At 41.6% G+C, this 121,896-nt stretch overlaps 4 protein-coding genes across 4 annotated transcripts; 3 read left to right on the top strand and 1 right to left on the bottom strand.

Annotated features, from left to right (window-relative positions):
- Positions 1-9,581: 9,581 nt before the first annotated feature.
- Positions 9,582-37,106, top strand: LOC145779964 (uncharacterized). Its single transcript, XM_082591659.1, has 16 exons — positions 9,582-9,703; positions 10,333-10,391; positions 15,600-15,736; positions 16,058-16,199; positions 19,450-19,556; positions 25,868-25,943; positions 28,754-28,929; positions 29,034-29,108; positions 29,429-29,560; positions 30,563-30,685; positions 30,846-31,147; positions 31,665-31,792; positions 32,188-32,301; positions 32,587-32,733; positions 36,448-36,532; positions 36,840-37,106. Exons 1-16 carry the CDS (start codon positions 9,667-9,669, stop codon positions 36,926-36,928), a joined length of 1,929 nt encoding a protein of 642 aa, XP_082447785.1. The 5' UTR covers positions 9,582-9,666; the 3' UTR covers positions 36,929-37,106.
- A 7,152-nt stretch (positions 37,107-44,258) lies between these two features.
- LOC145780346 (E3 ubiquitin-protein ligase HERC2-like) lies at positions 44,259-101,203 on the top strand. Its single transcript, XM_082592048.1, has 92 exons — positions 44,259-44,379; positions 46,879-47,086; positions 47,438-47,624; positions 47,872-47,993; positions 48,074-48,262; positions 50,060-50,229; positions 51,584-51,723; positions 51,799-52,039; positions 52,934-53,092; positions 53,548-53,714; positions 54,125-54,293; positions 55,823-55,962; positions 56,215-56,302; positions 57,115-57,248; positions 57,954-58,065; positions 58,289-58,381; positions 58,577-58,713; positions 59,260-59,370; positions 59,562-59,719; positions 59,998-60,154; positions 60,251-60,409; positions 60,564-60,753; positions 61,057-61,149; positions 61,349-61,458; positions 61,614-61,728; positions 62,588-62,760; positions 63,278-63,444; positions 63,548-63,923; positions 64,093-64,240; positions 64,442-64,674; positions 65,058-65,326; positions 65,637-65,785; positions 65,993-66,080; positions 68,248-68,415; positions 68,747-68,948; positions 69,469-69,585; positions 69,939-70,077; positions 70,376-70,579; positions 70,898-70,982; positions 71,218-71,324; positions 71,597-71,741; positions 72,008-72,152; positions 72,609-72,833; positions 73,073-73,210; positions 73,486-73,781; positions 74,065-74,260; positions 74,767-74,875; positions 75,140-75,357; positions 75,585-75,725; positions 76,337-76,432; positions 77,551-77,754; positions 78,218-78,446; positions 78,716-78,906; positions 79,360-79,560; positions 80,233-80,361; positions 80,563-80,781; positions 80,953-81,073; positions 81,138-81,256; positions 81,672-81,818; positions 81,989-82,187; positions 82,350-82,549; positions 83,875-84,005; positions 84,394-84,667; positions 84,778-84,977; positions 85,215-85,414; positions 85,905-85,999; positions 86,192-86,345; positions 86,441-86,545; positions 90,038-90,125; positions 91,570-91,796; positions 92,051-92,194; positions 92,324-92,424; positions 92,668-92,821; positions 92,905-93,025; positions 93,190-93,388; positions 93,570-93,677; positions 93,750-93,856; positions 93,934-94,111; positions 94,276-94,424; positions 94,869-94,979; positions 95,253-95,430; positions 95,506-95,761; positions 96,281-96,477; positions 96,982-97,123; positions 97,575-97,787; positions 97,983-98,104; positions 98,562-98,657; positions 98,923-99,002; positions 99,133-99,238; positions 99,749-99,961; positions 100,041-100,130; positions 100,362-101,203. The coding sequence occupies exons 1-92, from the start codon at positions 44,259-44,261 to the stop codon at positions 100,650-100,652; spliced, it is 14,793 nt and encodes a 4,930-aa protein (XP_082448174.1). The 3' UTR covers positions 100,653-101,203.
- Positions 76,567-77,453, bottom strand: LOC145779634 (uncharacterized; the record flags this gene model as incomplete). Its single annotated transcript, XM_082591270.1, has 2 exons — positions 77,446-77,453; positions 76,567-77,371 (listed from the first exon to the last, which is right to left on the bottom strand). Coding segments are annotated over exons 1-2 (813 nt in total), but the record flags the coding sequence as incomplete, so codon positions are not given.
- Positions 101,204-109,351: 8,148 nt separating the features above from the next.
- On the top strand, positions 109,352-118,802 carry LOC145779541 (uncharacterized). The gene is made up of 3 exons (XM_082591146.1): positions 109,352-109,932; positions 110,332-110,562; positions 115,051-118,802. Exons 1-3 carry the CDS (start codon positions 109,434-109,436, stop codon positions 115,563-115,565), a joined length of 1,245 nt encoding a protein of 414 aa, XP_082447272.1. The 5' UTR covers positions 109,352-109,433; the 3' UTR covers positions 115,566-118,802.
- Positions 118,803-121,896: the final 3,094 nt, after the last annotated feature.

Here is a 121,896-nt window from a genome sequence, read left to right on the forward strand (position 1 = left end):
TTTGTATCAAAAATGTTTGGAGAAGATCGGATCGAGAAGATCGGAGAAGATCGGAATATCACGTGCTGAGTCACATGACTGAAATCAGCTGATTCGCACGGAAAACTGTCCTATGTTAAAGAGTCTACCGGTTTGTTACGGTAACGCTAATTACGGTAAATCTAATTTCTAACTAGAACATCACACAACTAAGGCGAAAGAGAAAATTGAAAAAAGAAAACTAGATGTCATGAGTTACTAAGGGGGGTGGAGGAACTTGTATACCTGGGCCTGGTATACAAGTCCCCCCACCCCCCTTGGTAACTCATGACAAAGACAGGACTCAGATGGACATGGCTCTTTTGCCTTAGTTGTATGATGTTCTTGGTTTTTCCGTTTGCTAGGTTTGGCGGTTTGCTACGTTTGCGAGGTTTGCTACATTTAAAGACGGCAGTACATTAATGAACGAGAAAAAGTGGCAAAACCTTGAAAGGTTTAAAACGTGCCTGAATAAAAAATCATGTAGTAGGCTATAATTATGTCTGTAGTTTGCATGGCCACACAACCCAAAAAACAAACAGCAAAAACAAAGAGGATCACACATGTAGTAATAAATGACTTGTGCATGTGCAATTGTGCATGTCTGAGCAGTCAAACCAGTCATCATAAGAGAGAGAAACCTTTTATTTTGTCTGTTGCGACAATAGTACGGTACAATTATACACAATACGAATAAATAAGTACCATAGCTATCTAAATAGGCTACCACAACAGACAGGAAGCAGCGAAAGACTATACCAGTCATCGAGTCAGCTGCTTCCCAGTTCTTAATGTGACAAATGTCCAGCATCGGCAAATTACGTTGAAAGAAGATAGGCTGATGTTCAGTAATATTAATGAAAGAAAAGAAATCATATGCTGCTGCGATCCCTAAGTGAAGTCCTGTGGTTTTATGCAAATATAAACTTTATTCCGGGAGATTAAAAATAGGAAAAACTTTTGAAATCAATAAACTCTTGTAGCAAGGGCAAGGGCGTTTAAACTTCAGTGCAACCAAGAAAAGCTCAAGCCAATAAATAGTACAAGGCTACGAGTAAAAACATTTTCAGTAACAGTATTACAATACAAAAATAATCACAATTTAAAAAAAGGTACAGGCCTATTGTTCTGTCATAAAAGAAATGGCTGAGTGACTCTCAGTGTGACCTGTTAGGCTGCATGAAACTAACGCAATGTGACCGTATAATTTGACAAACAAATTGAATAGAATGTAAATGAGAAATAATTGAGTGTAACCGAATAACACAATAGGTCAATAATGTTTTCTTCAGACAAAATTTAACAAAAATCAAATCCAGACGACGTATCTGGTCACAGCGGTAAACCATAATCTCTTCGTGGGAAAATTGTAACATAAGATTCCCAAATCCGTTCGTCTGCATGTAATGACCGAAAAATAAACACTCTTTTGAAACGTCTATTCAAAAAGTGTATTCCTGTAAAATTAGCCCACGGCTATCGAAAATGGGACGCAACACCGTACGCCTCTAAAACTGTCACTACAGAACAGATTACTTGGATAAAAGACGGAAAATTTGTCCAGCTAGCAAGCACCAAGCAAACAGTTAAACTTGCGACTGACTTCCAACAAACAATTTTACGAATGACTAGAATAATTTGCGATATCTCAAATGCACGTAGACAGTAACTGTGACGCAATAATGAAAGACAATTATGAAGTCATTCAAACAGGTGTTCAAGCGGCTAATGCAATATTTCATCAGGTCTTACGACCGATGGTGCAATATTTGGACATTTTCTAGCAATTTCCATGACGTAAGATGCCAGCTAGGTTAAGTAGACCATAACGGTTTTTATATGACGTTTGATTTGGTAAAAATTGTCGGGAACATAGCGGGAACATAGCGGCCCCTAGTTATGACAGTCTGACATGGCATAACTAAAAAGAATTGACGACAATTGTGAGCCAATAAATAAAAACACACGATACACAAATTGTTTGAATCACTCACGTTTATGTTAACACGTAAATACAAAGGGCATGCAAAGAATGAACAACAATACGGGATAATACACGACGATACATGAAATTGGTACCATAGGTACATGCTAAAATGACGCTATATACAATGGTTGCGATAATAACCGACTGTTCCGGGCTCAGACAAGGGTCGGCCACCGCAGACAAAATCAGGCTCAAACCCTAACACTTAGGTGTTCTTTACGGGGGCGAGGCATGAAATATCCCTCAACACGTAGTCTACTTTCACTTTCCCCGTACTCTCATCATAGTTGCAGACGGCAACTTTAGCTCTACGAACCACAGGCTTCCCTTTCTTAAATTGTGGAACTACCTCATGCACCCTCCCAAGTTGATACTTCCCACGTTTACCAATGTCTTGGAGAGAACCCACCACTACAAGTTGACCAGGCTCCAAATTCTCGGCCATTTTTAACCATTTTTTCCGGCCCTGAAGACCTGGCAAGTAAAAATCTATCCATTTACTCCAAAACTGCTGAGAAAGTGACAAATTGAACCGATAATCCCTTCTTAGTTGGTCACGATCATGTGGTTGCCCAACAGCACAGTATGGGTCTAAGTATGGGGTCAAAAGTGAGGCAGAGGTGATGACAGTAAAATCCCTAGGGTCGTCACTCAAAGGTACCAAAGGGCGTTCGTTCACGATCCGAACGGCACTGCTGGTGTACGTAAGCAGTTCAATAAAATTGGGCTTACGAATTGAAGAGTCCAAAATGTGAAAAAAGTATTTGGTCATATCGGCCATGAAACCAAACCTTTCAAGCTGAAATCTAGCCAAGACATCTGCCAGAGGGGTTTAACAAATCAGGGTTTAACAAATCAGGACCCGAAAACATTACATCATTAACACAAGTTCCTCGAAATTCAGACTTGCCATCGTAAACAATGCGCTTTTTTAATTGTGACGTCACAAAGTATGGTAAATACCACTGAAAGCCCTTTACATTTCCTGCTTCACCAGCACGCTCAATATAGCCATTAGCTTTAAGATCTTTCATGGTGTCAGTAAGGAAATCACGAAGTTCAGGTTGTTTTAAAGCCTTCTTCCTTAAAGCAGCAGCTCTATCTGACGCCAGCACAAAATTGTTAGGTAAATCAATATCTTCCTTCAACGGTACAGGTATCTCAAATCGACCATCTTTCAACTCAATATTCGGTTCAACAAGTTCTCTAGCCAAAATGTCATTGCGAGACAATTCACAGGTTTCATTTTGCAACGTCAAATCCTGAATGACTTTATTCAGGTCTGCTATTTCCATATCACGAGACTCAATTTTACGCTGAAAGCTAGAGATGACATCCGACTCTAAAGACGTTTGCACTCTGCACACGTTAGCAACGCTTTCATCTAAGGGTGACTTACCACCACAAGCCAACCAACCGAGAGGAGTGAGTAAAGCATGTGGTTCACTACGATTCTCACCAACACGCTCTTCTTTAGCCCACATCAAATAAGCGTTGTCGTTTCCAATCAGTACATCTACAGTACTACAATCATTCAAATGAAACATATTCACGTCATGAAAATGACAGAAACTACTTAAATCCTGCTTATGGGGTAAAGTTTTAACATCGTCAGCCCAAGCTGGGTTAACCACCGAAGTTATATCACAAAACAGTTCATTCGTCTCTAACGACTGGATGTTGAGTTTTACAAGGTTAGCACAAGTAGGTTTCTGACCAGCCAGGGTATCCATTTTAAACGACGCTTTGTCATACGGTTTAAGACCAAGTTCGCACACCAAATCACTCGAAACAAACGTCAACTGCGAACCAGGATCATGCTGACAATACACCAACTTCGATTTGCCAGTCATTGGATTCAAAACACGAGCAGCAGTAATGCGGTTAAAAGCTGCTTTAACATTTCCAATCTTAACATTACGCACAGGAACTCTGGCACCAGCATCATCTTTACCGACCGAATCCAGAGAATCACGTGACGTCACATAAAAATCATGCAGAAGAAAATAGTGTTTCCTATCGTTGTTAGGGCCACATTGACGACAGTTGTTTGCATGAACGCAATCCCTAACCATATGCTGGCGCAAACAATTCAAGCATTTGCCAGCTTTTACAATGACATCTCTTCGATCTTTAGGTGTCAAGCGCAAAAATTCTTTACAATTAGACAAAAAATGATATTCAACTTGACCACGTGACGAACAATAAAAACATGCCGGTATGTCTCTACGTCTGGCCACACCACCGCGCGGTGCGCCAACAGCAGTCGAGTACTGCGAACTACCTGAAATCACATTATCATGGGGTTTTACCGACGTCTGCCTAACCGGACATGAAGGCAATTTTCCTTTGCCAGACTTTTTAAAATGCTGCGACTCACCAGAATCGCCCATTAGCATAATGCTAAAATCAATCGACTTGCGCGTTTCCTCCCGTACTACAAATTCAAACAAACTCTGAAAAGTAGGCTCATCAGTACCACCATACTGATCACCTAAAAAGTCAAGATAACGCTGCTTAGCGTCAAACGGGAGTCGCTTAGCCAAATCCAAAACAAAACGTCCTTCCAATTTGTCACGCTGACCATAAGCTTGCGCGTAAAGCAAACACTGCGACAATTCATCTTTAAACTCTTTCAAACCACTGGAAAAGATCGAAGTCAATTTGCTACCATAGCGATACTTCCTAATTTCCGGTTCGGCGAAAAGACCTCCACGAACTCCAAAACGCTGGGACAAGCGAGCTAACGACATTTCTATCCTGTCTTCTTCTGACAAGCCAGGGGTGTCGGAAACCAAATTAGCAATCGTTTGCGCAGCTGTTCTAACACAAGCTGCTTGTAACAAAGTCAAACGAGTTCCTTTGAAGGGTGAAGCTGCCATTAAAGCCGTAACACGATTTTTAAAGAAGATAAATGGCATATTATTACCATCGTAACCAATCAAGGCCGCCTTATCGAAAAACGTCCTACTATTTTGGTATTCAAAAAAGCAATCCTGTTGTTGAGAACTCGACTTAGCGGGAGAAGACAAACTATATCCCTTAAGGGGCTGGTGGGGCTCAGTCACATGCACAGCCCGATCACGATCCTCACAAACGTTAAAATCAGGAGACGCGATACGCCTCTCACAATCACCCAAATTACGTGTAGCTGGGCGATCAAAAACTATAGCGGCGCAGAAAACTGTGAAGGGGGCAAGACATTACTTCTGATAGCGGCCCCGTGACCTGTACGCCCTGGGGGAGGAGTTAGGTTATAATTCACAGGCCTTGGCTCTACAGCCTTCGGAAGACCTTTAGCCGCGGCCCCGAGACCTCCTGAAACAGCTGGAAAACGTGTGGATTGCACTGGTCCACTTAAAGATTGAACAGGCGTCTGGAAAAGGTTATGTAAATTAAACTGTGATTGATGTTCACTTCTGGAATGCCTAGAAGAGCCCTTCTTGGAGCTACGCCGGCAGCCCACATCTGATCGATATTCAGCCAAAGCTACCTCTTTACGTTGTTCAGCCCTCAACTGTGCGTCTTTGAGTGCAAACTCAGCAGCTCTCGCGGTGGCCTCAGCAGCTCTCGCTTCAGCCTCAGCTCTCGCGACGGCCTCTGCTCGTACGGCCTCAGCTCGTATGGCATCAGCTCGTATGGCATCAGCTCTCGCGGTGGCCTCAGCAGCTCTCGCTTCAGCCTCAGCTCGTATCTGGAGCTCCTCTCGTCTTAGCTGCAGGTTAATTTGTGCCACTATCCGAGACGAACTCGTAGACATCCTAGTGCTTACATTTGAGGCGCTATCCTCAGGATGTATGTCAGCATCCAACATATCTGAGAACTCACTTTCTTTTTGTTCGAAGTTATTTTTTAACGAGTTAAATTCGGGATCTACCCTATCACGAAGTTCTGCCAAGATTGCAGAGTTAAAAATTTTACTCAAAAGAGCATGGAAATGCCGTAAATCTTCTTCCAAAGTAGAGAACTTAGATCGAAAAATTAACAGTTCCTGCTTATCACTCAAAGAACCTAGGGCTACAGAAAGTTCCCCAATTTGAGTCAAAATATCCCTTCTAAGATGCCGGGCCTCTCGAACTGACTTAGCCTCATCGTTACTGGGTCCCTCCCCAGAATGGCCTGCCCGACCGCAAAGAACATCATCAGGCTTAAACTCAGTCGAGTCGACGGCGGCCGAGTCCCTGTCGCCACCGAGTGTGGACATATTAAATGTTGAGGCTAAATTTAACAATTAAAAAATTAAGTTACACAAACACACAAAATTATTACAGTAGTTATAAAAAACTTAACTGCAAAGACCGTAAAAATACAAAAAAGAATTTAAATGCACGATACCGTAGCTGTACGAGTATATGAAGTCCAAAAGTCCACAAAACTTGCTTGGATTCTTCGACTTGAATCTTCAAGCACAGATCGATTGTCTTTAATCTTCTTTCTTGCCAATGAATGTCAAAGTTATTTTTCGTCAGTACCAAACTGAGAAGAAATGTCTTTAATTTTCTTTTGCTTCTGTAGACTACCAACCAACAACTTCGTCTTTTATTTTTTTATGTGCATCTAGTGCTTCTTGGCCTACCAGCTAACAAGTCACGTCTTTTATTTTTTTATGTCTTGCCTGTGCTTCTGTACAAACACTAGCCAGAGAATCGTCTTTTATTTTTTATGCCTTCAAGTGCTTCTTGGCCTACCAGCTAACAAAAACGTCTTTTATTTTTTATGGTCACAGCGGTAAACCATAATCTCTTCGTGGGAAAATTGTAACATAAGATTCCCAAATCCGTTCGTCTGCATGTAATGACCGAAAAATAAACACTCTTTTGAAACGTCTATTCAAAAAGTGTATTCCTGTAAAATTAGCCCAAGGCTATCGAAAATGGGACGCAACAGTATCATTACAAAGTTTGAGCCCAAAATAACAATTTATGTCACTTTTCCACTGCCATAAAGCAACAAAATTTAAATTCAATTAAAAAAAATCAAACACTTTGCATTGAAATAAAAGCAAAAAAAAAAGGTATTTTTGTCGATTTAGGCTAAGTGCGATTGATACAAACTTGTCTGGCAGCCCTGCTTAAAAACCATAGACATCTTATTATAACTAGACCGCGCATCGTCACTTCTCTCGTTTACGATTTTTGAAGAAAGCAGGTTCAGACGTCAGCCATTATTAGTGTACCTATTCCGCGCGTTTGCCAATGCTTTTGTAGGGACCCGTAATGAATTTTCATTGTTTTGAATTCAATTCAATTTATTTTTCCTTGTCAGAATGCAAAACAAATGATATTGTGAAAAAGAAATACAGGAACAAAACCAACAAAAGGAAAAGGTGGCAAAACTATTATGGTTTAAGACGTGCATGAACGGATTTAATATTGCGGTATATGAATCGATAAATATACAGTAGTTAAGCACGGCCACCAAACCTGATACTTTAAAACAAGTAGAAGTAGATGAATTAATTAGTTAAGAATCAGTCGCCTCCTCGTTCCTGAAACAACTGGAGCGCCAATTCTTAAAGCAATGAGAACACGACTGAACACAACTTAACTTTCTACAAAATGTAATTCTCCTATAATATTTGCGTTTCTTAAAAAACTCAGTTGTTGTGAACAAATAATTGACAAAACAAATAGTTTTCTATGCAACAACACAACCGCAGCTTTTACCAGGATTCTGTTCAATAGAGATTGATGGCTTTCGATTTTCTCCGTTGTAGCAAAACGTTGCATTATGACGTAAATTCGTGTGATTTCATCAACAATAACTTTTAAAGAAATAGCTTCAGTTTCAAGTTGCTGTGAAATAACAACTAATAAATATCTCCGCAATTCACCTAGTATGACGAAATCTTTATATGATTTCACCTTTGCTGTTCTACAATCGCAAACATATTGTTAGAATTTGTTAATTTATGCTGCCAAAATGTGCGCAAAGATAACGTTATGTGCAAGGTGCCGCTTTGAACTGAGTTCACACACTTTACCTGTTCAACCCAGCTTCTTATCATTTAAAGATAGAAGTGGACTTTTTAAACCTTCTTTCAGTGTTGTATATATTTGTGAAGAAACTGAATTATGCATTAAACGGTTACTAACTACCACAGCTGGGAGATTACCTCTTCATCCAGGCATTGTGGAAGCTATTGCGGTAGCTGTGCTTGGAAATATAAACCATTCCAAGATATTTACTAATCTCACGGATCTTGTGTTTGAATGCACCGTTACCGATAATCACATTTTTACGCTAGTCAAAACTGTGTCCAAATGTTATTTAAAAATTAGGTTTTACCACATTGGTAAGGAAACCTGCAAGCAAATACAAGGCAAATTGGTTCGTAAAACGCTTAACAAAACAGTACTTTTCAAACACCAATAAACTACTTCCTTTCGACATCACATCAGTATTGGTGAATATTTAATTTGTTTTGATTTTGTTGAGCTATAGGCCTACGTTATAGCCGCTATAATATAGCGTATCATTTGCTTAGGTTTGATGTAATACACTGTTTGTTGCTGTTTTTACAATAGGCTAATCATCAGCTCAGCTGTAACGCCAAATTGAATACGGTAAGAGTTCTGCTGAACTGCTGGAAATGATGCATTCAGTGTATCGTATACGTGCTCTCGCATCGCAGTGTTTTTGCTTTATATTATAGACTGTATGTATAATTCTGTGCAATTTAACACATGCTTTTATTCATTTCATAGATGAATAAAACCTCTATTACACCAAAGTTCTAAATTATAGTTAACAAGTTAGTTTTCTGCAGAAGCGCAACCAGCTCAGAAATGTTATCGTTAACAGCGCAGCTTTCACGCGAGTTTGAGACACTAACAATGGCCGCCGCCTTTTTTCAATTTCTTCAATCGAAATACGAGAAGCGCAGTCTAGTTATAATAAGATGTCTGTGTTAAAAACTGACTAGTCTTGATTGCTGGCCAACGTTTAATTTTTATTTCAAAAACTAAGTAATTTATTATTAAATACTCTTGCGCTGGTTTAATTATATTGATTTATACCGATACAACACACACTAATCCAGAAAAGTTTAAAAAACAACTGAATTTAAAACAAAAAATTTTAGGACAAACTTTGAACCGATTTGATAATGGGCAGCAAAAATAGGAAAAAAATAATAATTTTTTTTTAATGGATCTCTTAAAAACTTAAGTGAGTTATGTTCTCATTTCTTGTCGTTAAATACTATGTCTTTTCAAACAATGGTATGCAAAATTGATCGAATATCGTCCATAACTTCAGTTTTAACTTTCAAAAATAATGTGTTTTATTTTGAGGTTCAAAAAGAATTTTATGAAATTTGCTTGGGCCAGTGTTGCCAAGTAAGCTCCTGAGTTTCAGCTAGAGGTACAGTTCAGTTGTTTTTATTTCTGACCATCACAGCAAAAACAATACACTTCAACAAAGCAAAGGTCAAGAAAAAGGTAGAAGCATCAAAACGCCAATGTTAAAACGTGCTTGTGACCAAAATAAGTTATGAAGTTGAAAGAAATTTCGCACGGTTGCAACACCTTTTGAGAAAGTTTTGAACCATTGCGTTTCGCGTTTGTTTTTGTTTAGACTTACCTGGTACCGGTACGGTAGGCTACTCTAGTATTTTTTCATGATTAAGGAACTGGGTTAAAACTATTGCTAGTAAAGACATGGACTTTAACTTTCTTCAAGGCCATCGAGGCACAGGTGTGTGGAAAGGACTATTATCTTACCAAAAAAATATGGAAATAGGAATGCTGCTTGTGCTTTGTTGCAAATTACCACATTTAATGTGCTTCACCTCCCCATTCTTTTTAAAAATAAAACCAAGTGTGTGTTGAACAAACTTTACAAAATAGACAGCCTTGACTTGACGATGAAAATTGTTTAAGGTTAGTAGGTCTATGACTTCGCATGGCACTAGAATTGCTCAAGGTATTTTGGGTTTTGCCACAGCAGAAATGTTAACATAAATAAACAGATATCATAATTTTTTACCCGAACAAATATTTTTGTAATACTTTGATAGATGATGCCATACAAATTTTTTGATACATAAGTGTTAGTGAATGAGTGTACAATTCCAAGAAATTTAAAAACAGAGTTTTGAATGTTGTTGCAGTTGATGCAAAGTCTATACTTTGGAGATTATGTTACAATTATTTTTGTATATTGATACAAAATAAAGATTTTGTGCTTTAATGTGTAGAAACCTGGCCAAAAGCTCTACCTTTCAAAATGTTTTATATGGGAATATTTTAAAGACGCATATGGATCTAATTTCTAACTAATCAATATCTTTTGGAACTTTATACTTTGTATGTAATCATTTTTAGGATACCAAGATCATACTTCACAGTACACAAGTTTTTTTAAAAGATTGCAGCAATTTCGGGTGAGTGAATTTTGGTTTTTGTCCGGTGTACGACTTAATGTTGCAACACGAATGAAGCCATCCTTAGGCCGCAAGGCACAAATGCTGAATGACACAAGGCCTGAATGCCGCGATACATGAATAACATAAGACTTGGTTATTTCTTACTAAAACTAATTGTTATATTTTGAATAGTTTTGTTCTGACTGCTTTGAGACTATCAATACAAGCCGAGTAAACCATGGGCACAGCTAGGATCTGCTAGGCTTAGTGCAGGAAGAAGTAGATCAGCATAGTAGCAGATCTAGACTTTGTTTTTATTGGATGAGTGAGGTTTCCGCCAACCAAGTTTGCCTCAATTGCATGGTAAAGTTTACAACTTTGCATGCATTCTAGACATCAGCTTACAAATTCTACAAGCTTCCTTCTGATACGAATTCACTGCCATGGTAGTATGTTTTTAAAACCCGTTTGCCGAATTTAGGAAAATCAAGACTCTCTGGCGTCTCAATTTTCCGTTAGACTCTCTGGCCGTATCATTTTTCAGTGGCTGAGCGGACAATAATCATTGAACATTACTCTTTGACAAAATCTGTAATCTTGACCCAGAGACATTTTCGTCATGACTTTCCTGGAAGGAAAACACCGTCTCGGAATACTATCAAACGCTTGTTGGAGAAGTTCAGAGACACTGGCAGTGTGACTGACAACAATAAGAACCATAGTGGTCCACCTTCCAGCGCAAGAACCCCCGAAAAAGTTTACAGATGTTCGAACTCGTGTGGATTCCACGGAAATCCACCAGAAGACTTTCTCAGGAAGTAAGGATTTCAAGATCTTTTGTCAATAGAATTATTCATGCTGAACTTTTCCCATACAAAATTCAGCTTCTTCAGACTCAAAGTCAAGCCAACAAGGATGAACGATTTGAATTTGGTCAGCAAATCAGTGAACGGATTGAGAACAATCCCGGTTTTTTGGATGTGCTTCTCTTTAACGACGAGGCCCACTTCCATTTGAGTGGCCATGTGAACAAACAAAATATGAGATTTTGGGCAGAAGCACAGCCTCATGCGCATGTGCAAGCACCCTTGAGTGTAACAAAAGTCACAGTTTGGTGTGCAATAGGACGTAATGGCATTTTTGGTCCCTACTTTTTTGAGGACGACAAGGAATGCCAGGTGACTGTTAACACTGAACGTTACATCAAATTGCTCAGACGACAATTCATTCCAGCAGTAAGGAGGAGAAGGGGGACCGACCTGAATACAGCTGTATTCCAGCAAGACGGTACCCCACCGCATTGTTCCAATCGTACCCTTGAGTATCTGCATCAGTACTTTCCTGGGGATCGATTGATTTCAAGGAGGACCAACAACCCCTGGCCGCCATATTCACCTGATCTTAACCCTCCTGACTACTTCCTCTGGGGATGTCTGAAAGATAGAGTTTACCAGGACAATCCTGATACCATTGACAGACTGAAGGAAAACATTAGAAGAGAAATTAGAAGTATTCCAAGGGACATGTTAGGGAGAGTAATGGACAATTTCAATGTGAGAGTGTCGGCGATGATTCAGCAGCGAGGAGCATGGATCGAACATATTATCAAATATTCAAATAACTCAGAAACCGCTTCGTTTTTTCAAAAGTGCTTTTGAGGGCAAAAACTTATAGCTATGACCCATCTCCGGCTGAAAGGATTTTGAAAAATCTTCAGATTTGTAGAAATTATGAACAAACGAAATGTGTCACATTTTTGTGGACCACCCTTAGACCAAAAATTGTCTATAACTAAATATTAATTTCAAGTTAAATATTGTGCTTTTGGAGTGCAAACTCCCCCTCTCTAATGAGTCATGCTACGCCACTGCACTTCGTAAATAATTCATATAATTATCTAAATAAACAGATGCCATTGTGGGCTTTCGATATTGTCTCCATACAGAGAGTTATATTGTAACCATGAAACCCTGTTTGACAGCGCATGCGAACATACTAGGTCTTCTTCGAAAACAAAAGTGTTGTAACTAACCTCCTGCGTTGTTGTTAAAGCAGGCAGGAAGGAGATTAACAGGAGCGAATTAGACTTAACACTTGAGTTTGCCAATTGCCATATGTTTCTGATTAGTAAGAATTCTCTGCAGATGTGTTCATTAAGATTAAAAAGCAACAAATGAATTAGTGGCGCTTTCATCTATATCATAGGCCTACTTTGTTAAATGCAAAATTACTGCCATATTAAAAAAAAGATTTAGTGAGAAATAACCAAGTCTTATCTTTTTTTTTGATAATTGCAGAAAACAATTTTTATATTTTGTTTGTTTGAAACTTGAAATTACTGCCGTATTTGAAAAACAATTAAACTTTTGTTAAGTGCAAAATTACTGCAATGCCATTATTTAATAACATATAAAAAATAACCATAGGCGCCGACTTTTCAAAAAACCTTGGGTGGCGAAAAAGGTGGTGACGCCATAACCATAACGCTATTTTACTCAATTAAAATAGTCTTTGATTAAGCTTACTGTCTTGTTTATATTGACACCTAGGTCGCAAAGCGGATTTATTAGAACCGCTGCTTGAAACGATTAGTTTTACGCATGCAGTACGCTTAGTGGTAAAAATTTTGATATTGTTAGCTCATAATTGGAACAGTTGGAAAATAAGATCATTCATTTCCTTTTCGTGCGAGTGAATAACAACGATCAAGAAAGTGAAGTTATCGAAATAAAACGCAAAAAATCATGATCTCAAACAGAGTGGAAACCGGCTATCAGTTTTATTAACCTCGTTTCGCTCGTTTTGCTAATTACTTACCTTCAAAGCGTTAATATCGGCGAAGTGTTTTCTTTTCTGCTTTTTATCGAAAGTCTTTATAGTCTTTTATCGAATACCGTATATACTCGAGTATAGGTCGAGATGTTCGCAAGTGATTTTCACCTCAAAAAGACAGGTTCAACAACTCATACACGGGACAAGCTGTTGTCTCCAGCTCGGCAGTTTTCAAAGTGAACGCATTTTTGCTGCGGCAAAATCATTGCCGACGTAGATTACGATTTGTGAAATGGCCATACGTAAAAATTTTGAATACGTTTATTTGCAGTGATTCAAACTTAATTTTTATATTTAATGATTTCTTGTCAGTTCTAAACTTTATGCACTTCTTGAGCAATATGCAAAGCTCACGAGACAAAACAGCAGAAAGAGCTGTTTTAAGACATCAATTTTTTTATTTTTATGTCTAGGATATATTCGTTCTTATTACGTAACATTCCATGATCGTTGAAGTTGATGTCAAAGCTTAGCGGCCGCATAAAACAATGATGTCAGGTTGGCTTGGCGATAAAAGCGGTAAGAGACATCGTTAATGCAGGCAATATCTGCGACCAAGACCATTAAACACCTTTTGTTTTATCGGTTTTCGATTTAATTCTCACACATTGCGAACAAAACAATGCGTTCTGTTGAATCATAATTGATCTCATAGCGGGAAGACCTCGTTAAACATAGCGCGTCTAATTTAGCTGGTTTACTCATTATTGCCGTGAATAGTTACGTGACTATTCCAGCAGCGTAATTTACTCTCCGGTCTACTTTGAAATTTCCTCACCTCATGTCAATGCCAATACTTAAATGAACTATCGAATGGTAGCATCGGGAATAAGTTATTTGACTTATACACGGGAGAAAGAAATATCACCAATATTCAGCTCAAAAGTAGGGCTTCGACTTATACACGAGATCGACCTATTTCGAGTATATATATATACGGTAGTGCAGGAGTGTATAGAGATGAGTGTATGAGATGTATATATTTTCACAATATATACAATATAGCCTACATCAATACAGTGCTTATTGAAGAAAAACACGGATGACGGTTTTGAAAAATGCATTTTTTCTTATTCACGTAATTGTTCGTTGTGTCGTAGTTTCAACTCGATAAAGTTTGCTAAAATCGATTTCACGTTTGAAGTCACAGAAAATCTAACGGACGTTTGGATAGCTCGTGAAATGAGAATAAACATTCAATCTCGCATTCGCATTTTCGCTACCAGGCGTTTTGACTTTGAAGTTGCTACGCACGGTCGCACGCGCGGGAAGATCAGCAGTGAGCGACTGAGCGTGCGCACCTCAGAAGGCCTAGTAATTCACGTTCCAGAGAAAGCCATGCGATCAGCTGCTGTTTTGCGGGCAAGAGCAACGTACGCTGTTTTTCGCTTTCGGCGTTGTTTAAGTCCGTTTAAATGAGCTAAATCTCTTTCACGAAGTATTTTATCTTTGAAACACCACTAATAGCCATTTTTGTTGCCCCTCAGCTATAAATTTACGGGGGGCGTCGCCCCCCGGCCCCCCCGGAAGTCGGCTCGTATGAAAATAACAATTAGTTTTAGTAATAAATAACCACGTTTTGCGTCATTCAGGCCTTGCATTATTCATGTATTGCGTCATTCATGCCTTGCAGCATTCGTGCCTTGCGGCCGAAGGATGGCGTCATTCGGATCGTGGCATAAACTCGTATCCTTTTTGTTTGCGCCCACTTAGTTAGTATTTAATGCGATGTATCAGCTAGCAGTGATGTGTGTAAAAAGGAACACTCCAACCAGTAGCAAAATTGTTTGTTCAAGGTATGTTGGTGTTGCAGTGTTAAGTGTCATATCAACACTGCTGAAGAACACCACCTTATGCATTGTTACTACAACTGGATTCACTACCTTTGTTTATGGGAAGATTTTGTTTGTTTGAATGTTGACTGTTGAGTGATTCTAAGAATGTAACTTGAGCCAAGGCAAAACTGCCGTAGCCTAATTATCATTGCCGCTTTTACATCGTTTTAACGTCGCTAAAAGATCCAAACTCCAACCCCTAACCCCAACCCCAAAAACGGCAATGATAATTAGGCTACGGTACCCGATAATTAAAAAACAAATTCAAAAAATCGCCGAATAGGGAACTCGCCGAAAAGGGCTCTCGCCGAATCGGACTAGTCGAGTTGGACTTGCCGAAACGGGCCATTCCGCAACTGAATATACTGTATATTTTTATTAACTTATGCAAGGTTTTAGACTTACCAACCTTTTTGCCTCACTTGTTAAATAGAATTGAATGAATGCATGAATTGTTAGTGGAAATTGCATTGCCTTAAATTTGCTTGTCATCAGTATAGAATGTGCTTTAAACCGTCACAAGTTGCCGTCGGTGGAAAGCTCTCTTATTACTTTTTAGATCTCCAAAATGTACTGTGATGCAGCAATAGAGATTAATGGAGTCTCAAGAAAATGTCATTTACTTGTCCTTGCTGCATTTTCTGACCTACTTCATGCCTCCATACAATCTGCATCATGTGATCCTGGAAGTGAAAGGTTAGACATATATACCTGGCTAGACATATGGCAGAAAACCTCATGCAGTAGTAGCATTAGTATAACCCTCTAGTTGTCCACCTTCAGTTGCAGTGAGCTATCGATATCTTTTCCCACCTCAACGAAAGGATGCAAATAGAGGCCTGTCATGTTTGTTGTTCCATGCTGTGTTTCTTCCCAATGCTAAAGCATTCCTGACTTTATTTTGGTTGCAAACATTTTGCTTTCATCTTAGAACTTGTTGCAGCTATTTGGTTCTCGTGTTGAGCTCGTTTTAGAGTGCCTCCAATAGCTTCAACACATTGTGATTGTTATTTGCAGACAGTTGACTGTTATTACTCTGCCGAATTGCTTTGAAATAACTGGCTTGGATGTCGTGTTGGATTTCTTGTACTGTAATGGAACACTTAAGCTGAGAGAGGACACCGTTTGCCATGTGCTGTCCCTGGCTCGTTACCTCCAAGTAAGACAACAAAATGAAACAAGCTGCTGGTAGATTAACTTAACGCTCTACAAAACGTGGTCCATTGATTCGGTTTCAGTTTTTCGAATCAACCCGATGAATATGCTGTTTTGTTGAGGCACACGTAATTAACCAGGGCTTTTTGTGTCTTTGAACATATTTCTGACACTGATTTGAAAAGTGATTTGTCTTTTTTCTTGCACATTAGGTTTTTAAGATATTTAGATCTTTGTTTTTTAACATTGACTCATAAATGCTTGGGTGATGCGGATTTCACTATGCGTTGTAACTGTAACGTTTTTGTTTCAAAACATTGGTACAGCATACAAGTAGCGTGACGATACGAAATGAGGATTATTCATGGCCTCACCTTTTATTTTCTTTGGATGCATTAAATTATTTTCCTTTTGGGAGTTTTCTCTAACACGTTTGAGTTTATTGTGTGAGTTAGTTATTTGTATTTTAGAATAATGTTATCCATTCCTGTCGATTTGTTGTCTATTATTTGTTTGCGGTGTTATAAAATTACTTCTCTCCTAAAGTTATATTTTGAAAATATGATAGACTATAAAATGAAGCATAGTCGAGGGGTCATTCCAGCCCAACTCAACCAGTGCTTCCATGGGTACCGTCTCAGATTTTGCTCAAAATTGCATCAAATGTACCTCTATGGGAGCAATGAAAAATCCCCAAGTTTCAGATGAAAATTCCAAGCAGCTTAGATTTTACGGCCGTTTAAACTTTAAGGGCCTCATCCCTTTTTCGTAACAGTGGACCGCGGCGTTCATTTTCAATGGTTTTTGAAGGCACATATTTTCATTTCTATGCATGCAATATGCCTGAAAATTGGTATTATGGGTGTTTCTGGGCTGCTCTTTCAGAATCTGCTGTCATAATTGGACTAGGATGTGTTGATAAAAAGTTACAGGCATCTCAAAACTGGATTTTTGTTGGTCAAAATGTAAATTTTTCACATTTTGACCATCAGCTGTGAGTCCCCCTCTTGGCCAACATCACTAAATTTGTGTAATTTAGGCAATAAGCATTGTGTAGAAGCAATAGAAGCAAAATGTCTTGATACAAACATGAAATAATGGTTTTAAAGGCTACTGAAAATGGTCACCACTTAAAAAATACCCCTCGGGCCCCCTTTTCCGGGGGGGGGGGTAGATAACCATGTAGATGGTACCCCAGAGTGATGAAACTTTCACTACTTAAAGATACATGTCTTGGCTATGCCTGATATAAATTAGAAGATCTCAACTCAACTCCTTCTTATATTACTCAGCTATTGAAAAGAAGCAGTTTTCCTGTACTTGGCCTGTACATTTTTAGGGTCATTCCATATCAAAACAGCCAATATAATAATAATAATAATGTTAGTTTTTATATAGCGCTGTATCCATCGCAGAATGCGTTGCTCCTCAGCGCTTTACAAAGCAGACAGTGTCAATGCAGCCGTATAGAGGCGCAACTGAGTACATTAATAATATGAATAATAAATATAATAATAATATGAAGATATCTTGTATATGAAACCTCTCAGATTTTGCTGAAAAGTTGTCATACTATGCTTTAGGCTACCAAACGAAAGAATCCTAAGTTTTAGATCAATTTGAATTTCGAGCGCTATCCTCATTTTTGACTTGGGGGGGGGGGGGGCAGCAAATAGCAATTTCAGCCATTTTCAGAGCCCTATAACTTTTATTGTAATTGTGGTAGAAGACTAAAAATTGCTGTGCTAGTTCATTATAAACTATACTACACAATTAAATAGTAGAAAACAACATCTTTTGATGCATAAGTGTTAGGTGGGTCATCAAAATCCTGCTTTTTTGCCTCGTTTAAGTGCTTTTTTCAATTTTCAAATGCTTGTGCTACCCAAACCAATCAAAATATTTCTCTAAAACCTAATTGTTTGTAATATTAAGAAACGTTTCTTCTGCCAACTTGAATTTGGGAGTTGTGGTGCCATTAACAGAGATGTTATGGGGGTTTGAAAACCCTATCAGGCAGAAATGGCCCTTTTTTACCCCTATGTTTAGAGCCCCAAATGACCACGTGGGCATTTTATGTACATGCTGAAAGTTATACCAGACAAACACATACATTTATTCTTTCATTTCATGAAGTAAAATCTTTGGTTACCAAACTCCTTCACTATAAATTTTATATATGTCTTTAAAATGTAACATTTAGGTAATTTTTGGCAAATAATCTCAAGTCCGTAATGTAGGTCAGAGAAAATTCAACAATAATTTATCATGAAGACAGTGAAAATAATTAGGTACCGGTACTGTGCTTACTGATCATAAACATAATGCTGACACTGTTTACCATTAATATATATATGTTCAAAATGATGCTTTTTTATCTAAATTTTATCTCTACATCATAGCTTATTGATAGCAGGTGGGTACTTTTTCATGGGTGAGAAGGGTTGAAAGCATCATTTTGAACATAATTTAATTTATTAACATAATTAGCATCATTTTGAACATAAGTGGTGACCATTTTCAGTAGCCTTTAAAACCATTATTTCATGTTTGTTTTGAGACATTTTGCTTCTATTGCTTCTACACAATGCTTATTGCCTAAATTACACAAATTTAGTGATGTTGGCCAAGAGGGACTCACAGCCGATGGTCAAAATGTGAAAAATTTACATTTTGACCAACAAAAATCCAGTTTTGAGATGCCTGTAACTTTTTATCTACACATCCTAGTCCAGTTATGACAGCAGATTCTGAAAGAGCAGCCCAGAAATACCCATAATACCAATTTTCAGGCATATTGCATGCACAGAAATGAAGATATGTGCCTTCAAAAACCATTGAAAATGAACGCGGCGGTCCACTGTTACGAAAAAGGGATGAGGCCCTTAAAGTTTAAACGGCCGTAAAATCTAAGCTGCTTGGAATTTTCATCTGAAACTTGGGGATTTTTCATTGCTCCCATAGAGGTACATTTGGTGCAATTTTGAGCAAAATCTGAGACGGTGCCCATGGAACTTTTATTAATGTTAGTTGAGTTGGGCTGGAATGACCCCAAGGTTAATTTATGAATATTTTTCTAAATACGTAAAATATTAACGTAAATGTTTTGAAAACTTAATGTGCTAGAGAAAACTAACGTAGATTCAAACTCAGTGCAAAAATCTACATATTATAACATTAACATTAAAAAATACTTGCACGACATTTTATTAATTGTTCACTTCGGTATCAAACGTATTGTTTTCTATTGTTAGCTTCCTATACTGGTCTCTGCATGCCTGTCGATCATGAAGAATGACCGTGGTGAGACCCCTCTGGGTATAGCGCCTCCAGTGGTGAGAAATATATCACAGCCTTTAAGGTTAGCACCGTACATCAGTTGTTATTGTCTCTGTCTGTGGTCTAACTGGTTTAGACTGTGTTAAACGGGGACAGGAAATCTCACCACAGGGAACACCACTAGAAGGCACAACACAAATTCCTTATTATTGCGTGCCCGTGGCTTGTTTGACTCGTACGAAAACTCCACTATTCAACGATAAAAGAAAGCAAATAAATCCCCAAATAGCCTGAGCATTGCGTGACCACACTTTGCCTTTAAACAAAGTGTCAAACAGCACTTAGTCAAACTGACCACCACTCTTCAGCCAGGTACTTACATGATGGTGTGCGTACCGTGGTCTTGTGGGGAGAGTGCCACTTATGAGTCTATACTCTATTGCAGTGGTTCCCAACCTGGGGGTCGTGACCCCCAAGGGGGTCGCAGAGCATTTTATAGGGGGTCACAAAGCTGTTGCACATGCAACAACAAAAGTGAATGTAAGTAGGACAAGGTACCGGTCCGCTAGTAGTATGTGCCAGGCTACGTTTACATGACGTTTCATTGCGCCCGAAATGAAAATTTTCCGTTTCGGTTGATCTGCCAGACTCGTAGTCTGTTTGCATGCGATGACCGAAGTGAGATTCGTGGCGGTGATGTAAACACACCGCAATGAGATCCTAGCAACGAGATTAGCCCTAGTGCTAGTAGTTTGTGGTCTGTTTAAGTATTTATTTGTAGTGTAGGAGGAAGAGAGAACTTGAACATTACATCAGTGCAATAGCTTTGTGTTTTTGAAATCATAATGATAGATATTTTCAACAGGGACTGGAATGCTGGTTGTTAAATTTAAGTGAGCAATTAGCAATTTTGAACCAGCAATACATAGTCACTTTCTCTATTTTGGTGTGAAATGTATGATTCATACCCACAGATTTCTAAGCTGGCTTTTCAAGTATTAGCCTACTGCCCTTCGCTACGACGTATCTAAGTGAGAGTGGTTTTTTAGCTCTTCTGCATATGAAAACGAAGGAAAGAAATAGAATGGATGTGGAAAACGACATGAGACTGGCTCTGTCCAGCACGCAACCTCGAATTTCACGGTTAGCTGCAGACCTACAAGGTCAACCATGGCATTGATTTGTCAATAAATGCAAGAAAAAAAATTTTAGTGCTGCCTTTTGTTGTATTATTTGTTAATAGTATGTATACTTGCATTTAGGAAAGAATGTTCACTCAAATATTCACTCATCGCCAAATATTAGCACGATTAATTTTGTATTACCTTTATGCCACCGATAGACTACTAAATATATTTCTCTGTGACCATCTTCTAACACCTTGTCTCAATTTTCGTTATTGAATTATACTTATCGCAATTTTAGAACTTCTATTAGAATCTGGGGTATCTGCTTGACTCAAAGACCCATGGTCTCTTCGCAGATTCCCGTTGCTGGAAATTCCTTTTTTATTGCTGTATTTATTGTATTATATTTACCTACAACGAAATAAAATCAATCAATCAATGTAAGAGGGGGTTGCGGTATCTACGAAAATTTTTAAAGGGGGTCACCAAGACAAAAAGGTTGGAAACCACTGCTCTATAGATATGGTTTGATATGCTGTCCTGTCATCCTAGGTTTTTTTTCTGTCATTGACCGATTTCTTAGCAAAATGTCCAAAAAAAAGTAGTCAATTCGATCAAAATGTCCAAAAAAAATCCGGTCTTGCATGTTCAAATAATACTCAACTTTTATAGAAAAAGTGCCCTCTGGTTATAGTTTTCTCGATCGATCAGTTGCTTTAAAGCGGATGTAGTCACTATAGTCAGGAAATATCACAGCATAGTTTATCAAGTATATTATATATACTGAGTTCGTTGTGAACTTTGTGAAGTTTCATTGACCTGGTCTCAAAACATAGCGATGTCTGCAATGGCCAGTTGATCGAGTGTCTATAACGTTGGATAGACGAAAAAATACAATGTTTAAGGCTTGCCTTTTACCGTTAAAAAAAAGACAATTCATTTATCAGAGGGGCAAAATCACAGAGGGTTGCGAATTTATTTTCCCACGAGATTTATGTTACTTCACATAGACTTTGTATCATACTTATACCGTGTGAATGCAAACATTTTTCGTTGGCGTGTTTGGTTCAGTGGTTTCGCCTTTTGCCTTACATCCGTGAGGACATCGGTTCGACGTCCACCGAAGTCAATTTCTTTTTCTTTACATTAGTTTTTGCGTTGCACGAAAGCTTTTCATAAAAAGTAAGGTTAGGGTTAGTGTAGTAATAGGTTAGGGTTAATTTCTTACTTTTAGACTAGTGACCAATTTTTTTTTTCCACAAACTTTTCAGCCGACACTCACGCTCCAGTCCAAATCTAAATTGAACTTGAAAAATCTATACTGAACTTGAAAAAAAACGTAGCCTGGAGAGTGGAGACACACCTAGTCTAGTCAAGTTTAAAAAGGTTGAGAAAAGAAATTGATTCTGGTCACTAGTCTAAAAGTAAGAAATTAACCCTAACCTTACTTTTTATGAAAAGGTTTCGTGCACCGCAAAAACTAATGTAAAGAAAAAGAAATTGACTTCGGTGGGCGTCGAACCGATGTCCCCACGAATGTAAGGCAAAAGGCGAAACCACTGAACCAAACACGCCAACGAAAAATGTCTGCATTCACACGGTATAAGTACAAAGTCTATGTGAAATAACAGAAATCTCGTGGGAAAAAAATTTCGCCAGCGGGTTGGATCATGCTGTAATAAGCTTTTAAGTTTGTTTCCAATTCTTTAAAATTAAATGACCTGAATTCATAAGATGGTACTGCTATTTTGCATTCATCAAATGCTGGCATTTGCACAACAATCTAACCTCTTAGTGTAATTTATTAAGTTCTTCTTCGTCGTATGAGCTGTTCTTCCGGACTATATGTTTGGGCATGATGTCATCAGCCACTCGACAGTCTCGTCATCAAGGGCCTTCAGTCCAAGCGTTCCATGTGGTGGTTGATGGATTGGGCAGTCATGGACGACATGATCTACTGTCTGGTCTATGGCGCCACACTCGCATCCCGGTGAGGGAGCCAGGCCCCATCTGCACATGTCTGAACGAAAGCGACCGACGCCGGTTCGTAGGCGGTTAAGCCGGACCCACGCAAGTCTTGCGAGGGACATTCCCGGGGGGTGGGGATCGACGTCGGGTAGGAAATCACGGAGTCGGGAGGTGTTGTTTTGCCACTCCATGTTCCATGTGTAGTTCGTCCAGTGTGCCGCACTTATTCCAAGATCTTCAACGTTGTGCAGAAGCTGTCGTGCGGCGGGCGCAAATGGGCGTCTTGATTTCAGTCGCTGCTGTCCTCCAGGTAGGCGCTGAAGTGTACTGTGGAGGAGGTGGTCGGGGTCCAGTGCGCGACAAGCAAGGGAAATCATGGCTCCTTTACGGCAAAGCTCAGCAGGTTGGATGCCTGCAAGGATGGGAAGGCAGTCCGTTGGAGTGGGACGCAGGCATCCAGTCACAGTGCGTAGTGCGTCATTGATGGCGGTGTCAATGTGGCGGGTGTGAGAGCTGCGGCACCACACTGGTGCGCAGTACTCAGCGGTAGAATGGACGAGGGCCAAGGTAGCTGTGTGAAGGGTTTTCGCATCAGAAGGGCACGAACCCAGACCTGGCTTTCGCAAGTGATGACCCCGATGATCGCCAGCCGGACAGACGTGTGCTAGAGAAGTTCCCAAGGTCTCAACACCGACCCTCGCTAATCACGGCCCCCTTGCTTGCCACACCTATTCCGAGCAAGCCTGTCAAGCGATGGAACTTCAGAAAGGCCGATTGGGAATACTACAGCTTCCTCACAAACGAAGCTACGCAGTACCTCCCATCCCCACACACCATCAAAGTGGATGAAGCCTACCAGGACTTCTGTGATGCAATCATATCTGCGGCAAAAGACTCCATCCCGTGAGATCGACGGAAAAACTACATACCTTGCTGGGATGTGGAGTGCGACAGGCTCTACCGCGACTTCCTCCGTTCCCCCCAGGGCACCGCCACCACCAACTCAGCAACAGCCCTGCTGGCAAGATTGGATTCAAAGAGGAAGAAGCGCTGGACAGAAGCCATAGACTCAGTCGACTTCACGCACTCCAGCCGCACAGCATGGAGTACACTCAACAACCTCACTGGCAGATCACGTGCCTCTCGTCGCCAATGCCCCATTTCAGCAAACGCCATCGCCTCACAACTTGTGAAAAATGGAGTGCACAGAACGAGAGACCGTGAATCAGACAAGTTTGTCCTCAAGGAAATGACGGACCTCTGGAAGGTCCCAACACCAGTCGAGGGCAAAATCTCTGGTGAGTTTACCCCAGAAGAATTTGCCTCCGCCCTCCAGCACCTAAAGCCAGGCAAATCCCTGGGCCTTGACCACCTATGCCCGGAACTAATACTCCAAGCTGCCCCCTCTATGAGGTCCTGGTTAAAAGACTTCCTTTCCTGCTGCTTGCGTCACCTGCGCATCCCAAGAATCTGGAGAAGAGCCCTAGTGGTTGCAGTCCCAAAGCCGAAGAAGCCCCCAGGGGATCCGAAGAGCTACCGCCCCATCTCTCTGCTCTGTATCCCCTTCAAGATACTTTCAACTTCAAGTTTGTGGTATTTATTAAGTTAAGAATCGATTTCGCTATAGTAATAGCATCTTCAGCTAGCACATGTAAAAAAGAAAATTTGAAAAATACGTAAAATGAACAAATAAAGCAAAGTCCGATATTATCAACATGCATAAAAATTCTATTTTAAATAGATGGTTACATAATATTAAAATTAAAAGCTGCAAGCCTAAATCTGAAACTGGTGTTCTGCCACGATTTCCAACTATGTCCTGGTACAAAATTCAAGAAATATTATACATGAACATATATCATCCATCTAGTAAATTACAACAGTTCAACAAGACGAATACAAAGAAAAAAACGCAATTTGGTTTCAGTCCATTGCCAAAAGTTTACATTGATATAACGTCGAAAAAGAATAAGTGTGAATGGGCATAGTTGAAGAATCTACACCACAGGGGTCGCAGGTTGCTGATAACATGGGATTTAAGTGGTGGGTCGAATCAATTTCTGCATATTAATGGTGCCTTTGATTTTATGTAGCCATTTTTTTCTTCAGCGATGTCTAAATATTGTTTGCTGGGTTGTTCGGCGAAAGTAACGACAAAGCAGTCTGCCAGAGCTGGTTTCTTTTTCAGTTCAATATTGTGGAATTTTGCATAATGTTTCAATAATGCTGCTTTGTCACCGGAACGCTGTTCTAATATTTTGCAATGTTGAAAAAACATAAACATTACATTGTTGTGATAAAAGTTGATGTGGTGACGAAACAATCCTTTTTCGTCATGACTAGTTTTGCCAACAAAACATTTTGTCAAGATTTGATTTGCACAGCCTGGGCTACAGTATTTGCTGAAAATGTTCTGAAGATATATGCAGTAGCGGATAAAGCAACCTATGATGACGATTGCAGCATTTTACATGTTGGTTTGACATGATTAAGCTACAGCATAAAAGATGAAATTGTTTATGAGCATATTTATATACTTTAAATATTATTAGGCAAGAGAACATTTCAACTTTATGTGTTTTTTTTCAAGCGGGTATTTTGGTATTTTATTTTCGTTTTAAATTGCTTTTGTGACTTTTCGTGCAATAAACCATTTGTGTCGTTAATATTACTAAAAAAAATTTCGCTGGTGATAGTACAAAAGTTTTTGTTGATTCAGACGTTTTTCTGCTTTCCATGCTGACCAGGTTTTGTATAGACGAAACCAAATAATCTTTCCCAGCGAAACTTATTTTTATGCGTAGGCCTACGGCAGTTATAAAATACCTAGCTAGCAAAATCCGTTTTTTTACATTGATTCAAAGTTTTTAAACAATTTAGCGATGACAAAAGACACATTTTGCTGTCAGGATAAGCAATTTTAGACCTCTGTATATTAGCAGACACTTTCTTGCTAGAAAAAGTATTTGAATAGCAGAAAAATGACTGGATGAAAATGATCGAAATGTTTTACACAAATTTTGACAAATGACCGAAATACTTTAGAAGCGAAAAAAGCAGCTGTCATACCAGTCCTTATAAAGATCGCACTGAAACTTGCTCTTGCCAAACACTCAGCAGTGGGAGAATGAGTTGGTAATGCAATTAGCTGCTGCACACTGAAACTGTGCAAAGCTCTGACAGCGATGTGCATTTGAGTGTACCCATGTATTTGCAGTCATTGCAGAATTTATAGCGAGTTTGTGTTTTAGTTGGTTTGGGTCAGCCAGTTTTTACCCTGCTGAACCATTTGTTGCAGTACCACACCATCCATGTTCAAAGAAGCTGCACTTGACGAGGACAAGGTCGCTTCCGACTTCAGCAATCTCACTAAGGTAGATTGAATGAAGAACCACATGGCTGGTGTGCGTTACCTCTAAGCTAACGTGATGCGTTCTTGTGCAAACAGCTATCAGCAGAGGGCACGAGGGTCGCGTTTGATCTGCATCTCGACTAAACCTGCCCATTGTTGAGCTAATAAAATCATAAATTTTTGTTGGGTGAAAACAATTTTCAACACGTCTACTGTTAGCGTATTTGTAAAACCTACTGTTAGACGGGCACCATAAGCAAAATTGACCAATCAGAAACAGCAAGCGATTCACACTTCTCCCAGGAGGAGAAAATTTCTCCAAGAAAGAGTGATGTTTGAGCTTGAAATAGAGTTGCCAGGTGCACAATTTACGCAAGGTATTATTGTGGAGTTGCAGATAATGCTATGCAGTGGTATGATGTGGAAGCAACATAAGTCAATTATATTTATTGTTAACAGAACTCTTTCTGAAGAATATACTTTCAAACAAATCAAAAAACAACAAATTTTGCTTCGATTGGCATGTTTTCGTTGGGAACAATGCTACTGTTTTTTTATTGATGGATCATAATTTTGGAATTCTTGGCCTAATTTGAACTTGCATTTATTAAGCTAAATCTTATCGCAATATATCTGAGAATTTGAAGAATACCTGGCAACCGTGGATGAAGTGTGAAACACTTAAAATTAGGCCTATTATTTGGCTGCCCATCAACACTTTGTTTTAAAACCCACGTTAGTCCTGACTTTTGCAGTAAGTTTGAAGTGTTGTTTGCTGCTGAAACGTAAAAGTAGTTTTCCTTACAAGTTTCCAGAATGGGCGGAGGCCTAATGCTGCAATGGTTGTCAACTTATCCAATGTAGCTTACAGCCTACGTGTGAATTTCAAATCCATTTAAGGCTTGAAAGTATAGCCTCCTAGTAGCTACTTACTGAAGGTCATCTAAAAGTACAGCACACATCTGAACTTCGGATTTGGTCTTCCGCCACGTTTTATAGGTCTAGAGTAGCTATGCTTCGTCTAGACAAAATTTGCGTTTGTCCGGCTAAAACTTTGCGTTTGTCCGGCTGAAACACGTTCAATGTTTAAACATTTGCTTATGAGACAACACAAAATCTGTCTTGGTTTCGTTCTATTTCCAATTAAGAATAGGCTAAATAGCAACTCGAAACGAAACCCACGAGAACCTCCGAACGCAAAAAGCACATGTATTTCCCCCCAAAAAGTTACAAACAAGGAAAAGTGGACACCAGTGGATCTTTCTTTTTAGTATCAGTTGTGATGCATTTGATGTTAAACCAGGGTTGAGAAAAACCCGGGTTTTTTAAAAAAGCCCAACCCGCATGTTTTAAAAAAAAAAAACGTTTTTTTGGGGTTTTATTCAAAAAAGATGCAAAAAAGGTAGATTCATGCTTATTTCACCTCAAATACTACTTTTTACCAATGAAGTGCCTCTCACAGTACATGCTGGCATAACTCAATGAAATAATGCACTGGGGCTGTTAAGTCCTAATTTGAAGTTTGTATTTTCCCCCAAAAAATATTTATGTAGAATTTGTTTGTTTACACTTCATATGTCACATAAACAACACCTACGCAAAAAAAATTTAAAAAAGGATGTCTATCCTAAATTTAAGCATAGATATCCAATACTACGTTAGGGTATCAGCAGTGGCATTTTTTAAAATCAACTGGGGGGTAATCGGCCTAATTTCATGGGACACATGTGTCCCAGCGGTCCTCAAAGGGTTAAAGCACCTTGTGGTACTTTGGTTCATTTTTTCAATTTTCTGATAGAAATTGGACAAATATGATGCTCTGGATTTTTTTAAGTGGGTTTTTTAAAAAAAAACACCCGTTTTTTTTGGGTTGAGTAAAATAACGACAACCCTGTGTTAAACACTCATGTTTGCAGGGCACCTATTAAAACAAACAAAAATGGAGCATATTACACATAAACAAATGAAATGGAAGCAGGGTAGGGTAAATTCCCTTGCAATTAGCTTCATCAACTGAATTTTTACATACTTTTTATTCTAGGCTAATATTGCAAGCTATTCAAATTCAGTGAAAGTTTTTTGATCTTTGATTGTGAAAACTCTAAAAACTATTGTAACAAAACTCAACACTAAAAAACAGGCAAGGATACACAAGTGATTATAGCCTACAGAATTATATAGGCTAACTGCAACAACTTACTTTGTGTTGACTTTTTGCATTCCTTTGTTGAACGCCTGGTTGTGCTGACATACATAGTCTTTTCTATAGGCAAATCTTTTAACATTAGGATATGTTGTCCTAACATTCCATGCAGTGTTTGAGCTTTTACTGTACTCCTGCAACCAACATTTCCACTCCTCTTCCGTTTTTGCCTCTACTCGTACCTCCCTCGAATCCTTAATGACGCTCAAAACTACACAATTTTCATAGCCAAACGACATATTTCATACAACACAAGCTGTGGCACTTTCTACTCAGGACGACAATACTTTCAATTTTCAAACTGAAATGCAAGTTGCATTCAACCACTGCTTTTCGCGATCTTTTACTACTGGCTTCTGATTGGTCAGAGAAACTTCATTCTCCTAAGGAGAAATTGTCTCCTTCTGGGAGAAGTGTGTATGGCTTGCTGCCTTCTGATTGGTCAATTTCGCCTTATGGTGCCGTCCAACAGTAGGTTTTACAAATACACCTGCTGTTAGATTCATTTTTTTTGTCGAACGTAAATTTTGCTACTACAATCTTGAAATAATTTGCATGATCGGATGATGTCCAGTTGATTGAACCGTTTGAGCGTTTCGTTAGCTTAATCGAATTGCCTGTGGTTTTAGGTTGCATCCCGTGTGTATGAAAATCTGGGAACTAAAAGCTCATTAAACCCCTCACCGTGTTTGGAGAAGGACGGAAATGTGACGTCAGTGCCCATAGAGGATGACTTACCCCCTGTGTCGTCACCATGTACAGAGATGAACGCAGACCCATCTTTTACAAGCAACAACCAATACAGGTACGCTGCTTCATGATAGGATTACTTTCCGTATTCGCTTGTTGGTTAACACGTTATATCATGGTTATATACTTCCACCCAATGGTGAGTGGTTGATGTTACAGATGTCCGAACTGCTCGCTACTTTGCCTTGACAAGACTTGCCTGAAGAGACACATTAGCCGTCAGCATGGTTCTAAGTAGGTGTTGACTCGTGAAATCCGTTACTGACTTTTAAAATATTTTCCGTTGGCAAGTGAGTCTATCACTATTAGGCGCTATTAATGCTTTGTATCTTTAACTGCAAACATTATATTATATCAGTTTAATAATTGGTTATTTAATTTATTAATTCGTTTTTTGATTTTGCTTGGCTTTTCTCTTCGTGTGATCTATAAAGTGCTGTTTTGCAATGCCTGGTCGGATTATTATCCTTTGCATGAAAGACGAAAAAGGGAGCTTGTTAATGAACACCCTGTTTTAAGAGGTGTTCTTCCAATAACAATCATTTGTTAAACAGGAGATACAAATGTTCTCACTGCCCGAAGTCCTTCAAACGGAAGGCCGATGCTGATATTCACTTCCGCAGGAAGCATGCGGAAGTGAAACCGTTTTCTTGCGATCATTGCAGCAAAACATTTTCTATTAGCAGGTAATTGGAAACGAAATTTGTTCACTGTTGCACTTTCGTTCACTTTTAGAAACGGCAATTTGTGTCTCCCTGAGCAACTTTGTAATGGTCCATTCTGGTTACTAACCATTAGCTTTTGAGATAGATTGTTCATTTATTTAACTTCGTGGCCAGATCAATTGTCTGAAGGATTGGCACCGCCACTTTACAATATCTGTGCAAGCGACAGCGAATCGTTGACAATTTTCTTTGTTTCATCTTAATACGTGTTGTTTTAATTTCTAGCTTTAATAGAATAAAGGTTTATAATAATTAGTAACATCAATGGACATAAATAAACGAAAAAAAATGTTTTAAACATTTTCTTTACATTGCTGTGTCCTCATCAGGAATGGCCCAATCATAATTATATCTGCAATAAGAAAGAAAATGATAATTAAAAATTCAATTTTAACTAACTACAAACGATTGGGGCGAACAGTAGAAACTCATCAAGTGACAAACAACTCGGTGAGGAACAGATCGCATGAGATGTGAGATAAAGCACGTGAAGCAAAAAAAATAAGAAAATGACGCGCCACAGGCACACCACTGTCTGCTAAAATTGATTATTGCGTTCGATGTTCTGGGATTTCATGATTTTTATCTGGCATTCAGATTTGCCATAGAGGTGATTTTAATTGATTAATCGTACTTTTTACTCGTTTTGGTGTATTTAGCGGAATGAAATATGTTAAAACTATCAATGCTGCTACGTTTTATATATCTGTAATGCAACAAGGTGAACCCTCTAACAAAGCTCTATCAATGTTAACGCTGCAACGGGTAGTTTGAAAGCTACCCTGCTGTAGGCGACAAAATGTTGCATGCTGCTTTGGTTTTGTCATCTATGCGACACGAATACTTTCCAGTGTAATCATGGAGCGGGTTTTCCCAATTGGTACTTGACTCTGTTGTAAATGCGACTGTTGAATAGTTTGTTTCTTGCACGAACATCTTCGTTGAAATTTGATGTTGTCACAGTGAGCTCGTGACCCATCTGCGCAGCCACCGTGATGGGTTTGCCTTCAAATGCGCTCAGTGTGGGAAGACCTTCGTGTCAGAACTTGGTTACAAACGTCATTGCGAACGCGCCCATGAGCCCAGGTGAGCTTTCATGTGTTTATCAATTCAAGCATGGCCGACTAGGGTTTTACTGTTTTGTCAAAGTTCTCATTATTGCATGTTGGAGTGATGTGATGCTAAGTTTGGACAAACTCAAATACATCGAAACCATGTTTCTCTAAAGTGCGAACAACTTTGTTAGATTCCCGCCAAAAGAAACGAAGGAGATAAGTTCCCCCTCTGCTGGTCCTCCCCGACAGTTCCAGTGCGGCGAGTGCGGCCGAACGTTTGGTTGGCCGCATCTACTGCGCCGCCATGTGGATGCGGTCCACTTGAAGTTGAGGCCTCACAAGTGCCCGCAGTGCGGCCTTACCTTCCACAGAGAGGAGAACCTCCGGCAGCACTCCGCATCGCACACAGGGAAGCAGAAGTACACATGTCAGGAGTGCGGCAAGGCGTTTCGTCAGAAGGCAGGCCTGTGTGTGCACAAAAAGAAACACTCGGGTTAGTGGCTTAGCAGTTGACGCATGTCCGCTACGTTTTTGGAGACCAGCAGTTTTTGAACCATTCACTTGAGCTTAATGGAAATTTATTAAACATTGATTTTGATTTCCTAATCTCTGACTGTGTGTTTACAATCCACGGAAATCTAGTTTCTTTTTCAGCCTCTGTCGATCATCACCTTATAAATAGGTGATATTTTACTTTCAATTATCTTTGCTTTTGTTATTGACTAATAGAGGTACGATATGAGCATAGCACAAAAAACTTTGATTTTTCCTTCGATTTGGGCAAATTGCCAGTGAGAGATGAACTGCCATGAGGCTTGCTAATTGCTATACGTGTTTAATGGAAAATGTTGAACAGCCAGCCTTAAAACTATGTTGTTGAGCTTTTCCGCCTTCAGCAGAACTTCAGTGACCAATCGTGTCTTGTAGTTGTTCCAAGCTACAAAAGCAGACAAGTTTTCCCAGATTATGGCTCTGCGCATGCTGTCTTTGACTGACTGAGTTGTTTTCAGATGCCAATAAAGTGATGTGTGACGTATGTGGCTACCATTGCTACTCGTCCACTGCTCTCCGGATCCACCAACGCACGCACTCCACTGAGCGACCCTTCGTCTGCGATGTGTGCAGCAAAAGATTTAAGGCAAGTTCAGTATTTCTTCCCACGAGTTGCTGGCAGTTATCCTCTGCAAAGGCAGCATCGCTATGCCAAACTCCAAGTTTTAAATTAAAAGACTTTCTTACAAGCCATATAAGCAGCATATTTACATTATTGATAACTGCTAAAGATGTACTGAAATAAAGAAATTAGTTGTTTTGTAAGCAATCATGAGTCCTAAGAAACTATTGACTAACGAGCACTGGTCTAAAGTTCAATCTTCATGGTCCAGTGGAGCCAAGTGGTAGAATGAAGTCTCTGTTTGCATAACTAACCGCGTTCCATGGATGCCAACCGGTGGCTCCGCCTAAGGCATTCCATCATTCCTTGCATTACTTTCGTTGTTTTTATGTGATTTAACTTCTATGATGCGTTTGCAGTCGAAGAAGCAGTTGCAGTGCCACTTGAAGAGCCACAATAGAGCTCCAAAAAGAAGGTCCGGAGGCAAGCTCATCACGTCTCCGTGTTCATCCGGTCGGTCGTCCACAACTTTGGTGAGGAGCCGCGCCCTCATTCGGCTGACGTCACCTGATGGGGACAAACTTGTTATAATTTGTTACTTTTTGACATTACTCAAGCCTAACACAAGACTGACGAACAGTTACTGAAATTTGTTTTGATTATCTTTCTTGATTGGGTTGGTGATGACCGGGAGCAATTTTTGCTCCTTGGACACACACGTTCATGTTGATGGATCGCTCCTGCGACCGTTTGTGCCTTGTGCTCGGTGCTGCAAATACTTTTCCGTCTACATTTTAATGCATCATGCATTCTTGCAGAACCCTCCGACACCACCCAAGCAAGCTCCCGACCCAACCCTCGCCCCCCTTCTAACTGCATCAGCTACTCATTGCGCACCCGATGTCATCACTGATGACGACTCGGTGCCAAAATACGTCGTTCTGTCGTCAGCCAACGTAAATGCTGTAAGTACTACTACTTGTAAGTACTGATGTAAGTACCTCTTTTACTACTTACATACTTACACTGAGTAGCCACGCCCACCTGATCTGTTGTGCTGCTTGTGGGAATGTTTGTGGCAATTCAATATCAGCTTTTGATAGCTATTCCAGCTAGTGTTCCTCACAACGGAATGGCCCGTTTCGGCTAGTCCGATTGGGCTAGTCCGGTTCGGCTAGTCCGATTCGGCTATTACCCTATTCGGCTACAGCCCGATTCGGCTAGTCCAGTGGTTCTCAACCTTTTTTCTTTCGTGGCCCACTTTTGTTTGCATAAAAGTTCTGTGGCCCATTCAGTTTTTATGTAAGAAAAAAATTACAAAAAAAAACTTATAAACAAAAAGCAGCAAAACATTGCCTTTGGAATGTTACTGGAATCCCCTTGTTGAATCCAGGCGCTGACGCTTCACAGTATTTTTTTTTGTTAAAAAAAATTCACATCTTCATCCTTCTCCTTGTAATTTGGATGACTAAGAACTTTACAACATAATACGCATTGTCCTCTTTCTTTTCTGTTATCAAAAATTGATGTAGGCTGCAGGGGCGCCGGAACGATTTTTGACTGGGGGGAGCAGGATTATGAAAAAAGGACACTTTTGTGGCTGAAAAGCCTTTTTTTTAAGTTTTAGGCAAAGAACAATGGCACAGAAGGGCATCATGCTGTTATAATGATGTAACATACTGTGATACAGAATTTTGTGTGGTGAATATTATTTTGAGGCAACAATGAAAGATTATAATTAGGCTAAAAGCGAATAGCAGAAATTGTTATATTGCAAAATGTGCAGTAGCTTACATGACCTCAAAAGGGCATCATTGCCCCCCTGCCCCCCCATCCGCAGAAAAAATTGAGGGCAGGGGGCTTCCGCCCCCCCTGCCCCCCGCTTTCGGCGCCCCTGGTAGGCTGCATACTTAATGTAATTTTTATCAAACTTAAAGATTCAAGTACTGTATTGTCAATTCCTCCCCAAATAATCCACAAAATAAAATGCTGCACGTAGCTTACTAAAAAGCGGATCTGCAGAAGTTCAACAATTAAGGCTACCGCTTATAAAGATGGCTTAATTGTAACCACAAACTAGTAGTCTATTACATCATAAAGTGTTGTAAAAACTGAGTTGATGTAAAACTGTACTGTATGTTGCAATACTTAGATAGAATGATGATTGCCACTTTGTAGCTAAAAACAGCAGCATCATTCATTGTAACTAAACAAACACACAAGTGTAAAATTGACTATAGCCTAGTGACAAAAATGAAACAAAATGTTTCAATAAATCTTTCAGTTTTTAAAATATGTCTGTGGCCCACTCAAAATGCTTCTATGGCCCACCAGTGAGCCATGGCCCACTGGTTGAGAACCGCTGGGCTAGTCTGATTTGGCTAGTTCCCTATTTGGCTGCAGTCTTTATCAGTTAGTTCCCTATTCGGCAATTTTTTGAAAATCCAACGATAATCCTTCCGTAATCCAACAAAATCCTTCTGTAAATCCAACCACGCCTTCTGTTTATTTAGAGAATTTTGTATTTTATTCCACAATAGACTATCGTTTCTTTTGCATTCTTGCATTTTATCCAGTAACTATTTTTTTGGTCGTGGGGGCGAAAGCGTGTTTCATCAACAGCAACGTAAATTCAGCAAATGTCACGCAGATGGATGACGTAATTATGCCGTCACACTAGGATTGCTTTTATTGCCATACTCGGATTTATTGCTACGTTCGACCTACCGTTAATTATTATAAACAAAACTCGACCACTTCGGTTAAGCAAACACATGCCATGCGTCTGCGTTAGCTAGCGGTTGATGGACTGCGACTCTTTAAGCTAAGCCCAACATAAAGTTTAGCAACGAACTAGATTTATTAGCATGAAACAAGAGACGAAAAGGTTTACTAAAAGGTACACTGTAAATGGAATGACAATGTTTTGACAATGGAATGCAAATACTAACTTGATCATACGCTTGAAAATATACCTGTGGAAAGTAAAATCATTCATGTTTACATCAATTCAGCAGCACGTCACCTTGAATAAATTTAAAAGTTGCTGACATCCGTAGGCAGCCCTTGAAAAATAGTTACGGAGAGACGTTTGATTAAGTTTTCGACTTGACATAGCTCCCTTTTCACTACAATATCGCAACTTATGACTGACCGCTGTAAAACGCCCGTTTTCGCGTTGCAGATGAAACAAGAGATGCGCATATTCCACCTTTGATCGGGTTTCCATGGCAACGGTCGTGTGTGCGCCATTTAGTTTGCGTGAGTCCGTTACTGCGTTGATTATGCGGCGCGTGCGCAATGCGGTTTGTACCAGCCCTTGTTGCGTTGGTTAGTGGTTACTTCGGGCCGAGACTTCAAGTTCATTTTCACAGCGAGCGATTCACTGGGCACATCGCAATTCACTGCAGTGCAGAGGTTTCGACTTTCGAAAGCGACATCAAGTCGGTTTGCAAGCTCATAAAGCTAAACGCACGCTCCGTCTACGTAGCAAATTATGTTTTTTTTTTGGGTGCATTCAACATCTGATGACATTGAATCGACACAAAATGGTAGATTTTTGCTATGTCGCAGGCAGCAAAATCAATCATATTTACATTGATTTAACGTCTGCAGACGTTGACAGATTTTGTTGTCAGATTTTGTTGTCTGGTGTAGGAGATTTTGTTGTCTGGTGTGGGATTGTAGCATCGCTACTCGTTCTAGTGATTATTTATTATTTACTAGTGAAGCTGTTGCGGTTTGCATTCAAAAAATGTTCTGCTGCCGATCGCTGGTTCATCTATTGTTTTATGTATCAATACAGCATAAAAAGTTTCCCCCACGCAGAAATATGCGTGGGGGCCAGGCCCCCACGGCTTAGGCGCCTATGTTCAAAATACATGTAAAAACTCACATACGAGTTATTAATTACGGAGATAGCATAAATTTGATGCTCTAAAACAAAGGTTTTCCAGAATTTCGTTATTGCTTTGTGATTGTGACAAGAATTACTATGGTAAACAACTTTACCTCGCTTCCCACTTTTTTCTCCGCTATTCTCTTTTAAATACCGGCGCGCGTAGTCTTGCTCCTCCATCAAGGGGTGGTAATTACCCAATTCATTATGACGCAACCGAAGGCTTTAATTTATCACACGGCTCACCCAGACAGTAAAATCCGCCATTTTTAACGTCTGCAGACGTTGAATCAATGTAAAAATGACTGGTTTTGCCGTATGGGAAGGCACTCAAAGGTAAACACTGGATAAAATGCAAGAATGCAAAAGAAACGATAGCCTATTGTGGAATAAAATACAAAATTCTCTAAATAAACAAAAAGCGTCGTTGGATTTACAGAAGGATTATCATTGGATTTTCAAAAAATTGCCGAATAGGGAACTAACTGATAAAGACTGTAGCCAAATAGGGAACTAGCCCAATCGGACTAGCCGAATCGGGCTGTAGCCGAATAGCGTAATAGCCGAATCGGACTAGCCCAATCGGACTAGCCGAATAGTAGCAGACCCTCCTCACAAACGTGTGTTGGGGGACCACCATGAAGTGCCACCATACATTGAAATATTTATTATAGTTTTGCAAGATATGGCCATTGGCCATCGCCGATTTCATGTGGAAATATTCTTTGATAATTTAATGACGTTCAGCCACCAAACATAACAACAACCAACCTGTTTTTAGGGAAGAGACGACGGCGATTACGATCTCGCCATGTACTTGAACCAGGACAATTCCGCATTCGGTGGCTATCCTGATAACGCCATCGGTGAGTGAGTGAACTATCTACTTCGTTATTATACAGTATCATAGTTTATGTGACTTCCATGTGGAAGTAAATGAGACGTGTGGCGTTGGCGAGTAAAATAGACGTGGCGAGGCAATAAATATTGTGACACTCCACTCCGGCATGCAAAATAACAGCGTGTCTTAAGCGTTCGTAATTAACTTTGATAAAAGCTCCTAGATTCGACGCCCATCAGAATTACCGAAATGTGTCGAACTTCCTGCCAGTTGTTTACATGACTTGGTTTTGCACAAGATTGCATTGCTTGAAAATGTTTGTCTTTCAACAGAATTCGGCTCATCAGTGGAGCAGAATTCCGTGGATTTCCTCTCATCTGTTTTTCATCATCCCGACCAACCCCCAGGCCAGGATCCATGAAAACAGATTTGGCGAGGGCTACATGGTTGATGTGGAGCCAGTGGTTGAGCAGGAAGCCTGGAACCTATCCAAATCATATTTATAATTTCACGGTGCTGATTAGACCATTTAGTTCGGAACAGTTAGCCTCTGTTTGCAGTTGCTTTTTCGCTTTCTAAAATAAATGTTTTGAAATGTTGTTTTAACAGTATATGGAGGACGGAGGTATAGGGGAAGGTAAGGAAAAACGGGATACTTAAGCCAGAACTGTCAAAACGCAAGATGCTTGTTCAATACCAGCAAATTTTTTCTTTCAAAAAGGTCGATCACACTCCACATCAAACAATAAAAGAAAAAAAAATTGTATTGTTCTGAGCCAGTAGCGGAATTAAGATTAGCCACGTTTCCACAAAAATATCCGCTTAGTCTATAAGTAAGCTATAGCTGAATGTCCGTCCCATTGGCTCAGTGGTTAAGCGCCCGACTCAGCACCCGGCTCTCGGGGTGTGCGCTTGAGGAACGCATTTCAGGACTGTTCTCCATTCAACGACGCATAGTGGATGGCACAATTTCCAGGGCAACAACATTTCCACAAGCAAAAACTTTAGCCTACTTTGCCAATCTCGGTAACTGGCCCTGCGTCAAAAGCCTCTACAAGTAGGCCTATGCGAAACTACCTGGAATAACCGATAAAGACATCGTCAGACCGAAGATACAGATTCAAAACCAACCAATTTTATTGACACTGAACTGCCTATGACACCAAATGGCATGGTGGCCTTACTTGCAAGCTGCTTCGCCTGCTTCCTGACCTACATATGCTCCGTATGATTATGGAACTTGTCAGGAATCGAAGCTTCACCACCGGCAACTCACGGCGAAGCAGACTGAGACGCCTGAAAAACGGCATCCCACATGAATCGGTCCTGGCTCCACTTCTTTTCGACATCTACACCCACGACCTGCCAACTACGGTCTCCGAAAAATATGCATATGCTGACGACCTGGCAATTCTCCACTCCACAAAGTCGTGGGATAATCTAGAAGACACCTTGAACCAGGACATGAAAACCTTCTCAGCTTATCTCCACAGCTGGCGACCGAAACTCAGCGAAACCAAAACTGTGGCAGCAACTTTCCACCTACACAATCGGGAAGTTGATAGTAAGCTACATGTTCAGAACAATTGAAAACCTCTGTCCTTCTGCCCCTAGCCAAGGTATCTCGGTATCTTTTTTTTTCAAAGTCGCATATTTTTTTTCGAGATCTCGGTCTTTCCTGTAAAAAGAGCGTGCAAGCAGACGTTTGCCACTTTGTCAATCTTGAAACGGACACCTGGGATATCTCCAACAGCGTGACCACTTCCTCCGAATCCAACAACAATAACCTCGTCGTTTTCCTATACCCTAGGCTAGTTCAAACAACCATCGTTGGGCATGAAAGCGGTGTTCTTCTTACCGTTCTTGATCAGTTCAACAGGAACGCATTTGCGGATGGCGGATTTGGGCTGCTCAATTTCTATACTACTTTTTTTCCAAAACACTTCCCTTTGCATGAGATGCTCTTCCAAAAGAATTAGCCTTCAAAGCAGTCCCCAAGTGAGACTTTTTGTAGTTTTTGTGATGCCATTTTTGTTCACGGCGACGATTTCTCAACTTACGACCACAATGAAGACCACTTGGCTTACCCATCTTTCAGACAGAAAAAAGTGCCAAGGTATCTTGGGGTGACACTAGACTGATCGCTCACATAACGCCACCATTTGGTGCCACTACGCAAGAAAGTGACATCCCGCGCTGCGCTACTCAAGCGACTAGCAGGCGAGGGCTGACACTTTTCGTATAGCAGCTTTGGCCCTTGTCTAGTATGTCTACTCTTTAGCAGAGCAGCCTACTGTGCAGTGTGCACCTGTCTTGTGCCGCAGTGTTCACTGCCATAACATCGACACTGCCGGAATGTGACTAAAAATACTTCGTTCATTTGTTTTTTCAAAATTTATTAGTGTCTCTAAAACAAGTTCTGGTGGGTGTAGCCAGATGTCTTGTAAAATGATAGGCTATAGGCCTAATTTTCTGCAAATTTTATTATATTTGCAACAGAAGGCTCAACTTCTGAAAATTTGGAGGGAGTTATGGCCTTTTTCGCCTCCCCTGGCTACGCCTATGATTGAAGATGTAGGCTACCAATTATGCAAAAATCGTATTATTTCAATGATTTTTGTAAATCTATCCTCCATCTTTGAACCGTTCTGCTGGGCTTTGAACCTCATCAATGCCCAATTAACCCGTGCGGCACATCCTGGAAAGGAAATTTAATACCGGTACTTGATCCAATGCATATAGAATTTAAGAAGCACTTGGTGAGGATTATTGTTTTGTTTGAGGTGGATTGAAGAGCTGTCTAATATGCAAAAGTCGTACGTCGTCGTCGTGTGAGCCTCTGGGGCCGAGTGTCTGTCCTTTTACCACCCCAGATTCACGATGTTCCCGGACTACACTTAAAGGTGAGCTGGCTCAAAATCGCCACTCTTGGAAGCAAATAACTCATATTGATGCGCAATCAGCTGCAGGCGGAGATGATGACTGATGATGATGATGATTCATAAACTTTAACTTTCCCAGATAACTTATGTTGGATATAACATCCTACGCAGATTTTGAAGTTAAGGTTCAGTTGTCAAGCAAAAATAGTTCCCGCTTAGCTAAAACAGCACCAGTTTTCAAGTTGAAACTATCAATAGGCTACAATCGAAACCGTTCAGTGATACAGAAATCATTTTAGCTTCAGATTTTACGTCTTGAAGCTGTTCAACATCGCCTACCTTAACACGAAAATGATTTGTTCTTGATGAGAAGCATCGAGAGTGACACTTACAATGATTGAGAAATACTTGGAACTACACACTTCATTTAAGAATTTGTTGATTATTTAGTTGCTACCACTAAAAATGGGCGCCCCTCAAAAGTGCAAAAACAAAAAACTACTCGTTTTTCCTTTACAATGTTTTGCTAGAGGGAAAACTGGCCCGACTTCCCCCCTCTCGGAGCCACTGGCTTGGGTGCAGATGTTACTCACAGGATGGGGCACGAGGAGCCACTCGTCCATTATTTCACATACCGTAGGCCCAGGCGCGGATCTATGGGGGGGCCTAAGGGGCCCGGGCCCCCCCGAAATTTTGTGAAAAATTGTTGAATGGTTTGATATGCTTCTAAACAGCTGATATTAGTCCCACAGCGGACTTACAACCCCCCCTTTGGCACGCGTGTGACGTCACGAGATTGGGAATGATGTTTTCAGTCTCCATGTCTCTAAAACAAAGTGTGCCTAAGTTTAAGCGAAACTGCATTAAAAGAGCGAGTTTTGCCAATATCAAACATTCAAATATCTCAGCCAGGAATTAGCAACAAGAAAACATAGAGACTTAGCTTTATTACCGAAAAAAATGCCGAAGAAAACATGATCTTATCCGTTTGCTATGCCACCGGACAGCACCATGTTACAGGAATATTTATAGCCTACCCATATTTTTGTTGAAAATGCTCTCAGAATGCACCAAATTCAAAGTAATTTTTCAAAATTTTCTGGGGGAGAACCCCCAGACCCCCCACCGCTGGGTGTCGCCTTTGGCGAACATGCCGTCGGGCTTCTCCCGCCGGCCGTCAAAACCCCCTAAATTTCTGGCTACGCCACTGATTGTTCATAGGCTATCTGTTTTATCTTTTTCTTACTTTTTAATTCATCTTTAAATTTTCTGCTCCCCCCCAAAAAAAAAACTCCTAGATCCGCGCCTGCGTAGGCCTATCGTACGATAGTCTATTATTTCAATGATTTTCGAAAATATATCTTCCATGTTTGAACCGTAGCCTACTGCTGGGAGTTCCTCATCAATAATCTACGGTGCTGCATAGGCTATGCCTGATTTGAAAGGTAATTTAATACTCTACCCGATGCATATAAATTTAACGGCATGTGTTGCAGATTATAGTTTTATTTCAGGTTTATTGAAGAAGTTTTTCATGCTAAAATCGCATTATTTTTATTATTTTCTTACGGTAGGCCTATATATAATTCTATCTTTGAACCGTCCTGCAGGGAGTTCTTCATCAATGCCTAACTCATGCGGCACAACCCTGAAAAGGCAATTTAATAGGCTACTGAATTTATGCATTATAAAATTTAAGAGGCGCATGTTGCGGATTCTTATTTTATTTCAAGTTTATTGAAAATGTATCAATTATGAGGAATTATATTATTTCAATAATTTTCGTAAATATATTTTCTAACTTTGAACCGTTTTACTGGGAGTTCCTCATCAATGTCCAACTCGTACGGCATATTTCTGGAAAGAAAACTTACTAAATCCGATGTAGGTATATAAAATTTAGGAAGAAAATGCTGCACATTGCACTTGGAGTGAGGGCCGGATTTAGCTGATGGGGGCCCGGAGCACTTTTAGATTGGGAGGCCCCGTGCAAAAAAAGTTTTTGCGGAAAACCACCTCTACGTCTACAGTAGCAATAATCCAGCACTGTAGCCTAGGCTACAGCATTTTGCAGAAACTTCAAAGGCAGAAAGAAAGAAAAAAAACACAAAATCAAAATTTTCCACGTAAGGGGGCCCTCAAAACTCGGGGGGCCGGGGCACCTGCACCCTCTGACCCCTAAATCCGGGCCTGCTCGGAGTCGGTATTGAGTGTTTCCTTCATTGGTGCTATCGCATTTTTTCATGCAGCATTTTTTACGGATAGGCTGCTTTTTTTAAGGTGGTTGTCAGCTTTATCATTTTAAAAAAATAAATTTCATCAAATTTGTAATCAAAGTTGAAACGGCGACTTTCATAAAAACTAACAAGAACCAACACTTCTGTTTTTTGGTACCGGTAAAGATTTGGAGCGCAATACAGAGAATAAGAAACAATATTTTGAAAAAGTGTACCGTAGCTTATTATAAACAAAAATTTTATTGGTTATCGTTTTTTATCAAACTGGAGTCGGAGTCGGCCGTTGTTTTTAACAACTCCGACTCCAGACACACCAAAATCCCTCCGACTCTACTACCTTAGATTTGACCTTTATTCTCCGATTATGAATTAAAGCTTCTTATATTGAGAGATTAATTCCGGATTCCTGACAGTTTGTGCACACATAGGGTAGGTGCGGGACCCATGGGACAGATTTTTTTATTTGTTAATAGCGACTCCAACATAAAAACTACGTCGTCCATTTTTTCATAGTTTGTAGATCCACAGACTTACAAGTTATGATGTAAAAATTATTGAAATGTTATAATTAGTTATTGAGTTATACAACATTTTATCAATGTTGTTGGTTGTCCCATGGGTCCCATACCTATGGGACCGATGGGACAGTGTTATGGGACCGATGGGACATATCCAAAATTGCACAAAAGAAGTACAAAAAATGATTTTATGAACTGAAATTGGTTATTTACATTAAAAGTGAAAAATCAACATGAAAAGTCAAGTTCCTTTGTCAATGTTCGTAAGCAATTGCAATATCCATGTATAGATTGTCTATACAGACAAAACAATCTCTGAGAAACGTAGAATGCCGCTTAGGCGTGTTGTCATATCAACTGGTTGTGGCAAGGATTATTTTTTCTTTATCTTTTTGAGAACTTGAGGCAACATCCTCATTGTTTGGAAAGACAAATTAAAATGCCTATTTAAAATGCCCTTGTCTCATCGGTCCCGCAATCAGCAATTTTGGAAAATATTTTTCTGCTGTCCATGCTGTTGACATCTGAAACTCCATTAGTATCACAAACCTTGCTTCCTATATCACTGAGTTAAAACAACTTTATTGTCAATCATTGTTATTTCTGATATTTTCCACAGATTTTTTTTAATCCTATAGCTACAATTTATTTTAGTGTCTTAAAATTAATATTTTGCCGCCATTGTTTACACAGTTGAGCTAGATCCTACTCCTTTCACGTGCGCAACCTGAGATACATTTCGTGTCCAAAATCAATATTGCCAAAAACTATTCACTAGAGGGCAAGATATCGCGCTGTCCCTTCGGTCCCCGTGTCCCATCGGTCCCGCACTTCCCCTACATGTAGACTGTAGAGGCTTTAAACCACTGATGTAGGACCGGTCATCAAATGACAGAGTGAAGTTTCCGATTGTTCGTGGTGCTGTTGCCAGGGAAAATTTCCATTCACTGGATGCCGCTGAATGAAGAGCAATCGTGATTCCTGAATTGCGTTGCTCAAGCGCACACCCCGAGAGCCGAACTATGAGACTTGACCTTGAGTTGGTGCGTAACCACTGACTAACGGAGCGGACGCCCTCTAAAATTTTTTGGCACCACCATGCATTCTGAACAGGCTCGGATATAGGGGGGGCAGAGGGGCAGGTGCCCCGGGTCTCCCGACTTTTGAAGGGCCCCCCTACGTGGAAAAAATGTGATTTTGTGTTATTTTTTTTCTTTCAGCCTTTCTGCAAAATGCTGTGCAGTGCTGGATTAATGCTACTGCAGGCGTAGAGGCGGTGTTTCGCGCCGTTGGTGCAAAAAATTTTTTTGCACGGGGGCCCCCCATCAGCTAAATCCGGCCCTGGTTCTGAAATGTAAACAATTTGTTTTGTACGAAAGAAGAATGAATATGGATTTTCTGAAAATTTTAATGTGCAACTCTGTGGTGTTTGTACTTGACTTGCAACTGTTGCAAATTACAAGTGTTTGACTTCACTGTTTGTCGGATAGTGGATGTGTGACCCCAGATTCATTCATTTTATTTTTCGTCATTTACATGTCCAGGACAAAAAATATACTACTAACTACAATAGTCGATATAAGCCTGTCCAGTACGGTACGTTAATGAACGGCAAAAGGTGGCAAAACCTTGAAAGGTTCAAAATGTGCCTGTGCGGGGGAGGGTCGCCAGTCCTCACACCCTTTGGTCTACTGAAATAGAGCAAAATCCTGAAAGTGGATTAAGCTGTTTCGTTCTACACCAGAATAGTAAATCATGTACCGTAGTAGCATGTACCTGCGTAGTAGGCTCTATGTCTGTAGTTACCACGGCCACAAAACCCCGATAGCAAAATTCGTCATTTTGGACTGTGGAGTCTGCTGGAACTGTGGGATAAGATAACTTTATTTCAGTGTCTAATGTTTTTGTTAACTTGATAATTTTGGAAATACGGGTAATGTTGTTAACTTTTAGCACTTCTTTATGCTAACAGTTTCTTTTGTTTTGAGACAGGCACAGCAGATGCCAAGATTTAGAGTTTGCTTTTACTATGAAGGCGAGGTATGGTATATACAATACATGTTACAAGTATGTTAAGAAGGGACAGTAATAGAATACTACCGGTAGAGTTCTAGATGGCGGAGAAAGTTTGGAAAGATTTACTTCATAATCAGCATGTGGAGTTTAGAACTGTTCCTAGCACTGAACCGAAAGGAAGTTCCAACCACCAAATTTGGGCATGGGGTGTAAAATCAGGTAGGATGATATTTTTGGATAAATTTTGCGTCACAGCACATGTTGGATAAAAAAAATGTATATAATGGGAATTTAGCACTGGTAAATACAAATAGCTGCACAATGAAAGATATGCTCAATGGATAAAGTAGAATTTGTGTTAAATATATACTCTGGCATAAGATGTTTTTGTTACCGGTACCGGTTGGACATGATTAGATTATGTGTTGGTGGTGGGTGAATTGTAAAAGTGCATGTGGAATTAGAGGAACATTTGACAATGTGTTTGCTTGTCTTGTGAGAATTGACTAGGTTTAGCACTGATTGGCACTGTCAATTTATATAAATATATTGGGAGCTGGTATACAAGTCCCCCCCCCCCCCCCTTGGTAACTCATGACAAAGACAGGACTCCACCAAACATCTAGGCTAGGGTGAAACTACTTTACCTTTGCTTTACTGTTCACACGCTTCAATCTAGTGTTGGGCAATATATCGAATTTTCGATACGATATCTTTTCTATATCGATATTTATTTCAAATCAATATCGTTCGATAACTCGTAACTGTAAACCCCTACCAAAACGTTGCCGAAGCCAAACGGCAAAAGTTGATATTGCCTCGGCAATTGCTGTGAACGTTTATTACGAAAAAAAGTGTACCAAACATGGAAAACGAGAAGCGAAAAATATGCTAGAGTACTAGAGTAGTCTATCACGACCGCACTGTTTGATTTGTTGTGACACGGCCTTCTAGAACACGGCCAAATATGTTGCTATTTGAGGAAATTTCTAAGAGTCTGAATTGTTACAATTATAGCTATGACAAACCTATCATCTTCCCATTTCCAAAAGTAAGTAAAATAAACATTATTTGCACCTAGACATATGTTTGGCTTGTTTAACCGGAGATTAGGTAGGTATGTTAAGCACAACTTATGCAATAACAATGTAAAATATGTAAGATTTTCCAACTGCAACCTGGAGGTAGTATCATTTGGTGTGTCGCTTTTGGTGAAATTGCATGTTCCATTTAAAATATCAAGGATTTTTTTGTGGATTCTATGTTGTAAGCGGTTCATCTGATGTCCTAATTTAAATTTTAGTTCGTTTTGTTATCCACCAAGTTTAATTTTGCAAGTAAAATGTGGCTATTGGCAAAAAATCCTGCTATACAAAAAACCTAACGACTGTATGATGAGACTACCTCCAGGATGTAGTTGGAAAATTTTACATATTTTACATTATTATTGCATAAGTTGTGCTTAACATACATATCTAATCTCTGGAAAAACAAGCCAAAAATATATCTAGATGCAAATATTGCTCATTTTACTTACTTTTGGAAATGGGAAGATGATAGGTTTGTCACAGCTATGATTGTTACAATTCAGACTCTTAGAAATTTCCTCAAATAGCAACATATTTGGCCGTGTTCTAGTAGGCCGTGGTTGTGATGTAATAATACCAAAAGTAGCGATAAAGCGAGCAACGCGATACGCACGCTGTTACGGTAATTCACGTTGAATACGGTAACTCACGGGGAGGAAAAGTAAGTTAATTTTGGGTTGATTAAACGTTCGAGTCGGCACAAATCGATTTCATTTTTCCGGCTGGTTATATTGCGTAACAACAATGCCCAATAAGAAATTTACGTTTGTTTTACATTAATTCGACATCTAGTGACGTTGAATTATCATAAAATAACGTTAATTGCTCAACCAAGTACCGGTAACAAATTAATCGCTCCCTGCGAGAAGATTGCCTCGATTTAGGTATGCACTAACATAATTTCGGCACAGTTGGGATACTGCGAGCAACACAAAGTCTGTTTGATGAAGAACTAGATGTCAGAATCGGAATCATCAGATGCTGTATCGGAGGATAAAGTTGTCGTGTCATCACTGGAATCGGACACATCAAGAGGCTCATTGCTTGGCTGTAAATCTACACTGTCTTCACCGTTCGCAATGAAGCGTCCACGTTTTGCCGCTTTCGTGCTTTGATACCCATCCACACGCCTCTTTCGCAGAGCTCCATCAGGGTGTTGACTAAGGAGCAAAGCTATGGCTGTGGCATAACGACTGAGAGGAATGTCTAACCCTAACCTTACAAGCGCTCTTGTGGCCTCGGCATTTTTATTGCCGACGCTAATGCGCCATTCATGGATCTGCGTCGGCAATCACCTCGGCAATAATTGCCGACACTAATTTCGAAAACTGAGAAACTCTTTTCTTAATTAGTACAAAAATATCGAAAAGTATCGAAATATCGAGTATTTTTTCAAATATTGTATCGTTTTGTTTTTTCAATATCGCCCAACACTACTTCAATCCACATGTTTTGGTCAATTCTTCTTTGTCATGAGTTACCAAGGGGGGGAGGGGGACTTGTATACCAGCTCCATATATTGTATAAATCTAGGCCACATATGAGCTGTTTTGCCTTGGGTTATTTTTTCCCACTAATTCCACAATTCAATTTTAGGTCAGCTGTGTATGAAAGTTTGATTGTTTTACAGGTGAAAAGGATCTTCAAAATAAATTATACATTTTGGAAAGCGAACAAACAAAGCTCTCTTTCGCTGCTGCTCTGACCTCTCCAGCTATCTGTAACATCATCAAAGAGTTGTCTTTTGTCTTCAAATCTTACCAATCGCTTCCTGGAGCAGACCAACATAAAGATGATCATTCAAGGGTTGCTGAAAATGACCATTCAGGCAGTATCATGTAAGGAGTACCGGTACACAAAATGTGTAAATTCTTTTTTTTCACCACAGTAATATACAGTGAAACTTATTTTTTTTGTGTATTATGAGATAAGTTATTGGGTGGTAAAAGCCCAAGGGTGGTAAAAGGCAGAGCCCCTCGACCCCTGGAGTGGCGAAGAAGGTTCAAATGAAGAAGTTATTGGAATGTTGCTATGTTTTTAGTGAACGAGAGAAACTTCTTGTATTTATAATATATTGGCTACTGCAAATCTTGATTCAAAGATTTGTAAGCCATTAATTTTGTGTTTTTTCAAACAGTATTCAGTCATCACAGCATTAGCTTACTTAGGAAAGCTTACACATTTTCCAGAGACAGTGATGATACATCAGCTTGTACACAAATGACTGTTTGTGATGTTGCAACAAGCAAATCAAATGACCCCTGGGAACGTCTTAACCACATTGGCAGTCAATTTAGCTTCTCCTTTGCATTTTTCTTTTTACGTCGTTTATGGAGACTTGGTGAAGATACTGACCTCTGTACAGAGCTGTTGCAGGTATATGACTTTTCAAAGCAATTTAAACAAAAAAACAACTCTAAAGTATTAATTACATTCTTTATTATTTAAACTCTGCAGTCTATTACAGAGTTTTTCGTTTGGATGACATTAAATTATGGCTGCCTTCACTCTTCAGCGTTTGCAATTTTCATAATTGCATAACTTCACTGGTTATAAATGTATTTTTAATGCTCATGCACCACCAATACCTTGCATTAGCTGATTTTGTGTATCTCATACTTAGGACACTCTCGAAGCCTTCCAGGAGCTCCCTCTTGCTTGCCTATTTAATGAAAAGGTGGTGTCTCATTCATGGATTGATATTGCTGAAAGAGCCGATAAATTTCTTCGATCTGTTGTTCAGTGGTGAGTTATTTGTTTCATGTTGTTTTGCTCACCATGTGCTTAAATTACCTGCATTTGATCATCACTTGTGCATTTTGTAGCGATTCATCTTCTGAAGGCTTCGATGCAACAACCACCACTAAATACAAGATTCCTCTTCATGATCAACACCTTGCTTTAAACCTGCTTCTACACTTGACACTACAACGAGGCACGCTATCTCATCTTGTAGATGCTGTTGTGTTCCTTCTTAACTTGTGGGAGTCCCAAAAGAACCTTCCTGACAACAGGTACTTTGCATTTTAGCAGTTCAATCCAATGATGTGCAAAACCTTGCTAAAGAGGATGATATAAATTGATAAACTAACGTGATTGCTTGAAGTTTAAACTGTGTGAGCTAAAGCTAGATAAATGAGTTTGTTTGGACTTGGTTGAGTGAGTTGTATGATTTTCATTAGTGGACATTACTGGACTACTACTACACATAGGGATGGGCAATTCAGAATAATTCACTATTCCAGAATTATTCCGGAATACTAAACCGAATCCAGAATCGAATCCAGAATACTGAATCCAATTAACTTCCAGGCTCCAGCAACACAAAAAGTAAAAAATTTCAGACACAAAAGCTACACAATCAAAGTAAATGTTTGTTGCAATGCAACACATTAAGGCATTCTAAATGACTTCCAGCCAAATGGGAGCAGTGTTGCCAGATGACGGAAGCCGCTTGGCAACAAAAAGTAACTAAAATTTCACCAGATATTTAAAACACCCTAAACAGGCCCGTAACCAGCCGGGGGCCAGGGGGGCATCGCCCCCCGCCCCTGAAAAAAATTCGCCCCCCATGGCAAAATCCCAACATTCTCGAGCTACAATTATAATGATTTTGCCCAAAAAAATTTTACGGCCCCCCCTAAAAAAAATTGCCCCCCCCTTGCTCTACGGTCTGGCTACGGCCCTGACCCTAAATAAAGCAATTTCGCTTAAATACAAATAGTTTTTAAGACATAAGACACTGCCATCATCCATATGCAAACCTCTTGCAAAACGTTTTCTATACGAGCAGGAATTATAGCCTATTGCTAAAAAGTTTAAAAAAATTGAAAAAACTTTCTTGAAAAAAATTGAGTAGGGAAAATTTCACCAGATTTCACCAAAAAGTTATCTGGTTCCAATGTCAAAAAGCTTGGCAATAAAGACCTGTAAATTTCACCAGAATTTTTTAATTTGATATTCTATTTCCCCATCTGGCAACGCTGAACGGGAACGCAGCTTAGTTTCCGTCAAGCCGCGGTCGAAAAGAATCGCTCGGAAGATGCTGATGTGGCAGGTATGCTGAGGTGTTTCAAAGCCAACTCCTTTAGCAGGGGGCATCTGCTCAATGTTGTTACGCCCACCGGTCAAACTATCGCAGAGTCGCATACGCACGTGGATTGAAAAAAAGCATTGCACGATTGTGCATGTGTACAAAGCGTGAAGAAAATTGCACGCTTAGTTTCTTTGATTGCTCATGCGAGCGAGTGACGTAGAGTTTCATGCGCCGTGCGCGCACAACGCGTGCACAATGTTTTCGAACGTTTGCGTGGGTAAACCACATTTTTTTCAGTTCACTGTCTCCAGCTGACAGCTTGCACAAGACTTATGCATATCTTTAAAACCGAATCTTATTACCCGGTTTTATTGCCGTTTTGGATTCGGATAGTTTAGGATCCGAATCCTTCTGGATTAGGTATTCTGAATTGCCCATCCCTAACTACACAATAGCGTTTACTCCTTGTACACTTACACTATCTACACTACACGATCTAGCATCATCAGTGCCTTGTTTGGACTGCACCTTTTCCACCCAGTCAAAGCTAGCATATAGCAGCATTACTATTTCTCCTGGCAATCTCTGGTTACACAACAGGTTGAGTAGTCCCTGGAGAATGTCTTGTTTCTACCTAAAAACACGAAAGGAACGTTATAAAAATGCTCTTAGTTGTTTATGCTGTTCACTCAAAACAGTTGTTTTCCACTGGCACACCTTTTATTTAATGTAACAGGCTTGCTTAATATGATGTCATAATCAACTTGAATCACAGGAAAAACAAGCAGAGAGTATCTGTTCCACTTACCTCGTACTTGCATAAATTGGTGGAACTGAAGTGGCAGCATCTGGTGGACGGCTCATGGGAGGAACCTTCTCATGGAGCTGACAAACCCACTGATCCGTTCCTCAAGAAGCTGCTGCAGCATGGAGGAAAGCTTATCGGTATGAGCATAACTGATCCCTGCATTGCAATTCTTTTCCCTTTCAATTTTCACATTATTTATTGTGCAAGGTACGGTAATTGCTTTCTGACAGTACTTGTGTTAAATATAGTGAACAGATTGACAACCCATTTTTGACCCCAACCAAGCATGTCATAGGTGGGTATTGGGAAATGTATTCTTCAAAGACAGCTTGGAGTGGCTACCTATTTCTTTTATGTTTGGGGGTTGCAAGGCTAAGTTGATTGCTCTGAGAGGGTCGAGCTGCAAAAAAAAGTTGAAAACTCTTGCTTTAGATCCATCCAGATTAGCATGACAGACTCACCATGAGTAGGTTCTGAGATGGTCTTGCTGTCAAAAACATCTAGGGATAGGGGGACCAGTGTATGTGGATAAGCTATTTCAACGGTGGACAAACTGCGTTTGCCGACATGTTTTTTTGTGGCTCTTCTAGCTGCATAGTTATATTCCAAGTGTTGCCTCATAACTCGAAAGTTTACATCAGACACAGCTCAAATGATTTTTAGTTTCCAAAACAAAGTCAAAGTTTTTTAAAGAGACATAATATCAAACACGTTCTATCGTTTCTCCAGTGTCAGAATTAAAACAAAATGATTGCCTGAAGAGGCAAGGTCTGACCAAATAGGAAGAACGCTAAATTAAGTTACAAAGATTACAGAGGAGTTCCAAACTTGATTTTCATGAGCTAAAACCATGCTTTGATATCCTTTTAAATCTATTCAACATTAACGTAGTCAGTGCTATGGCTGTCCAGCTCGCCAACCATTTGTAACAAACATGTCTGCTTTAGAAATGAACTGATTGAAATGCAAGAAGACATGGCTCTAAAAAATTCAGTTAATTCTACTCTACAGTTGAGTTTTGGAGAAAGGTTCCAGAGAGTAAAAGACCAGTGTGCGATATTTCTGTATTCAGCAGGATATATTGTTGTGAATCTCTATTTTCTGAAATGAAGTTTGTAAAATCTAAACATTGTGCAATCGTAACAAATCAACACATGGGAGAATTAATTCGTACAACTTTAACATCGTCCAAATTTTCAGAGGTTAGAAAATCAAACAAAAACCAAATCTTGTTTCTGTTGCTTTTTATTTTGTTAAATTATTTCATGTAAAGCTTGCATTGTCCACCCATTTTACTGCCACAACACATTTTGCGGCTTGTGGCTGTTTGTATACAGTTCTCGGCAACTGACTCTTGTATTGAACAAGTTAACTCACCCCTGAGCTATTTGCTTCGTCCACCTGTTGAAAGAGACTTCCCCTCCAGAGCCCTGATAATTCATGATGATGTCCAGATCCATGTTGTTAAATGAATGAATGCTTGTGTCACAGACCTGCAGGATGCTGCTGTCATGACCATGGCTCGCCTGGCTGCCCTAGCAGACGACGTTTTTTATATTTCAAAGTCTGGAAGTAAACAAAGTGAAGGATCTAATGTTGAAGATCACGAAAACGACGCCCGATCTACTCAGGTATGTTTTTCCATGCTTTTTAGCCTAGTACTGCTATTGGTAATGTTTAACAAGTTCGTTTATACATTTCTGCAGGTATTTGTGTATGGTTCCGGCAACTCCAAACTGCTCCCTTGCGATGGCTTGAAGGTAAAGCAAATCATTTCCTTCCGGGGGGTTGCTTTAGTTCTCACTCATGGTGGCCGGCTTCATGGCGTCACCCTTCCCCAGAATAAAGACCAGTTAGAAGTCGACGTTAGCTGCACAGATGATGAATCGTTTTGTAAAGTTGCCATGCATCCTGACAGCTCTTCCTTCCTCGCTTTAACTGCTGAAGGTAACATCGTGTATACAATCTGATCATCGATAGAGGGCAGCATAGCAGGCACATGCCCCCAAAATTTCGCAACTCGTTTCCTCAATAATTCCACATGTACAGTAGTTTGTGTAGCCTAGCCCAGCGGTAGAAAAGGTGTCTTCTCCAGGGAAGTATCCAGGCAATTGTTTACCTCAGAAATGAAAACTGTACAGAGAACTGTGCAATTCATCATCATAATCCATCGTCGGTTTGTTCCCCACTAGTGGGGACTGGGGGTGGCCGATTGTTTCCGCGCAGCAATTGTTTTAATCCCTTTTCTCCATTTCACCCTGTCCCTTGCATCTTCCTCCTTCAGTCCGACTTTTTTAAATTCATCCTTCACTTGTTATTTCCACGTTCTTCTTGGACGACCGCGTTTCCTCTTCCCATTCACCTTTAGATTAAGATGTGCAATAATATTTCCAAAAGCAAAACAGCAGCCAATAGTCTTGATTTGCTTATCATACGGTTGACCAAAGAACTCCACCCACTAAGCAACTGCGAATATTTTATGGGCGTGGCTTTTTACCACTTTTTGACTTGTTCCTAGCAGAGAGAGAGAAACCTTTTATTTTTTAGTACAATTATACACAATATGAATAAAGTGTAAACTTCAACAATGTTCGAACAATCAAGATTGTCCCGCATGGAAGATGTGTACACGAATGACCGTCTGTATTTCTACAACCGGTTCTTCTTGTACAAAAGTATGCAATATATATGCAATATGCATGGTATTCGCCAATCGCCATGTTTACTGTTTAGCCTTCACTAAACCACATTTGATAAGATTTATTCGTTCCAATTTCAAAGGATGTGTGTAGGGTTTTGCTTTACATGTGTGCCATGACTGGTGCTTCCCTTGCATTGCAGGTGACGTCTACTCGGTTGAGGGGCGCGAGGTTGGGAGATCTGGGCGTAGAAAGATTCGATTGGAGATGAAGCGCGTTTCGTCATTCGGTAAAGATGCAGGAAGAGTGGCGGAGGACATTGCTTGTGGGGAAGACTATAACGCTGCTGTTTCAAACAAAGGTGCGTCGTACGTCAGTGGAGCGCAAAGACTTGTCGAGAAATTTAATTTCTATTTGATTTATAATTTCCAGGCAATCTTATATCGGTCATTATGGTAAGGCACTAACTGGTAACAAATCCGACGTGTCCAATAACACGATACGTTCTTCTTGTGTAAATTAAGCGATAATTTTGTTTCGAAATTGATTTTATTTTGCATAATTAGTTGATTTACAGCAACATTGTCCTGTGTTTTGCCATGCTAGACACGTAGTCATTACCTGACCTAGTCCCCTAAAGAAGTCAGTTGTGTCTGATTGACGAAACGTTGGAATAAATGCATTTTGTGATGTTTGGTTTGCATCTAATGAGCGTCTCGTATTATTGCACTGCATGCCCTGGTGAACAGCCTCACTCAAACCCGGGAAGTGTTCAGTTGAAAGGTTTTAGTGGCGTAACTTTGTGCTTTGCTGTAGGAGAATTGTACACTTGGGGTTGTGGCAAAAACGGGCGACTCGGCCACGGTAACAATGACGATCAGCTTGTTCCAACGCTCGTGCTCGGACTGCAGGGTCGACGAGTGGTCGGAGTGACGTGTGGATCACATTATGCTCACACAATGGCAGTCACCGATAAAGGCGAGGTAGTCAAGTCGAAGCAGTGGTTTTGTTTTCAAATTTCATATTTTCAGTGTTTATTTATTGTTGCAATTCATATTTTGAAAGCTAGCCTGCTACTTTCTTAATCACTGCTTTGATTTGCTTGTTCATTATTTCGTCCACATTAGATGCATCTAGCTACTGAAAGCTCAATCACTGGAATAGTCAACTTTGAACATCAGTTTAGGATGGAATCCTAAAAATTGGATAAGATAAGACCAAATTGGTTGGTGCAGTATCTACAGTAGAATCTTCCTTTTGTTTAATTAGTTATCCAATTCTTGTCAATGATTAATTACTTTTTATGTTATAGAATTCATCCTTTGCTCTTCCTTTCAACACATTTATTAATAAGGCTGACTAACAAGAACTTGAGCAAAGTTATTCCTTCAAGGTTTGGTCTTGGGGTGATGGGGAGCATGGAAAGTTGGGACTTGGACACATGGACAGTATGAAAATCCCTCAGTTTGTGGAGTTTCTCAAGGATCAAAAAGTGGTCAAGGTTCATTGCGGAAGAAACTTTTCAATCGCGATTGCTGAAACTGGAGACATGTTTTCTTGGGGTCAGTTGGAGTAATGATATGATTTAGGCCAGGGGTGTGCAACGTGCGGCCCGCGGGCCAAATGCGGCCCGCAAAGAAAAATTGTGCGGCCCGCAAAAATGTGCCAATTTTGAATTGTGTGCCGCCCGCGAAACGTGTTTATAATTTAGTTTAGTCTGGTATGTGTGAACAATTCATTGTGGAGTGGATTATTATAGATTTGCACCTTCTGTTAACCATTTTAAAAATCTTCCACCGGCCACCGCAAACCCATTTTGTTTAATTATTTGGAACGTAAAAATGCATGGTCAAGTAAAGGCTTTATGAAGAAATTACGACTTTGGAAAGCTCACGTACAGACAGAAAATCTTTTCTACTTTCCAACTTTGAGAGACTATGGAATGCATCCTGAGGAGAAAACTAAATTTGAAAAATTGTTGTATGAATTTTTGGCTCGTTTCAAGGACTTTAAATCTCATGAATATTTGTTTAGTATATTCTCTTCGCCATTTGACACAGACATTGACAAAGCACCAGCTGATATACAACTTGAACTGATTGATTTTCAAGAGAAAACGAAATTGAAAGCAAAGTATTTAGTAATGAATCTTGGCGATTTTTACCGAAAACATCTCAACCAAGATGACTTTCCACATTTGAAAAAATCCATTGCTTCAAAAATGTCTCTTTTTTGGCTCAACGTATTTGTGCGAACATTTTTTTTTCTAAAATGGACGTCATGAAATCTCCCTATCGATCAGTTCCGACAGACGAACACTTGGAAAATGGATTTCGAATTGCGAGCACTTCCATTAAAGTTAATTTGGAAAAAGCCACCAGGAAAAGAAACCAGCTGTAAACTTCTCACTGAACTAGTTTAAAGTGGGTGTGACAATAAATTTGATTAGCAGTTTTTTTCAGAAATTTATGCTTCTTGACTTATTATTTCTGCAAGGAGATAAGGTCCTCTGATAATGCCGTAAGAATAACATGAATAACAAAAAAACTACTTTTTGTGCCTGCAACTACTAGAAATCATATGTTAAATAAACGTGCGGCCCGCGGTCTCACCCAGTTATTTATATCTGGCTCTCCTGTAATAAAGGTTACACACCCCTGATTTAGGCCATGGATCGGTAACTTCTTTGCACTGCTGACCGGTGAAGGGGCCTGTTGGTATCATCAAAATATGAAGCACCAAGCGTCAATAACACATACGTTTTATTCAATTCACTTTAAATTGTCTTCCTATGCGACCCAGTTACAACTGCTCTGCGGTCAGGCACAGTGCCACGGACCGATGGTTGCTGTTCTCTGATGTACTCTTGAAAGTGTTTAACTTGTCCTTCAATACCTGTCTAGTGTCTATGGTTACTTTCCGTTCTCATGTGACTAGGGAGCTACTTTATTTGCCAATGATCTCTTTTGAATGTGTTTGTTAATATGAGGCTGGTTTGTTGCAGGTTTTTATTTTCTTAGTTTTGTCACTGTTTGAGATGCGTAGAATACAAAATGTTACCTTTCACGCTCACCGGTGTGCGCTTGTACAGGCCAAGCGATGTCCGGAAGTCGCTCTCAAAGTCGCAACGCGGTCTGGGATTGGCCGATACATCGATGGGCGGAAGGCGTTCGGGCGATCGACGTCACTAGCGCCGCTGACAATATATTTGTGATGACCAAAGACGATTCGGTAAATAATAGTCTCACACGTATCTTCACGCCATTATCTGTGACGAACATGAACCTGGTTGCCATGCGACCACCAAATACATCGTTTAAAAACAAATTACTTGTAACTGAGTCATCAGGGTGCAGGGCACTCAAATCATGGCTATGCCTACCAACTATACATGCTTCTATTCAATATTGGTTTATGCTCCGTTTCACTTCATGACTGTCCTGTCTTGAAGGTTGGTCATTGGGTTGCTTTGAATGCTTGCAGGTGATGCGCTTCGACTGCTTAGAGGCTATGACCTACCGCAACAGAGAAGCTCAGCGTGTATTCGATATGAAGGCAAACACTTTCAAAGGTAAATAAACATTGATTTTAATTCCTTTAAATGATTGTGTGGACCACCACAAACTTTCACAAACCTGTATTAAGTTTTCCATGCGGTTGAAGTTGGTTTGAGAGGTTGAATTGCGTCGCATGCAAAATTTATCTAATATTTTCTCACGAGTAAAGCTAAATTTTTGCATTGTTATCAATGAAAAATATTGGCTTGAAAACAGACTGAGTTGTTTGGGACATGGAAGTTGTAACAATTCCTTCTAGTTCTTACACGTAAAGAGACTTTGGAAGGATTGATGGCATAGTTTATTGGGAAATCAAACGTTAAACAGTCTGATAAATGGTCGAATAGTTTTACTTGTGAGATAATAGATAAAATGCTTGAACTGACGAATGGTTCACCACTTCCAGCACATAAAGAAATCAAATTCTGAACAGCAAACGTCTTTGTCGATTTCAAAATCAATACACACTACTACTTGCAACAGCTACTTTACAATTGGCAATAACTTCCACTTTTAAAATCTATTCAATATCAGCTGGAACTCTACAATCGTCTTCAATATACTTTTCAATGCAACTTCTAGTCCTCATAATACAGAGTACATTCTTCGAAAGTTTGAAGCATGGTTGATCAATTCCTTGTCTTTCCAGAGCTGAGATGACAGTTGATGTTTCAACAGAGTGAAACGCTTTTTTGTGATCTACTAATCGAAGGCACAGTGGAATTTTGTATTCTATCCAATGTAAAGTGCTGGAATTGTGGGTTTTCATCAAACATTGTAACTTGAACCAACTTCGGCATGGAAACCTAACTTGCTTCAATGTTAGGTTTCCATGCCGACAACGCAGCTCTGTACATTCTGCATCAGAACACGGCCAATTTCCAGCTGCCAATGCGCCTCCCGTTTGTCATCGAACCCAGCGAAAAGACTTTTGAAAATCTTGATCTTATTCTTTCGAAGGTGGGCTTGCAATGTGAAATCATCGGTTGCTAAATAATGTTAGTTATAGTTATGATTTGAAGTAGCTACGAACAAATGTTGGATCAATCCTCTTTCCATCGTCATGCCCAGGGAAAGCCACCCCAGCCTGCGCATCCGGGTCATGGCTGCGTACGTGCAGGCTGGCCACTGCTTTGATGGGTGCGTTGTTGTGTTGAAGTCGGTGTAGTGATCTGGGAGTGACGTTTAGTAGTTGTGTTGCTTTATGGCCACCACAGTAACTTCCAGTATCTTATACCTAGTGGATTGGTGGACGTGGTGAAAGATAAGGGTTGGGCAAAGGGGCAAAGTTCAACTCGTGACCTTTCGACCATCAGACACTCCCACCACTCCGCCATATAGTGGGTTGATACATCGGGGAACTTGTTACAAATCTAACTAGCTGGGCTTCAGGCGTAATCTAACCATGATGGATTCTAAACACGTCGTATATCAGTCTTCATAAATTTAAAGTTTGAGCAAATATTTAAAATTATTACAATTTTAAGCAAATATAATTCAACTGTCAAGGGGAGTTGTGTTCATGCAAAAATATTGCAAAACCTTGTTTGGTGCGTGGCCGCTGTTTGAGGTTTGGATTCTATATGAATAGCTCGACACCTGGTTTTTAACGTAGAAATACATTTTTTGATGCTTGGAGACTTGAGTGGCTTTTATTTTAAGCAGGCTTGCGTTGGTATCGAGAACAACTGGTTGCCTTCCGAAGAAAAGAAGGCTCTGTTGGCGTACACAATCAGTCTTCTGCAACTGCAACTTAGTGCCATGGAGACCAACCAAGGTGAAAGTGCATGCAAATAATTTGTTTGTCATCTTGTTCAACTATCAGCCCAATTACATACTCAGCTTTGCTCATGCTTGTTCCAGTGAACAGCAAACACGGTATATCTGCTTTAGGTTGTCATGTGACATGGTCCAGATGTAACGTTACGTTCTATCTGTGCCAATATGTTTGATTCTTCACCACTTGTCCTGTTTAACGAGGGCTCGTTTTCTTCACTAAGGTGACATGAATGAACCGGAACTCCGAGCCATGGCCGCTTCGAAGGCATTCTCCAGCATCAAGTCTAGGATAGTCCACCTTGCCAGCAAGCCAGGTGAGTGTGGTCGGATGAATTGCTTCAAATCCAGATTGTTGGATGTGACATGCTTTATTAAACTAAGCGATGACGTAAGGTTTATACAGCGTTTATTCAAATTGGTGCAATCCTACATACACAATCTAAAAACATTTATTTTTATTATTACGATTGCATGACATCATCAGTTCATCACTTTTCGTAACTGCGCAGGCATCATCAACTCAATTCAAGAATGTGCTCAACAGTGCCTCCAAGTGGGTTGGCGGATGCTCATTCCCACCACTAGGGAGCGTCTGGCTGTGTTCTCTTTCCTCCTCACATCCGGCCGAAGCTCCTCCAGTTGCCAGGTAACCGAGATGCCACAACGTATATTATGCAATATATGCATGCGACGATGCGACTGAAGTGCACTAGCCATCTACAGGGCAATGGAAACAATGCGAAGAGCGGTTTATGAACGTGATGCGTTTGTTATTGACTGTCTGGGCACTCCTCTCTGTTGGCTTGGGAGTGAGCAGTTATATACCATCGCAGTTTAACTCGTGTACGCTTGAGTAACGTTTAGTATAAGAGAGAGGTTTTCATTAAGTGTCTCTTAGTAGCTAAAATAATTTACAATTTACAAGAGAAAGGTTTTCATTGCAACTGCAAGTTCAAACGTCACATTTTCAACTTCTGTGCCTTGGTCACTGGTTCAAACCTTTTACAAGCATGCAAAACTCTCAAGATTATACTTCAAAAGATACTTTCTCAGTCCGAGAATACTTCGATCAATCTGAAGAATTCTTTATGATGCCACACATGAAAGGTATTTTAGGAAAGCAACTCATTGTCTACTACTCAGACTATCTACTTCCTCCATAATGCCTGTTATGTTTCACTCTCATGTTCAGTTGTTCATGATGAACCTTCTAGAGAGGAGTGTGATGTGCGATGGGGCCTTGCAAGGTTGGATAGAACAGGCTGTCGCTGATGAAAACATTGCAATCCATCACCACAACGAGGTATGGGGTTGTACATCAACTAACTTGTATTCCCACTGCTGCACCGTCGATAAGTGGCACTGTGGAATGGTCGGTAGACTCTGCCAAGATTCTGTGGTTTCATTGATTATAAAGCACTAGGTGTTTTGTGATTGGTTACCGCTGTGGTGACGTTTCAACTTACTTCATAAATCTCATGTATAACGTCACAGAAAGAGGTCGATTCCTCGGAGGAGGTGAAGCCAAGCGGTGCGCCTCGCGAGAAGACGAAGATGATGGCTGGTTCGAAATCTGATGAGGATCTTGAGATGAAGCAGGATCGTGTCACTCTCATCCAACTGATGGAGAATCTGATGCACAGCGTCCGGAGGTTTGTCAGAAGCTGACTTGCCATCAGAAGAATCGTGCGTAAAACTGGATTCTGCACGGACTTATCTAGATAACGACGTGCATAGGAAACAATGCTTTAAGTTAGGTGGTTTAAGTCATTCACTATTGTCGTATGTTGAATGGCGAAGTATGTACACAAGAGTCTATTACAGAATGGAATCTAGTATCAGTTATGTTGCATCAGCCAATCATGATAGGCAACTCAGTGTCATCTTGTTGCATTCTCCCATTCCGTTCACACTCCAAACACTTCCTCAGGCAATCCATGGCGGAGCTATCCAAACTGATCGAGATAAAGAACCGCGTCCCGAGTGATCATCGCCCGATCCCTCCCGAACACCGCATCGGATCCGCCAAGATACTGCGAGAGTTTCAGACGCTCCTCTTCGCTGCTGTGTTGTCCAATGGATGCCCGGTATGTCCGATCACCTTCCGGGGTGTTGTTAATGGTAAACCTTGACCGACAACTCTGATTGCGCTTTCTGTTGTTTGACTTTCCATTGTGACGTAGGGTTCGCTGTCACTCTTGTCCAAGTTTGTCACTCTTGTCTGCCATCACGTGGCTGAAGTGATTCCAACTGCTATGACCTTGCTGTCGCTAGAGATGCACTATGACGCTGTGATGAACATCCTGCACAGCGGTGTGATTGGAAACTTGCTCCACAAGATGGTAGGTTTGTGTAAGTTCACACGAAATTCTCTTGTGACCGATTTATGTATCTGTGTTAGTCGTTGCGATTAAGTCATTAATTCCGGGTTTCCACGACTTGTTCCACTATTTGGTTGTTTCTACAAGTTTCTTTCAGCTAAGCATGCAACTGTAGGTGGTATCCTTGCTCTTGATGTTGACCTGTGGCAAGTTTCGTTTGCTCTTCCGGGACTCTTCTGAAGCGATGGAACTCTTCAAACAAATGCTTTGCTTCCTCGACAACTTCAACAAATCGGCGATTCGTCTGACGTCACGTGCTAATGACGACATGGGATGGCCGGACGTACAGAGATCACGTGCCAACGGTAGGTTCAGAATACATCGCGATTGCTCAGTTGGGTAAATGCTTTGTGACCGAACAAACAGTAGCATCGAGTAGACGGAATGCTTCATTTCAGCAGCAAACAGTCGGTGTCTTGGCCTGCGTCAGTTGTTGGAAGGCGTAATTGAGTCAATACGAAACTACCAGGATTCAGCTTCAAAAGAGGCATTCTTAGTCTGAGAACAAAGATTGTCGATTGGCGACTTGTAACGTTTCTTGGCAACACTGTAGTTGCAAAGAAAAGTTTTCAATGTTCGTTGTTTGTCACAACTCATGGATTGTTTAGACAACGATTCAAAGTATCAACTGATGGAGTCTGGGCTCCATCAAGTGGCCGATGACGTCACACGTATCAGTGATTCCTCCACGTCATTCACAGGTCAGTGGCACTTCGTCATGATGACGTTGAACTGCGTCAATTGTGTCAACATTGTTATTGTGGCTTGGCAAGATGCCAGCTACTGACTTTTGAGTGTTGTCAGTGATGTCTCAACTTGGAGGGGTGAAGATCGTTCGTTAATAGAAAGGTTTCAAACTAGCTACCGCATGGTGGCGGTAATGGTGCATAATCTCTTCAGGTCAACATTGTAGCGGACCTCGCTCGGTTGCGCACGACATGCAGGACTTGATGCTGAACACAGAACACTGCGTCGCATACCTGTTGTCTTCCATGTGCGGCCAGTCACAGGTAGGCCACGCTGCTCTATTGAACGTTTTGATGAACAAAAGTGTTTTGCATTTGTCTTTACTGGTTATGTTGATTATACGTGCAATATATATCCACCTATAATTATACGTGCAATATGTATTCACTGTTTGCATGTTTGTTGTGATTGCACACAGCGAAAGACTCCCCAATTTCCGGTTGGGGCGACTAAGTGGGACAAACTGTCCATCTTTTCCTCCGGCCTGGCGAGACGTGAAGGCCCAACCATCCCGGCATGGAAGCAGTGGCAAGGTAGGCGATTGAACAGAACGGTCGTAACCATCCATCTTCCTGTTGGTTGGCTGATTCTTATTCTGGTCCATTGACAATTTTTAATTATCTACTAGAGTTTACAAATCAAACAAGTCGAAATTCGAATGCTAAAGATCTGAAATTATCAAAATATATGTTGGAAATTAAAACTAACCTTTATCAACCTTCTTCTTGGCTGGAGTGTTCTTAATATTTTTTGTAAAGTTATGATGATGATGCAATCAACTGCAAATCAACGGCAAACAAATAGCTCAATTTTCAAGGGAGTCTCCAGCCTCCACGTAACAGCTACTCGACCAAACTGTTAAAAACTCAGTAATTCTGAATGAATTTTCAACTTGCGACATTCAACTTCACTGATATCTTTGGAAAACAAACCAGCTCAACAGTGAGCTGCACGGTAGAAGAAGCCACATCTGCTAGGAAAGAAAATGGCTGCACAAAGTTATAATTGTTGATGACTTTATCGTTACTACACCAGAATGTATTGCTTCATGCGATATCAGCCCTGAAGGATTTCACACAGATATTGAAAGTAAAACCACTTCGATCAAATGTGGATTATTTTCTATGGTGTGAAAGTAGAGAAAGTTATGAGCCACAAAATGAAGTTGGCTGAATTGTTAAGTGTTAAGTGTGGGAGAAAATATGAAATTTTGAAAAAAAATCCATTCCATGAAATACGAAACCATCAGAGCTGACAGGAGATTATTTATCGTCGTCATTTAAAGGAGTAGTTTGATTAATCTGAATCTTTTTCGGAAAAAAAGAATTAAAACAGGTTACAATTAACTATTAGCTTAATGAGCAAGAATAATGAAATCGTTATGTGAAACAGCGGCATCAGTACATCCCGATGAGGAATCCTTCCTGTGCGGCTTGGTGGAAGGAACGAAGAGCATGGCAAGCACCTCCCCAGCACATCGCTTCATCCACGCCGTCCACAACCACAATAAGCGTCACTCCATCGCACTGCCGTCCGTCTTCGGGTCCGATCATCCTGTTGAGAAGGTGAGCTTGCTCATTGACAGATGTTTTCATCAAGTTGTGGGCACTGATGTGTGGCACAGTGGCCACAATGCCGTCACCATCGCGTCATTGCGACTCCAACTATTGGCGCCAACCACACGGTTGGTGATGTCACAACCGCTTTGTCACCTTTTTGGAGTTCTGTCTGTTCGAATGGCGTGATGACTTCAACAGGCAGGTTGCATACGAGTTGTAACGTACACGAGGCTTGAAAGTGTTCTCATATGACGTCTGGATGGCCAAGCGGTTGGGATGTCTGACGCTGAAGGTTAGCAGTTCGACACCCACTGAAAACATGCAACTTTCGAGCATGTCTAATGTCATCTAATGCTCGAAACTTGCTCACACGCTGTTCACTTCGTCCAAATCTTCAAACTTTGTGGGGATGTCAGTGCTTGGCTAAATAACAAAAGTTTTCCTGAAATATTGTTAGTTTGCATCTAGCGCTTGGCTTACCTCACTTAACATTGTGAAATAAGATGCTGGTCTTATTGAATAGACCGGTCGCTTCTACTTCGCGTGCCTGCTCAAGCATCTGGATCTTGTCAACGCCGCCATCATTGTGACGGAGTACGAGCTGAAGATGTCCCGCTCTCTTGCCATTGTCTGCAAGGCTGTCTATTCGTTGAAGAATAAGATAATCCATCAGCACCAGAAGTCCAAAAGGTTCGTCTTTGTGATTTTTACAATCGGTAACTTTAGATACTTCCTCCCAGACCATGAGGCGTTTACCAACGTCGCATGACGCTGGACCCATTGTCTGTTGCAGGCCGTACAAGGAGATCTGCTCTCCCATCAAGCAGCGACTACGATTTCTTCTATTTGAGATAGCCGCCGCCACTCTCAATCCTTTCATACTTCCCGATGCTCCTGGTCATGGACGGAATCTGTGGAAGAGAGCGGCGCGGTTGATAGGAAAGGGTTATCCTGCCTCTGGTGATCGGATGAAAAAGAGTATGCGGCCACTGGAGGGCACTTTATGTGAAAAGTCCGCCTCAATGTCCGAGACCGCCGATGTTGACGACACAGAGACAGACCAGATTGTGGCTGAAGTGATGGAATGTTGTCTGCAAGGAGCGGTGGACGCCTGCAAGTTGGGATCCGGTAGCAGCGGCAAAGCAGGGGAGGTCAAAGAACTTGAAAATGTGAGTAGAAATCTGAAGCAACTAATTTGTCTTCACTATTCCAGTTCCACACATTGCCACAACTACCTAATCTTTTCCATTACACGAAACCACGAATTCGTTGTTGTGATGACATCCTCATCCTGTACGTATGTAGATAGCACTGTAAAATCTTTGATGTGTTTGCAAGGGGTACCACAAACTTTGGGGGATGGTCTCCGATGTCGTCGCTTCGAAATCCCGTCTGAAGTTGCTACGCAAACGCATGTGCGGAATCAAGCCTACTGCGCAGACGAAACTTATTGTTAAAGAAGTAGATGAGTTTGCATTCACCACTGGTAAGCATTTTGTTTCCTCGTGCTGTCGAGGTTATTCTTATGTTCGAGACGTCGATTTGAAGTTTGTGTTTCTTGTTATGAACAGATGCTTCTTTTGCAAATTTCCAGCAATAGATTGGAGGACTATAGGGAACTATCCCCGGCTGAAATAGAACCGCGTCAGCATGACGACCTCTGTGACGTACTTTATCCGTTTGTTAGATCACGACAACTTCATGCTCGACCAGATACGTCGCACCATCGGGGAGTGGATGCGTGACGTGTGCTTGCGTCACAATGCGACGCTGCAAGGCCTGGAGCTTCTGAGGATGGAGGACTTGCTCCCTACCATCCGGCACACGATCATGGTGGGATGGAATCATCCTCTTCCCATGTGGATGAGGGCCAGCTCCTCCCTCAACAAAGGGAAGATCACCGTACACTTGCCCCAGCAGGTACGACACATTGCATCAGCTGGTAACATGATCTTGTCCTGGTGGAGGTTGTGAAGCACCCGACAATGCTTTGTTATATCATTGTTGACAATATTTTCTCATTGTTTCTTATTCGAAGAGTTTTGAGTCAAATTGTCTTCACGCAAATAGATTTTGAATTGTTTTGTCCAGTGTCCACTCCTAATCGTGCCAACTGGTTATAAACAAACCTGTTCAGGTGGTTTACAATCAACCTGTCTCATTATCATGATGCTTGCAACAAAGCCGTTTTCAGTTCATTAAAACGAACAAAGTATTCCGTTATTTTGAACAACTATGTTCGCACTCTCCCATAGAAGCACCTGTCTCCTTTTTAAACACCGCTCATACGCGTTTTGTTGCAGATAAGCAAATATCTCGGTGTCTTTCATTCGGCTGGAAACCACAGTACTCCTCCCCAACCAGATGGCGCTACCGAGCATGCCACCTTTCATGGAGTATACGGCGACCACCTTCTGGCCGTAAGCAATGCCAGGTTAACTGAGTGGGCGCTGACTTACTTGAGGAAGGAGATGCAACACTGCACCAATCCACCATCGTCACTTACTGCTCGTGCCACGTCATCAACTTTGGGGCTTCCCCACCATCGTCAGATCATCATGGAGAAAAGCAGGTAGCCATAAATGGAAAGGTTTGTATTAGAATGTCCGACCCTACAACACAATCAAGTCATGATGTTTAGTGTCCTCGCAAGCTGAATATTTTGAGACCAGATTCCATAGAGCTAGCATAAAATTAGCATGAAACCTATTTGAAACATTTCACTATTGCGTGGAACATCGTTCTCTGAATTCTTCTTACAAAGTCAGATTGGTTATCGGTTTACGAGCAAGCATGCCACGATGTAAGGATTCACATCAAGTGGTTTAATGCAAGATAGTTGCTCATCCAAGGAAAGCTTGATAAAGGTTTATTGTCACCAGATGTCTCCTCTTGTGCTTCGGGATGCTCAGTCGCAACTCCTCATCTGCGGATGTTGATAGATTGATGCGCTCAGACTTTCCTATTCTTCTCTACAAATTCCATCTGCTCTTGTTGAATTTGCATCCCAAAAAACTTGCACCTCATCTGGGTAAGACACCATCAACTATTTGTGTCCTTGCATGAACTCTGCAAACTTCTCGCAGGGGGCTTGCACACATTCATTGAATGAAGGTTTTTAAATCAAATTCTTCTGATGTCCAAATTGTTATTATTTCAAATTCATCCAAGTGCGCAATATCTGATCAGATTGTTGGTCATCTGCTTCTGTGAAAGATCTTTCTTGTATGGTTCACAGGATGTCATGGAGCAACTACAGAGGGAGCCGTACCGATCATTTCCGCTCCACCAAACCGACTCGCAGCGAAGCAGCGTCGACAATTGTGGTGAGTTCAATCTGCGGTCTAGATTGTTGGGGTTTCAACATGCACAAGCCCAGGTGGTCACACTGTGCTGTTCGCGCGATTGACGAGCGTTGGTACTCGGGAACATTTGCACATTTCGCCATCCTTTAGTTTGTTGGGGGCTGTGGGTAGTAAAACTATTGATCCGCCGATTTTCACATAACAAAGATTCGACGACAAACGCAGTCTGGCTAGCCTTGTATTGAGATCAAACTTTGCATCGGATTTGACAGACACAGAAGTCAACAAATCAATGGGTTTGTTGAATTAAGTTACAATGTTTAAAATATATTTTCATTTGAATCGTTCTCACGGTGGAAACGAAAGGACTTTCCCAAGCAAGTTGCTTCACATCGTAGGGGACGACCTGGAGTGTCACATTGTAAAGGATCCAACAGACCAAGCAATCCTGGTACAAACCAATTACATTGAAATGTGTTACTTTTAGCATGAGATATAACAGCGTGTATGGCTGTGAGTGTGACATGTTCTAAGTCGCGTGTTGTTTTTGTATAAGCCCGACCATAGGCGCCGGGTTTTGAAAATTGCCGGGGGGGCAAACTGTCTAGCCGACCGATTGCTTACATTCAAAATGCTGATGTTTGTCAGCATTGATGTTTGTTTGCGTCTATCTGCCATTGTATATCGCCAAGCTTTATAATGTAGGCCCAGGCCTCGAAATTCACAACGGACATGTCTGCCGTCACAGCATGAGATGTCCGCGGGAAGTACCATCTAGATCGGTCATATTTGTCCGCCGAGAAATAACACAGGAACTAGCGATACAAATCGTCATTGCATAGCACGAACAATTGTTGCGATAATATATTTTCCAGCGCATTCTAACGCGCATCTAGAAAATGTGAATACTGTATCCCTTAGATTCCATTCAAGGAGGAAAACTTTCGATTTTTACGTTGCTTCAACAATTGATGACATTAAATCAGCGTAACAAAGGTGAATTCTTAGCTAAGAATCGATAGGAGTACAGGTACTTCTACACTAATCACGCGCAATTTAGTTCAAGGTTTACGTCACAATGTCTGGCTTTGATCTCTGAGTAATAATGATACGGCAAGGTTGGTTACTAAATTAGATTATACGAGTAGGCTATTACAGCAAGATGCAACAAAATTTGTTAAGTTTTGGTATTACAGTAAGAAAGAAAAGACCCAAGGAAAATTCACTTTCGCTCGCATGACACGCAAAAATAAACCTCAAGAAAAAAGCCTGTGAAACTTTGCACAGCGCAAAATAGCAGCGTTGTGTAGAAATTTTCCGACTCCTGCCCAGTATTGTGACGCAATAAGCCACACGACTTCGTTCGGTGGAAATTAATCAGTTATGTGACGTATTGACCAGCTACACGGCGCTTTGACGCTTCAAGCGCAAGTCGTTGGTCTGATGAAAGCCTTTTAGAGTGACTTTACTGATTTTTTAAAAGGCCTTCTAAAACCGTAGTTAGAGTTCTGAAATGGCGAAGAATTATTACCAAGATAAAGTGATTATAAGCATGACGATCGACGGCTAAAACTGGTGTGTCCGCCGTGAGACTTGATTTGCCCGCCGAGATAGCTGCTCAGACCGGACACGTTTGTCCGCCGTCAACAAAAACGAATTTCGAGGCCTGTAGGCTACTTCGAATTATATGCTGGTCACTTTGAACTTTAGCTCTTAATACGCGTAGATACTAAACTGAGCAAACAGCAAACTGCACCTCGTTATTGACACTCCCAAGAAAAAACAAAGCGGAAGAAATCAAGAAAAACGTTTTTCAATCATTGTTACTATGCTTCAACGGCACCATGCTGGCGTTTATCAGCTACCGTACTTCTGTTTCTTTTGTTATCTTGAGAGCAGCGCTCTTGTTGCAACAAGTAGATCTTTTAATTGAGATCGATCCGCAATGAAGGTCAAACTAACGCAAATCTGAACTTAGAAACATTTGATTTAGGATTTTTTTTAAATAATCTGCGGAAGGGCAGCCACCCCGAGCTAAATACACGGGGGGGCGCCGCCCCTCCGCCCCCCCGGAGTCGGCGCCTATGAGCCCGACATATTATTGCATCAAGAAGTAGAAATTACTTGACAAGAGAGACCATTATTTTGCACTTCTTCGTGTTGATCTCTCGATTTGTAACTTCCTCAGCGGACCGGAACTTGCAGCCAGTATGACGCTGGGTACGAAGGTGGTCCGGGGGCGGGACTGGAAGTGGCAGGACCAGGACGGGGACCAAGAGGGGGTGGTTATTGGAGAGGTTGAGGATGATGGCTGGGTTAGGGTCAGATGGAACAATGGCGCCACCAACTCATACAGGTAACGTGGCATCTTTCATTTCTTAGTAGTTATTTTTGAGTTGCAGCCATGCCAGGCTATGCACAGACTGGTACATGTACCCTACAACCTTAACAATCATTGTTTACTGTTTAGGCGCCATTTGAACTAAGATCTTTCCATCTTTTCCGTTCATTGACTTGCTGGTAGATCGCTTATTGTAGCTATTACTTTTGTTCTTGCACGAGTTATTGACAAAAAGTAAAATAATTATAGAAAATACAGCATGACTAAAGTTTTCCAAGCTACTGCATGTTAGGTTTAACTCAATCCAACCATTGAACTAATGAGGTCCTTTTATATTCCTCCATAGGATGGGAAAGGAGGGAAGGTTTGATCTGAGGTTGGCTGACCCACCCAAGTCTGAAAGGATTGAAGATGAGGATGAGGAGACAAAGAACCTAATTGAGATTTCACAGGAAGATGATAACATCATCGATCTCTTCAATTGCCGTAGCAACGAGACTCCGGATCCTGTAGGGATCCTCTGCTGGATGACGCTGACACTCCTTGAGGTAGGGTTGATTGTGCATGGTGTGCGGCTGTGCGCATGCCAATGAGATTGTGCTGATGACACATTAGCATATCAATGCCACACACTCTAGACTGCAATATTTTCATCTGTACGTCATGGAACACTTTTGATATTAAAAGTATCCTGGGAAACACCGAATGCAACTGACAAGAATCTGATATGTGTTGCAAAGCTATAACTTCAAGTTGATTGATTATCATCATATTGTGTTTTGTTGTGTGACTCCTGGACCTGATTTTGTTTTCATATGGAGTGTAGTTTATAAACTACTAGTACTAGTCTTACAACAAGGCTAACTGGCGACCTCGGTAGCCCCCGTGGCGGCCTCAGTAGCTCAGTGGCGGCCTGCTCCTTCAAAAAAAAAAAAACTTTTTTGTATGTGAATGTGAGAAATACATCTAGAGTCTAGATATATTTCTCACATTCATGATTCTATTCAGAATTCATGATTCATTCTAGATTCTAGACTGTTTGGAACAATCCTAATCTTATATGCGCAGATGAACTGTCTTCGTGTTGGTGTCAGCCCTGATGACGTAGGCAAGGCGGCCATTAAAGCTGTGTCATTGCTGGGAAGGAAGTTGGTGCAAATTGATGTTTTTGCTTCTGATGACGAGGTAGGTTGTGAATGGACTGTAACGTAGTATTAAAGGGAACGATTGGAACTCCCAATAGTAAAAAAAACAAAGACATTTGCTAAAAAATTTACTTTGTTTTTTTCACAAATATGTGAATATGTTGCCAATTCTCACAAACATAAAGTTTTTCGCTTTGCTTCGAATGCTGTCCACTCTGATGGCTCGACCAGCAGCCATATGACTTGTAAATGAGACAGCAATAAGATTAAGCAAGCACAGTTGAACTTTATATGTTTGCACTTCAGTGGCACTTGTTTGTTCATTGAAAAAAAAAAATTTTGTTGGAAAGTTTGTTGATTTCGTTTAAAATTTATTCCATATTCCCTTACCAGCCATGCGCCACAAGTGGTGAAGTACCCAGCAGCCGGAAGAAGACAAAGTGGTCGTCGTTCGCATTCTTCCGCAGCATCCTCATTGATGCGACAATGCAGGAGGAATTCTCATCATCTGCATGGATTCAGCTGTGTCTTGGTATGCTTCCCTTGTTCCTCTTCATTCCGAGTTAACATTTTGTAACATCCGGTAGAGTTGTTGTCGTGGAGGTTTGTTGGAACTCAATTACGTCACAAATTTCTTTGTTTTCCTGAAAATTGAATAAATCGTTTTTGTTGCCATCTCGTGTTCATTACGACGTCATATTAGGATCGGCCAGCCATCCACATGTTAGCATCTCGTGCCGGCTGGTCATGTTTCAAAAATTCAGCAAAGATTTGTTGTCTGCTTGGTAGAAGAAGGCAACGGACACAAAACTTGTCCTCATGCTTTGCAGATGCGATCGATCAAAAGATACCGGACCTCGTACGTGGCTCAATCCTGGAGCAGATCCAAGCCGTTCGGTTCCTCAGCCATGTCCTCCCATCTTGGAGTCGCAATGAAGCTGCATTGGCGAGGATGAAGAAAGTTTTCAATGAGATCATGCGCATCCTCTCTGGATTGGCTTGCCACCAAGATGGCGACAGCTCCACCGATTGCGGTGGGTACCTGCTCCGAGCCGTGCGTTGCCTGGCTGAGCTTCATAGTTGGTTTGCTGGACAAATGTCTCCGTTTGAATATTCGTTGCCTTTTGATACATGGCGTTTGTGCTTTGCGTTACTCCCCCACCAATAAGAAAATTATAAAACTTATCCCACAAGTGTAGATAAAACAATGTGTTTCAGCGGTTGAAACAGATCGTTTTATCTACACTTGTGGGATAAGTTATGATTATGCGGCTAAAGGCGAAACTCATTCTATTACAAACTTAACTTAGTTGTGTATCTTGAGGTTGCAGTGGCATATTTATTTCGCGCAGGTCGGAATGTGTCGTTCCTGCCTGGGATCAGTTCATCATCGAGCCACGTGCAGACGATCGCTGAGGAGCTCATCCAACTCATCAGGTTCGGTTGACAACTCTTGTTGTTAAATCAATCTGAAAGCCACTAGCTGCCTCTGCTGCTACACCGACCAAGCTTTCAACATCATCATCACCGAAATTCGACTTTGTCCCCACTAGTGGGGGGTGGCTGATTCTTTCCTCGCAGCAATTGCCTTCCCTCGTATTCTCCATCTCGACCTGTCACCACTTTGTCTTCCGGAAAATAGATTTTTACGTAATTATCTGTTATTTTTCAGAAAACTGCATAGAGTTAGTGGTTGGAAAGACGTCATCAACGCGTTTGTGACATCATCGTTGACATCCCTATCACGCTTGCTGTGTACCAACTGCGCCGGCCAACAAGGTATTGCTTTCCTGTGTTGTCATAAATGAGACTGTATATTATAATGGCAATTGGACCAACAGGTAGGTTTGTTTAATTTTTTACCAAAATCAATTTTTCAGATAAAACTGTGAAAGTGTTCGCATGCCTATCAAGATTTTATTAATCTTTCAAGCGTCGCAACCAACAGACACATATCGTCATTGAACAAAAACTTCCTTTTCATTTCTGGTTGAAGTGTTGGTCTTCTACCAATATTTTGTATTTCCAACTGGTAGTTTTGTTGTCAACAGAAGTGCGGTCATCTCTTGCCGCGCTGTCCTTGATGGCGGGGGTGGACAGGCGGGTTCGTGTTGGGGGATTCGTTACCCACAAGGACAGGGGGCTCGGCCGCGTCTACGCCATCTCATCGGACGGGATTTTGTCAGTCGTCTTTGGGTAACTACTGATCTGTTGCATCTTCTCTGGTTTTCTCTTATTCCACCAGCAAGCTCAGATGGAAGAGGTTGCACAATGCACATCCAACTTCAACAACTTGTTTTGACTGATACAAACAATATTCTGAAAAGAAAACCTTTGTTTATTTGATATGATTGCGCATTTGTCCTGAAAACTTCCATCAAATTAAAGAATCCTCGGTTGTAGTTTGCACCAATGGTTCCCAGTCTTTTTGTCCAACCGTGCCCTTGTTGATGCTTATTCAGGCGTTCCTGCTACCGTGTCTCCCACAAACACATCAAGCCAGTGCTGCCCTCTGGTGGCCACTTCGACGCCTCCCTACTTACTTGGGACGACGAACTGAGGTCATGTTCCGGAGAGCTACTTACACTCGCACTGCGCAGCATACAGGTGGGTGTCTGTGCTTGATAGTCTCAGGGACGTCAAGAAAGATCTTCACTTGATAGTTGCGCGCAGCCGCGTGGAGGCGCAGTTCAGCACTTCATAAGCTCTATACCTCAAATTGGAACCCAAAAAAAAAAAAAAAAAATTGGAACCAAATTCAATATCGTTTTGGCAAAGCCTTTGGTGCGACCTGACAGTAACGAACCCTGGCCACCAACGCATATGTTATAGTTTCATTCGTTGATGTGCGGTTCGTCTTGCTATGACGTCATTAAACAATTCTTTTGTAGATTTACTTGAAACATTTGCTTGTTTCAGAGTGAAAATAATAATCAATCGAACAACGCGCGCCCACTCAACAGTTCGTTATCTGTATCTGGAACTAGTCTATGATTTCATGGTCAACTTATAGCATATGAAGTGTTCCAATGTACTTTCTATTCTGCTCGATGTCACTTTTAGGATGTCGAGTTTGAGATGCAGCAGCGTCACCTTCTGGCTGGTTTATTGAGCGCTCTTCCGCATCTTCTCTATGGACATAAACATCTCCATCGGATCCTAGCCTCATTCAAAGTTAAATTACCTGAAATACCTAACGCGAGACAGGCTCCAAAAGAAGCTCATTCCTCCACTTTTCCTCCTGTTCTCCAGCTCCCGGACATGGATGACAAAGAACGTCAATCGAGCGTAAGCATAATGTGGTTTGTTTTTACCAAAAGAAGGCTTCTTGTCAAGCTTTACCCTGGTACTTTCCTATGCTGTGATATGCTTCAAGCTACCAGCGCAGTCGAGGCCTTCACTTCGTTTGGCATGTCGCTGATATCGTGCAATTTATACACATAAGAACTAATAAGTCGCATGGCCACTTGAAGCTTTTAAGTAGCCATTCTCAACCATCCACCATTGGACATTGTTTCGCATTCCAGACGTTATTTGCTGATGCTGCCCGAGTAAGTGCCAGGTCATCACCTATCAAGCCATGCTTTGGTGAGGAGGAGATCACTGATGCGGCCAACTCTCTTCTGGAAATGCTTGGCAGCTCTTCCTTCAAGGATTACGTAAAGGTCAGTTCTTTCTGTGCATACGCATGATTTTTACAAATACATTTTTTTTTAGAAAAAGTGGTTTTCCACAACGTATTCTTCATACCCAGAGTGTGATCATTTATTGCGAATTTTTGACTACGCTGCTGTGCAGTCGCTATAGTGACGAGTCCGCCAAACTATTGTGTGCACTGCGTCACCGCATTTTGCCGCCACTTTGTGCAGGTGATGATGAGGTTCATCGTGGAAACACTAATTCATTACGTCATGATTGAAGTTTTGCGGTGATTTTGCAGGAAGTCTTCAACTTGATGAAGAATTGTTCATCCAAGCGATCCACTGCCAAGGAGTATCAGCCGATGACGGATGCGAAGGAGGCTCCTTCATCTTCCTCCAAAGTTTCTCATCTTGGGGTTGGACGTCGCTGGCGAATGGGGCGAAACGCCAGGATGGGCCAGTCCTTTCATTCAGTGCAGAACATGATATCTCAGTCAGCTCGTGGATCCAACTCGGAAGCATCGTTTTCTAGCAACCAGTCTCGCTTCCGGAGGAGCATCCATCGTCACCTAAGCATGATGAGGGAAACTGAAAGGTGTGCTCATGTATTGCGGATGCACGGTTTGGTGCGATCGTCTATTGCGCATGCGCGTGCGCGTGTTGGTTGTGGAAGCATCTTCCATTGCCAACAAGCTTGTCGCATCAAGATTGGTATTGAGGAAGGCAAATGTCTTATACATGAATTATATTTGCTCCCTGGTAGCAGTTGACCGGTTCATTGTGTGCATCATGACAATATCCATACAAACTTGATAATTTGTTCCACATGCGTGTGAGGATACCATGAAAGTAACATTTGTTTCAATTGAACTATTCAGGGCGCTCACAGGCTTTATGTTGTCACAATCTGCGTCACCCAGAAGCATCGCCAGTAATTCGTCTACTAGACCGAAGCGGATTCGATCGGCAGAGTCCCAGCAGCTTGTGGAGATGGGCTTCACTATGCGTCACATCCGGAAGGCTTACGAAAACTTTTACAGAGAAGGTGACGTCACGTCCTCCCAGCCACTCGAGGTGGGTAATGTTGTATTGTGGGTATGATTGTTGCTGCTGCAATGTTTCGCGATCGTGAGGTTGAGTTTCAAGCGATATGCTAAGAATGAGATGAAAAGTACCATATTCTTCTTCTTCTCTCGTATTGTCGCTATATGTCAGGGCATCCGTTGGTTAGCCACTGCCTGGTGTCGTCATCGATGGAAATTAGGCCTTCCATACCATGGGGTGGTACCATATTGATTGTTGACTATCAATTTTCATGCGTTTTAGTTGTGTAAAAATATTGTATGATTTCTCTGAGGCTTTTTTTGACATCGTTGTGGTTTTGGAGGGCATGAACACAGCATTGTTTGATTATTGTGTGCGATGATGTTGGCGCCAATATTTGAAAGTGCTTTATTGTATTTGAAACACGCGTGTGGGTTGGCAAGCAAGCTCCATAAGAACTTGGATCTTGGTTAAACAGTCCAGAACATGTGCGTGTCAGCATATTGCAAGTCTTCATGTTGTTACTGATGTTACAGGCGATCATAACTTGGTTGGTGGACAATCCACTGAGTCCAGGGCATGACAGTGATGACGAGTCATTGACTGATGACGATGATGACGACACACAGTCAAACCTGTCCTTGGGTAGGTTGGATTGTTGTCATACCTAGGTCACGTTGAAACATCTTACTGATATTTTCTTGCGTTACCCAATTTTGTCTCTTTGCCATGTGCAGGGTATGTTTGAAAACAATTTTTAGTTATTTAAAAAAGTACCAGTTTCAAAAAAGTTTTTTGTAATATTGTTTTAGGTGTTTGAAAAATCCGTAATTGATTGTTCAAAGTTCATGTTAGTGGTGAGATATAGCCTACAAACACTCCCAGTAAGTGGCAACTTAACCGCTCCAGGTGGCGAGGACCCGGAGAACTGCTTGCAATATGAAATGTCGTCATCCGACAGCGAAAGCTCCACAGAAGGTCCATCGGAAGATGATGGCTCCGATGAGAGCCGCCTTCGGCCCGGTGCGTTCGTGCTAGGGGCCCCAGGAGCCAGCATCGAGCATCGGAAGCGATCCGATTTTGACTCGGACGACGACTACGCGATTTACATCCGGGACAATATACAGGTGCGAGTTAGCCCGACCTCATGGAAAACTTGTTAAGTTGGTTTTACTGTTATCACTATTTTACTTCACCTACGCTATTTACTTTACGAACGTGTTAATGTATTAACAGCTAGTTTTCTCCATTTATTTGTCACTCTCACTACCAACACATGATATTTCAGGACGACAATCTTGCGCTTGTTAATGTCGTTGGGTTTTCGGTTTACCTGCTCTTCAATGTCTTCCAGGTCAGCATGATGGTGCGGTGTCGGCAGACATACGAGGAGGTTGAAGGAGGAGATGTTGGTCAGGTGGTCCGGCTCGACCACGATGGACTGCATGACCTCAATGTACAGGCGACCTGGGCCAACCGCGGAGGGACTTACTGGGTCAGCACGAGTGACTGGGTTCATCAGTTACAAGTTGTGGTCCGATTGTATCGGCTCCTCACCACAATGCGATGTTTACTCTACAAGCACTTGCTTTGCTTTAGCGATGATGATTTAAAAGTGTTTCTGTTCATGTTGGTACCATGGATCACAACTTGAGTTATTTAACCTGCATACCGCTTTCTTCTTCAAATGTAGTTTTTGCTTTTCTCTCCTTTGTTTGAACAACAAGCTGGAGATAGCCTAGAGAATACAGAATAGAGATACATTGTTTGAATTCAGCAGCTCACTTATTGGACCGGCAGTTACTTATGCTGGCTCAGCGACCGAGTAGCTTTACAAGCAACAACAAGTTTTGCATGTAACAGCAGGCGCTGCTCAGCTTTGCATGTTCATCGTGTCACAGAAATGGTTAGTTTTTTCTTTGTGGTTCTGTCTTTCCAGAAGCCAAGTAAGCTTCACCTATAGAAGGCCACATTGCAATTCCCCTCCTCACCATGTTGATTATCAGAAGGTTGAACAGGCGGTGTTGTAACTACGCACCTTGCATCGCCCAGTCACTCTGAATGAACGTTTGTATGTCACATCATTCAACATCTATTTGCTTGCAGGTTCGATATATTCACGTTGAACTACTGGCCGGTACCAATGACATCAGTTCACGACTCCAGGACAAAATACCACAAACAGTTTCTGTTGGCGATAAGGTGGTTAATGGACGTGTTGTCGATAAGGTGGTTAATGGACGTGTTGGCGATAAGGTGGTTAATGGACGTGTTGGCGATAAGGTGGTTAATGGACGTGTTGGCGATAAGGTGGTTAATGGACGTGTTGCCGATAAGGTGGTTAATGGACGTGTTGGCGATAAGGTGGTTAATGGACGTGTTGGCGATAAGGTGGTTAATGAGCGTGTTGGCGATAAGGTGGTTAATGGACGTGTTGCCGATAAGGTGGTTAATGGACGTGTTGGCGATAAGGTGGTTAATGGACGTGTTGCCGATAAGGTGGTTAATGGACGTGTTGGCGATAAGGTGGTTAATTGACGTGTTGCCGATAAGGTGGTTAATGGACGTGTTGGCGATAAGGTGGTTAATGGACGTGTTGGCGATAAGGTGGTTAATGGACGTGTTGCCGATAAGGTGGTTAATGGACGTGTTGGCGATAAGGTGGTTAATGGACGTGTTGGCGATAAGGTGGTTAATGGACGTGTTGGCGATAAGGTGGTTAATGGACGTGTTGGCGATAAGGTGGTTAATGGACGTGTTGGCGATAAGGTGGTTAATGGACGTGTTGGCGATAAGGTGGTTAATGGACGTGTTGGCGATAAGGTGGTTAATGGACGTGTTGGCGAAAAGGTGGTTAATGGACGTGTTGGCGATAAGGTGGTTAATGGACGTGTTGCCGATAAGGTGGTTAATGGACGTGTTGGCGATAAGGTGGTTAATGGACGTGTTGGCGATAAGGTGGTTAATGGACGTGTTGGCGATAAGGTGGTTAATGGACGTGTTGGCGATAAGGTGGTTAATGGACGTGTTGGCGATAAGGTGGTTAATGGACGTGTTGGCGATAAGGTGGTTAATGGACGTGTTGCCGATAAGGTGGTTAATGGACGTGTTGGCGATAAGGTGGTTAATGGACGATATTGACTTGTTTTACATTAATGTGAAAAGAACAAATTAATCTCGTTAGCAAATCTCATTAAATTTCGTTAGGGGGTAACTAAGTCATGTCATTAATCAGCTTTTCCAATCAAACATTTGCAATGTCCACAGCACGTTTAAAATTCCGCTTCCAACAAGGTTCACTAACCGCGCTGTATTGGCAGGTGCGTGTCAAGCCTGGTGTTGCCACCCCTCGTTATAAGTGGGGCTCCGTCACCCACTCCAGTGTTGGAACTGTCACACACTTCTCAGCCAACGGCAAGGACGTGACCGTTGATTTTCCTCAACAAGCTCACTGGACCGGCCTAGTGTCCGAGATGGAGCTCGTTCCTCATCCGCACGATGGCGTCATGTGCAGCAACTGTCAGGTGAACATGCTATTAGGTCTTCCACAGATGGGCCGCATGTTTGCGGTGGATGTGCACTGCGTTCAAATTGTCGCCTTAGAAAGTTGTGAATCGCGAAGATTAATCCACTTTATAGCATGTTGGTTACAAACTGCACCATTGTGAATCAGTATTGTGGAATAAATAATTTGAGGTTCATGTTGCTTTCCCCCAACCAATTGATCTCGTACTGCCAAGTGCCAATTAACGAGACACCAAGTGGCTAGCGTACGCACTACTCAGTGTAGCAACTGGTGTGCTTCAGCTTTTCATTCAATTAACTCCTTTCATCCACTTTTTTACGCTATCTTCGGTTTCTCTCCTACTATGTTTGTTTCACCTCTACCTCTCTGTGGGCATCTGCGCCGTTAACTTCTTTGTTTAAAAGAATGTTTTATTTAAATCAGGTCTCGCACCACCTTCAGCTAATCACTTTCCTACCCAGGTTCAACCTATCCGAGGCTTGCTTTATGTGTGCCAACTGTGCCCCAACTTCAATTCGTGCGCCACATGCTTCCACGCGGCACCTCACGCCACACCACGGCACACCTTCGTGGTATACACGAAGCCTGGTGCCGCTCCAGTCGCCGCGAATCGACTAGGGACGACGTCAACTCGTCGTCGTCGCGCGGGCATCGCGCAGTCCTCGCGCGAACAACAGACTCATGCGCCAGGTGAGCAATGTTTGCTCCTGACCCCTTTTTCGGCTTGTTGCGAGACAACATCTTTCGTGTACACATGGTTGATATTTTGCATAACATAATATGATGAATCAACATTGTTGATGCACAGGGGCATACCAAAGCAATGCGTTTTTTGCTTTTTTTTTCATTCCAAACGCACAATCTCGAGCGCCACGTGGCATTTTGTTCAATTCTATATCAGCCACTGAATCCATCCAGCACGCTGCATTGTTAATCCACAATTGTGACGTCATTTGCAGTGGCGGAAAGTGAAGAAGCAGATTTTGACCGCTCGGTGGCAGGCATGGAAGCGTCATCATCACAACGTCATCTCTCGAACTTGATCGATGGAAGCGACGCGACCTTTTGGCAGTCATCGAACATGACCGGTCTGCACTGGATAATGTTGACCATGCGCCCCGATCGTGCCGTGACATCTCTCAGCTTGCAGGTGGGTCATCCTGGGATGTTGTGCTGATGGCAGATTTGTTCAAGTGATATTTTGCTTCATGCCGGTTGTTTCTATGAAAAGTCATTTTATTTTAACCAATCATCTGTTGCAATAGTTTTGCGCAGCCAAACCCTCTCTGCAAAAGGCCTGAAATGACGCGCTTGATTTCGCTTATTGGCATGACAACCCTCTTTGTGAGGACTTGATATTTGATGACTTTTAAATTTTCTTTTGTTTTTATGTTTGCTGCATCCATCAATGTTGTGTTGCTGACGTAATAGGCAGTCCTTGTCTGAGACGATCATTTGCTGTTATACTTTGTATAGTTTTGAATCGTCGTAAACGGCCGTTGGTCTAACCAAGTGCATCTGTCTTACTCTTACAGGCTTTGGATGTAGTTTATTCAAACATGTTGCTTAATAATATTTGTGACCGATGCATTGTGTTGGTCAGCTTGATCCATCCGATGGTCACTACCTGCCGAGCGTTGTGTCGCTGTCGGTTGGGTCATCGCGCGAACAACTTGCTGAGCAACGTTCTGTCAACGTCCCACGCACTGCCACCAACATTCTCCTGATCAGTGACCAGACTGTGCACCATCGCTACATCCAGATCTACATCCACAAGTGCCATGAGGCTGGCATCAACTGCCGGGTAAGTCCCGGGAGTTGTCAAGATCAGCCAACTCAAGCATTGCGTCATTGTTGAAGCTCGAACACTTGGTTGAGCTACATCGTTTTGATTGTTTAGTTTCCCCTATTTTTGATAGGAAAGCACAAACAAAATAATCAAAATAATTTGTTATCACTTCTAAACTCCGGTCAGAGTTTTGAGCCACCTTGTTCTTTTGTTTTTAAACTATTCTATACAGTGTTGCCAGACGCTGTCAATGAATTCACAGCTGCTGCGTAACTTCTCCAATCGTAACTTCACTTCACCAGCACTTCTTACCGCAAACCGACTGCAAGGTGATCTCTAAAAAGGCCGAGGCCTTTTCCATATGATCTCCGTGCTGTTTTTGCATGATCTCTAAAACAAGGTCTTCACCTTTTAGCTTTTCTGTGCCTGGCTTGTTTCCCGTTACAACTTCCCGAATTCTGGAAATTTTTCCTATTCAAAAATATTTTTCCCAACCTTCTTTTTTCCAAATTGGAGACCAATTTCTCATTTAGCAGCACTGATTTTGTTCCTTAAGTGCCCCTGAATGGAGTTGAAGTTGATCTATTGTTGTTTCCGCATGTCGGTTCTAAACCACCTGCGCTTATAACACATTGCCAGTATTGTGATGCAATAAGTTGGATTGTGTGAGTAAGAGTTGCTTCATAGATTCGTGGCATCCATGTCCAGACGAGGCTGCTGGCCAATCTACAGTCACCAGCTGAGGAGCTTGGATTGGGAGAGGTGTCATATCTTGCTTCCGAATCCGACAACGACGAGAATAATGAAGGAGAGAAGGTGAGCACATTCGTTGATGATGTCAGCCACTGAATTGTCATTTTGCATCATTTCTTCCTCAGTCTGGTGGTAAACTTATCACATGCTAGGGTTGTAAACATCATGCTGAGGTTGTTTTTAGTCTATCAGTCTACTCTATCGTGACAAAGTTATCTTGGGTGAACTCGGGAGATAGTGATAACGTTGTCTATGTTGATGCAGATTGTTCGGAGTTCAAGTAAAATCGCTCACAAGCACTCCAAGAAAGTGAAGGCCACCAACAAGGTCCTGGTCTGGGGTCTCAATGATAAGAACCAACTTGGTGCCATGGAGGGATCTAAATTGAAGGTCCCGGTACTTTCCAAGGACTTGTCGTCTCTTCCTATCGTGCAGATCGCTGGCGGTTCCAAATCTCTGTTCGTCGTCACTAGAAAAGGGAAGGTGAGGATATTCTGCACGACCCTCATATCTACATTACGTCATCCGCTGGTTGAATTTGTTTGCCCAATGCAACCGTCGATGTGCGGAAATTGTTCATTTTGCTCTGCGCTTGCGGTCTATATGGTGGTTAAAAATGTGATGTCACGTGTCATACATTGTTATGTAACACAGGTGTACGCGTGCGGAGAGTCGACCAGCGGGCGACTTGGCGTCGGTCCACGCACCAGCAGCGTGGCCAGGCTGACACAACTTACCTTTCCGTGCGTTATCAAGAAGGTGGCTGTGCACTCAGGTGAGGTGCCGCTGACGTCAATAGTGCTACTAGCTTGGGCATGGATGACGTGTTTGTCTTGCAGGTGGGAAGCATGCCATGGCCCTGACAACAGACGGCCAGGTTTTCTCTTGGGGCGACGGTGAAGAAGGGAAGCTGGGTCATGGGAGTCGTGCTGACTCACTGACCCCGCGGAAGATGGAGGTAGAGTCAGTTATAGTCTGCTTGTGTGTTACCAGCATAGCCAGCATGCTTTGCGGGGTGCGTATCAGATCGAATTTGTGCTAAAACAAGAAGAAAACTTTGTTTAATAAGTTTTTGTGTAGAACTTCAAAGTGGTGTCGGCTGCATAGCCGAGTGGTGAGAACACTGGAACGGCAATCGAAAGGGCGCCGGTTCGACACCACTCAAGAGCATGCGGCGGTGTCTGTGGCAGGACACTTGAAGGCATGCCTGAAGGTGGACACGAAGACTGGCTTCCTTGCCTTCCCGTTCACTTAATCTAAATCTTCAACCACCGGGTGTAAGCCTGGATACGACAAACAAAAAAGTGAAACTGTTACTTTCTCTATGTTGTATCTAAGATGTCATGACAATGTGGTGACCTATTCTTGCGCAGACATTCCCTGAGAAGGTAAAGGACATCGCGTGCGGGGGAAGCCACAGTGCCGCCATTGGAGCGTCAGGGATTCTGTACACCTGGGGCCACGGCACGTATGGCAGGCTGGGTCACGGCAGCACTCACACTACTCTGAAGCCAAAGCAGGTCAGTGTGGCGAGGTTGCTTTTTCCATTAATTCCGTCCGTCACCCCCACAGTAAGGATAGGCACTTGGTTGCCGTGTACCTCTTTCAATCTCGAAGTCTGATATTCTTTATATTGAGCATGTAATTGTTTTCTTACGTGAGCTCTGTCTACTCTGCCTTTCGATTGCAGGTACAAGCCTTGAGCGGGCGGCCTGTGGTCCAGGTATCTTGTGGTAGTCGAGACGCACAGACGCTCTGCCTCACCGAAGATGGACAGGTCTTTTCCTGGGGCGATGGTGACTTCGGCAAGCTTGGGAGAGGGGGCAGCGAGGGGTGCTCAGTGCCGAAAGTCATAGAGCGATTGAACGGACAGAACATCGTCAGAATAGGTAGAGTATGAGTGGTTGACGCTAAGATTGCTACTCTACAAACAACTTGCACCAATCATCTTGGTCACATGTTTGCAGTTCTTATTAGTTTGCTCATGACAACGGTAGATTTGCTACGTCACGTGTATTTTTCTACATTTTTCAACCACTTGTTTCCTTCAGAGTGCGGGGCGCAGTTTTCTGTAGCCCTTTCTAAGTCGGGCCTGGTGTGGACTTGGGGCAAGGGTGATTACTACCGGCTTGGCCATGACTCAGACACACATGTTCGGCGCCCTCAAGTGGTGGAACAATTACGGGAATGGAAGATTGTAGATGTCGCTGTTGGAGCCTTGCATTGCCTAGCTGTAACTGATACTGGCCATGTACGTATAGTGTGTGTTTGTGAATTTTACAAGTGTGGTAGAGACATTGTTCTGTTGAACAATATCGAAACGAAATCAAGCAACACAACATTGTTGTGATACCAAAAGTTTTATGATACAAATAGAAATAACAGATGCGAACGTTTTCGGCTTTACATTCAGTCGTTGTCAAGCATTCTATAAAGCTGATGTACATTGAACTGAAATAAAATGCAAGACAGTAGATATGCAACAAACTGATAGAGGATTACGTGTCGGTGTAAGTGAGTATCAACAAAGTGAAGTTCATTGTCGAAATTGTGCTGTGAATGAAACTTTGCTTGTAATTTGCCATTGAAATCTAGGTCTCCCTGTCACGTGTGTCCGAACGTCGTGTGTACGTTCACTTGTATTGTGTACTTGTACGTTCATTTGTATTGTGTACTAGTACGTTCATTTGTATTGTGTACTTGTACGTTCATTTGTATTGTGTACTTGTACGTTCACTTGTATTGTGTACTTGTACGTTCATTTGTATAGTGTACTTGTACGTTCATTTGTATTGAGTACTTGTACGTTCACTTGTATTGTGTACTTGTACGTTCATTTGTATTGTGTACTAGTACGTTCATTTGTATTGTGTACTTGTACGTTCATTTGTATTGTGTACTTGTACGTTCACTTGTATTGTGTACTTGTACGTTCATTTGTATAGTGTACTTGTACGTTCATTTGTATTGTGTACTAGTACGTTCATTTGTATTGTGTACTTGTACGTTCATTTGTATAGTGTACTAATACGTTCATTTGTATTGAGTACTTGTACGTTCATTTGTATAGTATACTTGTACGTTCATTTGTATTGTGTACTAGTACGTTCATTTGTATGTGTACGTTCACGTGTATACATTGGTACAACTTGATTAATGCGCTGAAAAAGTGCTAATGAAACTTTCATGCTGTATTGCCAACCGCACACAGGAAACATTTATCGGCGTGTGATGAGAGTGTTTGTGAACGCATTCCTGAAATCGATACAAAAGAAGGAGTCTCTGTTGCACGTATATGAACGTGCGTGCGGTCTCCCGTTTCGTGATTATTGTTCTCACATTTTACTATTTCAGTGAATAGTAAATCAGTTTTTCGGATATTGGAAACGGAGTAGACGTGTTTCTTCAGCTTTTACTTGTATGTTTTCTTCACTTACATGTTGAATGCCGTGTGGTTGCTTGGCTTTGTTTGCTTGTGAGTTATCGTCATTTGAACCCGCACAATGTCCCTCCCACCCAGCTCATGCAGGGATGACGTTTATAGAGTGAATTGTTAATGACGTCACATCTGCGCAGGTGTATGCTTGGGGGGACAACGACCATGGACAGCAAGGAAATGGTGAAACAGTGGTCAATAAAGCGCCATCTCTCGTCAAAGGTCTCGAAGGAATTCACATCACTCGTGTCGCATGCGGGTCCAGCCACAGGTTGGTGCACGACGCTGGTAAATTACAACACATGGCAATGAAAGAACTTTTATCCTTTCTGCAAGAAGTTTAAGAATTCTTTCGAATCTTTATCACCCATTTTCTTCAAAATACATGGCATCAACATTCGCTTGTTAGTAGGTTTTCCCCCGTCCCCTGCACAAATTACTCGATATATCAATATGCATCTGCGTGTATGAGTAATAAACACAACGTGAATAATGTAACATGGTTCAAGTATCCAATATAATGGTGGTAACATTCTTACCGTATGTCAAGCTGAAGTGATAAAAGACATTCTTGTTCAGATGCGGATTAACCAGAGTTCTAGAAATTATTCTAAACCAGTTTTCATAGACCTACGTCATAAAGCATTGTTTGCTTTCAGTGTGGCTTGGTCAGAAAACGAAGGAAGCAGCTCGAACTGCTTCGATCCCATTCAGTTCGACGATTCATCGCATTCGGGTAGTTTGCCTTCCTTTAAGAAACCCCCGATTTCCAAACCCAATCACCTTACACCCACACACTCGGTGATGTTAAGAACTCCACCCATCCTTCCAAAGGATTCGGGTCAAAGGTCATCATTGGCGAGTATTGTTTTGTCTTCAATCGGTCGCGCCGATCCGCACCGATTGCTCGACACTCTGCTCAATGCCCTGCAGGTGAGAGCCAACTTAGTGATCTTTCAAATCATCGCCTGACGGAGCAGTTTTGTATCATTCCATGTTACTTGCTGGAGACCGACCTATAGTAGCCGCTTCATATGTTTCAGGTGTATGTGGCCAGGTCTCTTGTCAGTTATGCGTTAGCTCCTCCGACACAACTTTCGATTTGTAAAGAGACGTTTCTTCATGGATCGTTGGCTTTACCAGAAAGTGATTCAGAAGAGGACCACCAGAGAGCGGAAGTGGTTGCTCAGCGGATCGACGATCCCGATGTTCCATCTTGTAGCCGTGAACAACCTCGTATTGGGTAGCTATCAAGTCTTTTTCGGCTATTCTGACAAACTGGACATACCGAAAATGCAAATTGCAGAATAATGTTTAATAGAGCACAATGTGACCTCATCATTCGTTGTAGCTGTTCTACAAACATTGGAAACTTAGCGTCGTCACCGCAATTTCTTCTGTACATCTCATGCGGCCGCAGTTGGTTTAATCTCGACTTCTTGTTTCTTTTGTCACAAATAACTGATATTATTGCTTGCAGTTCCGTCCCCGCTCCTTCTGACCACGCTGTGTCCTCTCTCATCGCTGAGGTGGTCGCTTCTTCCGAGGACATCGCTTTCCCGAATCTTATGGAGAGCAAAGAATCCATGGATAAAGATACTTTGGCTCCTAGTCCGTCCACTGTGGATTATGAGAAGATGATGTTTTTGTTGGATGCTGGCAACATCCGCACACTGCTCAGTGAGTAATTGTGTGTGGCTGGTTTGTATTGTAGTCATCATTGAATATTGTAATGAAGACATGAAAGTTGCTGAATTGAGTTGAGCTGCAAACATGAAACACAGAGTAGCCCCCCTGCTTAACAATGCTGCAAACTAAAGTAGTCTGACAGTGGTGCTCAAACAATGTGTCTTGTGTAACGCTCATCAATAAGTTGCGGTGAGAATTCGCTTTTTGTTATCAATTGTTTTTGGGTGGAACAAAATAAAATGGGTAAAAGTTTCATTTTTGAATTTTTCAAAAACTTAAAACTATGATTGAATGGTTAAATATTCCAGTCATGATGTGTACCAAATTATAGAATTTTAACTTTTATAAAATTACAAGTGTTGTCATTTTCTCCACCCATTAACTAAGCCTCATCCAATCAATGAATTCATTTGTTTCCACAAGCAGGTGCTTTTCAAATTGTCAGACGCTAACTTTACAGCAACTTCTCTGAAACTTTCAGGTCTCCACAAGTTGGCGATCTCTGACCGACTCCCTGCTGGGAGCAGCAACATCTTTATCAAGTCATTGAGGGGGATGACAAAGTCCACACAAAACGTAAGTAGTAAGCAAAACGTAGCAATAAGCATGGCTGTGTCAGATGTGCTGTTCTCAACCTATTCCATGGAGCGTGAATTTGCTGGGTGAGATTTGTTTCCCGTCGAAAGGGTTGCCAGTCGGTTGATTTACTCAATTAAACGCTGGATTTCCAATCTCCTCTGCATTGACATTATGATGTCATGATTACAGATTTCCTCCGTTCTCCGCGTTGGATACTTCGACGAGCTCCAACAAATCGTCACTTCTAGTAGCATCACATCTGAGGTCATGCATCCAGTCGTGCAGGAAAGCCCCCATCCTTACCCCGATGACGTCACTTTGGAAGGTTGCGTCAAAATACCAGGTTGGTCGTATGTTTGTCGACGTCCATTCACCAGATGAGTGGCTCATGGTGCCATATTGTTGAAACATGCCAAGACTGACCTTTGCTGTGCGCAGGCGCCGATGGAATCCGCGTTGTGTTTGATCGATGTTGCTCCACCGAGCGGTCGCATGATACCTTGACGCTGTTCGATGGAGGGCAGGTGTTCGCAACTTTGTCGGGTACGTCAGGTTACAGCTGAATCCAACCACGATCAATGGTGAAGCCTCACCACGTGTTGCTCTTTCATATCATTCACGCACAGGTCTCCCACTATTCACACGGCAACTTTACAGTTTGTGGTAACAGAGTTCACGTAATGCGAAAAATTTCTTGGTTTTTTGTGCATTAAGAAATCTTCAACTTGTTGCAAGCTCATCCATCACAACGAAAAACAATATATACCAAACATAGCAAACGTCTAGAAAATGGTAGAAGCGACAAAACGCATACATCATAACGTGCATGATGCCAAGGCAGGACAATCAGTTTAAAACAGTGGTTCTTAACCGGGGGGGCGTGAAGCATCTCTCAGGGGGGGGCACGAGCTCTACAACAATTGCATTAATGTCCTAGGACCTATGCTGTTCGTCATATTTTATATTGTATTCAGTAATTCTTGCTTTATTAGTTAGACCAGAACTTTGCAAAACTATTTTGCGCTGAACTCCTTCAGATTTATCAAATTTTCTTGACGCTGCTTCATTTTTACTTTTCTAGGGCTGAGAGTTAAAGGAGACTTACGTAGTTCACTCTCTGGAGTTAAACCTCGCATTAAAAATATAGTCGCTAAGAAGCAGTGTCAAGTATCTCACTGATGTGTACAATGAATAGACTAAAATGCAATTTTTTTTAGTATGATACTTATTTAAAATCTAGAGGGGCGCAAGCACATGACCATTATTGAAGGGGGGCTTGATAGAAAAAAGGTTAAGAACCACTGGTTTAAAATATGGCACGGTTCGTACAAAGAAAAACAATTTTTAACAAAACGACGATATAGAGAATAGACTCTACAACTACATTCTACAAATTTCAAACTACAGCCTTCAAAAAACCAGGCCATCGAATCACCCTTAACTTGCTTTTCGTTGAAAAACTATCTTCAGTATTTGACAACCTGGCTTTAATATACAGTATAGCCTATAATCATTCTTTATCACAAACATACATGGAAAATCAGCAGAGCCCTATTGGCATATGCATTTCGCTCTAACTGTAGAGCATCAGTAGTGCTTAAAAAGCAAACATAAGAAAGCAATATCTAAAAACTGTCACTAAATAAATACATGAATCTGCAGTAGCCTAAGATACTGGCCAAGACTAACTGGTAGAATACTGCGTAAATATTTACAGGCTGCGTAAAATATTTATAGGCAAATTTAAACTAAACTACACGAACCTAACTACTGTGACAAAATAATGATGACAATGCGCAAGAGCAAACCAAGGTTGATGAGAGTCGAATGGCTAAAGCAATACGTACAAAATGAAACTGTGTGAAAATAGCATGTCAAAATAAAACTAAGTGACAGAACATGGCAAAAACAATGGGTCCATGACCTAAGTGTTAAGTGCAAATCAATAAGATAGCGTAGCGACAAATTCACAATGAAATGAAGCTGGAAAAGCAGGACCAGCGAACCGAAACCTCTACTTAACAAGAAGCAAAATCATTCTCTTGATGTTAATCGAAGGTTTGATCAGTGAAACCCATTTATCTTCGCACATGTCCAAATCTGCAACGGGTGGCTTTTCAACAAATGTTACTGTGAAACAGTCTGCAATAGATGGTTTTTTATTTATGTACAAGAGTGGCGGGAGGCGTAATGTTTGAGTAATGCCACCTTATCACCCCCCGGACTGGTGTCAAAAGTGTTCCATGCAGACCTATGGCCGGACCACCTGGTAGAAAATCGATTGGAGGTTTGGCCAACATATTGTTCCGAGCAAAGTTTGCAGGAGGCAACATATATCCCGTAGTCGCTACAATTAAAATCTTGCGTAGTTTGATTACACTATTCCTAGATTGTATTACCCGGGTCCAAGGAACCATATTTTTATTGTGGTTCCGGAAGTTACCGCACAAAGCACAATGTCCACATGGTTCATAACAGCCGACTATGTTTTGAAGATTGTCCGAAAGTGCAATGGAACGGTAGTTGGTCAGGGTGTTGCCAAGAGTGTGAGGTCTTTTATAAACAATGCATGCTGTCGGTTGTAGGGCCTTTTCTTTGGCAGTAAGTTTCATGGTGGTGGAAAATGAAGAAGCCCAAATTGTGCGTTTATTGGTAGTTTTGTGATTCTTGGGGCCAAACCGTTCCTTCCAATTTTTTGCTAATGTAGTGCTGCGTTCTACCATGTCCTGTTTAAAACCAGAAAAATTACATTTATTCTGTAGTCTTCGTAAAGAGTTGAAAAAATAAGAATAAATGTAATTTTATTACTCAAACATTACGCCTCCCGCCACTCTTTGTACATAAATAAAAAACCATCTATTGCAGACTGTTTCACAGTAACATTTGTTGAAAAGCCACCCGTTGCAGATTTGGACATGTGCGAAGATAAATGGGCTTCACTGATCAAACCTTCGATTAACATCAAGAGAATGATTTTGCTTCTTGTTAAGTAGAGGTTTCAGTTCGCTGGTCCTGCTTTTCCAGCTTCATTTCATTGTGAATTTATCGCTACGCTATCTTATTGATTTGCACTTAACACTTAGGTCATGGACCCATTGTTTTTGCCATGTTCTGTCACTTAGTTTTATTTTGACATGCTATTTTCACACAGTTTCATTTTGTACGTATTGCTTTAGCCATTCGACTCTCATCAACCTTGGTTTGCTCTTGCGCATTGTCATCATTATTTTGTCACAGTAGTTAGGTTCGTGTAGTTTAGTTTAAATTTGCCTATAAATATTTTACGCAGCCTGTAAATATTTACGCAGTATTCTACCAGTTAGTCTTGGCCAGCATCTTAGGCTACTGCAGATTCATGTATTTATTTAGTGACAGTTTTTAGATAATGCTTTCTTATGTTTGCTTTTTAAGCACTAATGATGCTCTACAGTTAGAGCGAAATGCATATGCCAATAGGGCTCTGCTGATTTTCCATGTATTTTTGTAATAAAGAATGATAAACTGATACTTGATGGAGAATCGCTGGCCTGCTGCTTCTTAATCAGGAGATCCCCTAGCCTATCCTTAATGGAAATCAATATATGTATGCACAAGTATATAATATGGAACTAACTTAGGACAACCAGCTCTCGAAATTTGAAATGTTCTGCAGCTCCTGGCACTCTGGAATTTACCGCTCCAGCGCAGAAGTAGGCTTTGTCACTTAGTCAGCCAATCAAGATTGCGTCTGAGCTTTGCAACAAACTTTAAAGATGGCGGCGACAAACTTCGGTTTCACGTGCTGCATGGTGATTGGCTGGCGCTTGTAACAAATCTTTACTTAGAATTTACTCAACTATGAACTTCTAAAACTTTGAAACTGGTTGTCTATTGAGATCAACAACTATAGACTCCAATGCGCGGAAACATCTTTCATGTTCATACCCTAATGTTCATCTTATTACTATAACTTTATTAGACGATATCAGATTCACACTAAATTGAAGCTTGCACTGTCGATATCAACGTCGCTTTATATTGCATCAACGTTTGCAGGTAGAGAATGGGTGAACTGGTCGCAACCACTGGTCCTCCCTAAGAATGAGGTTCGATGGAAGTTCAAGAGCGACGGATCCGTCAACGGGTAAGTTGCTACTTTATACTTTGCTGACCTCTAGTGTCGTCTGAAGCGGCTGATTTCAGTGACGTAATCGATGCATGTTTATGAACTCATCTTTTCAAATTCATTTTCGTGCCAGTTGGCTTCCACAATAACACTGCACTACATCCTGGTCGTGCTGTGTATTGCGTCATTTCTTCTGTCAACCATATATTTTAATGAATGTGATGCTTGGAGTCTTACATGTCGCCTCTTTCTATCAATGCGTGGCCATCTACTAACTCAGGTGCACGCCTTCAAATTTGACTGGAGGCTGGCGTGTTGATAGCAGTTGCTGATGCAAGTTGCTATAGTCTGTGTAGTATAGCTGATAAAAAGAAAATAGTCTCTATATATATTTCGTGCAATTTGGAGTTGCCTTGTGCTGCTATTACCATACAAATTACTGCTTTATGCTTTATTACTGCTTTACTTATTACTGCTTTATTACTGGATGCTTAAAACCAACACCACAGCAATACCTTCCAGTGCTGTCAGGTATCCTACCCGCTAATGTACGCAGAGAAGCGATGGTGTCTTCGTTGGTAAATAAAGCCTGTGCTGATCCGAACCACATACTACACGATTGCGTATCCACTCCCTATGTCCCAATCATACAACGCCTACCATCACGGCGCCCTTTTGTAAGGCATGCTGCAAAACTCCAGCTCGCTGATTTCAGCACGTCAGATGCCTTGTCCGAGGAATTGAGCACTGTGCCAAAAATAAAGTCTCGCCTCGTTCTATTCGATGTCTCTCCTGCCTCTTCACTCCCACTTGGTTCTGAACTTCAGAGAAGGGAGTGGGTGACACTGAACCGAATAAGAACGGGAGTTGGCCGCTTCAATGCTTGCTTGACACGCTGGGGCATAAGGGACTCTGCTGCTTGTCAGTGCGGTGCGACGGAGCAAACAGCTAACCACATCATCTTTGGGTGTCCCATCTATTCCCCTCCCAATGGAATAACAGGCCTCCGCACACTTGACGATCTGACGAAAAGTTGGCTCCAAGTCCTTCCATTCGGCTGACCACAAACTTTCTGCTTCATACGAACGACGAACATACAAATATTGAACTAGATCTTGACATTTGTGTTGGAAGCTCATGGGGAGTCTGATAATTAACATGTAAAGGTTTTGCCACTTTTCGAAAGTAAACCAGAAGTTTCACAGCGATATGAAATTCCATAGTCGCACTTGGAAGTTGTTTTCTCAGCACTTTCACTTCAAAGAATTACAAAGTACATTTATGTTAAAGGTTGAAATCAAATTATATCACCCTCCACCTCCAATCATTATTAGGTTTGCAAGTTGGCAAGGTCTTTGTATATAGGTTTCTGTGTATTAATGTTTATGAAGAAGAACAAGAGTTGTCCGTGCCACTGTGCTCCACTATTCGCAAGTCTGTTCTAATGAAACTATCAACATAGGTGGGGATGGAAGTTCACGGCACACCCTGTTGCCCCCGCATCGAAGCAACAAGGCGACGGGATTGCGAGGATGAGCGATCGTCGCGTGCAAAACCATCCCATGTTCAACTTCATGGCTGATCTCTTTGAGATTTATCGTCAATCGAAGGATCTTGGTGCTTCGGATGTTGACGCCATGCAGAAGACACTGCATCACTTTTCGACATGTCTTCACTTCCATTCGCTCGGTAAGTGCCGGGGGTTTGAATAATCAGCATCTGTATATGTCATAGTTATCTTGCGTGCCGGGTTAGTTACGATAATTTGTTGTTGCCTGGCAACAACATCGTAACCGCTATAATCTCTGATGAGTTCCATGTAGGTTGTAATTGATTTGGCCTGTACTCGACAAGCTGCAACTCAAACATAAGCTTCCCTGAGGGCAGGCAGGTTGCTCTCTATTGGCACTAGTGCCTATTTCAATCAAGTGTCTTTGTTTCAGCGCTCGAGTATCGCATATGGTTGCTACGGCAACTTCGATGGATCCACAAGACACTGAACGAAGTCTCCTCCTCACCACTGGACGGTCCTAACCGGTTTTCTGGTGGCGTGAAAGCAACTTCTTCCCAGCGTCCTCCGGAATCAAGTGAGTTTTCCTGCATGACTTGATGGTCTCGTCCCACCGAAGATGTCGAAGGATAAGTTGTGTAGTAATTACGTGAATTAACTTTCTTATGTTATTAACATTTAGTTAATGAATCTTTCATCCTACAAGGTTTGTGCCAAATCTACCTTCATATGTTGGAAAAGCAACTGGACTACGAAGAGCCTCGAGTCCGCGGCGGCAAGCAACTTCTTTATAGCTCGTTCCTGATGGTGAGGAGTTGCTTGCGTGATGTTAGATAGTTTGTTGTTGACTGGTACATTGCAAACCAGAAACATTTCAATCTAACGCTTTTGTACCCCTGTTGTTATTTGAAGCTCGGTTTATTTCAGTGTTGGTATTTGTTGAGACCGACGGAAATAAAAAGCTAGTTATCATTTCAACATCTTGTGATCGTCTAGGACTTCTGAAGAACGCAAGAAATTGATTTATATTGACAACAAGTTGTTGTTCAGGAATTGTCCGCTTTGTGTTGCGATCTTGAGCTTGATGAGGTGTTGCTTGATCGTGAGAGCAACCTCCCGCCATTCCAACATTACTGTCTTGCTGCACGCACTGTCCGCCTCTTCCTAGCAGCTCAGCCGTTTCCTTCAGCTTTCTTGCAGGTTTGTTTTCATCAGTTCTAAAAACTGCTTGTGCTCGAGTCAAGTTCCGCGCGTGACGTCATAATTTTGCTTACTTTGTTTAGAAAGTCAATGCAAAGATTGAGGAGGTGTGTGACGTTGAAGATCATGAAGTCGATTGCACGTCATTCACTGAAAACACGGTTTTCACGCGGCAGATCGACGAGCAGCTAGTCTCCTGGATAAACAAGTAAGTGTCCTGTCACTAGAACAGCTACTGTCCCACGCTGAAGAAGCTCGCTGTCCGTTGCAATGTACAAGGAATCTTGTACCTCCCAAAGTCCATGTTGGTGAGTTTGTTTCAAAGTATCCTCCTCTTCCCATCAACATCCGTCACCAACCTTCATCTTTCAGACGTCCGGATGATTGGTCCCTTTCCTGGATTGGCAGTGGGACCATATTTGGATGGGGGCACAACCACAGAGGGCAACTGGGCGGCCCTGAAGGAGCGAAGGTAAAAATCCCTGTGCCATGTAGTGCTCTAGCAGCATTGAAGCCTTTTCAGCTAGCCGGAGGAGAGCAAACATTATACGCTGTAACTTCTGAAGGAAAGGTGAGCTCTGTGTTCTAGTGCATATCATGTGTTGACGTTTTGTTATTTACGGACATACTGTAAGTTTAATAGTTTTTGAATGATTGAGTTGATGCTGTGTCATACAAAGTTAAACACCATGCTGATGCAACCATTAGTTGAGTTTGATCTGTCTGGTGTTACTAAGGATGGTTTGTTTTAGGTTTATGCGACCGGATATGGCGCGGGGGGAAGACTTGGCATTGGAAGTAACGATTCGGTTGCCATGCCGACCCTGCTCGAGTCGATACAACATGTTCGCATATCGAAGGTTGGTGCCAGGCATTCCAGAGCAACCGGTGACGTCACTTCACGTTGATAATCTTTCTATGAACGATTGCAGGTGTCAGTTAACTCGGGAGGAAAGCACATCCTTGCCGTGTCAGATGGTGGAGATGTGTATAGCTGGGGCGAGGGAGTTGATGGGAAACTAGGCCATGGCAACAGAACGTGAGTATCTCTTCAACCAAATCTACTTTCGTGAAGTCGCCATTTTTCATATTTGCATTTTTTTATATTATCTTCAGTTCGTTGGACCACCCACGCGTCATCGAGAGCTTACGAGGAGAACATATCGTGGAAGTAGCGGCAGGGGGGTCGCATAGCGCGGCCTGTTCCTCCACCGGCTTGTTGTTCACCTGGGGGAAGGGAAGGTACGGAAGACTCGGCCACAAGGACAGCGAGGACCAACTGACGCCCAAACTGGCAAGTTCATTGTTTGCGCTGAGGATTTTGTGAAAATATTCGTTTCCCGGAAGTGACGTTGCATTTGCGGAGGAAGTTGCCAAACAGGCGCACAATATAGTCACGACTATGCAGAGCCGATATCGCGACTGAAAAGTCATTTTATCACCTACTTGTCGTCACAGGTGGAAACCGTGGATCACGTGATCGATGTGGCGTGTGGGAGCGGTGACGCGCAGACACTCTGCATCACAGGAGCCCCCGGCATTCCCAACGTAGTGTGGTCTTGGGGGGATGGGGATTATGGAAAGCTTGGACGGGGTGGAAGTGATGGGTAACGTTATTGCAATTTGTTGAAGACAATTTAGTTGCAACAATAAACCTCAGCGATCAAACATAAAGGGGGATTGTTATTGTGAAAAGATCAATAAACATCCGGGATATTTAAAGAAGTGGATTATCGATGTTTCAAGGCGTTCGCCATCTGGAGGCACGGAGGCACCACCCAGCGGGTTGAGCAAGGCACACCAGTGCCTGGTGACCTACAAGTTTATCTTTAAAGCATTTTTACTTCGCTTGTATGCGCGCCTACGTCACCCGGTTGGAGCCACTCTTCACAGATCGTTGTGGAGTAGCAGAAAGTCCTAACATGTAGAACGACACCGGTCATGGATTTGTACATTTGTGCAACGTTTATTTTGCATTGTGGTTGCAGATGCTTAAATTAACCACAAATTTGTCCATTATTTGTTGATGATGAAAATTTGTTAATGTCCAGATGCAAAGTTCCTCTCATCGTCGACACGTTGGTAGGGAAGGACATCATCAAGGTGGCTTGTGGAAGCCAGTTCTCTCTGGCGCTGTCGCGCTCAGGCCGCGTCTACACATGGTAGGCTGCTTGGCGCAGAACCGTCGATATGACGACGCTATCAACGTAGAGGTCAAAAGTATTTGTACAACCAGCTCAATATGTTTTCAATCCTGAGCACGGGCTGTTTGCTTTCCCGGCAGTGGTTGCAGTGTTTAATTAAATAGAAGATGATTAAAAGAAAAAAAAACATAAATTATATTTGGAGTGAAGTGAACTCGTGTTTTGTGTGACATACATCTCTCCATAGAGTGTCCACCTATTCAGAGCTTGCTAGCAACTAGTTGTGCGCAGGGGCAAAGGAGATTACTATCGGCTTGGTCATGGTACCGATGAACACGTGCGTCGCCCCAAGATGGTGGAGTCGCTAAAGAACAAGAGGGTCTGCGAGGTCTCTGTGGGATCGCTCCATTGCATCGTGTGCACAGACGACGGGAAGGTCTATACCTGGGGCGACAACGACGAAGGACAGGTGCGATTGTGACGTCACACACCATTGTGACATTTCGCTTGTGCTCGTCTTCTTGAGCTCGATGTGTTCGTTTAGATCGGCGATGGCACGACGCAAGCCTCGCAAGTGCCCACTCTAGTGCGCGCCCTGCAGGGGTACCACCTATCAAAGGTCGCCTGCGGATCGGCCCACACCATCGTCTGGTCTCTACCGTCCAAGTCGGCCGACGCCAAAATGCGTCGTCGTGCCTACGCGAAGCTTCCATCGTTCATCCCGCTGGAGTACAACCTCCTCCAGAGCTTCTCGATGCAGGCGCTCAGAAACCGACTCGTGCTCTTGCAGCAGTTTTCAGGTGACTTCTCTATGTAACCTCCTAAGTGATTCCTATGTTGAATGCACCTTCATTTGTGTTTAACTTAAACTTGAAATCTACACGAGCAAGTTTGTAAACCTCATGGGGGTCTATATCGGCCGATCGAATTTTGTTTTCTCACATTCAGTATCGCTAGTTGAAATAAAACCTTGATTTTTATCGGCATCTTACGTATAATGCTTCACTTCATTGGCTGTTTGTTGATTTCTACAACTTCCTCCGTCTTGCAGGCGAATATATTTTCCTGGGTGGCTACAATGATAAACTCAATGTAATGTGGTCATTGTTTGTATTTGTGCAAAAACACTCCTGCTCATGAAATTGCATTGTTTAAAGAATGTTACATTCGCTGCCTTTCCTGGCGCCAGTCTTTTCTGGATGCCTTTTTCTGCCTTTTCTGGTTTACGAACAACGTCACAGTTCTGTGATGTTCCATACAACATCTTTACATGCCGCTGCGATCTAGTCTCATGGATAACCGACATTTCAATCGTACAGATGTCTTTCTCCTGGCTCTTCCTTTCTTCCCTCTCAAGCCGAGCAGTGATGTGCTCCACGAGGATTCAGATGCTCTGGATGAGCTACGATCCGTCCTTGTCAACTCCGGGAAGGAATGCATCTTCAAGAAAGTCATCCAGTCCACTATGATCCGTGACAAGCAGCATGGTCCAACCATCGAGCTGAACAGGATCCAAGTGAGTTGCCATGGCATCCCTCCATTGAATGTTCAGCATTTTGATTTTATCGCAAAGGAATGATCTTTGTCAGAGAAGTCATGCACGAATTTAATGAGACTTTGTTTGTAGAGACTTTAAAAGGAATCGTGCGCCTACTTTAGGTTCTCAATTCTCACCTGCAGTGACAACCTGAAGAGAAGCGGTGATTTATGATACACAAATTGCGGTGGCATGGCGCAGCGGCTAAGGCGCTCGTTTTCCAATAATGCAAATCTGGTTCGACTCTTGGCTTACGTTGTTTGTTGATAAACACTACTCACCTCTACCCAAGGTGTTGCAAATTGGCTGTACAATACATCGTTGCTGAAGGAAAGGCGACCGAGAGAAAGGGACTGGAAGCCCTACTTTCTTTAGTGTTGAAGGCTTAGTGTTGTAAGAACCTTATCTTCTCATTCCCGAAAGCTCAGTAACCGAGTATGGAACCACCTTTACTAAGTTTCTATTTATGACGTTACACATCAGGTGAAGAAACATCGTGATGCTGACGGCCTAGTTGGGCCAGATGGGATCAAATCGGTCTTTGGACAAGCATTCACCAAGATGGACTGCTTGCTTCCCGATCACGTATTGTTACCTCACAGAGTGTGGAAGGTCAAGTTTTTCGGTGAGTTTCACGCAAGCAGTTGCGTCGTTTCGAATAATTTGCCGCAAGTTCAAATTTTCATCAGTAATCTCACAAAGGTTTCATTAGAAAAGACCGACGTCCTCTTACTTTAGAAGTAAACCCTTACCCTCTTTCTTGAGGGTGGCAAGCTTTTGATACTTCTGTTACGGTCACACAATGCACATAGTTCAAGGCCATTTCGTATCATAACTATTTAAAATATGGTTGTCTGGAGACATGGCTTGGAAGTATCTTAGAATCTTTGCTGCGCTGTCGATCTATGCATCTAAGTTAGATCATCTTTGGATGCTAAAGTCAAATCAAATCTTTTTAGATATATTTTTTGACCTTGTGAGATACCTCAGAGTTGGAACAAGCCAAAGAAAATGAAGAGGCGGCCAGCTCTGTGTTCATCTCCAGCGGATAATGATCAAATATTCTATTCTTCCAGGGGAGTCGGTGGATGATTGTGGGGGAGGGTACAGTGAGTCGATCGCTGAGATGTGTGGTGAACTGCAGGATGGATCAGTTCCTCTTCTCATCCCGACCCCTAACGCCAGGGATGAGGCTAATGGGAGCCATGAAGATAGTATGTGTCGTGACTCCCTCCTTCTCAATCCTCGAGCTACATCAGATCAGCGCATCCAGATGTTCAAGTTTCTTGGTAACCGTTGAAATTGTCATCCTGATAGGCAGCAGCATTCTGTGTTGTGGCAGGTTTCCAGTGACATTACCACGATGTTTATATAAACTTTATGCAAAAAAATCACGTTAAAACTTTGTTGGAATCAAAATGATCGAAGTAGTTGACCAATCTGAATGAACACGGGAAGTAACTGACGACATTCTGTTCCTGCAGGCATACTGATCGGCATTGGCATCCGAACTGGCAGCCCTCTCAGTCTGAACCTATCTGAGCACGTCTGGAGACTTCTAGCCGGGATACCGCCATCCTTGAAAGATATTGCCGAGACCGACAAGGTTAGCTATCACTGGTTCTTTCATGACATTAGTCATTAGTACTGCACATTACTTGCTCGATGAATATTTTAGTTCCGAGGTTGGCCATTAGACTATGTTATCTTCAGTCTATTAAATCAATTGAAAACCTCTTTTGTTGATTTATTGGTTTTATTATAAATCGTATTGTATCGTTGTCACCGAGATATTGTGGAAAGATTGATATCTCGGTGGTAACGATTGTACACACTCGATTGTTCAGTACACACCCGATTGTTTATTCCTATTTATTATGAGGATTTCTATTCATTGCTTTGCCCCCAGTTGACGGTCACCTCGCCAACCGGTGCTTGACTACGCACAGCGCGTTGGCGCCTCCTGTGGTTTATAGTTTTTTAAACTTTTTTTCCTGGTCATTGGTGAGTTGTACAAAAGCAATGTTGGAAGCAGATTGACATTGTTGGTTATTGTTCTCCAGTACTTCGTGAAGAAGTTGATCCACATTCGCAACGCCACTGCGGAAGAACTAAACGCCATGCAGTTGCCATTCACCACGGTTTCCGCCAGCGGACAGGTTAGTGGCTTCTTAAGGCGCCGTCTGATCGGTTAGTTGAGCATTGAAGCGAGTCTATGATGGTAGGTTATGTTACCATCACCCCATGCAAACTAATTGTGCACTGTCTCAATGGGCCTGTACGAAAGGGATCTACTTGACTAGGGCGAAGCTGTTTCGTCGTGAAGTGACTTTGCATTTTCCTCCGCAACTTCATTCCTACGAGAATAACATAACTTGTGTTACGCAGCGATGAGCTAACCGAAGCTTCCTATGTTCATTACAGGAAGTGCCGCTCAGCTCAGAGCATCTGGTGGTTGATGAAAGTAACAGAAGTGATTATACGAAGTCCTCTATCCGACACAGGTGAGTAACGACTTCTGCCTGGCATCGACCACATGACGTTGTGGTTGTACTTTGTTGATCACTGGTTGAAGTTTGGTTTGACATTTTCTTTATACCCCCCAACCAACCCCACTGATGTTTGTGGTTGCAGGTTGCACGAGTTCGACGACGTGGTGGCCGCGGTGAGAGAAGGCATGGCGCATGTCATCCCTCTCCCGTTGTTGTCACTGTTCACTGCTAAGGAGCTGGAGACCGCGGTCAGTAGCTTTATGATTGTGATTGTTTATTTTATAATTAATTATTATCATTCAGTTTTGCCCCCACTAGTGGGTGGGGTCGATTCTTTCCTTGTAGCGGTTACCTCTCCAATAATAATTGATAATAATGTGTTTCCATGTAGCGGTGCATCCATGGCAGATATGTGTGTTGCTCTCACTACCTTACAAAACAGACAGTGGCAACGATGTTCATTTTATTTCATTGTATTGGCATTTAATTGGCAACATACCATGTAATATACAACAGCAGTCAAGTTTAGATCGCATAACAAAATGGCAGCCAAAGACCTAAAGACCACCAACGTCCAACGTCAGCTGCCAGCCGAGGACATCATTACCTTGAATGCATTTCTAAAGGCACCAGTTTTAAAAGCTTTTGATATAAACCGACAAGGTACCGAACCCATGTCTACCGATTCAGAGACGGACACTCCAACCACAACGCCACGGAGTCGATGTTTCTTGATATTGATCGATTGACTTGTTCAGGTGTGCGGCAATCCTGACATTCCCTTGAACCTTCTCAAGTCTGTAGCCACCCACAAAGGGATTTCCCCGAATGACGAGTTGGCGCGTTGGCTCTGGGAGGTCCTGGAGTCGTTCACCAACGAGGAACGCTCCTTGTTCCTTCGATTCGTCTGGGGAAGGACGCGACTCCCGCGCTCCATCGCCGACTTCCGTGGCCGAGATTTTGTCATCCAGGTAAGACAGTTCGAAAACAAATGATCTTACAATGATGTCAAATACCGTTGATGACATCACAATGACATTACATTTGCAGGTTCCCGACAAGTACAGCCCCCCCGACCACTACCTCCCCGAGTCTTATACTTGTTTCTTCATGCTCAAGCTCCCTCGGTATAGTTGCAAGGTAACTGCCACCTGGACAATTTTATTATTATTGACAGCATTTTACAAAGTGGATTAAGCAACTTTCACGGTCTCTTCCTGACCCCATATGTTCCTTTGTCACATCCAGCTTGCTTGGGATGCGGTGGATTGTAAATCTGCTTCCTTTAACGTACACAAGTTGTTTAATTTTGATTTGTCAAAGATGTTGTTATCAAAGCGTTTGTTTGACCAACCGCCGCTGTGTGCGCAGCCTGTTCTGGAGGAGAAGCTCAAGTACGCGATCCACTTCTGCAAATCCATCGACACCGACGACTACGCACGAATTGATCTGCACGACGACGACGATGATGACGTGACGAACGACATCGTCATGTCGATGACGTCACGAGCGGGACAGGCTGCGCAGCGACGACGTCTCGCTTCGATATTCCACCAGCCGGCAGCCTTGCTGAGCAGCGACGAATCCGACGTTGAGTACGCGGCTCCTTTGGAAACCGATTCGAGCTCGAGCAGTGCCGACATCCGCGCGACGCTCTGCTGACAACAAGTCGCCCGCTTGTTGTGTTTGTACAATCACAATTGTTCATCTGTCGCATCCACGTGTTAGTTTTACCGCGATTTAGCTTAAATTGATTGATTGTTTTATTGTGTGAATCTTCATCCTTGAACTTGGAAAGCTTCTTTGGGAGCTGACTGTAAACACTCGGTATTTTGTTTTCGAGCTGTAAAGTATTTCAGTTTATATGATGTTTGGTTGCTATTGTTTGCGGGGGTCACACAATGGATGCAACCACTTGCTTCTTTTGGGTGCGGCCCAAGGATAGAGTGCTGGTTAAATCTTATGTTGTTGGAGCTGGGTATTTTAGCCTTTGCTCTTCTTACTCCTCCCCAATTGTGCAGCTCCTATTCACAAAGACCTTCCATAATTTACTCGACTGGCGAGACCTCCCGCTATTGTAGTGCATCGAACATATCTAACACTAGTGACATTTGTGTGGCTAGTCTAGAGAGCCGACTTATGCTTTTCATCTTTTGGCTTGTACGCGTTTAATGGGATGCTTAAATGTTTCAATAAAATTATTGTTACCTGGTTGTGGTTCAGTGATTTTCGTTCGGTGATTGTGGTTCAGCGATTGCAAAACATTAAACTCTCGAAGCTTAACCCCCCCACAGGTTTGCATTGACCTGCAGTGGCTTTGAACCTCTGACCATCCGTCATGGGTGTTGGTTTACGATTGTGTCTGGGCAGGACATAGGCTGCTGTATATCTCCATGCTGAAAGGTGACCACGGAGATTATGAAATGCTGGTTTGAAAGGTAAAGTCCTGATTGAATAATGTTTCCTTTTGGAGCTATCCCATAATAAAGATCCACTGAAGGAGAGCTTGACGCTTAACTGCACATGTGGGAACGTGAACACTGGTCGATTGATCTTGAAAGCAATATCACGACTTGTGCATGTTCTTGTACCAAGATTTACTGATGCATCTTGCACAGGATGTGTTCAGCAATCCAGTGATCACATTTTGTGCCGTCTAATTTTAAAAGTTACACATTCATATCACAACGAGTCTAGCAACAAGGTTCGCCCGAGCATGGCCGTTGGGAGAATAATGTGGGCCCTGTGCCAACGAGCAGTCAGGGACTCCTAAACACAACACTTTTCAAGAAAGCAATAAGGACTCCAAAAAATGTACAATGCATTCTTTGTTTTGGTCCTCTAAAATCATCTCGGGTCCAACTGTAGGCCTACCCCTGTCAATGCTACTGCGCCCAAGTGGATGATGATTGAAATACTGGTAGCCGCAAACTCTCTTTTTCCCAACAATGCAGGCTAGGTGAAAACGATAGTATATCGGTGAACTGACGTAAAAAATTCAGTTTCCAATTTTATTTTCAAACATCAAATTGAAAAATAACAATCGACAGTAGGCTACTTCCTGTATTAACTTCGCAAGGGTCTAGAAAAGGTAGAAGCGTCAAAAAGCAAACATTAAACCGTGCTCGAGAAAGAAATTTAAAGCCTAACAATATTGCACGGTCGCAACACGTTTTATTTCTTATCAGTTACACAAAAAATAAAAATTACTACAACCAGAGAAGGCTTTCGACAAAGCGGGCGGCAAGACAATAAGCCTCATTGAAGCCACAAATACGCAACAATTTGTGGGGTAAAGATTCTCAGAGCACATTCTTTGCGGCTTAGCTTGTTATTGTTTAAGTTTTCATCATGTTTCGTTTGGGCCTAGGCAATAACAGACACATAATGTGCACAAACATCCCAAGTGCTTGACCTACCTTAACAGAGGTAGAGTTTGTGAAGACTAGATGAACTGTGTAGACGCAAAAATAGAGCTGCCACCATGGTATAGGTACCATGGTAGCAGCTCTAGTATAGGTACCACCATGGTATAGAGCTGCCACCATGGTATAGCCTAAAGAACGGCCACAAACATTTGTCAAAAGATTGGAATATTCAAATTGTGAAATCATTTTAGCGCATTGGGCCAAGTTGATGTTAAATTCTTCCTCGGTCTTTATTTTTTTAGGCTACCAAGTTAATCTTTTATGCGAGCTTCGTGTTCTGCATTCTGCAATGTAGTTGAAAGCGTTGATGTGGACTAAAGTAATAGCGTAATACTTGGTAAAAATATTTTAATTTTTAAACCTGTCATCTTGTCCAGGATTTTTATATTTTTTTGGTTTGTGCCATTGACTGGAGCCCGTTACATTACAGCGCAAGGCTGAGTGGTAGGCTACTACATCTACTTCCGTCAAATACGTATAACCCGACTCTGTGATAATATATTGACAGAGTGCTTTAGTAAGTTTGTGTCAAAATTTATGAACGCACACCAGAAGTGACGCAACGCATCAGTGATGACGTTACAAAGCAGCATACCGGAAGTGATCACTTACATTTCAAAAGCTGGTTAGACAATAGCTCGTTGTTTGCTCACAATGGCAGAGCACGAGAATGAAATATGTATATTTATGTCATAATGACAAACACGCAGAACTGCAGGAAATTGCTACATGCACCATAACATAATCAAAAGTGTTGGTAGTTATGTTAGTCTTGAAATACGCGATTAAGCCGCAATTGATGCTGAAAATAGATTGTAAAAGATTATTTAAAGTTATAAAAAGTTTATGGGATTGTCGAATTAGATACTAAACTTTGTTTTCCGGCAGTGTGGCCGAAGGCGCATCTGCAAGAAAGTTCGCAAGAAAACTAAAATAGCCTAATGACTTTTAAATCTAAAGGAAGAGATAAGTATGCAGTTTTGGAAACCATTTCTGAAAAATCAAAAATCTCCAAAAATATTTTAGTGAGTTGTAAGGAAACAATGCCAATGACATAATCTGATTCAGTTCCTTCAGTTACAAGCACAAGGCGAGGTGCGGGCTCTTCTAAGTTGGCAATAAGAGATATGAAGACTGGAAGCTTGAAAGTATCTCAGGTGGTTGACATCGAGTGATTCATAAAAACCAGGTAAGGTACAGCGATGAATATTATTGAATGTGTGGGTATGCTTCCTCCATGTGTGGTGTCACGTGCTTTCGAAGGTAGTGATGAGCAACCGACTAACAGGTGTTGGCAGTCATATCAAAAAAAGTCAGTCAAGAAAAAAGTATTTGACTATCTGGCCAGCAAAGGATGCAAAGAATGTTGCAATGTTGAATGGCGTCATAAAATGTCGTCTGTGACGCCATTTTACTTCACCTAGCTTGGATCCAAACTTGTTTAAACAAAACAAATATTTGGAGCCTGGACAGTGTGGAGGGCTTGAACAAAGAGAACACCCGTCAAACGTGTCTTTATTTATCTCATGTTGTAATGGCACCCGGATACTTCCGGTTGGCGTCGAACCGATTTCCAGACGAACACGAAATTATAAAGCAAACTTTCTTATTTTATTGTTTATCATACTTATTAAATATAAATTATCTTCTAAATCTAACTTTTGTTTGTCACCGCATTAATCTCAAGCAACGCTATGAATATCTTACTTTCTGTGTTGCCAAGAACTTGTCTAGTGACGCAAAGTAGAGGAAAACTTCAACAGACATTTGATATGAAATGGCAGAGTCTACTGGCGTCTCTTTTTAAAATATTGTTTACAATATTCCAAATTATGAAACCACATTGTATGATTAAATCTAACTATGTGTATGTAAAAACAACTATAAAGTAATTTATTCTTAAAATATTCCAATAAGTAGCCTGTGTATGAACATTGAAAAGTGTATAAGAAGACAGACTTCTTCTAAGTCAATGCAGGTTACAGGGTTGCGGTGTGATGCAGTTGCAGATTGAACCACTCGAGCATGCATTTGTCACCAGTTACATTCAGGCTGCAGTAGCTTATGTTGCGGTTTGTTTACTTTGGAAGTGTGGCGTATGATGAGTTTAGAAAATCTTTTTGTAGAGGAAGAGGGATTGCCATCCTACCCGCGTTCATCTTCGCAGGCTTGCGTGATATCTACCGTACCTGACAATTGTCAATTTATGTTTGTTGTGGTTGGACGAAGAACGAGAAATTATTTTAGGACGTAATAAATTTTGGAAAGTTTTCAATGTGAGTCTAAACAGTTTACTCAACAAAAAAGACAAAATTATTGTAAAAAGATAATAATTTACCTGTCAATGCTGATGTCCATTACACATCTCAAAAACTAGGAGGCACGTGTTGCACAAATTGCATGTTAGCAAGTTGCAAGAGAAGAAAACGTTTGAGCCAAATTTCATTTCGAATGGTATCTAATTGCCACACCCTTCCAACCCACCTCAAAATTTTGTATTGTAAATATTGCCAAAAGTTTCTACACTACGGTACGTAGACTATGTACTTCGAGTACAAGTGTGCCTGGACGTGGCACCGCTCGGCATGTTGTCGTTTTAATTGATTCTACCACTGCCATATTGTTATTTGGTTGTAGGCTACTTTCACTGGAGCCCAATACTTTTTGTCTCAAAGAGCACTGACGGGGCTCATGTGGATAGAGGTCACTCACGATGCCACATCGGTCACCTCACATCTATCCTGCCCACATGCCCCGTTGCATCATCGGAAACGTGACGAGGGCACTGTACACGTCACGACACAAACATGTCGAAAACAAATAAACGTGAGGAAAGAAGCTGCTCGATATGCCAGAGAAGCAAAGAAAATTGTAAAGTGTAGGCTTAACTGTGGCAAAATATACGAACAACGTTTTTTGGTTTCTTGAAATGGCTCCAGTTAGGCAATGTTAGGTTGTATTGGTTTATGGTTGAACAACGATCCACCGTCTGGCAGGTTGGGAAACTCCAACATCAAAACCTCTTTGATGACCAGACGACGCAGGTTGACCGCGCCCACGTTGATTGAGATGCCAAATAACCGTCTGGACCAGTCTTGCGGTATTTGTAAATGTCAGTTTCTTACTTTGTTTTGCTGAGTGGTGTCTTGCTACCACGTTTGAGCTTCTTCTGTGAACAAAGCAGGTTGCATACAAAAGTCACAACAAATATACGGACAGTTAGCTATTGCAGCAGTACCGCAAAAGTAGCGGTAGGTGTCGGAGCCTAGATTGTTACTAACATAATATCTACTTGTATTTGATCGATTTGTAGACGGATTTGTCATTAAGTTGCAACGACAAGTTCTTACAATAACGTCAAGTTTTTGTTTGTAAACTTGCTCGAAGTGTCTACAAGACTTCTGGATGAGAGTCGGTTTCACATAATTAATTTGATAGAAAACAGAAGAAAAATTAGCATTGCTACTATAGTAAAGTCAATTTTTGTTGTTAAAAACAATGACGTTTGACTTTAGAGAATGAAGGCAATTATCTGCTGAACATACGTGCTGTACAAGTGTACAGTAAGGCGATGTGAAAATCAAAAAATTTTGAAAAATCAAAAATCGAATTATCACACAGGGTGACTATTGCTATGTAGAGTATTTCTGTAAAATTTCACGCAAAAATATTCAGTAACCTTAAACATGTAGTCGATTTTGTCCTTGGCATTTGTTGCCAGCACAGAGTTGCCAGGTACAAATTTTTTGAAGAAAAAACTTTGTTTATTTTTTTTAAATTGTAAAAATTTCCAACTTTAACAACCACAACAACAATTACATATGATGTCACTGCTAGTTGCCCTTTTAGGTAAAGGCTGGCGGTGTACGGTAAGATATTAAACAATCACCTGGCAACCCTATTTTTGCTTGGTCAGCAAAAACTGATGATATTAAAGCCTTTTTCACTTCTATGGCAAGAGTAGGAATGCACTGTGCATAAGATAACACTTTGGTTTTGTTGTAGTAATATGTATTACATAATCACACAACGCACTGCATTAATATTCGATTGTTTTCGCCGATTTACATTTGTTTTTTGACAGATATAGTAACTGCAACTCTCCAATGGTAGCTTACACATCAACCAACCAACTTTATATGTGCTTGTAAAACGTGCACAAACGTATGAAGAATACAGCCAATGAACAAGAAACAATGGTGAATATCAAAACATTATAAGTCAGATTTCGTGTCTGCTTTCGGCAAGACCCTACGCGAAGCAATTCTCGCCCAAATGAAACCATCCAGTCGTTGAAGGCCAGCAACACTTCCACAGTCGTTAGTGACTTCCCAAATGAGACGCTGCACAGCCTGAGTATGGGCAGGAAAATGAGGGCATTCAAATTTTGTGTTTATCAAACCCTTTAGTTCATCTATGGTCAAGTGTGAAGCAAGGCTAGACTCAGTAAGCGTGGCATGGTCCCAATCAAAGAGCACAGTGAGTTGGCATCCAAATTTAATTTTGGTTGGGTAAAAATGCGGACAGAAACATCACAAGAGTTACTGCCTTTGCGAATATTTTCTAACATGTTCACAGAAAAAGATCACAGAGCAGGATCATCACTGGATACCGGGGCATTGTCACATTCAGATGTACCAGGTGCAGCTGGTTCGAAAGGAGTCAATTTCTTCATCAATTGCTGCAGAAAACTGCTGTTTTTCTCCAGTTCTCTTCCTCTATCACTTGTGACTTCTTTGCTGCAGCGAAATCATCTCCTCGCTGTTGTTTGAGGCTCTTGAAAAACAAGTTTTTTGTGTGAATGATAAATGTAAAGAACACAAAATAATCCATGTAAATCAGTTCAGTTTGTTTTTATTTCTGACTGTCACAACGAAAAACAATATATGCCAAACATAACAGATAATACTCTTTCGGACAAATGGCAGTAAAAAACAGTGATACGGTAGTCAAGAAAAATCTTCTCGCCATAGCACGACTAGCTTTAGTGAAAGCACAAGCCTGCCTTTACAGACATAGAAATCAGAACATCTGAATCACTTTCCCACGAGGAAATGCTTTAGGAAAATGAAAAATCCTTAAACCACCTACTATCTAGAGTTGGTTGCACTACATCTGCAATGGTGAAGTGGGGTTGTAGAATGGGCAGTAACCCATTCTCCTTCTCATATGGCTCCATTCAACAAATGTTGTTAGAAGAGCCATGTCAATGACAACAACTGACCAACCCCAGTACACAGCATGGGACATGTCTATGCATGACCCTGTTATCAAAGAATATACTTATAAAGCCTTAGCCTACACTTCATAGAAAATTACTAGCCAAAAAAGTTTGTAACTATACCGTATGTAAGAACTTACCTTTTTGTTAACTCTCCTTTGAAGCGTTTTCGTTGTCCTTTTGTCAAGAAGCCCAATTTGGTATAACGGTGCTTCTACTCCACGATAACGTTGGGAGAGGAGAAACCTCAATTGTTTTAGGAATGCGATCTTCATTTGAAAAGAGAATAGTTAGCTTTTTTTCCAGCTTCCTGAAAAATTAATTCCTTGTGAGTGCTCTGTCTCTGTAAACGTGCAATTAATTATTTCAACACATTAAAGTTTTGAAGTGTCTGCTAGTTGGTTATTGTAGCCTACGTGTACTGTTCATTCATGCAAGCTACGGTATATGTTAGTATTTTTAACAACTACCCTTCATCCATACAAAGGTATACGAGTTGGTCTATATTTTATGTCACTACCAAGCTTAGTTAAAACCTGTCAGAGAAAAAGTTGCAGTAATAAAGTACTTGAGTATCACCTTTAACAAAGTAGGCTGCAGAATGCAAGAACATATCGTAGTGTTGGTAAATCAGCAGTGGGAAGCTCCTTGGAGGGTCCAATGACAGAAGAGCTTTCCAAGCTTCTTACTCTCTTTTTAGAACTTTTAGGCATGATTTAACAGTAAACAATGCTACTCACAACAAGGTTAGCTTTATGAACTAAAGATAATATGTGAAGAGATTATTGTATTTTTTGAAAAAAAACATAGCCCACTTACAGTACACAGAACTAAGAATTTAAGTGCTGAAAACTTAGTTGTCTGAGCCTTCCGTAATACTATGAACTTTATTAGTGTCATTCTCAAAGCTACATATAAAAAATGCAGAACCACAAACAGCAACTTCACCTGAATAAGCAGTTCTTATTCCAGAAGACCTGATAATTACAGACACTGCCTCTTAGGCCTACTTTACACAATTTGGAAAACCTAGCCTAAACTGACTTTGAACCGAAGCCTGAATGATTTAACAACCAAGTATAAAATCATAGCAAACATTTCGGCTGAACACAACTTCTTATCTGAATTTTGCAGCCTTATCTTCAATAATATATAATCAGCAATTCAGCATCTCAAGTTATAAATCTCTCAGCAGCAGACAGCAATCGCTCGCGCTCGCGTGTGTGCGGCACACAACGCGTTTTCCCTAACTAGCCATTCAGAGCGCGCCATCTGGATCACGTGGATTGATGCGTTGTGATAGTATGTTTTGTGGAATCACCTTGCAAGAATTAGAAAATACTAACCTTAAAACGCTTACATGTTTACGGATACTGGATTTTATTGCATAAAACTTCACAAAAATACTCTACACAACAGTAGTCACCCTGTGTGATAATTCGATTTTGTCCATTCAAATTTCACATCGCCTTAGTGTACAGCATAGTATTAAAAATGCAGACAACGCCACTGTGACGCTGCGTGGCCACTGTGCCCTGGACAGTAAAAACTATGCACTTATACTATGACTTTGTCCTTTATAAGCAGAATTTTTCTTGAAAACCTACTTTCAAATGTAATAGGATAATTTCCTATCACTTAAATGGAGTAATTCTGTCAGAATAACCTTACTCCGTATTAGCTTTAATTTTGTATCGTTTGTTTCAGATTGACCCATGAAATTGTTGTAGATTTGTAATAGATCAAGTAGTTGATTTAATTAAAAATTATCTTTGCATTGTGACTTCAACAGCAATGCCTGGACGAGACGATATTGTTCCGGGGGGTGCAACTGCGTTGGAAGATAATAAAGAAGGAAACGAGTCCCCATCATCGGCAACATCCACTTCAAAATTGATTTCCCGTCCTCGGAGCTTTACCAGCGTCCAGAACAACCACCGCGCTCTCCGATCAACAATGAGCAATCCGATAAAATTGCCTCAGAACTCATTAAAACACAATCACATACCAACAAGTCGGCCTGATTCATCGTCTTATTCCAATGTTCCTCTCATCCGCTGTGGGTCATCATCCGGGTCAAGGTATGAGGAAACAAGAAATGCAAGAATATTCATCCGCCGAATGCCATCGCCGGCCAATGACGAATCTTCCGAGAAAAGATTTCAAAAGTTTTCGTTTTCTTCTGACGACGTCTACCACCACAGCAACAGCCAGTACGAGTACCATAGCTCTGATGTGTTTCTACCTCCTGGTCACGTGAGTGAAGGGGGAGAGTCGTCGCGTATGGGAGGAGGTAGGCTATGCTTCAAATAATCCTGCTAAACATTACCTTCTTAGGGGATCATCGTTGTTACTCTGATTACAGTAACTTCGTAAGGTGTTAATTTATTTGTTTGTTTGAATGGATAAATACTTCCCTTGCCTGCTTGTACAACCAAATTTGTTCCCGCATTCCCAACAACTGTGTCCATCCGCGACAATGCGTCTGTAGTTTCCACGGCATGTGAAGTTGTGAATATTTTGACAATGTTTGTATTCAGTTGCGTAGTCGGAGGTTGGACTGATGTAATAATCCATAAATATAAGTCAGTTTCTGCCTTTATAACCAAATTTGAAACGGTATTAGCTAAAATGTTTTAAACACCAAATTTATTGGACAAATTTTCCGTTCATTTTATGATCGATTTTTCAGGATCAAGTTCTTTTGATGATCTACCGCGATTCGCGCGACCCACCTCAAGTGTACCGGTAACCTTCACCTCCAGAACGTCATCGTTAAGTGACATGGTTACGTCATTGCCTCTTCATCAATCGTCACTCGCAGACGAAGCTTTAAACGCGCCGAGGATGAGCCGACAATCTTCGCGGCGGAGTATGGGTCGCGATTGGACGCGACAACACTGGAGCAAACTAAAAGATTTAGGTGAGGAAAGCAAGTTGTGATCTGTTTGGGGCCGTTTGGAGGCTAATTTGGGCCCGGTACCAATAGCATCCTCGGGTCCACAAAATTAGACACCGCGGACGAAATAAAACACTTTATAAGAAATATTCCAAACGGAAAGCACAAGTTAGGCCTACTAGCACAAAACCATCAAAAAAGGGTGTTTTTTCAGGAAGGAATTATTATCGATTCTAACATAAGATCAATTTGCTGCAAATGCGCCAACGTAAATATATGTGGCGATATCTTCGATTTAAGGGATGGGTCCGCACCCAAAACTCTTTCCATGAGTCCCTGTCATAGTCTTTGGGTCTGGTATACTGTGGCCTGAAGATTGTGATTTACTGCTTTCTGCAGTTGCCACAGCATCTCTGGCGATTACTCGAACCAAGCCTGACAGAAGCAGCGTGTACTGTGGGTCAGCACGATTGACGCTTAAATTAAAACTTTGGCGCGACTGAGCGATATCTGGCGACTTCAAGGGAATTTTGTTTCGCTATTTCTATTTTTACAAAGGCTCAGACGAGATGACGTGTGACTTAAATGCTTGTGTGTTCATTTCGCGTATATTTGAAAAATCAGATGCGGTCTGTTACACATTGCATGAAATTATTCAATTGACTTCTGTTGAACCTCTACAATTTTTCTTTGTCCGAACACTTCTTTTATCTCAGTCCATGGGTCGAGATGTTTGTAAGAGTCAACGCTGCAACGATATTGCACAAATATGACGTCATGTATTAGATACACGATCGTCTTTCGACACTACCTTGCTAAGAACGCTTATGATTTCTTCACTGTTTGGATACTTCCAGCAGTCATAGTTTCCAGGGATGGAGGAACCATTTTAAAAGTAGGTGGGCCCAAAGGCTTAGCAGTCAAAAGTAATCAAACTTCTGGGGGGTTTCGCCCCCCAGACCCCCCATAACATTGCTGCATTCCTAATACTTGAAATCGTTTATACATTGTGTTTTCATGATTGTCTTTTGTGCCAACCAGCGAAAAATTTCCGATTTTGGGCACGATTTAGCCGAACAAATTACAAAATTGTTAAATTGCTCTATAGCGCTGTACAAAATATGGCGATGTACACACAAATAAAACGGCAAAATACACACACAGTTATAATACCAACCTGGGAGAAATGATCTGCAGCATTATACAGTAGGCCTACGTGCATGCACTGCATAATATGTAATGATATCATTGTTTCAACCTTAGAGAACAATGAGATTGATTTATAGATTACTCCACCAATCACACCCACACGTGCTGCCCATCAACAGTGGCCTCAACAGAAAAGTTTGAAGATTAGATTTCATCACTGAGCTATCAAAGATAACACAGGCCAATAAAAAAAAAAAAAAATTAAAAAAGGCACGGCATGTGAGAGTCATTTTAGGGTACTTCGAGGCCTCTGATTCCGACAATGCACTTGTTTCTTTCGAATTGGTTCTAGTTTTTGAGATAAGCCTACAGCAAAAACATCGTTTTTGCAATTTTGAGCCCCTATAGATTTAACGTCGTGTCGTTTAGCCTATTACATAGACAAAACTGAAAGTAATCCCAGGCACATTTCTGAGTTGTATAAATGCCATTTGAAACCCATCACGTTGATTACAACCCAAACAAACAGCCATTTAACGTTTACTGGCCTAGTAACAATCAAAATACGACGTGAAGCAAGCATTAGGATACAAGATGTAGAATATATAACTTGTGCTTTGCGTTAATATATTTGTTGACTTCAACAGTATCAGACTTACTAACTAAGCTACTAAGTACAAATAAAATACATAGCCTACATTGTTTTGCTTAACAAATTAAACGAATAAGCAAAACAAAGCCATCGATGAACAGACGCAATTCTTTATTATGGTAGGCCTACTATACTGAACAACACCCATCAAGGTATACGAAGGCCATTTATATAATTACAAAATACAAAGTTATGTTCTTCAAACTATAAATTTCGAAAATTCGACAAAACCAAGTGCATTTTTGGAATCAGGGGCCCTGAAATACTCTAAAATGACTCTCACCTTTTGTGTCAAAATTTTTTTGTTGGCCTGTGTAATCAAACTAGTGTAGCCTATATCAAATGAGTGGAGCTTTTTTTGGAACTCTTTCTCTAATTTGCCGTTTTCGCTACCTTTTCAAAGAAATTTAGCTTTCAAAAGTGGGTGGGCCAGGCCCACCCAGAAAATAAAGTAGGTGGGCCCAGACCCACGAGGCCCACGTGGTTCCTCCATCCCTGATAGTTTCCATATTATCTGTGATAAGCTTCTGTTGTAGGCCAGGATTTGCTTTGTAAAGACTAAACCAAGAATTATATTTTCTTGCAACTGAGTCTCGTGTAGCTTCTGTCACGTAACAATATGCAGCAGTGATGTAACAAGGTGATCCAAACCTTTGTTGCTTCAATGTAGCTTGTGTAATTATGCAAATTAGCTAAGAAAAATACAAAAATTTAGGAAAAAGGCTCTACCACAATGACTACTTCACTTATTGTGCATTGTTAGACTTAATATAGTCTATAAAATAAACTGTAAGCCATGAGTCTCGTCCGGTCCGCAAAAGGTGAACATTGAACCGGGAGTGAGTTGAGCAGAGTTGTCTCACCTGCCAAGCCCATGTATATCAGACAGGGGGCCTATATAGGGAAGTAGAGTATGTTATATACTCGATGATTAGCTTTAGTGCTTTCTCGTTCTCTTAATCTAAATCGTCAACCACTCAGCACATGTCAGGTCACAGTAGCGTTGGCAGGAGGGTCTATGGAATGATTTTGAACTTGAAACCAGGATGATTCAGGAGGGATCGTGACTTTTATAAGTGACCCGAGAACTTGAAGAAACCACCGCGTGTTCTTCGGATAAGCATTTTTCTTAGAAGTGTCTTGATTTAGGGTTTGAGGATCTCACTGGGACCGGGCCAAGATTATCCCCTCAACTGCCCTGTGTAGGATGCGACATAACTCAGTTTCAATGACTCTTCAGACAAGTTGAGGACCGGTTGACGGTGTATTTGGGAAGTTTAGTTTGATAATTTTTCGGGTACTCCCACTACTCAAAAACATTTCGGGTACTCCCAGATTGTGTTTGGCAAACATTTATTTATCATTTAAAATAAACCGTTAGAAGCAGTATGAGGGGAATTTTATTATTATTAAACAATGGCTACTATTTTTACTACCAATTATGAAAGCAGTTCAAATATAAAATGACTAATACAACGTAATTGCAGGCCTTTGGAAAATGACATATGAATAATAGGCTGTGCATTTAAATGGTAATCTTGTTGAACCGAAACATTCCCAGACAGCAAATCAACGCCTGCAGACGTTGAAACAATGTAAAAATGGTTGATTTGCTGTTTGAGTTATGATTCATTGCTTTGATCTGTAAGTATTTTTGTTGTTGTTGTTTTGACCAACCCGAAATGTGGGTCAGCCCCGGAGTTATCATCACAAATTGCAGATGCAACTAGTCGAGTTTTGAAATGGTTCCTTCTATAATCGTTTTAATTTACAGAAATAGATTGATTTGGTTTTTGAGTTGGTTTTGTATCTTTATCCTCGGACTGACAAAGCCTTGATTGGTTATTCCTGGTAGTTTTGCATACTTGTAGAGGTTTCTGATACAGCGCCGGTTACCGAGATTGGCAGAGTGAAGTTTCCGATTGTTGAAGTGTTGTTGCCGGGAAATTATTTTATCCATTATGTGCCGCTGAATGGAGAGCAGTCTATAGAATGCGTTGCTCAAGTGCACACCACGAGAGTCAAACCAGCACCGCTCGATCTTGAAACTTCTTTATTCACAAAGTCACGCGCTAACCAACTGAGCTATAGGGGCCGACACTGATCTATCGGGGCAAACTATCCCGGTGGAAGACCCAGGTACTGAATTGAAAAGAGATAGATCAAAACACCTGTTCTTAGCTGTTGAGATCCGAGAAGCGACTGACTAATAATTTTTACAAAGCGGGTACTCATTAATGTTGCATGCTGCACCATCACGTGCACTACATCGGAGTTTATCACGTATTTGGAGGCTACTTGTCATTAGCAAGTCCTCAATTGCAGGTTCCAAATTACATTTTGCTTAATCTGTACAAATTTAGTATCAGATTTTTGCAAGACGAGCCGCAAGACATTTAGCATGTAAACAATTATGGGTATAGGCTGTTGATAACAGCTGTTGCTTGGCTGATAGCCTGACAGCTATGCAATGATTGGCAGGATCTACCACTGTGAGTTCGATGTTTGTTTTAATAAAGTTTTGTTGGAAGTGCACTTGCTGTAGCCTCCGACAAATATATCAAACTAAAACCACAATTGTATTTCACATTATTTAAACATAGAAAAATTAAATGACGAAAGAATGACAGTCAGAAATTTAATGTTTAAATTTAACTCTGCACCACTTGGTCGGGTACTTTTCCATTTCAAGTTCGTCGTTTTTGTTTCAGAATTGGAGTCAGAAAGAGCTCGTCGGTGTTCAAAGCTCTCCAGTGGATTCGCGCCTCTCATGGTGTTTGGAGGACTCGTCTTCGTTTGCATCGGAATCAGCGCCAGCACAAATACTGGAAAAGATCAAGAAAGATTGCGCAAGCTCAGCGCCGCCCCGATAACGATGGGGGTGTTTATGCTTACCCTGGGCGGTGGGCTAATCTTTACCTGGTTCAGCTGCCGGTCCAAGGCACGGCAACTGGAGCACAAAGTTTTACATGGATCCCCGCACAATTCCATCGCTTCTCCAGGCAATGTCAACACCATCCAATCTATCGTAGCAAAACTTAATAACTCACGTAGCGGGTTCGTGCGAGGCGCTCGACCGCCGACTCCAGTTACACAAACGTCAACAGACAATGAGACGATGGCGAGAAAGACTAAAAGGGTTTCCGTTCAACTATCGAACGGTCAAATTGAAGTGAGGGACGTACCCGCCCCAGAAAGTCTCATAACGCGAGAAACAAGCGTATAGCTCGATCCAATTGTGAAACATTTTTGACTTTATTGTTTCTTCGTCTTCAACAGCCAGCAGCTGTAGTAACGACTAGGATATCATTGTATATCCAACTTAGTTCATTGTTTTGTGGTGATGTGACGCTGCAACGATATTGCACAAATATAACGTCATGTATTAGATACACAATCGTCTTTCGACACTACCTTGCTTGGAACGCCAATGATTTCTTCACTGTTCAGATACTTCCAGCAGTCATAGTTTCCATATTATCTGTGATAAGCTTCTGTTGGCCAGGATTTGCTTTGTCAAGACCAAACCAGGAATTACATTTCTTGTGACTGAGTCTTGTGTACGCTTCCGTCACGTAACAAAGTTGCTTCATTGTAGTCCAATGAGTAGCCTAGACATTATCCATGAGCAATATAACACTTCTGCAATCTTCTTCTTCTTCTTGCGTTTGAGGCCGCCACAGATCACGTTGTTACATCCAGGCGCAGCAGCCAATGGATTGTGTATTCATCGAGCGTTGTTAGGTCCACATGTCTATCTTGTGGTCGGTATACAGGACACTGATAAATAATATGGTGTGCGGTTTGAAAATCTGAGCCACACGCACAAGATGGTGAATCGGCGAGGCCCCACTGGAACATGTTGCTGCTAAAACGGCCCACTCCAGACCGCAGGCGATTGAGCTTCACCCATTCCTTCCGGAATAGTTCTGCTCCAGGTGGGGTGTTGGTATTGGGAAGGACTGTGGATTGGGTTGGTCTCGCAACTTCTCTCCATTCACGGTTCCAAACTTCGGAAATGTGGAAGTTCGATTTGCACATAGCTGCAGCATGTCAGGAGAACGGGCGTCGAGTGCGAGTTTAGAACAATCTGGTTGAGGAGGTGGTCATCCCTTGACATAGCTTGTAGGACCAGACTACGTACGTGGTTTTCCCTACGAAATCTACCTGGGGCGATGCCTGATAGTACCGGCAGAAAGTCAGTGGGAGTTGGAAGCAGGCAACCGGTGATTATTCTCATGGTGGTATTGAGGGCAGTGTCAATTTTGGAAGTGTGTACGCTGCGGCACCAAGTGGGGGAAGCATATTCGGAGGTACTGTAAACAAGTGCAAGAGCACTTGTACGGAGTGTGGATTAGGGTGGAGTGAAAAAAGAAAATTTTGATTTTTGCTCTGTAATAGCGATTAAAAGTTGTAGTGTGGCTTGACTATTAAGCTTTGAAAATTTCAGCGTTTTAAAATAAAGTTTTCGTCTGCCGCAAGCAAGTTCAAGATTACAAGGGATGTGCTGATTAAATATCACAATTTGCTTCAGAATTTTTTCCGCAACAAAACCATCGCATGTGACGTCATAGAGGATATTTCTTACGATTCAATTAGTCCATTTAAGCAACATAATCGGAAATATGCAATTCTTAAAAAGGGCCTGAAAAAGCCATTGCAGCGGTTTGTATGTCTGTTGCATTTTAATGAATTACCACTGAGACACTTGATGCATTATCTTGATGGAGTTACATCTGGTCCACTAAGTTTTTCTGGCTCCATTGGTAAAAAACTTGAAGACTGTGACAGTTTACCAGTCACAGAGTTTGAGGCTGTTGATATTCAACTGCCTTCAATTGACGTGAGCTTAAGCACAGACCAGCAGTAGCCTACTGTACTTGTATGGCATCTGTAAAGCAATTAGCTCAGGGCGTTGTGATGCCAAGCTTGCCTATTGTAATCCAAGAAAGATGAATCACTCCAGATGGCTGACAACAACCAATCGCATTTTGAAGCTTTATGTTTCACGAAACAATCCCTGTAAAATCTGAGAGCATTGGTCTTCTTCATCGTGTATCACACGGCCGTAGCCCAGAGCATCACGCAGGCTCTTGCTCTATCGTTGAACTCGGCCAAATCCTGTGCAGAGCACCTTGCTTTTAGGTCAGGGCATTCGAGTAGATGTTGCATCGTTTGCTCCTGTCCGCATTTGCAACTTGTGCTCCCCATGGAATACCCCCAGTGTCTCATCAAGGTTTTACACCTGCCAATACCAGTTCTTAAGCGGTTGAGGCATCGCCAATACTTCCACGGTTCACGTTTTCCGGGAGGAAGGCTCTCCATGGGTGTGAGCTCCATATTGGCCAATGTCGGTCCGGCTGCCAGTCTCTCCTGCCATAGTTGAACCCGCACATTGGCGGCGACATCGTCATGACCTAATGGTATAACTGAAGCAAGGAAACTTTTGGTGGAGTAGCGTTGGTGGAGTAGCCTACATTGCCAAGTTATACGCTCCAACGTGGTTTGCAGTGAAAACGCAACCTTCCTGTACTACTTACTGTAAAGGAGCTAAACACTTTGTTTCACGTAGTTAAAAAGTCGCGCTGTCTTAGCGCTGAACTAAAAGCAATAGTTGTCCCTGGTATCAACCGAAATGCCTTTTTTGCTCACCAAGAGAACCTATTGCTGTGGATGTTGGTAGATGAACGTCTGTACAACAGAAAATTAGCACTGAGAAGGATACTTTCCAGAAAACAAGGTCATGGAGATTCCATTCGTCTCTTTAAAGTTCCACTCTTGATCTTTGAAGCAAACGAATACTTTGAACTGATTGATTGGCAGCATACAGAAAGATATGAACTACCGCTAACTTGAGACATACCGGACAGTCAGTTAATGTCCTTCATTCAAGATGCTGCAGCTCCAGAGCTTGAATTTCCTAGCTATCCGTGTCACACGCAAGCCATGGAAGGGGCCGTGCGCCTCGTTATTGAAGCAGCATCTGCGGTGTGTGGGCAGAAACAACGGGAAGGATTCATTCGAAGTAGACTGCAGTCAAAATTAGAAATGCCTGTATTCAATACAAAACGAGAGTTTTTGGCAAATGGAGTGCTTAATGAGATTTAAACTCATGGGAGTCGGCAGAGAGGGGCACTTGTCTCCCTGGATTTGAGTTTTATAAACGTTTCTTTCCTTATGAAAACGATACTTTCAAAAATGTTTCTTACCTTTGGGCGATAATATCTTTTTCATCCAATTTTCTTCGAAGTAAACCAACATTTTTCCAGGACTATTTTTTCGCGCTTTCGGAAACTATCGCTAAGTATGCCTTGGAAATATCTTTAATTGTAACGTTTTCGCTCGTGCCGTCCAAATTTACGTTACATTTCATCAATACACTTAGCTACGTTGCACTCGTTGTAGCTCACAAGATGAAATTTGGCTTAAAAGATGTTTGCCCCCCCCCCCCCCCTGCAATATTTCTGCCAACGCCCATGTACTGTATAAGCTGATGATTTAAAAAGCGTTTACAATATTTATATGGGATCAAAAGTAAACAGGCAACCGAAATCTCACTATTGTCATATTAAGAAAAACACTTTTCTACTGTAGTTTGCTTTACCTTCATTGCACATACTTGCTTAAACTGTGCTGATGAACTTGTGAAAGGAACAGAAATTTGAAGAAAATAGCTTAAAATCCGTGTTTTTTCTTATCAGTTGATCATATACATGCAACAAGCGTTCTAAAAGACGTATTTTCCACTGCATTGCAACGATTTATGTGTAATTTACAACTCTGATATTGTTAGATAGAAGTACCGAAGGTAGAAGTTAGATAAAAGTGACGATCTGCTAATTGTGATGACGTCATAGCTCCAAAATACCAGTGAAAACTTCAATGGACTTGCGGCAGACGTAAACGTTGATCAAAATCAAAAATATTTCAGCATGTGAATACATTTACCACATCACAACTTTTAGTAACTATTACAGATTGATTCTATCAACTTTCATTTTTAACCTATGTTTCACTCCACCCTAGTGTGGATGTACTAGCACCCCAGGAAGTTCCAGCTAGGCATTTCAGCAGGTTGTTGCGTGCTGATAGCTTAGCATGGAGGGCTTCAGCATGGTGTTTGTAGGTTAATTGGCGGTCGAGCTTCACTCCTAGGTAGATGGAACACGGGTTGTGTGGTAGTAGGTTTCCGTTGAGAGAGACTGACAATTGGCGCGTAGATTCCATGTTGCAAAGGTGAAAAGGTGTGACGGTGGTCTTTGCCAGGCTCAGTTTCAGCATCCACAGTTTCAGGTAGTCTGCGATTTGGGCCATGTCATCTGTAAGTGCTTCCTCTACCACATGCCAGGACTTGTCAGAATTGAGTAGTGCCAGATCATCAGCATAGCCGTACTGGCGTGACGTAGTCTCTGGTATGTCACTAATGTAGATGTTAAATAGTAGGGGTGATAAGCATGATCCTTGCGGAACATCGTTTTTTAAGCGGCGTGGCCGGCTGCACTGCCCGTCACTCGTCTTAAACAAAAAGGTCCGATTTGCAAGAATATTTGCGAGAAATCGCACTACCTTTTTGTTTGGGATCATGCGGAGGAGCTTTAGGGTTAGCCCTTGATGCCACACAGTGTCATAGGCAGCAGTGAGGTCCACCAAGATTACTCCTGCTTTGTTGCCCTTCTCGAAACTTTCCTCAATATCTTCGGTCAGCTTGACTGCTTGATGAGTCGTACAGCGTCCGTGCCGAAATCATGCTTGTTCTTTTGTTAGCTGGGGATCAACAACTGGCTCGAGTCTAGTTAGCAGGAGCCGTTCCAGGATCTTGTATGGGACGCAGAGTAGTGATATTGGGCGATAGCTCTTGGGATCATCAGCTGGCTTGTTTGGTTTAGGTACTGCCACTACAGTTGCTTTTCGCCAGCTTTTAGGTATGGCCTGGAGAGTCAGGCAAGCAGAATAGAACCTTTTCAACCATGCCAGACATTTGGAGCCACAGTGCCTCAAGAATTCTGGAGGGATGTTATCGGGCCCTTGTGCTTTCCCGCTTTAAACTTGTTTGATGGCAGACGCAAGTTCTCTGGTGCTGAAGAGGGCTGACAGATGGCCATCTGCGCTTGAAGCGTTCCAGAGCCTGCTGCATTCCTGCTTCACTGCAAGGGCGTGCTTCTTGTTTGCCACTTTACATTTGCCATTGGCTAGGAGCTGTTGTGCTATGGAGTTAGCGGTTACAGGGCATCGTTTAGGATTGGAGGTGCGGCCTGTAAGGCGATTGAAGGTTTTCCATGCAGCTCTGCTTGAGTGGGTGAAGTCAATGCCTTGCACTGTATCTTCCCAACGCTGCATACGTTTCACGTTGAGGTGTTGTAACAGATCAGTGGCAGTCATGGATGTCTCTTCACTGGTTTTTGAGGCCAGGAACGCATCATAGCGTTTGTTGCATTCTTCGTCCCATGATGGTATAAATTGACGACGGAATCCACGGGGGATGGACTTCTTTGCTGCCACGAGTAAGGTTTTGCAGAAGGCTTTATAAGACTTCTCCAGTCCGTCAGAAGTTGGTTCTGGGAGGTGCCGGGTTTTCTTTTCAACCAGGAGTGTGAACTTGGTCCAGTTTGCCTTGCGAAAATTCCACCTCTTCACAGGTTTGCTTGGGACTGGGTTGAATGGGTTTTCAGGGGTGATGAGCGATGGTCTATGTTGGGACTTAGGAAAGGGGCTAAGGATGGTACGGTTTGGTAAAGGTCCTTTTAGGTTGGCAAAGGCCAGGTCTGGATTGGTTGTTGTTTTCCATCTTCCTGACAAAAAACTGTCTGGTTGTTTTGGGTTGAACATTAATTGGATACCAATGACAGCTGCCCATGATTCAAGCGCTATGCCGTCTGCATTTGAGTGGCGGTATAGCCCCAGGTTGTGCTGTGGGAATTGAAGTCTCCGGCACATATGCATGGTGGAGCAAAGGCGGGAAAACTTATGCAATGAACATTACCTTAGTGATCTTGTTTGAGAGTTTGCAACCTGTGGTGGTGATTCAACAGAGTAGGTGTCAGTTGTGTGCAACTATTGACACGTTTGATCGTCACAGGCGTAAGGTTATGAAGAAAAACTCATCACCATATCGTAAACTCATCACTAATCACTATATCATAAACTCATCACTTTATCATAAACTCATCACTATATCATAAAGTCATCACTATATCAAGAAATGATTATGGCTCCGCTTGGCTCAGCACCCGTGGCTCAGTGGTTATCGCCTTCGGCTCTGGTGCTGGTAGCCCTGGGTTCGATTCCAGGTCGGGTCATACCAAAGACTTTAAAAAGGGTACCGATTGTGTTCTTTCTTGCATAATGCAGTGAGGATAAATTGGGTAATAATCTGGTGACACATCACCCTCTTCCAATCTGCCTTGAGCCAGCATGGAAGCAGTACGGCTCATAAAATCACATGGAACCCTGTCAAGTAACCCATGTTGATGCGCAATCTGCTGCAAGCGGAGATAGCGAATGATTATTATTATTATTATAGGACTATGGCGAACCGAAACTCACAAATACTTAACCTC

Source organism: Aplidium turbinatum, chromosome 11 (assembly GCF_918807975.1).
Source record: "Aplidium turbinatum chromosome 11, kaAplTurb1.1, whole genome shotgun sequence".
Classification (NCBI taxonomy): Eukaryota; Metazoa; Chordata; class Ascidiacea; order Aplousobranchia; family Polyclinidae; genus Aplidium; species Aplidium turbinatum.

What these genes read in the sequence shown, in the direction of transcription:
- LOC145779964 (XM_082591659.1), top strand. Translation starts at nt 9,667, where the DNA reads ATGGACTTTAACTTTCTTCAAGGCCATCGAGGCACAG. An exon ending in ACTTCAGCAATCTCACTAAG is followed by an intron (nt 25,944 to 28,753) that starts GTAGATTGAATG and finishes CTGTGGTTTTAG; the next exon opens with GTTGCATCCCGTGTGTATGA. An exon ending in CGTCAGCCAACGTAAATGCT is followed by an intron (nt 32,734 to 36,447) that starts GTAAGTACTACT and finishes ACCTGTTTTTAG; the next exon opens with GGAAGAGACGACGGCGATTA.
- LOC145780346 (XM_082592048.1), top strand. Translation starts at nt 44,259, where the DNA reads ATGGCGGAGAAAGTTTGGAAAGATTTACTTCATAATCAGCATGTGGAG. An exon ending in TTTTTGCTTCTGATGACGAG is followed by an intron (nt 69,586 to 69,938) that starts GTAGGTTGTGAA and finishes TTCCCTTACCAG; the next exon opens with CCATGCGCCACAAGTGGTGA. An exon ending in ATGGATTCAGCTGTGTCTTG is followed by an intron (nt 70,078 to 70,375) that starts GTATGCTTCCCT and finishes CATGCTTTGCAG; the next exon opens with ATGCGATCGATCAAAAGATA.
- LOC145779541 (XM_082591146.1), top strand. Translation starts at nt 109,434, where the DNA reads ATGCCTGGACGAGACGATATTGTTCCGGGGGGTGCAACTGCGTTGGAA. An exon ending in GTCGTCGCGTATGGGAGGAG is followed by an intron (nt 109,933 to 110,331) that starts GTAGGCTATGCT and finishes TCGATTTTTCAG; the next exon opens with GATCAAGTTCTTTTGATGAT. An exon ending in GAGCAAACTAAAAGATTTAG is followed by an intron (nt 110,563 to 115,050) that starts GTGAGGAAAGCA and finishes TTTTTGTTTCAG; the next exon opens with AATTGGAGTCAGAAAGAGCT.